Source organism: Argopecten irradians, chromosome 12 (assembly GCF_041381155.1).
Source record: "Argopecten irradians isolate NY chromosome 12, Ai_NY, whole genome shotgun sequence".
NCBI classification, from domain to species: Eukaryota; Metazoa; Mollusca; class Bivalvia; order Pectinida; family Pectinidae; genus Argopecten; species Argopecten irradians.
This window is the reverse complement of record NC_091145.1, coordinates 21,843,541-21,962,406: the sequence shown is the minus strand read 5'-3', so window position 1 is coordinate 21,962,406 and position 118,866 is coordinate 21,843,541. Positions and strand designations below refer to the sequence as shown.

Sequence of the window (118,866 nt, the reverse complement as noted above, 5' to 3'; positions counted from 1 at the left end):
TCAGGCCATTTAGGTCTTTCCCCACGTTTTAACCCAGTTCCATGACAATATTAAGGACTGGATCATTTTTCTGACTATCTTTATTTGTAGGAGATTAATAGTCTTTTCTCCTTTTCAGATACATCCGGATGTCCCGGTGTGGAACCCTTAGCTGCTGCCTTATGTATATCAGGGCATATCTTGGTTTGGATCAGAAACCCCTGGATCTTGACATTGGAGAGTTGTCTCCCCCAGAGTCATTGACATGGTTTGTTTTATGAGATCTTGTTGTAACTCTACAAAATAGTATCTGTAGCCTCATCAGAACAGGTTTTATTATCAATCACCTTTGTTCTGCTTTATCACAATGGCTACAATTTCTCTCTAAACAAGGTCTCCTAGATAAGGCATCAGCATTGCCATGAGCTTTACCTGCTCTATATTCAATTTTAAATTGATAAGCAGATAATAATTCAAACCATCTAGCCATTTGTCCTTCAGGGTTTTTAAAATTGATCTACCAAGTAAGGGCACCATGATCACTTCTGACCAAGAAATATTGCCCATAAAGATAGTGGTGAAATTGTTTAATAGAGTTTACTATTGCCAGTAATTCTCTACGTGTCACACAATATTTTTTCTCTCAGATCTGCTGAACATTTTTACTATAAGTAACATATGACCTTCTCGTTCCCATCTTGTAGCTGAGAGAGGACAGCACTAAACCTGAGTCAGAAGCATCTGTATCCAGTATGAATTCACCTTCAGGGACCTTGGAATATGCCAGTATCGGCGAGCTTGTCAATGCCCGTTTCAATGTTGTCAAAGGCACTTTGACAATCCAAGGTACCAGGTAAACCTTTGGTACTGCTTCCGTCAACTTATGTAGTGGTTTTAGCTATGGTAGCAAATCCTTGGACAAAACTTCCTATAGTAGGAGCATAGCCCTAAGAATTGTCCCTCACCTCTTTAACAGAATTAGGAATAGGCCAATTTTTGACTGACTCTATCTTTTCTGGATCGGTAGAGATACCCTCTTCACTAACAATGTGGCCCAAAAATGAAACCTGTTTCTTACATAGGAAACATTTCTTGGCATGCATCTTAAGATTAGCTTCCTGAAGCCTCCCAAACACTTTGTCAAGGTTATTGATGTGTTCATCAAATGTCTTGGCTAGTACTGATTATATACATCCAAATACACCATGCAAATATCATGGGAAAGGTGAATAAGTACTTTTTCCATTAACCTTTCAAAGGTTGCCGGGGCATTACAAAGACCAAATGGCATTGATATACAAATTGCCAAAGTCCTCCCCCTGGTATGGAAAATGCTGTTTTGGGGTCTATCTTCAGAGATGCTACCTTAACTTGCCAGTAGCCACTTTGAGGTCAATGGTTGAAAACCAGTTGTGACCTGATAGTGAGTCAAGAAAGTACTATCAATCCTAGGAATTGGATGACTATCTTTGATAGTTGCATCATTCAATTTCCTGTATAGTCTAGGCAAAATCTTAGGCTAGAATCCTTTTTCCGTATTAAGACCACTGGAGTTCTCCATGGACTATCGGAAGGTTCGATTACCCCTTTTTGTGCCATTTTCTTCTATCTCTTTCTCAACCTCCTTAACCAATGATAAAGGAACCCGCCTAGGCGGATTTGTCGGATAGGTGGAGTTGAGCCAGTATTTAATTTTGTGTTCAGCAAGATCTGTCATGCCCAAATCATGGGATGATTTTGAGAAACTATCTTTGTACTTTATAAGTAATTCTTTTAATTGACCACTTGATTCTCATTCAGATATTCACAAGATTGCTCATAGAGGGACTTCAAATGTTCCGGAATGACATGAGTTTGTGGTTTTTTCCCACAGTGACTTCATTAACTTGCACATTTCTCGTGCTTTTGATCCACAATTTTACATCAATAGTATCTAATAGTCGCCACTCGTGGAACAGAATTCTTGTATACTTTGCGTTCATTATCGCTAAAGTTCAGAAATCTCAAAGGGACATAACCCATACTAGGGTTTACAACAGCTTTGGCCCACTAACACCACCTCATGTTTTGACATGAAAATCCTGGTGAAGGCAACTCAATAACAGCTGTATTTTGTCTACAAATTGGATCATTAAATTTTCCAGTAACAAATCATCTCACAATTTGGAGGTATTATAATATCCTCTGATAATGAGACTCTACAACAAGCTGGCTTTGCGCGCTTCAGCTTGATATCGGAAACATTGAATTTCGTCTCCATCTATTTTCAAGCAATTCTTGTTTAATAAGATATCAATAAAGGAATGCGTGGTCAAGAAAATCTAAACCTATGATCCCCTGTTGTTTAATGTCTGCTATCAAGACTTCTTGTAACAACTTCTGTTTCCCTAAGCCAATAACAAGCTTACATTTTCCAATAATTGGTGTTTTAAATCTCCAGTAGCGGTTATCAATTTAATTTGACCGGTTTCTACATTGGAGTTCTTTATACCCAATTTTTGGAAGCAGTTATTGCTTAGAATGGTTACACAGTTGCACCCTGTATCCACTAGTAGCGGAAGTGCAAAGTCTTTGATTTGTGCACAAACAAACAAACCGGTGTGATCATCATTATTGATAGCTGCTGCACAACATCATATCTGTGGGTCTACACCTCCACCTCTTCATACTGAATGGTTCAATATACCGACCCTCGAAAGTCAGTAATACTAGTAGTTTCCCTGAATCGGAGGTGACTGGAAGTTACCACCATTTGACTGGGAAGTGTGGGAGGGGTTGTGAAAGTTTGACCTTTGTGTGACATTTGACCTTGACCTCTGTGTTTGGTTTCAATATTGAAACCACAGTACTTGTGCCATAGTCATGTGTGTCAAATCTGGAACTTTTCCTATTTTGGGATCAAATCTTTGGTTACCAACAATTTGGAACTCTATTTTGATTTGTGTTTTGGTAAATTGACCATTTTGTGTTTGTTTTCCATAATATGGATTAAACAACTTGGTTGTTACCATTTCCATTCCCATTTCCACCTATTCCTAGTTTAGGATTTTTGTCCATTTGAAGTGAAAACCTGAGTTGTCTTTGATCTACCAAATTTTTGTAGTTTTGTGTAGGGCTTGTATGGACTTATTTAATGTCACAATAATCAATGCCCTCTTGATCTGCCATTTTAGCAGGATATAGCATTTGGGGTGTGCACACAGTGCGATCTTCCTCAGAGATCATGTGTATTGCCTTACTCCTTTTGCTTATCAGCTAACCTATGAGCCTCGAGCCTGATGGCATGCGTTTCGGCTTCATTAAGGTTTCTTTGGTCTCAGTTCCCTGATCCGTAACCGGGTATCAGAGTCATGGTAGAAGAGCATCGATAAAGTAATCCAATGCTAAGGATATTTATCATTGATGCATCAGCCATAAGGGTATGCTTGGCGAGTCATTTTGTTTTCGGATAGACTGAGCCATCTCAGAGAGTGTCTCATCTTTTCCTTTAACTCTTGTTTGGAGTCTAGCTCTGTAAATTTCAGAGCGTTCCAATGACCCAAACCTTACATTAAGTAACCTAACTAGTGTATCAAAATCTCGGGTTACCTTAGCATTGAGCTCTGTGAGGTATATGGCTCTTCTGCACTTCCCACTTAGGCTTCAGCTAGAATAGAGAGATTTTGTGTCAGCGATAGTCCCACCCATTTATTTGTGCTAACTATTTCAAATTGGGACAGATATTCTTCTATGATTTTCTCCACCAGAATATTGTTGAGAAGTTTTAACTCTGTCTTTGTATTGTTGTTGCAGTGTTTTCGTGTGTTCAAATGAGGTGATCCTCGACTATTGTCATTTATGTCAGCCACTGGTGAACTACAAACATTAGCACCCCCCCCCCCCCCCCCCCTCCCCCCCCCCTCTTCTATCCCCCCCACCCCCTCCCACCGTGTTTCATGAGAAGGATACCTTTCCCTATGACTATGATTAATTCATACTCTAAAGATTCTACATGTTTCATGTATAACTATTAATTTCTTGTCTAAGCTCTCTATTGAGTTCCCATAAATTCTTCTATTGTCTTCTCTAAAACTCGTCAAATTGTTTTTGTTTATATTCTCCATAAGAATACTAGCTAAATCTTTGCTATTTTGTGTATATTCAGAACTTTGAACCATTCTGTGAAGCTCTATTATCAACCTCTTCATTCTTCTCGTATCCAGGACCATCATTTCCTAATCCCCGGAATGTTTACTTCAATATCTGAATCGGCACATCTCTACAGATTTTTATGATTCAGGTAAAGATTAACTCAAATATCTCGATTTCAAATTTTGTGATTTTTTAATATACCAATGTTTAACAATGTTCACTTTATGATAGCCATGGTCACTAGACACTGGAACTCAGATTTCATCCACTGTCTGACACTGCAATGTAACTGTTTTGTGTCTGTGTGTCGGGTTGACGCGCTATTTCAGTCAATCACCAAGTTAAAATAATATATATCTATGGATTCGTTTTCCCGCCTAGCACTACTCCATAAAGAGAACAAATCAGGAATAAAATCACTTAAGATTTATTATAATCAGAAATCATCAAAGTACAGGTACTGGATACATCTAGATTTAACAAAGGATCATATACAAATATGAGCTACACTAAAGTACTTGATCTAGATTCTTGAATACATTATTGGAATATTAGAACATTTCCATAGAAGGAGGTGCTTCCATCTATTACTGGTATATAAGCTCCGATTATGGAGAAATAAATACCTACTTATAAAAGCAATTTATAATAAACATTAATTATTAGTAAGAATAATGTAATGAGTTCTATAGACAGAGGATGCTTCGTCTACAAGTAGTGTTCTACGAAATACGGAGACGTTTCCCCGTTTTCCGCCAACGACAACACTGATATTCTTAGAGCTTTGTAACGTTCAACTCTATAACGAGTTACTTCCCCCCTTGGAACGTTAAGTTCCCTTTACGGAGAAGGTCTCAAAATCTTGAACCACTATTAGGTCATTGGTTTGAGAAGACTCAAGGCTTTCCAAAGTTTAGGGCCAGAAAGAGGCGACCACTCGTTTGGGGAGTCTCAAATGCAGTTGGAACTGTGACCAAAACTTTCGTCCGATTTCACCCCCCTTTTATAGCACACCCTGCGCAGTGTGATCATGGATTGCCGACGAGTCCGAGCCAATCAAACGCTTGTTACATATTGCGCGTGCGGAATCCGCGAAATCCAACCATAACAGACAAATGGCGAAATACAACGGAAGCAGGCTGTCGTTTACAGAGACGTGATTTGGCTAGAATACCGACGTTTATATGACATATGGACTAATCCTTGCAGCATGGTTCAGGTGACTTCCATGAACATAACAGAACATATTTAATAATCAATAGTTTCCTGATAAAAATATATGTACTTTGTGTCTATTTTCGTTATCTGTCGAATCTTTAAATACTTTAATCTCACGTTAACTGTCTGAATAGATTCAAATCGTCAAGGATAGCGTCGTCCAGTATCTTAGTCGCACATGTAATATATAATAATAGCAAACAATACATTCTATTAATCATGTTGTCAATATCAAATCGCATGTCAATATAATTACGCAACTCCTTCTGTCTTTTTAATCACGGTTTGATCACATTGAGTGAAGCTGTGTTTATCCAGCGTAGCGACGGACCGACTAATAACTAACGCGACTTAAAAATCGGACGGAGACAATAACCATGAGGCCTACGGATATCAATCCTACGTATCTATATTTTGTATTACAAAATGATAAACTAAGATGGTCTTAGCGCCCAGGAGAGGACGTATTAAATTACTACTGACAGCATTACTGGATACATAGATGTAAATATGTGTTAACGACTATTACGATTATAAGATAAAGTTATCTCAGGTATATTATTCTACTAAATAGAGCTAAAGATTTATAAATAATTTACATTTAAACGGCAATCGTAACTGACAACAGCTGATTGCAATAATCTGACCTAGATAACGCAGATACATATTTTCGTAACAAAATTGATGCGTGATAATTGATAGTAATAAGTTATGTCGTTCTGGGGAGGAGAAATAATATTTTCGTTCCCATAACAACAAAGAGTTAATAAATAACCTCACATTTAGTAATTCATATTATAAAATTAAACAAAATATCATAAGTAATAACACTGGTGTTTTCTACAAGATTTAATTAAATGAAGGATATTTCTACCACAATATGTCCTGTTATTGCATTCACTGGTCATGGTATAAATGTGCTCGGTATAGGACGCGTCTCTTTATATATACATGTATAATAAAAACAATCGCTTCAGTAAAAAAAAAATAAAAAAAAAAACTCTCTTTAAATCAGAAGAAGCATTTTATTTCAAAATGGCCGCCAAACAGTCCATTTCTTACGTATTCTACAAACAGTAGAAGTATGTTTTTGCAACATATGCCAACTTGTTACAAATCGAGATTATTTTTATAAATCACTAAACAAACTTTTATCAATGGTGAAACAAGACTTTAACGGGACTGAAATCATTCCAGTGAACACCCTTACTACCGTGAGAGTTGAATTTCACCTACCTATTGTAGTAGAATCTTGTTTATTCAATAAAAACGCAATCGTCGAGAAAAAGGTCTACCTTACTCTTGTGTGCTCGAGTGACTCGACATACCAGAATTTTAAATTCCCCGCGTTTCGTAGAATAGCGGAAATATTTGTCCTGCAGTTACATAACGTACACGTGGCATTGTAGAGCACGTGCGGTTTTTATTCGTCCAATGAGATTAGGTGGGCTGGTAGGGTGTCGGGTAGCGAGGTTTGGTCATTCTAGCGTTCGGTTAGCTACAGGAACGACCTATTCAATTAACCTTTTTAGGTAAGATTGATATATATATATATACACATATATAACATATACATGGCTGTGTTTTTGTCAAGGCCGGTTTGCGTTTTGTTTTGCGTATTTAGCATCTTTAGGCAATATCAACGATCAATGGGTGGTTGATGATCGGGTTTTTATTCAAAACCTTAAGCATTGGGCTGGTACACCTCCTGTCACCCACAAGCGGTTTTCAGGTTGGGTGTCGGACTTGGTTTATATTATATAAGCTCGATCTGAGAGGGAAAGTGTGTTGGGTGAGCATAATATGTATTCCTGTACGTAATATATAACACATACATAAATTAAACGCTGACTCTGTCGTTCCAGATGCCGAGCAGCTAACTGCATACAATTAGTTTGTTGTTACATGTATTTAGTTATATAGTTAGGGAGTATATGGAGGACTCGACGATGCCTTTACATAGCTTCATTATGTTGGACTGTTTCCCCGACAAGAGTGAGTGAACTGTCGGCGGAGCTATACCTCTTTATTCTCTACAGATTTTAGGATACAACAGACTGATTAAACACCGACGACAAAAAGGTGATTGAATTGTCATCATGAAGTTCCTAAGAACATTACGAAGAGTGGTGGTACCAGTCTTTATATCTATGGCTGTTTTAGGGCTTGTCTTTCAAGGTATGAGTATATTAAATACTGTAGCATTATCGTACGTTAGCTATGTGTGATAGAAAAAAACTCAAAGACATAGTTGTATTCATATTGGTTCTTTAATAATGCCAAGATACACACACGTGTAGCACTGGAGATAATTTCCATAACAAAAGACACAAAACTATGTATGTTATTTTTTTAAATTGACAAAAATAATCAATAAATAGAGGTTACACAACGAGTGGTTGTTGGATATGGAATTTATTCCACAATTTACAAAAGACACAAGCTTTAGCGAGTGTCTTTAGTAACTTAAAAAAACTTCCATGTCCAACAACCAAGAGTCGTGTGACTTTTAGCCGATAGAAATACGACGAGGATAAGATAACATGTGTTTGCTGAGATATAAAAATAAAATGTAGTGATACTTTCTTCAGCAAAACGATACTAATTAATATTCAAAAGGTCTTATTTTGATAAAGAATCCGTTCATATAAAAGTCTTCTAATTGGGACCAATTTTAGGATGAAACATTTTTTATTTAACGTATTCGCCGACTGAAATGTTCTAAAAATGCATATTTAAAAGAAAAAAGGGTCCTCCTGCACATTTTTCGTACTTCATTCTAAAAAAATTTTCGCTGCGCGGCGCATTTCCTAAAACGTTCAAGCCATATTGTTCAAAACCTTTAATAGTAGAAATTCAATACACATGAACTACACTAAAAATGTCCATTAAGGGATTCTAGTACTACATTTGTATTTCAAAAATGTCTCATAAAAGATTACTTTGTTTATATGTCGTAGCAAGACAATTAATTCATTATTATTTTGAGTTACAAAACAATGTGCCGATGGTGTGAAGCCGATATGTTCAGATCGAGCAGAGTTGCACAATGATATGACGACACAATTATCACAATTATCATTTCTAAATGCAGGTACTTTAAATCGAAAAATTACCATGGTAAGAACGCTTTAAAATCATTAAAATACATACAAGCCATTCTAAATCGTTTTTTTTTTTAAATAAAATATCGCGCTTAGGGCACTCGCAAATTCATCAAAATGCATCGTAAAACTCATCTTAGCCATTCTAAATCGTAATATTTTTCCCGGGGGAGACCCATCTTCCTACGCCACTGTGTAGTGTTATACTCAACTGAAGAAGATTCTGCTTAAAGTCATGTCCCATCCTCACAATATCACTTTCGAACATATAGTTACATTTAAAATGTGTAAAAGCATCTTTCCTAATCCTACCTCACGGTTGTCTGCCATGTTGGATTTGATGATCGGCAATGCTCTATTTTGATTGGTCAAAAATGTGGAAGAGACTGGGAATTCCCTGTGTCTATTTATAACAAGGTTACCGGATTTGCAATGTCAACCTCTGAACAGGTGTTCATCGGTCTCGGGTTGACATTGCATTTTGTCAAGACCTGTCCGAGCGGTCTATGCCAATCAGAAAACGGCAAAACTCACAGTCATATAACAAAAACAAATTGGAAATACACTACCTTAGCTGTAATTGCTAAAACACTTAATAAAAAATAGACAAATCTGATGGTATATCGTACGGTCCTGTAGCATCATAACGAGCATGACAACCCCTATGTAGTCAAATGTTTACCATAATATTCTGTGTTTCGTTAGACATAAAAAGTCTATTATAGTTTCAAACGTCTTTGTCGTATGTAAAATTTAAGATCCCCCTTACAATACATGATCGTACTGAGTATCTTGTTTTATATTGTTTACAACAGTCCATAGTATTCAAAGTCACGCCACTAGTCTTATATTGCACCTTTTTACTTGAACAAATATACACATGACTAAGATAAAATGGCGTTTTTTCTCAAGTCGTAAGACGAAAATAGGCAGTAAGGTGACTAGTTTTGACTTTGTTTGCATTTTTGTACCAAGGCTAGTTCGTCTGTATTGGGGTTTTATCTATGTCACAAAATGAAAAATTGACCTTTGAAATTCCCTCTCTGTATAGAAGATTGAGCCCAGGTTAGAATTTTGACCCGAGAACTGATTGGCTGGTTGATTATGTATTTCAAAAGAATTTTTTTCTGACAGGTAATTATTCCTAGACATCAATGATGTGAATTTGGAATTTAGATTAAAAATATCAACTTTGATAAGGAATAGGTTAAATATTAGCAAGTTAAATATTAGCATTTCAGAATATTTTAGTGCAAAATGCGCCTTATTTCAGAATATTTCAGAATATTTTAGTGCAAAATGCACCTTATTTCAGAATATGACAGGTAATTATTCCTAGACATCAATGATATGAATTTGGAATTTAGATTAAAAATATCAACTTTGATAAGGAATAGGTTAAATATTAGCATTTCAGAATATTTTAGTGCAAAATGCACCTTATTTCAGAATATTTCAGAATATTTTAGTGCAAAATGTACCTTATTTCAGAATATGACAGGTAATTATTCCTAGACATCAATGATATGAATTTGGAATTTAGATTAAAAATATCAACTTTGATAAGGAATAGGTTAAATATTAGCATTTCAGCATTTATCAGATATTTCAGAATATTTTAGTGCAAAATGTCACTATTTCAGAATATTTAGAATATTTTAGTGCTTATTTCAGAATTTAGATTTTCAGAATATTTTAGTGCAAAATGCACCTTATTTCAGAATATTTATTAGCATTTCAGAATATTTTAGTGCAAAATGCACCTTATTTCAAAATGGCTCCTTGTTGAAGTGTGAGCTGAAGGATCCAAACTTTTTGTCTATCTAGTGTTATATGAGAAACTAGACTTGGATTATAGAACACAATAGCTATCTAATATCCATCTCTGTCAATAATACATGATAAAACTTTAACAGACTTTAACACTGTAGTGTATGTAAAATGATTTAGTTGGTTGTTCTCCTATATGTGGAAAATATGATTAATTGCCTTATAAACTTTAATTGCTACTGGTTACAACAATAAAACAAAATTGTCAAATTATTTATAATTATGATAGCAATAATAAAAGTACAGTCAACACAGAAGTAAACTGGTTGTAACATTACAATATTCATTCTTTCTAAAACATTTAAAAAGGAAATAAATATACTCAACCAGTCGTATAAGTATGGTGCGGTATTGTAGTATGTATAACGAGCACAACAACCTATTTGTAACCAGATGTTTAGCATAAGACTGTGTTTCGTTATACAATTGATTAAATGACATCATAGTTTCCAACGTGGTCTTTTTCGTATTGAAGATGTACGGTATATCTCAGTGTCGTTTCCAACAGTCCATAGTCTTTAATCACCCTTTAAATGAACGAATACACGCACGACTTCGGGACCAATTAAAATGGCGTTTCGGGCTCAATTCATACGACGAAAATGGGTATTAACAATGCTAGTTGTGATTGTGTGTGCATTCCTGTACCAAGGTGAGTTATTCTGTATTAGGTATTTATCAAGGTTACTAGACTTTTTTTCCACAGCAATATAACCTCCATTTGTAAAGATATAAAGATTATCATATAAAATATTTGTTCTTATTACTAAGACAACCACATAAACTGCTCAGGTTACTATGACAACCATTACATCTCCATATCTGTATAGGTTACTACGTGGGTCAATCGTCAAGATCAACGAAGCTGTCCGTGACTACGGTTTTAACAAGGAGGGATGGTACTCCAGACGATGATGGCCTACTCAATACAGATCAACAGCCATTAATCTTACGCAGGGTAAGCAGGTTCCTTTAAGTATCAGAATATTAAGATGGACCTTTTTTTTTAGAAATACATGTTTTCGAAATATTTATATGTTCCTGCCTTCTATTTGGCCTGTTTCTTTTACATCTATTTGATTTTAATTAATATATCCCGAATGTTTACAGCACTCGCACTGTAATACTACTACCTTTTACCCCTCTTTAAAAACGGGTTATTGACACTATATATGACAGAGGAGTGGCAAGGACAATATACTGCCTGTATACCATGGGTATCTAGGTCAAGTTACGTTAAGAAAACTTAGTACTACAGCATTGAAGTAGTGGTCATTTCAGAATATGTTAATGTATTTAGTATTTTAGCAAACAAAACAAGCATGACGGAGACTTGTGCGACACATGTTATCCACTAAGTGTAAAAGAAGCACCACTAAGACCGATATAAATCTGGGTATTCCTAAGCTCTATTCTAAACTTTCTCAACGTTATATTTCGTTTCATAAATATTTTTAGCAATACAAACATACATGAATAAAGAGTATGTATATACATGATATTATTGTCAAAAGAATAAGACAACAGGCATATCGCCTATATTAGTCTTCTTCTGTTACTTCCAGTTAGGCTTGAAAGATAGCCATCCATAAATATGGTATGTTTCACTTTATTACAAAAGTATGGCATTACGTGTTTAGTATCGAATTAAGGAATAAGGGATATAAAAAAATTATGTTCATCTTGTAATTTAAAGGACTATACACTATAATTAAAAGGATAATTTCTACTACTAAGTACTTAGCAAGCAAATGAAGTTGATAATTAATAAAGTGAATGCAAAACACAATTCCAACAAGCCTTAAATGAAGGAAGATAAGTTTCAGTATTTTTATAGAACTACTCACTCACGCTCATTCATTCCTGCATTCATACTAGAATGTTATATAAATATATTATACTATAATAATGGCTTAATTGCTATAATGTTTGTGTAAGTGTATGACACTGAATTACTACTACTTAGTATTGCATATATTTCAAATTGTTTGTACATAGAAAAACGTTTTAAGGATTTGATATAGAGGTTTAAATGATAAAGAATAAATGTATTTAATTGATCAGGTACATTACGGATACCACACAGTAGGCATTGTAGATTAACATAACCTAATAAATGGTAGATGGATAAAATATTGTGCCTTGGATCATTATGCAATGAACGTTGAAAGAAAAAAATGAACTAAATCTTCAATGGAAGCACCATATACACAGGATGAGTTATCAGTCAGGTGATCGGAATGTTTGTCAAAAATAAGGTCACTTTCAAAATTTCTAAGTTGGCAAAGGATTATGTTAAGTTGTCTTGGAGAATAATCCATGTTTCTATCCAAATCTATTAGACCTGTTTCTATTACATCTATTTGATTTTAATTAATATATCCCGAATGTTTACATCACTCACACTGTAATACTACTACGTTTTACCCCTCTTTAAAAACGTCAAGGACAATATACTGCCTGTATACCATGGGTATCTACATCATTGAAGTAAAGGTAATTTCAGAATATGTTAATGTATGTAGTATTTCAGAAAATAAAACAAGCATGACGGAGACATGTGCTAAAAATGATGTCCGCTAAGTGTATAAGAATCACCACTAAGACCGATATAAATCAGGGTATTACTAAGCTCTATTCTAAACTTACTGTTTGTTTGCGGATATACAATTACTGTGGTGTTGTATATATAGTGACCATGGGAGAATAGCAGGGTACGATCTCAATGAAGAAATGTTTCGTGTATTGTTGATGTTAAGGTTTTAGACCTGTTTAATCTAGTGACATTTTGTATGCCTTTATATCACTTCATATGTATACTTGAACATAACTTAGTTGATAAAAGTGTCTGTCTATACATCAGGCCTAAGCTAAGTATCACTGTTGATTTTTGTGGTGTTTGGAAATTTTGGCACAGTACAGAAAGTTATATACAAAAAATCTACAATTTCAGTTAAGTTAATCCACAAAATTCAGCACATATATACTGCATTAAAGTTAAGCACCAGTAAATTAGATTAATAATTTGGCAAATGGCTTCCAAAGCTGTCGTATGACGTTTTATCTGTACGGTTTATCTGTAAGGTATATTACCGAAATCACTATTGTACCCGTCCACACTAGAGTAACGTTGTGCACGTGCGTTCAGCATAATAGGGGTCACCTGCACCAAACTCATGTTTGGTTGTGTGTTGTGTCCATGTTCTGGAAAGTCTTTTTATGACAACAGAGTCGCATTTCATATTACATTGGTCAACATAGCAAGACGGAGGTTATCAAAAGGCAAGGGACGGCAAAATATCGGAATTAATACGGCAGGAACGTCTTCGTAGGCTGGTAAAGTTGTCATGAACCAGTCTGTTGGTCTTGTCATTGGTCTGATGAAAGTCGGTTCTTCTCTATGTTACCGATGGTTGCACGAGTGTGTGGATGGAACGAAGAACTGTATACCACCAAAGAACTATCCTACCAACAGTTGAATTCGGTGGTGGCTCCGTAAAGGCATGGGTTGTGTTTCCTATGACTGCAAGTTGAATCTCCTTACGGTCCAAGGGACATCAAATGGTCTACAATAGCAGAATACCACCACAGAAAGAGTATTAGTTCCCAATTCCGACAACCATCCACTAACATCCCATTCCGTATTCATGGACAGCAATGATTTGCCGCATCGATCACGTGCTGTGATCGACATCCCTAAAGACAATGCCGTTGACACTTTTTGGCCTGTGAAGAGTCCTAATCTCAACTCCAGAGAGCATTTGTGGGATCATTTAGGACGCCAAATCAGATAGTGGTGCTCCGATTCAAAATCATCCAGAGCTGACACCGGCTCTGCATGGGGAATGGGGAAGAATCCTGATGATTAAGATATTATATGTCGTCTGATATGAAGCATGCGAAGACTTATTACAGGAACACTTACTGTTCACGGAGGATACACCAGATGTTGCCAAACAGCTCTTTATGAAAATAATTTTGTAATGACCATACTTATTAAGCCAACCATTTTATTTTGCAGCTTTGTCGTGCTGTTTTCCTGCATTGCTAGATGTCTTAATTTAACAATATTTTTGCTATAATCCATGGATTGAGAAACATTACGTAAAATTCTATCGTAAAAATCAACAGATAATGTATACAAAACATGCTGTTTGTTTATTCGTCACTTTAAAGTTGGACTGCATCTAAAAATAGGCTGGTGCTTAATTTTTGACGCTGTGTATATTTCCGTCACAAATACCCATGCCACTATGTTTACTAGTGTGAATAGCATGTACAAGGAGTATTTGTTTATTTAGATGCGACAATTTTTTAAAGAATGCCGTCTATGTTGAAATGTGAGGTGAACACTATTAGTGTCGGACTAAGTGAAGATTGCACAGCTTTTATAGAAAGATTAATTATCAATATTGTTGCTTGTATTGATCGATAAAGGAAAATAAGTAACGTGCAAAACTTCATTTGTCAATGCACTCAACACGATTGATAAGCAATTATGATGTTCTCAAATTTTTACCGTCAAATAACTCGATGGATTCGGTATAATATAGTATTGTACAATTCTGGATAAAGTAAATGAAGAAACATCGATTTGAAAATTTAATGGTAACCAACAACCTTCCAGTTCTCACTGATAGTGAATTCAGTCTGTCTCTGTGTCCGGTCCCGTTTGTATATTAAATATTTCAATGCATAGCGAACTTTCTGTTAGCGTTTAAACCGAGGATGTATCTCAATTGTCATGCCAGTGTTAATTCAAAATAGAAGCGCCATCAAACCAGGTCACTAAAGCAAACTTTATCCGAATTTTTTTTTGTGATCCACAATCTTCATTGACAAACGAAGTGGTTCCAAGCTGCATTGTTATGGTGTAAAAGTGCTGACGGTATTTTCATAAAGTATCCAAAACATCTTAAAATACAAATGATATAAAACAAACTTTACACAAAAAGCAAGCTATCGGTATCAGGAAGGTACAAATCCATTATGGCACATTTTAGTAGTTAAAGTGGTTTAGACATATGTATTAACCTGTATTGATGTATCTTTTAAAACGATCTCTAATTTATATTCTATGTATTTGCGATAACTATCGACTATAATCGTTACCTTTGGTACATTTTGCCCTCCTTTGATAGGAACTTTATAATGTTGATGGTCAAATGTTTAAAGGTAAGGTTGGGATACACGAATATTGATACTCAATTGTTAAATGTAAAATCTGGAGTACAGATATTATTTTTGAGATGAAAATAATAGAAACGTAATATGTTTTGCTTATATGTATTTAGTTAGTTGATTAATATGTTTTTTTTTTTAATTTCAGAATTTTCATAAATATTACGGGCTAGGTGAAATCTACAGACAGAGAAAAGTCGCCATTGAGGATGCATGCGATAAAAGTAAACATGGATATTTTGGTAACTCGGAAGGTGCCAAAGTGGCGAAACGATTGGTCATAGATCGTCGACGCCATCTTGTTTATTGTCCCGTCCAAAAAGTAGGATCCACGTTCCTTAGGAGCCTTCTACGTAACGTCAATAAAAAGGGAAAGGATAAGCTTGACAACAGAAAGATGCGCGAGAAACATAAGAACTCAACAGATGTGACGGATTTCCATTACATCTTAACAAGCTCGTTTAAGATGATGTTTACCCGGGACCCTTACACCAGGCTATTTTCTGGTTATATTGATAAGCTCTTCACTGTCAACACAATGTATTGGCACATCATAGGAACGTATATAAAAAATACACTTTTGCAATCTGACAATGCTACACGTACACATTGCGGTCATGGGATAACGTTTCCACAGTTTATTAAATACGTGATCACCTCGCAGAAATCTGGCGTCCATACAGATGGGCATTTTACTCCTATATACGAACACTGTAGGCCGTGTCAGATATCGTACGACTTTATAGGGAAGATGGAAACGTTCTCAAACGACACGCTTACTCTGTTGAACGCTTGGAACAAGCGATATGGTGCAAACATTACCTATGGAGACTTTGAGGTGGAGACGGCATCAGTTCGAATCCGGGGACAGATCGGACGGCTTTACAGTATGCGAAAGGGATTTGAAAAATGTGTGTCTTTTTATTCTGCTATGCAGCGAATATGGAAAGATCTCCAAATTCGTGGATTCTTAACAAAAATGGTAGAGCTGCCATTTAGTCGCGCTGAAGCTGAAAATATAAGTGTTGAAGAGATGCAAGATGCTGTGACTAAAGCCGTAGCGGAAAGTTCTATAGATCGGACAGAACTACATCGACAACAATTGGAGGCAATGACGCTGGCTTATAGTAACGTGCCGATGAGAGACTTACTAGAACTCCGGGAAATTGTTAGACCGGATTGTGAACTGTTCGGCTATGATGTTTCACCTGATTTTATATTCAACCGTAAAGATCGATCTGATGCATTAACTACTTTTAAATATTTTGATATTGACGAGTAATTGCAAAAGAAATTACATGTAGTTAGATGAGAGGGAGACATTACAAACATGTATCATAAGGAATATTTTACACTTATGAAACTAAAGATTATTTGTAAATACATTAAACTTTCAAAAGTATAATTTTATAGCTATAATTTTAAAGCTAAAGTCATATTGTATATATATTTTTACCTGTGTTTGTAACATATTTCATTTAGTATCGATATGAGAAAAATGTGTCGGCTTATCAATTAGTCTGCAATAAATTTGAAGTCAATAAATCGTTCTGACCGACACGTATGAATTAAAAAGGAGATTAACTTCCGGATGTTTCGGTCATCTTGAAAATGTCAATCAAAGCAAATCACACGTAATAGGTAGATTAATTAAGTGATAGCGGAAGCTATCATATTGTCCTAGAATATATTTTTTACCCTTTGGCACCGTACGGCGGACACGATGTGTCTAACCATTGTATTCGTGTCGGCTGTCAAAAATAAAGCTGAGAAAGCTGGTTTGCTTGTGATTAACACCTGAAGCCATCTAGTGCCTATATAAGTCGAGAGGGTTAACTGGTCATTACCAATAAACCTCTGAGAACCAATCGGATGGCTTGACTATTATTTCAGGTAAGAAATTCTATGTTATTGTATACATTTGTTTGTAACCTATTTTTACTATTATGATTACTTATTAATTGTGTATCTTCAAATTGTTAATTGTTCATTGATTTAATTATTATTTTTGTACTTAATAACATAATGTGATTTATCAGGTATAATGATTGTAAAATGTATTTCAAACTCGATATGTAGTTTATAAATATAATAAGTAAATAATTGGAATTGGTGTTGATTAATTTCATTATCGGCCAAAGTTACTTATATGCTAGAAATCTATCTTCATTATGGAAGTCGATAATATAATTGTAATTAACCATCTTTGATAAACGTTAACTTTACAGGTTAATTATAATGGTTTATCTTTGTAAATATGATCATTTGAATTATAATAATATCGGAATATGTTAATTATTGTAGGAATATAGATCATTAGGATTTAAAAAATAAATCTTATTGAGCAGACATGATTATTTTGACACAACAGTCGTGAACTATTTGCCTTTAATACTTGTTGTATATTTGATGTTGTAGTCATGGAATTGTTAGCCATAACTGGGTTATTGTCTTAAGAATTAGCATATTTACTCATAAATCTTTCTGTATTTCATTATAATTAAGAGCATCGGTGATGTTGTCATCTTCGGAAGTAATGTCATTACATGCTAATTGCTATTGCTTTGATTATTTCACATTAAGAAATTATCTTGTTTTGCTAAAATCTGTATTTGGTCAATTTATTGAATTAATTATAATTAAGATTTTAATATTGTTAATTTTCCCGTCGGCTCCTTTCACGCAAAGCGTATATTATGTACTCTACCGTAAAATTATTATTTCCCCCAGTTTTATGAGTATTTCCCCATAAAACAAAAGATTTGTTTATTCAATATTGTAATCAGTTCATTATTTAGAAATAACTTGTATTCGAACTACTATAATGTAAAAATGATTTATTAATTTCGATTATATGTTTTGAATTATGACACATGATTACCAATAAACCTCTGAAACTAATCGGATGGCTTGACTATTATTTCAGAACCAACTACAGCTATAAGACCAACTACAAATCACAAAAAAACTACATAAAACATGCATTGACTTAGCTCAAAAGACTTAAGACAGAAAATAATGTCGTCTTTAGAGCTACAATTGGCGCCTATTACTGCTAATTGAGCAAAGTAATGATTATGGAAACCATCATTAAAAAACGTCTGTATGCATTTTATCGTGCTTGTTTTATATCGTATACACTAGCCAATAAAAATGAACGGTAAAAAATATCAAATTCTCAGCAAGACATCATGTTTTACATATACCTAGTATGAAGGTCTTTTTGGAGGGAATTTATACAAGTCTACAAATTGTGATTTCCACGTCTTGTGAGCGGGACGGTGGATATTAAGAATGATAGTTATGTTTGTTTTAGGCAAAAATGATATATAAATGAATGTATACACATAAATTCATTGGAAACCTACAAAAATGTATAGAAAATTGTGCCCGAGTGATTTTATGAGGCACTGCTCCACTAGGGCACATACATATTAATATAGGCACCATTTCGTATCCGACCGAAAGGTATAGTAGGCCAGGTACGTATATTCGTTCTAGCATTGACTGAGTGTGGGGTTAATAAGTTCTGTGTCAATCAAGGATGACTAAGGGTTCAATATACCATATAATGACCGAAATTTACATGTCAGAAATACTTTTTTATAATTTCTATAGTTGATTTTTACGAAAATAAGTCATAAATTTCGTACATTAATGTAATGAATATAAATAAATGAAACTAATTCCACAAGTGAAACTTTGACATCATTTGTCAATCTTTATTCATTTGCACTAAAATACCATATTAATAAAATAAAGTGAAGCGAGTAATGAGAGCGTTTATTTGATTTTAATTTATAACGGTTGTTTTTGTTGTGTCTTAAATTACAATACCACCTTTCAAATATGACAAAATGTTGCATATACAGATAGGCAAGGCCATGAGCAACTAAAGTTAAACACAAATGTAATTAGTAAAGGTACGCCAAACTCCATAAAAAGCCCAACCAAATCCCATTATTGCAAACCTCATTTTCGCTCAATACCCGAAATGGCCGGCGTATATTATCAAATCCAGTTTCAATTTCTATTTTTACCAAACCAATAAAATCAAGGTTCCCAATGTGGTTATGTATTTACTCAATACTCATATCCGCACATTACGCGACGCTCGACAACGCGACAACACGACGGCGACGCTCGACAACTCGACGGCGATACTATCGCCGTCGAGTGTCGTCGTCGACTTGTCGAGCGTCACCGTCGAGTTGTCTTGTTATTCCCGTCGAGTTGTCGCGATATCGTGTTGTCGACCATAGTTTGACAGGGCGATATTGCGATATTAGCAAATGGCACTAACGGGTCACCACTGTTTAGTGTTGATATAGGCATGTTATTGTAACTGATTGGCTAAGAAATATGATTGGGATGTCAAATCTAACTAATTTCCGGATAACCAATTATTTGTGGTGTAAAACCTGCATGACTAGTCTCGTTTAATCTAAAAAAAATCTAAGATAGTATTTATCTTCAACTATGTTGATAATGACGTTGGTTTAGACTTGAAATATTTTTATTTTTACTTTTTGTCAGAGGTACCTTGGTGTTATTTTAATTGTAATGCCAAGTGAGGAGACCATATAAAGATAATATATACATCAGTTATGAAAAAAAATCTTCGATGGCTAAAATATATAGTAATTGTGTAGAAGTATCGCTGTATCAATTGCCTCCGATGGACTTCAAAATCAATTTGAAAATGAAAATACTTTATATCTGTAATTATGAAGGATGTATATACATACAAATGCGGAACGGTTTACTTCCGTGTAATAAAACAGGTCCCACTAAATGTAGACTAACTAAGTATAGCACGTACCAATTGTTTTTACGGAAGTGACGTATAGCATGTTACACAGAACTACACTAATGAATTAACCCTTTACTCTTTGTACCTCTTTGCAAGGGATTCCTTGCTTTTTGTGATTTGGGTTTTATTAGTTTAACGTCTTATTAACAGCCATGGGCATCTAAGGACGTGCCAGGTTTGTTGGTGAAGGAAAGCCCGAGTTCCCGGAAAAACCCATCGACCAATAATGAGTACCTGGCAACTGCTTCACATGGAATTGGAACTCGCGACACAGAGGTGAAGGGTTTGTGGTAATATGTAGAGACATCTTTATTGTAATCAATTGCAAGATTTTATACACGTCGCGCGGATCGGAAAATGAGCTGTGAGCATGTAGGTTCCACTGTATGTAGACTCGATCTCTCTATTTCAAACATTGTCTGCACATTTTTTTGGCTTTTAAACATTAATTTTATACAAAGATGAGTATCATTTCATACTGATACGTTATGTACATGGAAACATAAGAAGACGCCTTAGCAAAGGTATCATTAGCAAAAACATTCAGTTTACAAATCAATCGAGCTATTAATTGTAAATACTATCAAAGTGTAGTCTATGTAAATGTTTCAAACCAAAGACTCCCGTAGAGCCACATACTTTCCCCGTAAATATACAGATAATCAGTACTAAATATATTTATTATTGTTTCCTCCAATATTGAAGAGTTTACAGAAAACAATAAACTGATCCATAAAGAAACATTCTAACATACACACGTTACACATATATATATACATATCAATACCAGAAAATATAAGTAAAAAGGAAAATATGTTCAGCTACATTTCACCACTTTCTAATAGTAGCAAGCACACAGGATGGACAATGCTTATAATAGTTAGTTACACACATATATAGATGAGACATTACATATGATACATGCAGTTTGTAATAATAAATATATATGTTTTCTGGATTACTGTGTTCCATTTTCCTTTTCATTGACCCATTCTCAACATCTATATTCGTGTGAAAACACATGCTTTGTTAGTTTCAGAAAATCATCTCGTTACCATTTACTAGCAAATATATGTTTCCCAGGGCAGCAGACTGAACAAGCTTTTTCTCAGTCTCAGTAACATTACTTCTCAAGGGAATGTGCTTTTAAATTTCCAAATGATGTTGTTTAAACAAAATCAACGAAAACATCTAAGTCCCAGCCACTATGTGTTCTTCCTGATGATGAGGACATAATAAGTAGTTAGTTCCAAATTGTATCTTAAGTTCCAGAAGATATTGGGTTAAGCGTTTCAGGAAATATCACAATCACAACATCAGTATTTTTCCTGTCGATACGACTTATTGATTTCCGCGAACTTATCTCTTTCTCAACCACTGTTTCCTGTTGGCTCAACGAGATCTACATCTAAGTTCCAGTTTCCATGTGTTTCTCCTGGCGGGTTTAACAAAATGCTATTGTGAAGAATACTTGTTGAAATGTGACCTTTTGGCAGATGATCAACCTCTAGTCTGCGATGTCTTATAATGCTTCGCTAGGTTGTCTCCTGATGGTAGCATTACCCGACTGTACGTGTCGATGGAGGTTATAAACATATGCAAATGCTTCAACCTTGAAGCCTCGTGGCCCGATCAATCTCCTTGCTATGACTGAATGCAGTATTCTATATTCACAAAGTTTGCGGTTTTAAAGAAGTTTAGCCGCCTCTGTTACTTATTTGCTGAGAAAAAACCCCCACTAATTCAATGGTCCCCATTTCATGAACATTCTTCAACTATGTTTCGAAACATTTACTTTTTCCTAAATTATATATAAAAGTATCTGTTTCTGTTGGCGATACGGAATCGATGAAGGACTTGAGGAGTTCAAGGAAATACATGTATCTCATTCACATCATTGATGTTTTCTCGGTCGATGCGACTTTTCAGGTTTAACAAGATCATCTTCTCTGTGTCTGTTTGTGATGCGGAGTGAAGAAGTCTCAGATGATATCGGTTTATAGAGTTCCAGAAAATATTGGGTTAGAGAGTGCCAAGAAATATATCATTTACAATATCAATGTTTCCTCTTGCGATGCGGTTTTAATGGAGTTAAGAGGATATCGGCTAAAGGAGTTCCAAAAATTACTCATTGTCATCATCTACGTTTCAACGAAATGTGATCGCTCTCAGCATCTCTGTTTCTGTTGGCGATGTGGTTTTAATGGATGAAGTTCCAGAAAATTCAGTTTATCGAGTTCCAAACAAATGACTTTGACAAAATCGTCCTATCTTCTGTAAATTCGGCCTAAACAAGTTCACCGAAATCATTTCATTTTTAACATTTCTGTTTGAGGTGCGTATATTTAGAGAATTTCAGAAAATATCGGATTATGGAGAAATGTCCGACCCTCAGTACCTCTGTTTCTGCTGGTCATCCGGTCGTAACTAGCTATAGCTCAAAGAAATATCTCATTCACAACATCACCGTTCCCCCTGGCGATGCAGTTGTACGTTATGAAATCATCCCAGTTAAAACACCCCTAAATCTTTTTATTATCTTTATTGCCTCCAAAGATGAAGATTACAAAAGCATGAATAATAAACACATATACAAAGCATTTCCGCATCGAATCCGCATCGGACTTGTGTTTAAGGATCTGCTCTGGTGAAAAGACAAACTTTTCTGACGACTAACTTTTTTCTATCAGAGATTTTTCAAATAGGAATTCACACCAGGGTTAAAAAATTAAAAAAAAATATGGTGGAGTGCTTGATTTTGAGCTATAATGAATCAAATATAGTTATTTGACGTTAATTGTGATTTCACCGGAATGCTGTTTTGAGCATACGCACCACAAACTAGAACAATGTTTTGCAAATTAGTTGTGGGATAAGTGTGATTATTCGCAAAATTGACAAAACCAATGTTCTCCCGAAGAAAATATTAATATCACACAGTCAATCCATAATGTTTGCTCTGAACCACTGTATATATTACCCCTACCCCCTAAATTTTGAAGATGAAAATACCTCACTTTTTACCATTTTTGACAGATTCAACTCTTCACAGAAAAAGGTCTGATGACTAATTTTTCTAAAAGTTTACAGTTTAAAAGAAGAAAATGTGTCGGTTTCTAAAATCTTCATTCAGAAATAGGGGGTCAATGTGCTTTGTTACATCCCATTTTGAAAAAACTAAATTACTTTGTTACATCCCATTTTGAAAAAACTAAATTAATTTCAAAGTGCGTTAAATATGGTGCATGTTCAACGCACTTTGAAAGATTATTTCAAACTGCGTTGAATTCCACCAGATTTAACGCACTGTTTACCTTTACAAAATGGCCGCCAAATTGGCCACCAAATTTTTTAAAATTCTTGTATAAAAACTTCTACGACATATTTTCTATATGGCTACTTGCTACAATTTGAGATAATTACTTTTGAAAACTTTAAAAACTCTTTGACTAATGTTAAAACGAGGCTTCAACGAGACTGAAACCTCAGCAGGGCAGATCTTTTATGATGTCTCTGTTTCTGTTGGCGATGCAGAATTACGCACTCTCAGAAAATATCGGACTCTAGAGTTCCTAGAATTGTCTCGCTCTCATCTGTGTTTCTGCTGGTAACGCGGGCATAACCAGTTCAACGAATCATTCCCCTCTCATCGCCTCTGTTTTTCTGTTGGTGATGTCAACCCGATTCCAGAACTTCTTTCGGAGGTTGGGGAGGGGGGAATACTTATATTACAATATGCAAATACACTTTAGAATCTTCCACAATATCACTAAGTTTCTGACTAGGCTTTGACAAAGCTAACACAGAAGGAACTGACTGTTTACGCCTTTGCTCCTTACGCTGGAGAGAATAACATTCAGACATAACATGCCCTACTTTCTTGCAGTAATTACAAACAGGACCAGAAGGAGACCCCACACCTGCCCTATGATCTGTTTTAGAAGCAGACTTAGTTTTATCACCTAATTTAGGTTTGTCGTAGGAAGGGCCACTAAAGGTTGGGTTCCTAGGCTGACCAAATTTACTAGTACCTGTGGTACTGTTTTTGTCTTGAGAACTGTTTTTAAACAAATGAGCCTTTGTGGGTGAGAGCGTAATCATCAGCCATTGTAGCTGCTTCACTAAGTGTTTCAACTTTTCTCTCATCTAAATGAGTTTTTATGTTTGTGTGGACACAACGTTTAAACTCCTCTATCAACAATAATTGCCTCAATTTACCGAAATCCTCATCAATTTCTTTAGAATCACACCACCTATTAAATAATTGTTCTTTTTCTCTGGCAAATTCTACATGAGTTTGTTCATCTCTCTTTCTCGAGTTTCGAAATTTCTGGCGGTAAGCCTCAGGAACTAACTCATAAGCTTTCAAAATAGCTTTCTTGACTACTTGGTAATTTGAAATCTCATCTACAGATAAAGAAGAATAAGCTTTACCAATCAAGACACTTTGAAGAAGCATTGTAAGCTTATCTTCAGGCCATTTCATACTATCAGCTATTTTCTCAAAATGCAGAAAATACTTGTCAACTTCTTTCTCTTGAAAAGGAGGAACTAACCTAATGTTTTCTACTGACATCAAAACCTCTGTTTCCTTGTAAACCCCTAAAAGTTAGATTACTTGAACTGTCTTGAGAAGCTAGCTCTAATTCTTTCATTCTAAGTTCTGTTTCAGCTTGAATTTTCTGCTTCTCTAGCTCTAACATCTGATCTCTCTCAGTTTTTCTTTTAATTCTCTTTCAATTTCTTTTTCTTTAACTCTTTTTCTATTTCCATTTGTCTTAGTTTCATTTCATGTTCAGTTCCATTTGTCTAATTTGAATTTCTGAGCTGACTGTTTCCTCTATACTATCTAATGCACTAGAGTCAAATTTGTCATTGTCAACAAAATATCTTATAATTACATTCCTAATTTCAGCTTTCCTCAAATTAGTTTTGATAGTAAGGCCTAAATGTTTACCCAATAACAGTAAATCTTCTTACTAACTTGCAAAAGAACTTCCAGGGATGGCGCTTTAACAAACTGTTCTACCTGCATAGTAGTCATATTTATCTAGCTGTTGGTTTCAAATGTAAACTCAAAGTTTGTACACAAATTTTGAAAATTTCTTAATTAATTTTTCAAAGTTAGATTTCACAAATTGAATATCGATCTCGGACACGAGCCCCCAATTCTGTTACATGAACGAATAACAGAAAGGAGAAACCAGCAGCTAAATTCAAAACACAATTTAATTATATATACAATATTATACAGAGATGGTTTACAATATCTAAAGTAATTGGTGGTGGTACAAGACTAGTACGATGATTTAAAGTGTTACTTATCTGTATGCGAATGTCCTGGTATAATCCTTGATCCTTCCAGGTTTCAAATTAACAATAATGACAAATCCACAAGGAAATTGAATGTCCACCGATGGTTTGTAAAGTTCCAGGCAATATGAAAAAAATCCACACAAATGTGTTGTAATAATCCACAGATAAAGTCACAATAGCTCTCCCAATAGAATCTTATATGGCGCTGTACAATTCTTGATATGTCTTATTACAGGTCTCATTACAGTTCTGATTAGCCTTGGACAGCTGGAGTATATATAGCTAAACCGTAATTCAAGAATATTGGAGAACCTTCTACTTCTAGAAATATCTAACTAAAAACAGTAAACAAGTAAACACACATAACTTTCTGGAAATAGATCATTCTAGATCTCTACTTAAAATCAACATGTTTACAAACATATTTGTTTATACATGATTAAATTCTAGAAAGTTCTATAACCTAAATCAATGATATGACCTTCATAGGATGTATTGATAAAAAAAGCTATAGGAGTTATCTCCCTTATCTCATAACTACATGTATTTAGTGTCATACATAACAACTTCAAAATGAATTTGAAAATGAAAATACTTTATATCTGTAATTATGAAGGATGTATATACATACAAATGCGGAACGGTTTACTTCCGTGTAATAAAACAAGTCCCACTAAATGTAGACTAACTAAGTATAGCACGTACCAATTGTTTTTACGGAAGTGACGTATAGCACAAATATGTGGCCAGATCTTTGGAAATGAAATCATTGTTTCGAAAGAAAATTTCTTTACAATGTAGAAAAACATGCATATATCAACATATCGTACGAAAGCTATAAAGAACACTGAAGTAAAAATAAATTCTTTATGTTGGAAGAAAATACCATTTGTCCATTCTTTTGCCGCCCAACTGTTCCCGAATGTTAGGTTCTCCAACGCTAACGAAAAAAATACAATATGAAAACGAACATTTTATACAATATAATTTTTATTGTAGAACTCGAGAAAACAACTGTACAGTTATTCGATTATTTTGATGTAGAGAATGTTTATTAGGGATTTCCATTCAGGATGGAAATCCCTATTGTTATTGTTCTGTTTTTTTTCTTATTAGGGATTTCCATTCAGGATGGGGATTCCATTCAGGATGGAAATCCCTATTTTGGCCCTGCAGGTAGGGCGTTAGAATTGTACCTGCTGCTCCTATTGCATGATCGTAAAAGGCGACTAAATTTAGGATCTTATCTTTTCTCTTCTTCCTAACTGACTTTATCTTTCCTAATGCCTCCCTTGGCACCGCCTCACTTTTGGCCTTGAGTTGAGCGTTCGCCCCTGTGAGGAAGGCTCTGGGTTCTGTCCCCTAGCCGAGACTCACCAAAGTCTATAAAAGTGGTAGTTTCTGCTCCTGCTTAGCGTTCAGCATACAGGGAGTGGGACGACTGGTTTGCCCGTTGTCAGTATAATGTGACCGGGTGGGGTGTGTTGCTTGGTGTCTTCGGCGGCATGCCTCAGTGATATAGCACTATAAAAAAGGGCAACAGTTCCACTATACAAGAAGACACAACACGAACATACCGCAGTCTCCCAGTACACTCACCTCGCACAACATACACGCAACACACCGCATACATGGGAGGCCGTCCTTACATGACCATAGCTGTTAATAGGACGTTAATAAATCAAACAAATCAAACAAACCCTATTGTTATTGTTCTGTTTTTTCTTATTATTCTTATCATTTCCACAAAACCTTCTTAACACTTTTTCTCAAGAACGGAACAAGGTACGAAGCTCAACTTTGGACACGTGATGTACGTGCACAAAGTCTTGAAACGTACGTTCGATTTTGTACGGAAAATTTCAAGGTCAAGGTCACAGACGTAAAAAACTACTTTTTTTAAACGAAGTTCAAACGCTCATATTTTCATAACCGTACGCTGTTCAACGTGTACGTTTCGTTATTCAGGTAGATCGCGATATTGAACGTTATTTTCTCAATACATGTTATCAGAGATTATGTCTAGGTCATGAGTTAGCTAGAGGGTCAAATGAGGTCAAACAAAGGTCAAAAATGAACTTTACACTAGAAATGTTTTGAAGAGTACATATGAAAGAGCATGCTCTCAGGCACATAAAATGACAAATTTCAAGGTCATATGATTCAAAATGGCGGAGATATTAGACATCAAAAATCGAAATTTGAATTTTTATTTGTCCTTGCGGCAGACGTTTCAGCGCCTTTAAACCTGTATGTACAGTGTTGATATTTTCATATCATTGTATGTACTTTTGTCTTCAAAAGTTATGGATTTTAAAGGGGTTTATAGAAAAATGGCGGAAATATAGCTCTCCAAATATGGCCTTTTGTTTCTTTTCCTTATTTTTCCGTAATTTGTGAGCTCGTAGGGCCTTTATCATATAATGCAGGGTGTTAATTTTTCGTAAATGTAGACTTTGGCATATTGTCTGTACAGACTTGTAATTTCAAAGTCATAAATTTTAAAATGGCGGAAAAATAGCTTAAATTTTAACTTTTACCTTAATTTATGAAATTTCAAAGAGAAATGATTTGAATTGGGTGTGAAAGAGCATGCTCTCAGACATAAAATGAGTAATTTCAAAGTCATATGATTCAAAATGAAAACAGAAAACATTTTTAATTATGAAATTTTTAAATAGCCAGCCAATCAGCGGCCAGTTTAAAATTCTATCTTGGGCTCAATTTTGTATACCTAGGGGCCATTTCGAAAGTCTTGTTTTTCATTTAGTTGGTAGTTCCCTATACCCAACTTGAATATTTTTCGAGATGTTTTAAGTTCTACATGTACACGTACATACGAACAATGTACAAATGTTTGCGTAAATACACGTACATGTGTAGCTACACCGCATACATGGGAGGCCGTCCTTGCGTGACCCTAGCTTTTAATAGGACGTACATTTTAATCAAATAAACAAAAAAAGGCAATGCACAAACCCAATAACTGACAGGTTAAAACCTTTTATGTGTGTGGCAGAGCTGTCACCTGTGACATCGGATGTTTAGAACACAACCGGTGCTATTTTGGGAAAATACCTGTCGTTTTGAGACCACAGAACCAAATAAATTCCCATAGAGGACCGTGTTAACCTTTATTTTACATCTACATGTATTGCACGACCCACACATTAACCATTAGCTGATGTACCCTGAATATATCCAATCAGCAAGCTCCGATACATTCACCTCTCTAGCTATGCTCAAAAGGGGATTCCCTTAAATCTATTTTCGTTAGGACCAGACTACTTTCGTAAGAAACGCTTTCTGATTAATTGAGTGAGATCGTCCGTTCGGTCATTTATTCGACTTGAAACGAAGGGAAAGAGTATTAAAGCAATCGTCTGTTCGATAACATTACTTATATCATTACCTGGGTGGAAATCCCGTGTTTTGATCGCGATCAAATCTAGTTAGGAATTTCCATTCAGGATGGAAATCCCTATTGTTTTTGTTCTGCTTTTTCTTATTATTCGGGATTTCCATCAGGATGGAAATCCCTATTGTTATTGTTCTGTTTTTAGGGATTTCGATTTACGGATGGAAATCCCTATTGTTATTGTTCTGTTTTTAGGGATTTCCATTTACGGATGGAAATCCCTTTTGTTATTGTTCTGTTTTTTTCTTCCTCTTATTTTTTGTCTTATTTCCACAAATCTTGTTAGCAAGATATCTCACGAACGGAACACAGTACGAAGCTCAACTTTGGACATGTTATGTACGTATATGAGATCTTGAAATGTACGTTTGAGGTTTTACATGTTCAAGGTCAAGGTCACAGACGTAACAAACTACTTTTTTCGAACAAACTTTAAACATTTATAAATTCATTACCGTACGCTGTACGCTATCCCCGTTTAGCCATTAAGGTAGATCGTGACATAGCGCGTTTTTTGTGCATTTCATGTTATCAGAGATTATGTCAAGGTCAAGAGTTCGCTACGGGGTTAAACAAAGGTCAAAAACGAAAATTGCCACAGAAAAGATTTGAAAGTTGGTTATGAAAGGGCATGCTCTCAGAAATGTATAATGACAAGTTTCAAGGTCATCTGTTACAAAATGGCGGAGATATAACCCTTTGAAATGGCGATTTTGTCGTTTTCCCGCCAAAAATGTACAAGGTTTCAGTGCTTTTAATACTTAACATACATGCATAAATCTTTGAATAGACATTGCATGGACGAATGTCTACAGAACTTATTCTTTTTCATTGACCTTAACCTTAATTCAAGGTCACAGGGGTCAGAAAGCTTGAAATCTTTAAACGATATCTTCTTAATAAGCGAGAGGCCTAGAGACCTGATATTGGACCTGTGGCGTGCTGAGATGAAGGGCTAAGGTTTCTTCTAATGAATGACCTTGATCTTCATTCAAGGTCACGGGGGTTAAATAGAATGAAATACATTTAAACGACTTCTTCTTAAAAACCAAGAGTCCTAGAGACCTGACATTTGGCATGCTGAGAAGCAGGCCTATCAAGTATATTCAAATTATACAAGATGGCAGAGATATTGGCTCATGAAATTGGCAATTTGATCATCAAGTTAAATCCTCTGGTTTAATTGATAGATCTTATATAAAGGTATAACTTTTATTTCAGGGACAACCTTATTTACCAGGGGTACAACTTCAATCGGTATCAAGTTTAAAATCCTCTGAGTACCTTTTCATTTCAGAAAATTATTTTAATTGATCTATCAATGATCTGAATTGGGGGTAAAAATTGTTGTTTGCAACCAGTTGTTTGTAATTTGTTGAGTAACTCCAAAACATATCAACATATGTTGATAAGTATCTTTAGAAAGCATATTACAATAAAATGTAAATAAAGGTGTGTAATTAACAAAAAAAAACATAAACTTTAGGAGTATCTGGGACAATAACAAGCAACTGACTCTGTTTCAAGAATTATGAAATTGACCAGAGCCCAGCTACCTAGTATCTAATATTCCTGTCACATAAGGTTTGCCCAATCATAATTGACTGTCTTGGTCATGTGACTAATCAGCCCAAGACTAACTAAGGACGCTGTTGAAGCAAGTGTCCTCTACTGATTGGTTACAGGCTAGATCCCCTAAACACTAATACCCTAGATTATGTACACACACCCACACCACATTTAGAACTTCTAATTTAAAATTCCCTATAGAGACAGGCAGATGGAACAACATCCCTCGCGAGGAAAGGTTATGTCCTCTCTGTACAAATTGTGTTGGAGATGAGTACCACTATCTATATGTATGTAATCATGAATCTGTTGTAGCATTACGAGAAATTTATATGCCAAGATACTACTTTACTAATCATAATTATCACAAAATGAAAGGAATGTTTACTATATGCAATACAGCTCTATTAAGTAAAGTAAGTATTTTTATTCAGAGAGTAATAAAGCTTCTTTAAACTATATAAGGAAAAATAGAATTGTTAGTTTCAGTGTATCTAAATGTGCCTATTGATGACTGTGTCCATCTATTATTTCCTTCTTTATTTTCATTTTCATAATTATTATGTTTGTTCCTTTTGACCTCTTGTTGCATATGTACATATGTCATGATTGAATAAAAAAATCTTAAATTGTGAAAAATTGTGCAGGACCTCACTCCCTTTCTGACATCACTGCCCTTCCTTATCCAGACCCTAAAGCAATTAATCACAGCCCAAGGCTGAATAACAGCCCCATGCATAAACACCCTCCTTTAGATGTTCAGAACAAAATAATGACATTATATATTAGCTCTGACTACTTGACCTTAATTGAAATGACCTGCCAAACTCCCATAAATAAACAAAGGCCTTATCTGACACCCTCATCCAACTATATTCCCTGACCCCAAATGCCCTGATTACAACATAAGGTAAGAGCAGAAAACTTGTTACAGAAAAATATGAATATAGATATATGTATTGTGTATAAACAAAAATTAAACAAATTTACATATACATCGCACAAAATATTGAGATTTCATTTATAAATAAAGTATATCTTAATATCCCATCTTAGGCAGTGATCCGTTCAATGCACATGTACATTTCACAAAAAGATATATAATTTGCTTCCATCTATGTTGCATTAATTTTGTTGAATGTTGTTAACATGATTCTCTACACAGTGTATTTTGTAAAGAGACAAGTAATAAAGTTTGAAGTTTGAAAGTCCAGAGACACGACAGGTAGTGATCCATTCTGATGAAGATATTTTCATCAGTTCTATTAAAATACAATTTAAACAACCTTTTTCAATGAAAAAATCTTTAAGTGACATCATCAACTAAACCATAAGTATGGGTACTGTCTAGACCCTGTAGGTAGCTAAATCGACAATTTTGTCGGTCATTTCACACCTTTTTCATATAAGCTCTTATCTAAACACATACATAAATCATAAAAAAAGAACTAATATGGTACATAAATGCTGTGTTATCACGAGTGTGGAAGCCTATAAAGCTTCGTACATGTTTGTAAGTGCCTTTGAATGACTTTCACGGGATCTCAGCGAATTTATAATTTGGTGTTTAATGGCCATTTGTCGCACATTCGTGTAGGTATATACTATGGAACGATGTCTATAACAATTTTGAGTTTCAAGGTCATATCATACAAAATGGCAGAAATATTGGCTCATGAAATTGGCAATTTGATTATCAAAGTTAAATAACGATCGCGACCGGTCGACGAGATCATCTCGAATTGCGTCCTTTTGACCATGATTTAACTTACTTACTAGTTACTGAAACCAAAGGTATAGAATGCATTTACGAGACTGCGTAAGGACAAAAATTTTGATTAAAGATGTGCTTTCACGTTTTCATAATATCAAAACATATACATTGTTGTTCGAATGCCAGGGGCGTAGGAAGCGGAGGGCTTTAAAAAATTGTCTTTTTGCCCCCCCCCCCCCACCCATTTTCGCCGAGTGAAATATTCTAAAAATGCACATTTTGAAAGAAAATTTTCCGCTGCGCGGCGCGTTTCCTAAAACGTTCAAGCATGTAATGGGGTGGTGGTGTTACAAAATATTGAGGAACTTTGCTCCCCCCCATTACGTTTCATCTTCATTGAATGCTCATCTAGGGGATCACAAGTCTGTACAGATATTTCGAATAGATGCGAAGAGAAAACGTATTAAAGTGATCGTCTGCTCGATAACATGATACTTTTGCTGCATTGAAATCCCGTGTTTTGATCGCGATCAAATCTAGTTATTATTTATAATTGAAGTATACATGTATTACCTGGTAAGCTGTTCCATATTTATTGTTACAGAAACCAGTGGGACTGAATAAAGGGAGGTAATTTTCTATTTTAGTCATTTTTGAGCTATAGAGTGTCTCCGAGTATAATGCAAAATATATAACAGTATAAAATATAAAATATAAACTTTATTTATTTTACATCGATTGAGAAAAAAGCTATACAGACAACGTACGAAAAGTTTATGTTCGTGTATACTACCGATTCTACTACGAGCAAATCGCTCCGATTCAAAACTTTGGTCAGAATGTTACAGAAAAGTACAGAGCTTGCAACACAACTCAGGTATCGGTTTGTCTAGAATTATGTATAGCATATGCTCGTCACTATAAAATGTCGATACAAAGGGTGTTTTCAGTGACTTACCTCCTTTTCTGGCAAAACTGCTGGCGACCGCGTAACACACTACTCCAACAATGTTAGAGGTATAGCACGACGAGACACTTTTGATCATTACGTCGTGTCTAACCTCCTCGATATTGCACATCAGAATTTTCTCAATATCGAGATCTAATATTATTGGATTACGTAACACACCAACTACAGACCACGTGATTCCCCACCGTGTTATGTAAATCACTCTCGATGGCCCGGATGTAAGCGCGCGAGGGGTCTTAGTGAGGGAGGAAACCGGAGTGCCCGGAGAAAACCCACGTGATCGGGCAGGTGACCCCCTAACCTTTTCACGTCTGTACCGGGGATCGAACCCCGGCCGACTAGGTGAAAGGCGAGCGGCTTAACCACTACACCACCCGACCACCCAAAACATATATAACAGTGTCTGTGATTAGTTGAAATATATCACATGGCTGAGAAATAAGACATTGTATTTCCCTCGAGGGAAATAATGCATCATATTTCCCTGAGGTACATGTCCCCATAGTGACCGTTCATCTTTCATACAGAGTTATCTCCCCTTCTAATTGCACAATGATGACGGACGAAGCGTATATACTTAACAAGGAAATATTTACCCGATTACCACAGATTTAAGTAATATTATAGATTAGCAGATTTTCGGTATAATAAACAATGCATGTCCCCAGGGGCCAAAAATGCATAAAAATTAATGAAAAAAATAATTTCGCAGACCAAGGCAGATTTTCACAAAGGATACACAAAATCATTAGATAGCCATTTTGGTGCTATACTTTTATTAGGGAAAGTTACTTTTAAGACAAAATAATACATCTTAAAAGGTAAATACACTATTGTAAGAGTGATTTGAGTAATTCTGAACATTTCTCTATTCTTTATTTCTTTGCACTACAAACATGGATCACTCCACAGTACATGCCTGTAAGCAGATTACAGTGATACCAATTACAACTTCAACTTTCAAAAGAACTGGTTTATTCCAATATAAATTAACATTTAATGCATATTCAGAATTGTCACTTTTAAGTGATTATGAAGTCATATGTCTGGGTTAAATAAATACTATGTAATCATTGTTTTTTTTTTTTTTCATTGGATAAGCTTAAAATATATGTTTATTTACAAATTGTCACATAATTTATTTAACAAAAAGGTGTGTTAAATGTGTACATTCTTTACATTCTCTACATTTTTGTTAATGAATTAAAATATACTTCCGAAGATTAGGATAAGTCATAAAGAATTGGCTTCTAGTTTTGAATTGGGAGTGCAAGTTTTATTCCAACTGCAATGAGTTATTGTCAACAGACCTGATGTTGGGCCTGTAACATGCTGAAATGGAAGGCTACCAAATTTGTTCAAATAAATACCTAATTACCTTCATTCAAGGTCAGTGTCAAATTGGCTAAAATCTTTAAATGACTCATCTATCAATATCTGGCAGGCCTGTAGCTATGGTATTACGTTTGTAGTATCCTGAGATGACGGGCTACCAAGTTTGATCAAATGAATGACCTTGACTTTCATTCAAGGTCACAGCCACAAGGGTCAAATAGACTTAAATCGTAAAATGACTTTAAACTGTGGGACATTATTTCATGGGCTAGTGAAATCGCTCTCTTAGCTAGAGTTAAATCCCGTTTGCAATTCTCTTCATTTCATCTGCGACATTCCTTCAGGTGTCGCCCACTAGTATTACAGATGTGATTGTCACCTGAGCTGGAAAAGACCCATTACTCTAGTATTATAATTACTATCAATATATTAGATGTTTGTATATTTCATATCAAAATACTGATAATATCTCTCCCTTCTCTCTCTCTCTCTCCCTCCCTCCCTCTCTCCCTTCTCTTTCTCCCCCTCCCTCTCTCACCCTCTCTCTCTCACTCTAATAAAGTTTATCTGCATATAACTTTGGTCATCCGTTTGCTTGTATATGAAAAATAACCGGAACGGGCTTAATATCAGTTTTTTTTAACTTGTGCCCTATTCTTTTGGTATTGTAAAAATTGCAAATAAAATTTGTTTAAATAAAAAATCAGGGCTCATTTTCATGTTTCACTACTCCAGCGCATCTATAGCTACGCGCAGGAAATTAAAACGGTTAAAGGGAGGTAACTCCCACTGGAATAGGGCGGATTGAGGACTAAACAAATATGGCGGACAAGGAAAAACGAGAAACTCAGTGACACCAAAATGGCACATTTTGGGAAAGATCTGGATCATTTCAGTTCGTCACGAACTGTCAGAATCAAAGGATCGGAAACAGAGGAAAGCCATACGGTAAATATTTTATATCCAATGACATGACATTAAAGTTGTTTACTTCTTAGTTTTCCTTATGACGTACATGTATGTTTGTTTACAAATTCTGACTTGGACTAAATCACAAATTGACATTTTCTGCTTTTGGGTTGAACAATTGCTACTTGTTAGTGACATTAAGTTTCTTATTGTAAACTTTTATACATAACCTTTCTGTTTTGATGCATTTGTTGTTCTTGTTGTTCTGCCTGAATCCAGCGCTTTTATCATTTTGACATATTTTAAATAGGGTCGAGTTTAATTGTTTACCAAACAGTCACAGTGGGGTTGGCCTACCTAATGTGTTTATACAAGTGCTTTACTAGTGTTGCTGTTGCACAACTTGATCTAAATTTAAGTAAATCATCTGCTTCAAATGGCTAAGAGTAGACTTAATTAAATATTATTCTGTAAAATTACAGAGTTATCTCCCCTCGTGAGTAGTTATTGATTGCTAAGACATGTACAATTGATTAACAATATAATTGTTGCTTACAAAATAATAACGGCTACATCCACAAAGGAGGTATTTTAGTATTTTACCTATCCATGAATCATTTTAGGTGAATTATAACAAATTATTTGTTATAGTGTGTATGTGTATTGTAATTTGTATACATATAATTTATGTACCGATATATTTTACCCAATTAACTTATTGGGCTCTCTTGTATTTTGATGATGTCAAAATCTATAGATAAAACATTTAACAGTGAAAGGAAGGGGAGGTAAGCATTTGCTTTTATCTATTGGATCTAGAACTAGATCGTATATAATATATACAATTGCATATTGATGTTACATATACATGTATTGTATACGTTGCATGTATTTCAAATGTATGTTAGATTTCATTTTCTGTTTTTAGGTTTACACAGTGGAAGTTTCAGTTGGATCCTACACTTGGACAGTCAAACATAGATACAATGATTTCCTTATGTTGCATGAGAAGGTAATTATATAAGGCCAAATAAAAAAATATTCTTGTTTCTGGTAACACCCTTTAAAAATGAAGGGTCGGTAGGTAGGGATTTAAAAAATTTTTTTTTTAAAAGAACTATATATTTTTCTCGTCATCCCAGGCCAGTCTTGCAGCATGGATTTGATTCCCTGGAGACTATTGGTGTCTTATTATATATATACAAAAATGTGTAATGAACAATTACAAATTGCCAGTGGTCTTTCTACACAAGTAAGATTGTGTTGGCCTCTTAGAGACCCTGAAAAAGTGGCCTTGTTAAGCAGGTGGTCTTTAGATTACTTTTAGATTGTCACTTAGATACATATTTTATTGGTTTAATAATAATACTCTATTTAAGTATTATATCTTAGCCTGATAATTTTATATTGCAGTGCAATCGCCTCTGTATAGAAGATGCATTTGGAGTATATCATATATCTTGAACTCTCAATGCGACGTGTTCATTATTTATGTTCTTTGGGTTATTCAAAGTGTCATTTCCATTTGTTTAATTACAAGATACCAAATTAAATGTAATAGAAAAAAACCATTACAAATTATTGAATTGTGGAAAAATATATATCTTATTATTATTTGATATGCTGAACAGTTTGTAGCATACAAGACAGATTGGATGACGTCTTTTCTGTGGAAAAAATGAATAATTTATTTATGAGCAGTTTAATGTTTAGATTTTATGTCTTGTCTCCTATAGCTGGTTTCAATATGCAAGATAGACAAGACTTTATTACCACCTAAGAAGTTGTTTGGTAACCAGAGTGAGGGCTTTATAAAGAAACGTCAGGCTGAGCTAGAGGCTTACCTCCAGACTGTACTGTACTATGTGGCACACAAAGTCCCACCAGTACTGGCAGCCTTCCTGGAATTCAACAGATATGTAAGGATTTATGTCATTAATTATCTAAATTGTAATATTACCTGTTATAGCAATTTAGGTAGGTTTTTAAAGGGAGTCCAGAACACTAATTTTCAAATTTTGATGAGTCCCAGTACAAAGAAAAATAGAGAAATTTTGGCAAATCCCACAAGTCATGAGTCCAGGATTTGTCTAGGCGAGTCCTGTAAATAACTGCAGTGTTATATATATCTCCATAATATGGAGAAAATGGATATTGATGATGAGGTTCTGATCATTGATAACCATATCAGAATACATGTATATCTTTTGGTTGTAACTTGCAATTTTAGAATGTGCTCACTTGTATCAATTGATTATTTTGTGAAGTTTTGATGGAGGAGTATTCATCAAGGGAGATAACTGTGGATAATTGTAAAAGAACAATAGTATATAAGTAGTGGGAATTTTGGAGGTACATGTATTCAAGCTTGATAACTGCTCCTGAAATTTGTGAAATGTGTTTGTCTTATTACATTACCTTATTACCGTATGTAAAACTGTCCGTATCTTTTGTATATAACCACTTGATTAATTCCTTCAGGAAATCCATGGAATCACACAGTGTATGGCTGAGGATCTGTACAACAGAGGTTTGTATCACATCATTTATAGACTTACTGTGTCATAAGGGCAATGTTCTCTTTAAAACAAGTTAACATATAACTTTATAGATTAGTGATATTGCTTAATATGTAACTGGTGGAACCCTATAGTAACCAGGTTGTGTGTCCTTTAACATGCTCAACAGGCCAAGATCTGATAGGTTTATGTCTGTTAGGCTTATTGATCTGTAAGAAATATTTCAATGCTTTTATTATGAACATTTATGTGCTTACTTTGGTAGCACTATAAGTGTGGAGGTAAAATGTGTAAATCTTATCATTATATCGTTTTGTGAAAAAAAGAAGCAAAAATGTTAAAAAAGTACATTGATATCTTATGTAAACTTTTATTCATTCATGATGTAATTGTGTTTTAAAGAACTTGTTTGCTTTGAACAGCTTTGAGGTGACAAATGGTACATCCATTTACCCTAAAGGGGCATACAATAAGAAATAAGCCTGATACATTTATGTAATACACTACTGTTGTAGGAGATGTCCTGCTCCAGTCACGGGAGATGTATGAGGTCACACCACTACAACTGTACTCACTGACAGAACGCCTCAAGCTGCCAGAACCAACCTGTGGTAACTATTCTAATACTTTCTCCATTATTTCTTTTTTTCCCCAGTTTCCCTTTTTTGGTTATTAGTAGTTAATGTTTTATGTTCATTTTAAACTGAACCCCTTACTGCTGTAGCTCTACACTTAATACAGAGCTGTAGAGTGTTATATGAGTATGTATGTTGTAGCATCCTAACTGGTGTAATAATTCTATCTGGAGTTTCTTGGTATTAAATTTTGTTACAATACAATACAATATTGTTTCAGGCACAAGTAGTAAGATTGATTCCTAAGAGGTTAGATCATGAAATTATATCGCCATGGATAAGTCGTTTGACAGAAAAATACAAAAATAAGTCGCAGTGAAAATATGCTGGTTTATACTATTAATTTAGAAATTTAAGGCTTGGATTGTGAAAAATGAGTAACTTTGCCATTAGTAATGCAAACAAATTAAATAACTGATAATTGTATGGTGATGTTAACATTATTATTGTATGAATTGATTTTGGATTAAGTGCTACTAACATTTTTTATATTTGCTTTCCTTGTATTTGACTGTTGGCATGGTTTTGGTTCTTTTTAATTAGGAGGTAGGTCGGAATCTCTAACCCTTTATAAAAAAGACCTCATTAGTTCAATTTTAGATTTTCTTTGCAAGTCCCCTCCACATGTACATGTGTATGAAGCACAAGGCACCTTTTATTATCACATCTTACTGGGGAACTAACAAGGATGGCACATACACATATACATGTATAGTTTGTAGATTTTGCCTGCCTGATGATTATCATTATCACACTCACAAGTTGATGCCTTTGTTTTGACTAAGGTCATACATATGCTTACTTGCTTTGAAATATTGACATGTTTCGAATGCCTATATTGTCTAATAGAAACATACCTTGAGTGCATTTGACGTATTTGGCTACAAGTTAAGGAAGAAGAAAGCCTTGAGTGCATTTGACATATTTGGATACAAGTTAAGGAAGAAGAAATTTTAGATGTAGACCTTCTTTTGCTATGCATGTTTGTTCTTATTTTAATAAATATATGTTAAATATTTGAAAAAGAAATCATTATTTTGTTATTGTCATTAATGTCTTTTTGTCTAAAATTTGCTTTGAATCAAGTAGTACAAATACTAACATTTTTTTTTCCTTTGCTTTCTTTGTATTTGACTGCTGGCTTGGTTTTGGTTCATATTGATTAGGAGGTAGGTCAGAATCTCTAACCCTTCATAGAGTCCAGATTAATATTGCTGGTTTAGATCTGCTATGACCACTGCTATTCCCTTTCACAGATAGCACAAAGTGCCCCTTATCACATCTAGTTGACGTGAACTGACTAGGCTTAGACGTCTCAATACATTTTGATAGATTCAGGTTTTTGCTTACCTGAAATTTTGGTTGATGCTTTTTTGCTAAGATTATGACACCTGAAATTTGGTTGATTTTTTTGCTAAGATTATGACACCTGAAATTTGAATGATGCTTTTTTGCTAAGATTATGACACAGATGTCTACTTGCATTGATATGCGGGCATGTTGTTAATGACTGTATTGTCTAATGGAAACATGAGTACGTTTGGTAAAATGGACTACAAGAAATATAAAAGATTGTAAACCTTGTTTCACTATGCATGTTAGTGCTGATTTTACACTTTTACCCACAGAAGACAGTACCAAGTAGTATAGCTAGTAACATAGTAATTCCAATGATTGTATAGCTATAGCTAGTCCACCTGTTAGCTTCCTACCTAATGATTGTTTCTATCACTTTTGTTTTCTCTGCTTTACTTTACTACTCCCACCATGCTTGCTTTAAACTGCACTGTCCTTATACGGCTAGTTTGAAGTTTTATTTAATTGCTTTTAACTTATCTTTTATTTGCTATAAAAACAGTAAACATGCAGCTAAGAATTTATATGAAAATTGGAATAATTCACCTATTACATGATACCCAATAATGTTTGTGCGGGATTATTGTTTCTATTGGTGATGGAATGACATCAAAAGATGATATCCCACGCTAACGTCATTTCAGCGGAAAGATAACAAATAGTTACGTTTCCATCACCACTGGAGATACAAGTCCCACACATTATCGGGTATCACATGGTACGTGAATTAGTCTCATTGAAAACTTACACCTAAAGGAGAAATAATCAATACAGACATGTTAAACTTATAAGTGAAATGTTTACATTGAACATGTTTATATACAGCAGACCAAGAAATAATCATAAAAAATCAACAGGGGAGATATATTTTTTATGTTTGCGAATTTGTAAAAATTATCTAAGGATATGAATGTTTTAAGATATATATTAATTTGTCATATTTAACTTTTGATTTAATTTTCAAGCTTTGGAGAAATATACACAAATTTGTAATTGAAAATTCAATAATATTTCAGATAGTGGTGATGTAAAAAAGGACATTGGTCATATATTGGACTTCATAACCAGAGTTAAATACTTAAAGGTGAGCATGTCGTGTCAAGTAACGAAAGTCACTTATGTTTACATTAATTCATGAAAAAAGGTCCATGGACTAGATTTGCTAAAATATGAAATTTTCATTCAGAAATGTTTGATTTGCAAAAATATGATTTTTTCATTAAAAAATGCTGTTACACTGTATTTGTTATTCTAATATAGTTTTTGTAGATATCATTATTCATTTTATTTCGATGTTAAAAATCTCAGATGGAATGGGTATGTAAGTAGAAGTACTGTGTGATATATAATGTATGTTACTTTTGTAACTGTTGTTATTTACTAAAAGTAAATTGAATACTGTAACAATGCTTTTGTTGTAATCCAGGTGCATGGGAGTACAGATCCCGTGGGTACCAGTAATATAGATATGTCACAACTCAAGTTTGATCTGTCCCTGTTCAAGTCTTTACAATGTTTGGAGGTAAGTAGGCAGTGTAGACAGTAAAACCGTTCTTTCCCATTGTGGTAATGTTGTTCGTTTTCAATGATTCAACCAGAAGTTTCTGTGAAAGGTTCCATATTTGTACCTTCATGTTCACTAGACCACCAGGGCACAGTTTCATGAATATTCCTAAATTTTATATTTCTCCATAGGAAAACATTACAGATATTAAGGAAGGTTCCTTAACTTAATATTTTTGCTTTAATTTCCTTTGGGGAATCTAAGTTGAGGAATTCCTTTAAATTGAGGAATGTTCGTGAAATGGGGCCCAGACCTTTAGTTGTTGATAAGATTTTCTCATCAGAGTTCTGATATTAGAGTATCTCCCCCTAATTTGGAACTGAATAAAAACAGACCAAATTGTCCAATACTTTCATTTGTAGGTTTCCTTCAGTATTGCTCTCCAAATCTCAGGAATAGACACAATCAAACAGACTATGGACAGAATCACCCTTCACTACTGTGTCAGTAAAATTAGGGTAAGTATAATATAATAATGTCAGAGATTTAAACAAACAATGGACAGAATCACCCTTCACTGCTGTGTCAGTAAAATTAGAGTAAGTATAATATAATAATGTCAGAGATTTAAACAAACAATGGACAGAATCACCCTTCACTACTGTGTCAGTAAAATTAGGGTAAGTATAATATAATAATGTCAGAGATTTAAACAAACCATGGACAGAATCACCCTTCACTACTGTGTCAGTAAAATTAGGGTAAGTATAATATAATAATGTCAGAGATTTAAACAAACCATGGACAGAATCACCCTTCACTACTGTGTCAGTAAAATTAGGGTAAGTATAATATAATAATGTCAGAGATTTAAACAAACCATGGACAGAATCACCCTTCACTACTGTGTCAGTAAAATTAGGGTAAGTATAATATAATAATGTCAGAGATTTAAACAAACAATGGACAGAATCATCCTTCACTACTGTGTCAGTAAAATTAGGGTAAGTATAATATTATAATGTCAGAGATTTAAACAAACCATGGACAGAATCACCCTTCACTACTGTGTCAGTAAAATTAGGGTAAGTATAATATAATAATGTCAGAGATTTAAACAAACCATGGACAGAATCACCCTTCACTACTGTGTCAGTAAAATTAGGGTAAGTATAATATAATAATGTCAGAGATTTAAACAAACAATGGACAGAATCACCCTTCACTACTGTGTCAGTAAAATTAGAGTAAGTATAATATAATAATGTCAGAGATTTAAACAAACCATGGACAGAATCACCCTTCACTGCTGTGTCAGTAAAATTAGGTAAGTATAATATAATAATGTCAGAGATTTAAACAAATCATGGACAGAATCACCCTTCACTGCTGTGTCAGTAAAATTAGAGTAAGTATAATATAATAATGTCAGAGATTTAAACAAACCATGGACAGAATCACCCTTCACTTTGTGTCAGTAAAATTAGGGTAAGTATAATATAATAATGTCAGAGATTTAAACAAACCATGGACAGAATCACCCTTCACTACTGTGTCAGTAAAATTAGGGTAAGTATAATATAATAATGTCAGAGATTTAAACAAACCATGGACAGAATCATCCTTCACTACTGTGTCAGTAAAATTAGGGTAAGTATATATAATATAATAATGTCAGAGATTTAAACAAACAATGGACAGAATCATCCTTCACTGCTGTGTCAGTAAAATTAGGGTAAGTATAATATAAATAATGTCAGAGATTTAAACAAACCATGGACAGAATCACCCTTCACTTGTGTCAGTAAAATTAGGGTAAGTATAATATTATAATGTCAGAGATTTAAACAAACCATGGACAGAATCACCCTTCACTGGTGTGTCAGTAAAATTAGGGTAAGTATAATATAATAATAATGTCAGAGATTTAAACAAACCATGGACAGAATCATCCTTCACTACTGTGTCAGTAAAATTAGGGTAAGTATAATATATAATGTCAGAGATTTAAACAAACCATGGACAGAATCACCCTTCACTGCTGTGTCAGTAAAATTAGGGTAAGTATAATATAATAATGTCAGAGATTTAAACAAACCATGGACAGAATCACCCTTCACTACTGTGTCAGTAAAATTAGGGTAAGTATAATATAATAATGTCAGAGATTTAAACAAACAATGGACAGAATCACCCTTCACTACTGTGTCAGTAAAATTAGGGTAAGTATAATATAATAATGTCAGAGATTTAAACAAACCATGGACAGAATCACCCTTCACTACTGTGTCAGTAAAATTAGGGTAAGTATAATATAATAATGTCAGAGATTTAAACAAACAATGGACAGAATCACCCTTCACTACTGTGTCAGTAAAATTAGGGTAAGTATAATATAATAATGTCAGAGATTTAAACAAACAATGGACAGAATCACCCTTCACTACTGTGTCAGTAAAATTAGGGTAAGTATAATATATATAATGTCAGAGATTTAAACAAATCATGGACAGAATCACCCTTCACTGCTGTGTCAGTAAAATTAGGGTAAGTATAATATAATAATGTCAGAGATTTAAACAAATCATGGACAGAATCACCCTTCACTGCTGTGTCAGTAAAATTAGGGTAAGTATAATATAATAATGTCAGAGATTTAAACAAACATGGACAGAATCATCCTTCACTACTGTGTCAGTAAAATTAGGGTAAGTATAATATAATAATGTCAGAGATTTAAACAAACCATGGACAGAATCACCCTTCACTGCTGTGTCAGTAAAATTAGGGTAAGTATAATATAATAATGTCAGAGATTTAAACAAATCATGGACAGAATCACCCTTCACTACTGTGTCAGTAAAATTAGGGTAAGTATAATATTATAATGTCAGAGATTTAAACAAACCATGGACAGAATCACCCTTCACTGCTGTGTCAGTAAAATTAAGGTAAGTATAATAATAATAATGTCAGAGATTTAAACAAATCATGGACAGAATCACCCTTCACTGCTGTGTCAGTAAAATTAAGGTAAGTATAATATAATAATGTCAGAGATTTAAACAAATCATGGACAGAATCACCCTTCACTACTGTGTCAGTAAAATTAGGGTAAGTATAATATTATAATGTCAGAGATTTAAACAAATCATGGACAGAATCACCCTTCACTACTGTGTCAGTAAAATTAGGGTAAGTATAATATTATAATGTCAGAGATTTAAACAAACCATGGACAGAATCACCCTTCACTACTGTGTCAGTAAAATTAGGGTAAGTATAATATAATAATGTCAGAGATTTAAACAAACCATGGACAGAATCACCCTTCACTACTGTGTCAGTAAAATTAGGGTAAGTATAATATAATAATGTCAGAGATTTAAACAAACCATGGACAGAATCACCCTTCACTACTGTGTCAGTAAAATTAGGGTAAGTATAATATAATAATGTCAGAGATTTAAACAAACCATGGACAGAATCACCCTTCACTACTGTGTCAGTAAAATTAGGGTAAGTATAATATAATAATGTCAGAGATTTAAACAAACCATGGACAGAATCACCCTTCACTACTGTGTCAGTAAAATTAGGGTAAGTATAATATAATAATGTCAGAGATTTAAACAAACAATGGACAGAATCATCCTTCACTGCTGTGTCAGTAAAATTAGGGTAAGTATAATATAATAATGTCAGAGATTTAAACAAACATGGACAGAATCACCCTTCACTACTGTGTCAGTAAAATAAGGGTAAGTATAATATAATATAATGTCAGAGATTTAAACAAATCATGGACAGAATCACCCTTCACTATGTGTCAGTAAAATTAGGGTAAGTATAATATAATAATGTCAGAGATTTAAACAAATCATGGACAGAATCACCCTTCACTGCTGTGTCAGTAAAATTAGGGTAAGTATAATATATAATAATGTCAGAGATTTAAACAAACCATGGACAGAATCATCCCTTCACTGCTGTGTCAGTAAAATTAAGGTAAGTATAATATAATAATGTCAGAGATTTAAACAAACCATGGACAGAATCACCCTTCACTGCTGTGTCAGTAAAATTAGGGTAAGTATAATATAATAATGTCAGAGATTTAAACAAACCATGGACAGAATCACCCTTCACTACTGTGTCAGTAAAATTAGGGTAAGTATAATATAATAATGTCAGAGATTTAAACAAACCATGGACAGAATCATCCTTCACTTTTGTGTCAGTAAAATTAGGGTAAGTATAATATAATAATGTCAGAGATTTAAACAAACCATGGACAGAATCATCCTTCACTGCTGTGTCAGTAAAATTAGAGTAAGTATAATATTATAATGTCAGAGATTTAAACAAACCATGGACAGAATCACCCTTCACTGCTGTGTCAGTAAAATTAGGGTAAGTATAATATAATAATGTCAGAGATTTAAACAAACCATTTAAACAAACCATGGACAGAATCACCCTTCACTACTGTGTCAGTAAAATTAGGGTAAGTATAATATAATAATGTCAGAGATTTAAACAAACCATGGACAGAATCACCCTTCACTACTGTGTCAGTAAAATTAGGGTAAGTATAATATAATAATGTCAGAGATTTAAACAAACCATGGACAGAATCACCCTTCACTACTGTGTCAGTAAAATTAGGGTAAGTATAATATAATAATGTCAGAGATTTAAACAAACCATGGACAGAATCACCCTTCACTGCTGTGTCAGTAAAAATTAGGGTAAGTATAATATAATAATGTCAGAGATTTAAACAAACCATGGACAGAATCACCCTTCACTGCTGTGTCAGTAAAATTAGGGTAAGTATAATATAATAATGTCAGAGATTTAAACAAACCATGGACAGAAATCACCCTTCACTACTGTGTCAGTAAAATTAGGGTAAGTATAATATAATAATGTCAGAGATTTAAACAAACCATGGACAGAATCATCCTTCACTACTGTGTCAGTAAAATTAGGGTAAGTATAATATAATAATAATCAGAGAATACAACCATATCAAGACAATTCAGCACTTAAAACTGGCTGAGTCGGCTGACCTTCCTTGACCTTTCCTACAATACGTTTAGATCTCTTGACGCTTTACACACCAAGATTGGCAACTTGAAGACTCTGATTCTGGCTGGGAACAAATTAGACAGTCTACAAGGTAATACAGGTCACCAGATATACTGGTCTGGAGTTTCATGGTCACATGTCAGCTGACTTCATGCTGAAAAATACTTCTTACATGATATTATTTGATCAACAAGGAATCTAATTTTTTCAGGTTTGTTTTTCTGTAGGTATTTGATAAGAGCAGTACCATTAATATTCTTGTCATTAAAACAAAGTTTTGTCAGTTGCTCATGCTACTTGCATCACGATCTATCATTTATGCTTCAGTAGATACAGTTTTAATTGATCTTCTTACTAGGCAATTATAACTAATTAATGACATTGTCTAGGTGTTGTGCTACTTTCTAACCCCTTATTAGGTTAGACTTTGTATAATCTACAGAATTTGATACCATAATATATTTAGCTTTGATATATTGTATACAATTATATGTATTTTATACATAATGAAATGCAATGACATAGATAAATGGTTTGGCAGTACAAATGTACTTAGCTTTTTACAGGTGTGTAAACCACTTTATACAAATGCATATTCCTGGAAATACCCAACGAAAAGAGGAAACACCCATCTCTTTTCCTCTTCTCGAATATATTTGGTTAATAAATTTATTATAATTATTAAAGTTGCTACGTTTTTTGTGATCAGGACTCTCAAAGCTGTTTTCCCTCGAAAATCTGGATGTCAGTCATAATGAGATATCACAGGTAAGTCTGATTTGAATTGTGATACCTTAAGTAAAGCAGAGGTTATTATTGCAGAGTGTAATTGAAGTTACAAAAATTTAATTCTGACAAAGCAGAATAATTGTGATGGTCTGAAATAAGGGTAAGCAGGGATTGGAGTGGGTTGTATTGGTAACTCGCAGTCCTAAGACTAGTTTATTCTAGATGACGAAGGTACACCATATGTATATCTATTTTTGTGTTGTAGATGACGGAAGTACTTCATGTATGCAAACTGCCATGTCTGGAAGAGTTGCACATGAACAACAACCCAGTAACTACAGTTCTGGACTATCGTACCAAAGTTCTGTCTATTGTCTATGTTCATGGACCGAGCATCAGAGGTATTCTTAACTTACACATAGATCTTATACTGTGATCCAACTTACCTTTACATGCCATTATCTTCCACAGTGATAGAATGTGCAAATATTGATCACCATGATACAACTTTGATACAGGTAGAGCAAAATACTCAATTGACAGAAAATGGCATAATCAAATAATCAAATCACCTTGAAAAAGTTATAAGGTGTAGAAATGCACAATTTTGTCAAAGGGAAAACATGAAGATCTATTACAGAAATCAGTGTCAGAATATTTTCTAGGGTCTGCCTTTGTATTTTCTGACAAAAGCATACACCAGTTAATAAAATAAACATGATACATGTACAACGATAGGGTCCAAAGACATATCATTACATATTAAAGTTATTGTTAACTTTTATCAACTGGTCAGGACCAGAAGAAATCTGAGGCAGTTACATGAGTTTATAAACTAAAATCTGCTTTAACAGGTAATCCTGGATGACCACAAGCCTAGCCAGCAGGAACTGGACACTGTAGCTGTACTACAGGCTATACAGAAGTCCAAGGAAAACAAGGACAAGTCAAGGAAACCAATCACAAGGAAGGTAAACTATCACAATAATAGTCCAATAATTCTGCCCCACATTTTGAACTAAGACAGCACTCTTTCTGTGTCAGGTATTTTCTCCCTCTTTTCAAAGTCTATCACTGTTGTCGTCTGCATTCAATAAACCATTTTTTTTTTGCAATTATTAAATTTTGTGATTAAATTTCAAAACAGTTATAAATAGCAGAGATTGCTTTTTGTGGAATTAAAATTATTCAATCTTTATTTCGCCATCATTACATGTCTATATTAAACAGTCTTATTACTCTCTACAGTCTATCAGCGACGGACCGCTCCGTCTGGTTCTCCAGTTTTACCTGATCTTTATGAGGAGCAGGCTTCACCGCAGGCCAGTTCTACAGGTAATAATATGTATGTATCGGTCCAGTGTGGTGGGTCCCTCTCATGGACGCTTCCGCTCTGGCTTTAAAATTCAGCATGGCCTCTTTTCTGGTTTGTAACTTCGTTGTGAGTTTATGATTAGTAGATCAGCAAGCAGTAAACATAGATTTTGCATATAATAATTTGGAATTTCTGAAATGTTTAGCACTGCTTCAAATATAGATTGCTTCGTTTTGGATAACAACAACACAATAATCATGTTTTACACTGTATTTCATGCAATAAGTTTCCTTATTATCATGAAAGCCTCATTTACAAATTCAATAAGGGGAGAATTCCAATTATCGAGTAATCTCCCTTGATCTGTATTATCTAAACAGTCAATTGAAAGCTTTTTATGGAAATTAGATCCTTCTTGTTTAATGACCTAGTTAATTGCTTGCTTTTCCTATTTTTGATTTTATATTTCAATTTTGTTTCTTTTTACCTTGAGTTTACCTTTCCATCATGTGCAACTCTTATATATTATTACAATATACATGTATATTTCTATAATTGTAATTCTAAAAAACTACAATTATTCTTGTTCTAATACTAAATTTTAGTCAGTTGCTCATGCTACTTGCATCACGATCTATCATTTATGCTTCAGTAGATACAGTTTTAATTGATCTTCTTACTAGGCAATTATAACTAATTAATGACATTGTCTAGGTGTTGTGCTACTTTCTAACCCCTTATTAGGTTAGACTTTGTATAATCTACAGAATTTGATACCATAATATATTTAGCTTTGATATATTGTATACAATTATATGTATTTTATACATAATGAAATGCTAATGACAATGACATAGATAAATGGTTTGGCAGTACAAATGTACTTAGCTTTTTACAGGTGTGTAAACCACTTTATACAAATGCATATTCCTGGAAATGCCCAACGAAAAGAGGAACACCCATCTCTTTTCCTCTTCTCGAATATATTTGGTTAATAAATTTATTATAATTATTAAAGTTGCTACGTTTTTTGTGATCAGGACTCTCAAAGCTGTTTTCCCTCGAAAATCTGGATGTCAGTCATAATGAGATATCACAGGTAAGTCTGATTTGAATTGTGATACCTTAAGTAAAGCAGAGGTTATTATTGCAGAGTGTAATTGAAGTTACAAAAATGTAATTCTGACAAAGCAGAATAATTGTGATGGTCTGAAATAAGGGTAAGCAGGGATTGGAGTGGGTTGTATTGGTAACTCGCAGTCCTAAGACTAGTTTATTCTAGATGACGAAGGTACACCATATGTATATCTATTTTTGTGTTGTAGATGACGGAAGTACTTCATGTATGCAAACTGCCATGTCTGGAAGAGTTGCACATGAACAACAACCCAGTAACTACAGTTCTGGACTATCGTACCAAAGTTCTGTCTATGTTCATGGACCGAGCATCAGAGGTATTCTTAACTTACACATAGATCTTATACTGTGATCCAACTTACCTTTACATGCCATTTATCTTCTACAGTGATAGAATGTGCAAATATTGATCGCCATGATACAACTTTGATACAGGTAGAGCAAAACTCATTTGACGGAAAATGGCATAATCAAATAATCAAATCACTTTGAAAAAGTTTTAAGGTGTAGAAATGCACAATTTTGTCAAAGGGAAAATATGAAGATCTATTACAGAAATCAGTGTCAGAATATTTTCTAGGGTCTGCCTTTGTATTTTCTGACAAAAGCATACACCAGTTAATAAAATAAACATGATACAAGGATAGGGTCCAAAGACATGTCATTACATAAGTTATTGTTAACTTTTATCAACTGGTCATGATCAGGACCAGAAGAAATCTGAGGCAGTTACATGAGTTTATAACTGAAATCTGCTTTAACAGGTAATCCTGGATGACCACAAGCCTAGCCAGCAGGAACTGGACACTGTAGCTGTACTACAGGCTATACAGAAGTCCAAGGAAAACAAGGACAAGTCAAGGAAACCAATCACAAGGAAGGTAAACTATCACAATAATAGTCCAATAATTCTGCTCCACATTTTGAACTAAGACAGCACTCTTTCTGTGTCAGGTGTTTTCTCCCTCTTTTCAAAGTCTATCACTGTTGTCTGCATTCAATAAACCATTTTTTTTTTGCAATTATTAAATTTTGTGATTAAATTTCAAAACAGTTATAAATAGCAGAGATTGCTTTTTGTGGAATTAAAATTATTCAATCTTTATTTCGCCATCATTACATGTCTATATTAAACAGTCTTATTACTCTCTACAGTCTATCAGCGACGACCGCCCGTCTGGTTCTCCAGTTTTACCTGATCTTTATGAGGAGCAGGCTTCACCGCAGGCCAGTTCTACAGGTAATAATGTATGTATCGGTCCAGTGTGGTGGGTCCTCTCATGGACGCTTCCGCTCTGGCTTTAAAATTCAGCATGGCCTCTTTTCTGGTTTGTAACTTCGTTGTGAGTTTATGATTAGTAGATCAGCAAGCAGTAAACATAGATTTGCATATAATAATTTGGAATTTCTGAAATGTTTAGCACTGCTTCAAATATAGATTGCTTCGTTTTGGATAACAACAACACAATAATCATGTTTTACACTGTATTTCATGCAATAAGTTTCCTTATTATCATGAAAGCCTCATTTACAAATTCAATAAGGGGAGAATTCCAATTATCGAGTAATCTCCCTTGATCTGTATTATCTAAACAGTCAATTGAAAGCTTTTTATGGAAATTAGATCCTTCTTGTTTAATGACCTAGTTAATTGCTTGCTTTTCCTATTTTTGATTTTATATTTCAATTTTTTTTCTTTTTACCTTGAGTTTACCTTTCCATCATGTGCAACTCTTATATATTACAATATACATGTATATTTCTATAATTGTAATTCTAAAAACTAAAATTATTCTTGTTCTAATACTAAATTAAATGGTGATGTATAAAATTAATATATATTTCTCCAATAATATTTTGTTGGCTCAGGAAAACTCTGTGAAACACATATAAGTAATGATTCTTTAATTCTCAAAGTATGAAATTATTGAAGTAGTAGAAACATACATGTATACTTTTCCAAGCTGTTTTATTGTTTGTTCATTAGCTCACCTGGCCTGCGAGCTTAGCCATAGGGCTGCGTTTGTCGTCCGTCTGTTTATCTGTTGTCCTTCAACATTATATTTAAACGCTACTAGATATATAGTCATAACATTCTGCATAGATTGTAACCAGATTTTCTCTAGAAACATCCATGAAGGAAGGGAAACATACAGTTTATATCAATCTTAATTTCTGGGGCAGTAGGGGATGGGGCTCAATAGAGAGAATAGAGATACCTGGTAATTCCTTTTAATTGCTACTTATCATAAAATTCTGCATGAATTGTAACCAAACGTCCTTGAGAGAAGGGGAACAGGATTTGTATAATTCCTGGCTCTGCCCCTTGTTAGGCAGTATGGACACTTCCCAATAGGGAAAATATAGCTTTTTCTTTAAAATCTTAGAGGAAATAATTCAATTTTGCTTCTTACGAGCATTTTCATTGGCTTGAAAATTTACTTTATCAGCCCATAAAGGAAAAAATGGCGTTGCCGTTTGTAACGTCGCTTCTGATTGGCTGAGATGACGGTGTAATAATTTCATAGACAAAAGAGTCCTAAAATGAATTTTAAATGTTGAAGAGAGTATCTTTAGTAATTTGAATTATAAGGATTAATTTGAAAAGACTTTTTATGTTATGGAGATATAACACAATATCTTCGCGGTTTATTTAGAGTACACTCAGATTTTTGTGTTATATCTCCATAACATAAATAAAAATCTATAAAAGTTAATCCTTAAATAAACTTTAACTTAAAACATTGCTTGACTTTAAAAGCCAGGTGAGCGATACAGACCCTCTGCGCCTCATGTTTTGGTTATTTCTGCATGCTTAATGTTGTTTTGTGTCACCTAGGAGTTGAGGATAGCCAAGAAGGAAGAAGTCCTTCACAGCGACAGAATTCCTCAGGAGATTTCTCTCCCACCTCCTCCGGGAGCTGGTCACAGAGTCTAGTGTTCCTACAACAGGCGGGCCCTGAAACAAAGGTCTATATACTGATTATTTCTAGAGGTTATTTCACGTATAAATCAAATCGTTTTCCCAGATATTATACATACAATGAAGTTTAGGAGCAGTGCTGTAGAATACTCTCTCCCTCTTTTTAGCCCACCATCATCAGATGGTGGGCTAAAAAGTCCGTCGTCCGTCCGTAAACAATGCTTGTTATCACTATTTCTTAAAAACTGCTACAGGAATTTTGTTCAAACTTCACATGAAGGGTCCCCTTGGTCCATATTTGTGCCATACAGATTTTGAGGCTGATCGGAAAAACAAGATGGCCGCCAGGCAGCCATCTTTGATTTTGGCAGTTGAAGTTTGTTATCGATATTTCTTGAGAACTACTGAAGGGATTTTGTTCAAACTTCACATGGAGGTTACCCTTGGTCCCAAGTTGTGCCATACAGATTTTGAGGCTGATCGGAAAAACAAGATGGCCGCCAGGCAGCCATCTTTGATTTTGGCAGTTGAAGTTTGTTATCGATATTTCTAGAGAACTACTGAAGGGATTTTGTTCAAACTTCACATGGAGGGTACCCTTGGTCCCTAGTTGTGCCATACAGATTTTGCGGCTGATCGGAAAAAACAAGATGGCCGCCAGGCAGCCATCTTTGATTTTGGCAGTTGAAGTTTGTTATCGATATTTCTAGAGAACTACTGAAGGGATTTTGTTCAAACTTCACATGGAGGGTACCCTTGGTCCCTAGTTGTGCCATACAGATTTTGAGGCTGATCGGAAAAACAAAAACATAGATGGCCGACAAGCAGCCATCTTTGATTTTGGCAGTTGAAGTTTTGTTATCGATATTTCTTGAGAACTACTTAAGGAATTTTGTTCAAACTTCACATGGAGGTTACCCTTGGTCCCTAGTTGTGCCATACAGATTTTGAGGCTGATCGGAAAAACAAAATGGCCGCCAGGCAGCCATCTTTGATTTTGGCAGTTGAAGTTTGTTATCGATATTTCTAGAGAACTACTGAAGGGATTTTGTTCAAACTTCACATGGAGGGTACCCTTGGTCCCTAGTTGTGCCATTCAGATTTTGCAGCTGATCGGAAAAACAAGATGGCCGCCTGGCAGCCATCTTTAATTTTGGCAGTTGAAATTTGTTATCAATATTTCTTGAGAACTGCTGAAGGAATTTTGTTCAAACTTCACATGGATGTTACCCTTGGTCCCTATTTGTGCCATACAGATTTTGAGGCTGATAGGAAAAACAAGATGGCCGCCAGGCGGCCATCTTGGATTTTGATAGTTAAGGTTTGATATCCCCATTTCTCAAAAAGTGCTGAAGGGATCTTTCTCAAATTTAATATGTAGGTTCCCCTAGGGCCCTTGATGTGCGAATTGGATTTTTGGACCAATCGGTGAACAAGATAGCCGCCAGGCCGCCATCTTGGATTTCGATAGTTAAAGTTTGTTATGGATATTTCTCAGATAGTACTGAAGGGATCTGTCTCAAATTTCATATGTACGTTCCCCTATGGACCTAGTTGTGCATATTGCATTTTGGGACCGATCGGTTAACAAGATGGCCGCAAGATTTATAGATTAAATCTTAAAATAGTCAATGGTGCTGTTGCCATGGTGCTAACAAACGTCTATCAAATCAATTTTAAACCAGCTAGAAAAAATAATACTTCCATCATACAGTTTAATAGAGGTAAGATAAGCTTTGAAGCTACTGCTATTTTAATGTTTGCTTTGCTTTTGTCATATGTATGTTATTCTATGCTTATTAAGCTGTCATTTTGTTGATTGGTTTGTTTGTGTATCTTAATTTTCTTGATCTAAAGATTTCTATCATGACAAATAAACATTGATTCAGAGCACATCTTTGTCTTACTATTGATCAAAATTAGAACACTAGAGTTGATCAGTATAACAGGTGACAACGTTTACATAAATGATTTGTTAGTTCAAATAATAATGAATTATTTGTATTATACATGAATTTCACCCTCTAGGAAACTCCGACTTCAATGAAATGTTTCATTATACTAATACATTAGATGTTCATATATTTTCAAAAAAGTTAGTTTATAAATCAACAGCATTAAAAAAAGTTAATTAAGGGTCATAAATTGTAACTATACAATTATGATAATTGTGTATATTTGTAATCATTAGTCTTTGAATCATATATGACATGTCTAAGCGAAATAGGCATGCAAATATAGACATAGGCTTGATTTCAAGAATTCTCATATTGTTTGTACAAAAAAGAGTAAGCATCTGATTCTGAAGAATTATTCCAGATTTTGGTAGATGTTGTGGTGCTCTCTCACAATGTTCATTTGTGCTACGAAGTGAACTCATTTGATTACCAAAAAATGAAAACCATTAAGTATGCATTCATGCAAGACTGACATTGTAGTACTAATATATATATTTAAATTTTTTTGAATTTACAAAATTCATGCTAGCTGTAACTTCTGACTTCATAGTTTGATATATGTATTTACCAAGTTAATTTAAAAGGTATGACACAAAGTTTGTATTGTATACAATATTCAGCAAAAACATTTTCTCTGTGTATGATCAAAATATATTTATATGTAAAATTCAAAATTAAGGCAAATTCTTTTAAAATTAACAACCTATAACCTACCTGTGTTTGATGTGCTTCAGGCCCCAGTGGAGACGCCGGGCAACAAGAGTTATGATGAGAGTCTGGGAGCAGACGACACTGTGACATCACAGTAAGATGTTTATATCGTTGGTAAATGTTATCATTGATCCACCTCTCTGCTGCTTCTAGCTTTTGTACTTATACTGTATATGGTGCATGGTTTTATCATAGTCTCTAAAGCTTTGTTTGTTTGCTGTGTGATTTTACATTGTTCTTTCACTCTAGCATCTGTGGTTACACTACTCCAAATGGTTTGATCATGGTGCATGGTTTTATCATGGTGCATGGTTTTATCATGGTGCATGGTTTTATCATAATTAATCTCTGGTTAACTCATCCCAGCTTCTGTAATTACCCTTATTAAATGGTGTATGGTTTTACAATATTATCACAGAATTTTGTATGCTGCGTTTATTCTCCTATCACAGTTTCTTGTCAATCGCGAATATTGCTTGATTCTTTAGTTATTTAATAAAAGTAACAAGCGTTTTTCTTTGGCTAAAAAATCATGTTATGATCTTATTATATAAAAAATAATGTCCTAGTTTTTAATGTTGCCTCTGATTGGCTGACAGATTATTCACTATGGATTTTTGTGTTTTGTCTCCATAGCATAAAAATCTATTTGATCCAAATTGATTATTATTTATTCTTTCATTATTTAATGTTTTTGTAGTTACTAATACTGGATGCATGGTTTTACAGTACATGTGTATCATAAAGCCCAAGATTTGTGAACTTAACTTTACATTTATTTATTTTTGTAGTCAGCTTTTGCTGCATAGCTTTATATCATTTTAAAATCACTACCTTTATACTAAGTACATGGCATGATGATAACGTTTTCCTTGTTGAACATAAATGCATGCTATGGAATGTTTTCAGTGTTATCAATGGGACATTATACAATACTGATTCATACATGCTGTAATGATTTTTCTATTGTTAAAAAAGATATGATTTTCAAATTTGAATTGATGATTTCTATGTAATGATGTTACTCACATTGGTTCTCTCCAATCCTATTCTACTTTGAGATATGGAGGCAGGGAGAGTTAAGACTTAGTCATTTCTATTAGATTAATGAAACCAAATTTACTGTTTATGAAAATGATATGAGCAACAATGTTCCGTATTATATGTTCGATGAACTGGTGTAGAAAAACCAAAATCTCAAGCTAAGGTTATCAGAATTCTGGTGAATGAATGACTTCTGAGCAGGTGATAAGTATAATTACATGTATGTTGAGAAATTTCCTGTATAAATAAACTCAACTCACATAATCTGTAACCTAGATAAAGTATGTTCTGAGTCAAAGGTCAATGAGTATCAGTAAAGAGATCATCTGCATAATTCAATAAAGAGAGGTACATTTGTAGACAGATAAATTGAGTGTTTTGAGATTCTTATTTCCTTGAGGCTGTAACGTGTCCTTTTGTATTTCCTTTAGGCTGTGATGTGTCTTTCTGTGTTTACTTGAGGCTGTGATGTATCTTTCTGTATTTCCTTGAGGCTGTGATGTTTCCTTCTGTATTGCCTTGAGGCTCAGATTGGGCAGTCAGTTCTGATTGCCTTGAGGCTCAGATTGGGCAGTCAGTTCTGATTTGACTGTCTGTATTTCCTAATGACTGCTGATGTGTCCGTCTGTATTGCCATGTGGCTCTGATGTGTCCGTCTATATGTCTTATGGCTCTTTTGTGTCTTTCTGTATTATCTTGTGCCTCTGATGTGTCCTGCTGTATCACCTTGTGACTCGATTGTCTTTCTGTATTATCTTGTGCTTTTGATCTATTGTTCTATATTTTCTTGTAATTTGATGTGGCTTTTTGAATTATCTTGTTTCTTTGATGTGTCTTTCTGTATAATATAGTGACTCTGATGTAGCTTTCTGTATTAGTTTGTAACTCTGATGTGGTTTTCTGTATTATCTTGTGACTCTAATGTGTCTCTCTGTATTACCTTGTGACTCTGATGTGTTTTTCTGTATCATCTTGTGACTCTGATGTGTTTTTCTGTATTATCTTGTGATTCTGGTGTGGCTTCGTGTATTACCTTGTGGATCTGATGTGTCTTTCTGTATGATCTTGTGACTCTGATGTGTCTTTCTGTATCATCTTGTGACTCTGATGTGTTTTTCTGTATCATCTTGTGACTCTGATGTGTTTTTCTGTATAATATAGTGACTCTGATGTAGCTTTCTGTATGATCTTTTGTGACTCTGATGTGTTTTTCTGTATTATCTTGTGATTCTGGTGTGGCTTCGTGTATTACCTTGTGACTCTGATGTGGCTTTCTATGTTATATTGTTACTCTGATGTGGCTTTCTGTATAATTTTGTGACTCTAATGTGTCTCTCTGTATTACCTTGTGACTCTGATGTGTCTCTCTGTATCATCTTTTAACTCTGATGTGGCTTTCTGTATTACCTTGTGACTCTGATGTGTCTTTATGTATGATCTTGTGACTCTGATGTGTCTTTCTGTATTATCTTGTGACTCTGATATGTCTTTCTGTATTACCTTGTGACGCTGATGTGTTTTTCTGTATCATCTTGTGACTCTGATGTGTCTTTCTGTATAATATAGTGACTCTGATGTAGCTTTCTGTATTAATTTGTAACTCTGGTGTGGCTTTCTGTATTAATTTGTAACTCTGGTGTGGCTTTCTGTATTATCTTGTGACTCTAATGTGTCTCTCTGTATTACCTTGTGACTCTGATGTGTCTTTCTGTATGATCTTGTGACTCTGATGTGTCTTTCTGTATGATCTTGTGACTCTGATGTGTCTTTCTGTATTATCTTGTGACTCTGATGTGTCTTTCTGTATTATCTTGTGACTCTGATGTGTCTTTCTGTATTATCTTGTGACTCTGATGTGTCTTTCTGTATTATCTTGTGACTCTGATGTGTCTTTCTGTATTATCTTGTGACTCTGATGTGTCTTTCTGTATTATCTTGTGACTCTGATGTGTCTTTCTGTATTATCTTGTGACTCTGATGTGTCTTTCTGTATGATCTTGTGACTCTGATGTGTCTTTCTGTATTATCTTGTGACTCTGATGTGTTTTTCTGTATCATCTTGTGACTCTGATGTGTTTTTCTGTATCATCTTGTGACTCTGATATGTTTTTCTGTATAATTTTGTGACTCTGATGTGTCTTTCTGTATGATCTTGTGACTCTGATATGTCTTTCTGTATTACCTTGTGACTCTGATGTGTTTTTCTGTATCATCTTGTGACTCTGATGTGTCTTTCTGTTACTATCTTTGTATCTTTCTGTATTATGTGACTCTGATGTGTGTTCTTATTCTTTCTGTATTATTTGTATACTTGTGATGTGCTTTTCTGTATTATCTTGTGACTCTGATGTGTCTTTCTGTATTCTTGTGACTCTGATGTGTCTTTCTGTATGATCTTGTGACTCTGATGTGTCTTTCTGTATGATCTTGTGACTCTGATGTGTCTTTCTGTATATCTTGTGACTCTGATGTGTCTTTCTGTATTATCTTGTGACTCTGATGTGTCTTTCTGTATATCTTGTGACTCTGATGTGTCTTTCTGTATCATCTTGTGACTCTGATGTGTCTTTCTGTATCGTCTTGTGACTCTGATGTGTCTTTCTGTATTATCTTGTGACTCTGATGTGTCTTTCTGTATGATCTTGTGACTCTGATGTGTCTTTCTGTATCATCTTGTGACTCTGATGTGTTTTTCTGTATCATCTTGTGACTCTGATGTGTTTTTCTGTATAATCTTGTGACTCTGATGTGTCTTTCTGTATTATCTTGTGACTCTGATGTGTCTTTCTGTATGATCTTGTGACTCTGATGTGTTTTTCTGTATAATTTTGTGACTCTGATGTGTCTTTCTGTATTATCTTGTGACTCTGATGTGTCTCTCTGTATTACCTTGTGACTCTGATGTGTCTTTCTGTATGATCTTGTGACTCTGATATGTCTTTCTGTATTACCTTGTCACACTGATGTGTCTTTCTGTATTACCTTGTGGCTGTGATGTATCTTTCTGTACGATCTTGTAATTCTGATGTGTCTTCCTGTATTATTTTGTGACTGATGTGGTCAATTCTATGGCCTTCTTACTATGATGTACTTAAGGTTTAAAAAATGTATTTGTTAATTACATTACGTTTTAATTTTTTTATTAGTATATTTCTTGATTTTCTTACTTATTTTTGTACATTCTACTCGTAAAATCGTAACCTATATCATAATATGCCTCTTTTATGTTATCCATTGGTTGTGTAATTTTGGTATGATTAATATGAGGGAGTATATGAGCAATAAAAAGTTGACAAAAGTAGTCCTTGTATAGAATGTAGGCATTGTCCTTATTGATGGATTTTATTTTATATATAGAAACATTATTTGAGAAACTAGATGCTGCGTTTAAAGTCAGTGAATGAAAACAAACAATGGTTTTATATAAATGTTTAGATGTGAAGTTCCAGCGTGTACACAATTTGCAGGTGTGAGAGGTGTTATATACCACATACAGGTGTCACATTCGACCAGTCTCTTCTTAATGACTGGGTTTTATGTCACCAAACAACAATTTCACTTCTTTTAAAAACAAATTTTGACACCTTTGAAGTCCTGTGTTATGTAAAATGACCAAACAACATGACACGTTTTCTCCTGTAGATATAATTGGCTAGGTTATTAATCTATGAGAGAAGATAAGATGTGAGTCTTCAGAATGACAACTTGCATATCACTCTACTGTTATAGACGTGGCATGGGACAACTTACACATACAAATGATTCCAATTATGTAAATATTTTTTCACAAAGAGCGATTTTCATTTATGAGAACATTTCTTTTCCACTTGTGTTATTGATATGTAAATTTTATATGCGTTTCTAATGTGATGTCAACAATCGCTTGAGTGTGTCTGTATTACGATCCTACTCAATATTCCTCTAAGGACAAAATACTATGACTGAAGTTAAAAGCAGCAGAAAGGAAGACAACGATTATAGAGTGAACAATATGTATAACCGAAAGCTAAAGATTAAATTAGCAAAAAATGTTGCAGTTTTTTGGTTCCAAAATAATTTACTTATATGAAATAACTATTTTTATTGAGAATTTTGAATGGATATGAATACTTTAGACCCACCTATGTTTAAGTTATTAAGCAATGTAATAGATAACAACAAATCTTTTATAGCTAAAAGTCACTCTAGAAAAGCTATTCAAATAATAAGTCTTTAATTCGAGATTTTTACTGATATCTTTGCAGAAAATCTAATGCTGAAGGGAAGGAAAGGAGAAAATCTAATGCTGAAGGGAAGGAAAGGAGACGCAGTAGAGGTCATTCCGATGAGAATCTACCTGTCATTACCTTTATAAACATTGCAAAGTTACCCAATCACAGGAATTCTGAGTTTGTGTCCTGGCTTCAGACTCGGCTGTTTGGTTCTGACTTAGAAGACAAGGTAATGGAGCAGATAGTAAATGTGATGTGGTCTAATGTTATCCAGTATTCCAAACAGGAGGTCAGTATTCCCTGTTGTGCTGTGTTAACAGAACGACGCCTCTTCCTTCTTCGTCTCAAACACGGAAGCTGTGGTTTTAGTGGTGTTCCTGATCTGGAAACATTCTATATAATGCCCCTAAATAACGTGCAGCAGGCACTGGCTGGTCCATGCTACTGCTACATCAGACTTGAAGAGTCGTTCGTAGGTCCTAGTGGAACGTTTGTTCTCGAAGCTGCAGATTCTGACGCCGGGAAAGACTTTACAGATGATCTTCAGTCCAGGCTCCATTCATCAGAACTTGGCAGTATTGATATCATCAACTGTTCCCAAAACTCTGATATATCTAAACAAATATTTTCTCAGGAAGATGACGAAGGACTTTGCACTGGACGAGTTGTGGTGTCGGCGGTTGTGTCTGTCAGTGGTACAGAAGAACTTGCTCTATTACTCCTTTCAGAAAACAAAGTATACCTCATCCAGCGTGACTGCTTGTTTTGGCCTCGACCATCATTCATTGATAAGCTTGAAGACATAAAATCCAAACCTCATTTCACGTATTTACAGCAGCATTCCGTGATGACGAATATTAGTGAAATAAAGATAGGCCTCAATGTTCATAGGGTGCATAAACACCGCAGAACCTCGTCTTTTCAGAGTAAGAATCTTCTAGTCCTCTATGAACCATTCGATGTGTCAATGGTTTTTCACGAACTGATAGGTGCAGTAGGCTTCCAAGTGTGTTTTCTTTCACAAAAAGCTAGAGATAGCTTTTTGGATCAGCTTACCATTCTCCGATCAGAACATACTCACAGAATGTCCCCTACTATTCGAGAAGAACCAGAAGGAGGGAACGAGTCCTCCGACAGCTTCGATGCTCCAGCGAATGTTCCTGCAAAGTCGAAGACAAAAGAACAGTTTCCTGGATTAGAATCCTCTGTGGAAGAATCACAAAGTACAGAAGTCGAAGTGAGACATATTCGATCAAAAACAATCGCAAATATGACTTTGAACACAAAGGTCGCACTGTCTCCACATATGTCTATGAAGTTAGATCTGAACTACCTTACACCTGAATTGCAAAGTCAACTCGAATCGTGCATCCGCTCTCACAATATAGTTAAGTCTCTGTCATCAAAATTACTACTTTTAACAGAAATGAAAGGCGAAGAATTAGCCAAGTTCTTTCACAGTGACATTGCCTTGGTCAACTCCGAATCTGAACAGCTACATTATGTACTTTGGGTTGTTGTTGTCCCATATAAGGATCCACGACAGGAGATCATCAGCTGTGTGATGATGAGTTCCAGAGCGATGTACTTCGTATCAGATAGAGTTGTTAAATCACCATTAGTGGAGCGGCAGGCTTGGATGACGCACACCAGGCACAAATCTGACTCCGTAATAGGTCTACAGAGGAAACAAGTCGACCAACATCACAGTTCGGGTATCCTCCATAGTAGTCAGAAAGACAGCACTATTATACGGTGTTACCATGTGTTCCACTACTCTGACCTCCGCCAGGTCAATGTTGGCCTGTTTGACCAGTGTGTCCGATTGACGGGGAACGACTCTAACTCTACGTACACGCTTCTGAGCAGAGATGGGCTTATAACTGAGCAGTTCATGCGACAGCTTACCACCATGCTCACTATATTTTCCTCATCTCCCATGGTAGACAGGAGTCCTGCTGACGTTGAGCAGGATTTCTATCGGGCTTTCAACAAGAGAACTAAGACAACGCTGGAAGGCATGGAATATTTGCATCCTAGCAAGGTTCCATTCATCTATCCGGGCGAAGATACAATGTCCGACCTTTTGTATATAATCACCGATAGACTCAGACTGTCGCTTCTATCTCGAAGAAAAGCAGACATTCTCATGTATATCTTGTGCTATGTTGCCACTTCTGAGACTCAGTGTGGTACGGTGGAGATTATGGAACCGCGCAGTCTTGTCCTGACCAATGATTACCTGTGTCTGATGCACGAGGATGTGGCGAGTTATCCTCTGCCGGAATTCGCCAGGGGACTACCCAATACAGCAAGGTACCACATCACAGACATCCATAAAGTAGATTCCTTGAAGAGAGTGCTGTTCTTCCGCGACAACCCTCAGAAGCTCACACTGATATTCTCTGAAGAAGCCGAGGAAATCGTGGTTGACACTTCTGTTGAACACTTCAGTGCCGATGATAAGTCTGGGGGGAGACAATCGCTACCAGAAGTGGGAATAACTGTCCTTGTTCAATGTGACCGAGACATCAACAAAGTCATGGTTCTCCTCAAGAACCAGTGGAGGGATATTCACGGAGATGAGTTGGAAATACACATTCTCTAATTATGAATTCTCAAAAATACATATATATAATTTAGTCTAAAAGAGAGCAATTTATTAAGCATAAAATTAATAAAATTGTTGTCAAAGATTACTATATAATATAAAACTGCGATGACGTTTTATGAAAACGTTACGTTTGCAGCTTTTAAAATGCTGACACTCAATTTTACCGTGAAAACCTCTAACGGTTCTAACACTTTACGTTCCTAATCAGCTGAAAAAGTGAAAGTCAAACTTTGAAGGTCATAATACTTTCAAATAGTCGAGCTTACCTATGTTCACAGGATTCGTCTACCGAGGAAATCAGTTGCACAACTTGTTTTTGGAATGCAGGCTTGCCCTAGAATACTGATTGTGATGCGATAGAGGCTTTCATTTACGTCGCCTGCGTTTTGAAACGTTACATTGACATGGTACAATGCTAATCACATTCCCTAGGTTATCAAAAGACATATCTTGTGTTCACATTTTATTTCATTCATGTAGCTAATTGAATGTTGGATATTTGCATAATTTGGCACTTTTGCAACATCTGCATGTTGCATTTTGTATAACAATGGTTAATGGGATGACGCTGAATGCACATCGTCAGTAGAGATACCGGGTGTTATAATATGATGTAGGTTGTAATACCAATGTAAAAGTTGAGGTGTCCTATTTATATATTGTGTATAACCAGGTGAAATGCAATGCACTGTTGGGTCGGAATCTAATCTGGACGATAAATTGCTATTTTAGCAGATATCCTTCATCTTTTGTGAAGTATCGGATAAATCAATGTCATTGTTCGATATTGTTATCATATGTGCCGACAAAGAGAAAGATGTTGAAATTGGCTGCGAATTACTCTAAACCTTACTTTAGTAGAATAAGCCGCTCGTTTACTGGGCGGATATTAGAATATGGTTAGCCCACGCATGTAAAGGGCGGACATCAGAATAGATAATTGTTATCATGTTTATTTTATTGGAGATGTATTTATCTAGTCTGCGAATCCATATTAATCAAATGACCAGCACAAAGTATTTGTTTCTTGCCGACATCCATTATCAAATCTTGTTGTAATGTTTAAAACTGCTTCACGGAAAATATTTAGGAACAATTTTTCGTTTTATTATTATATTTAGGTAACGGTCTGACTGACGTTAACCACTAACTCATTGCAATAATCTCGAGCGTCTGAAGTCTATAGTTTCTTAATATAGGCTCATTCGATTTTGTACTTTGATATGATTTTGTTACGTTTGTACGGATTTGTTAAAGGGATAGAGCATCAAAAAGAAGGTTACGCTGGTCTTTGTTCGACTTCATTGGTATTATATAAACATACTTCAAACAGCGCATGTAGAAGGTTATCTTTCATTTTGTTCATAGTCCGATCTAATATTTAGCGCATGTAGAAGGTTATCTTTCATTTTGTTCATAGTCCGATCTAATATTTACTGATTAATCACGTGTATCAACGAATAAACTGCGCCCATTTCTTTTCTCAAATTAAGCAGAATGATTAACCAGACACCACTATAATTTAAGCTCATTGTCTAAGCAGATAAAAGAGTTTCGATCGATCAACAAATTCTCAGGTTTGTCCATTTTACCTTTGAAGTACATTACTGTTTTAAGGACCAAAAGTCGAAAATACCTCCGTACTCTAACTAAGAAAACCCAAACTTATTCTCTTCTGAATTAATCATAAACATGCTCAAGGCTAGACCGATAATGTCTACAATATGTATTGGAAGTCCGTACGTCCAAAGTGTTGAAAAATTACATGAAAAGGGTATTATGAAGTGTAATGAGTGGTTTGCTTTTCCATACATGAATTATCTTTTCATTTTTTAAGTTTCATCTAGATGTATTTTTTCTAATTTTTTTTTCAGTTGACCGCATTTATCTGACTTTAATGTTTAGACCTTTGGATAATTCACCAGTAATCAGTTTGTCAATTGAAAGTAATTTCATTGATGAAATTGTAAAAATAATATCATTATAAATGTGTTGTCTTGTAGATTTCACTAGATACTGTATATAGAAGCTGTACGTATTCAAATTAATCATCATCAAAAGATAATATATAGTTCATAAAATTACACGTGAAACTTCTCTTCACACTTTTTTTATGTGTAATGTATAGAAACCGGTTTTTTTAGTCATTTTACATGCATGTAATGTTGAAGCATAATGTACTAAACCGGTGTCTCGTGTATTAAAAAGTAATTACCTCTTTACTGTTGACTATTATCCAGGAACCTTACAGATCTATAACTTGGTATTCTGTATATGCATTTTACATAATTATCTGTCATTGCGGGTAGGTATCATGTGTTTGTGAGCATAGCGTCATACTTATCAGTGAAAAAAACCGTGATTTTTTGCTTTTAACATGATGACGCCAAAATAGATACCTCCCGTAAGTGAGCTCTTGGGTATCTACATGTACATTTAGTGAGGATACCTCGACCCCACATCAAACTATCAATATGGATATTAAAATTAGGGTAGGTGATAATGTGTGATGAACATTTATTGATACAATCTTTCACATAGATGTTTTAATTAAAAGGGCATTTGATGGATAATAGAAATGTCTGTGCATAAAAAGAAGTACAGGTTAATATAGTTGTATTGGTGTTATTCAATATTTAATAATGATAGTGATGGACATTGTAACTGTCTTAATATAATTAATATAACTTGATTACATTAGAGTCAGTTTCACATCATGCATTTTGCACATTTTAATTATATTATTGCAAAAGTGATATCTCCATTGGATTATGATAATGTGATTTTTGATTGATTTCATACTATATTTTCATGCTTTAATTATAACTTAATATGAATAATTCACGTACCACGTGATACCCGATAACGTTAATGCGGGATTTTGTTTTTATTTGTGATGGAATGACGTCATATGTTGATATCCCGCGCTAACGTCATTTCAGCGGGAAGTTTATAATTACAAATATTTACATTCCATCACCACTGGAGATACTAGTCCCGCACAAACGTTATCGGGTATCACGTGGTACGTAAATTATTCCCAATAACTGCAATAAGGCCAATATCCTGGATACATTCTAATTACATGAGTTAGTAAGAGCTCATGAAAATATGAAAGTTAAATAATTTGTGTAGCAGTACAAGTATATGCTACTCAGTATTCATATGTTTTATCCCAAAATCTGATCTGTTTATAGTCAGAACAGGTTTTGTCTTCACAATTCCATCTTAATCCTTATCTGACCTTGCTGTGAGCCATTAAGGTATTGATTGTGACGTCATGTGTTGGTGAGTCTAACGTCGAGTTTTGTTCATAAAAAATAATGACGTCCTAATCAATGCAAGGTTGGAATGGTCTAGGAAGGCGATACCCAAGACTCTGCCTTTATACGGCGGGGTCTTCAACATTTGAGACAAGATTATTCAGATCAATTGAACTGGAATATTAAAAACCAACGTCAAATTGATTAGAAACTACGAAATCTTAAAACATGTTCATTAGATTATCCAGATTTCATTGCAATTATCTTTGTATCTATTAGAACACAATGACAACCCGATTGAAATATTTCACTGTGTATATTATTTGTGTTAAGTTCCGATTTTGCTGAACCGTGGTCGGCTTTACATGTACCTCTATCTTTGATATTTGTGATAATGTTACGCAGATAATATTTTCAACATATACATAATAATTATTTCTTGGGAATAGAAATCTCGAAACTATGTGAATTTTGAGAATTTTTCAGAAAAATGAATTTTCCGTTCAATTTTGTTTTCACCCACTCATGGAAAAGGGAAAAAAAGTCTGAAGGAATTTTCTGACTTTGGTTCTAGAATTTCACTCATGGCCACGGTTCGAAATAAGCGAGACGAATAATTACTCGTACTTCTTGTGTTTCATTCTCGTTGTTACAAATTGATGTTGGCCTTGGCTGTTACATTGCATTCATTTTCGACTTTGATGAAATGTTTCCCGTTAACGTACGAGATATTTATGAAAGGATGCAGACATTTATTGAAGACATGTTGTGAGTAATCTGTCTGGTGTACAGACGTTAAAGTTCTTTATCATTGTGGTCACTTTATTGACGCAGTCTAGTGCAGTTTGTCGATAAAGGGAGAAATATGAAATAAACACATTTAATTTATCGTAAGACTTGTTGTTTTCCATTAACAATGTGCTTTCATATCACAGCATGCGAGAGAGGAACCTGGCGAGGTATTTATGCTTGTTGTCAGTACAGACTGTATCTCATTAAATGATATTATAGTGAGCTTATATTCCACGTCTCGTTTTGGAACAGGAAGTAATATATTTAGAAGCTTTGAGATGATTAGTTAAAGAAGGCGTTAATTTTAAAAGAAAGAATCTTGTTACATTGAGCAGTTTATTTTTACGTAATTTGCTTTTCGAACAGCATATTGTATCTGGATACTGTCGAAATGCGCGCTGTAGATTTGTTGTTTTATTGTAGAGCATTACCGATGACACCTCATGCTTTGCGTTCGCTGCTGTTTAATAGCGTGATTGAATGATGTAGTCATTGTCCCGGTTAGAAACGAACCTAGGACTTGATAGCGTTAGGATTTTAGTACCCTAAATGAGATGATGTCAGTAACACAAGGTCGTCCTAGTGTTCCCATGTTGGGTGTGCAGGCTCTATCACCTATATCATATGTTACTTTATACTTAATACATTGATCCAACTAGTTGAGGCGATGTGTCAGGGCCATGTCACGTGACCAGTATTTTACCTTTGCCTTCCATTGAGAAAAACTTAAATGTTCATTTGTCGTTCATGTTATACAATACTGAAACTCCATGTGGTACATATATGGGTTCATCTAGGTCAGGTGGCGCGGTCCATCTAGGTCAGGTGGCGCGTCACTTACTATAACAGGTTAATGTGACCTACATTTTACTTTTGACTTCAAATTTGAACAAAACTTGTCTATGCACTCCCTCTAATACCATAAGACACTGGAAACATAACATTATTGAACACACGATATGGGACTTGAAAACGTCGAAATGTCTTGGTGTTTTTCAAAATGCAACGTGGACTTTTCGTCAAGTACTGTATGTCGGACACATTACGGTTTATACTCTTGTAACAGAAAACTTGATACCAAAGGTTACCCTTTAGTTGTAAAACATAATGTGCTGAAACACTTTGGAATTATCAAATATACAAATTTATGGTAAATGTGCGTATAGTTTCAGAGATAGTGTCGAGATATGCATTCAGGATATGCACATTAGAGTATGCAAGCATTTTGCTTACCATAGACTTTTCCCTTTTATATCGTAGGAATTTATCTTCCTTCTAAATGGCCTTGGTATGAAACCATACTTGATCTCTCTAACAAATTATCAACCACTTTATACTGAAACCAAGTCTTTATTATCTCGCCCGATAGGGAGGGGGTGAGGAAATAAATAAAACAATTTTCTGCAATATTCATATTCTACAGCTATGTCTGCGAGGGTGCAAATATTGTACAAGATGTTAATTTAGAGGTTCTATTCGGGAATAAATAGCACGCTGGTATTCGTGAATCACCTGGTGTGGGAAACACATTGTTTGTGTTAGCGACGGAATAAAAAGTACGTTTCCTGGCCCAAACACAAAATCTTGAGGCGATCAGAATCGGCTAATTACCAATACCAATGTGTGTTCTCTACCGGACGTTTTATATAGTGCATCATGATAAGGATGGATTAATATTATTAGACATCATAAGCATTAATTAACTATATTTTATACAGTAAGCCCTGCTAAAGAGACAGCTAGTGGATATATATCTGTCTGGACTTCGTTAGTATTGCATTCTATAAAGTGATCTGACAATGCATTGGATTTTTTAAGTACAAGGTGTGTAAATGCCTTTAAAGGTAAGAGTTTGATTGTTTATCGATTGTTTGAATATAATATCTTTGTTCATGTTAGTTTATTATATGTATACCCCAAAAAAAAAATGCAACGAATCTTGCTTATTAAGGAGGAGGGGGACTGCGTTTACATTAGCTTTTTGTAATGTTAATTATTAGAAACCGTTTCATTATTCCCTTTTGTGAAAGTATAGCTAGACTCATTACTTTGTAATTAGTGTTTAAGAACCAACCATTTAAATGTGAAACACGTCTAATGGCACTTCTTGATAACCCAATCAATCTAATGGTGTCGCCGAAAAAATCATAACACTGCGTCAAAATTCCACATTAGAGCGCGATATAAGTAGTTTTGATAAAACTATAATTTTGAATGGTTTGGTTTAGGAAATAATTGAACAAAAAAGGAATTTTATTGACATTATTTATTTTAACCATCGATACCGTTAGTAACAGAGAAGCTGAACATTTTTCTATTTTCGTAACTTGAAATAAGTCAACATTTGCAAAAGGACGATTGTTTAGATACTATTTGGCAATGCATGTGTTCCAGTTATTTTGTTGGTTAAAAATATTACCCGATATGTTATGGATTATTTCGGACGATATTCCATGCTATCAGACACGTTAGATGATACAGCATGCTGCATTGGTACACCTCTTTAACGACTGAAAAAAACTATTGTACTCAAACCAGAAACCCTAATTAATGACACAAACAACAAGGAAATTATTCTGAAATTATCATTCTTGTGGTAAGTTACGACGCAGATATTGCGCTTTTACATGTGCGATGTGACGGTGCAGACATTGCGCCTTTACTTGCAGATATACATTGTTATGATTGAACATGTGGTTCTGAAGTAAGACCTGACGTAGTCTGTTAAGCGTACTTGTGTACTCTTAGCCTCTTAGTATGGCGTTTACAATGAATTGTGGGTGTTAGATATTTCAGCATGACCTGTCTCTAACTGTCGTACAGCGTGTCTGCTTTCTGTACAGACACCGATATTGTCGATGGTAATGTGGCATGCGGCGCTTCCATGAAAACCAGACTTTTCATCTTGGTAGTAAAATCAGCAGGTCGAGATTTATGATTTGTTCATAGAACATGCGTTTGTATGCTACCAATGATTTATACAGATCATATATATCTTGATGGCTAAATGCTGAACTGTTTCAAACATTTTGTACGATGGTTTCCTATTCCAGAAGTATTTTGAAATCAATTAAGCGATTTTGTTAAAATTTTCTATTTTAAAAGACGCGTCGACGTTTGTTCTTATAATCGATTGTGTTGATGATCATCAATGTTCATTTTGATAATATTATAACAGTTAAAAGCATGTTCATATTAGTGCATCTAATTATATTTAAAATATAATCTCAAAAATAGTGAAATCGGTTTAATTGGACAAATTATATTTCGCTCCTAAAACCACACCGAGAAATGAAACCAGGTTCACCGCAAGTTCATGTTATACTTACACCTGCACCATTTGTTATTTATAAGAGAAAAAGCATATGTCTACCCCACTTTTTCAGAAATAAAAAATCGGTAACCAAAAACATCTTAAAAAGAACAGAGAAAGTCTTGACAACATTTCGTCATTTGTTTTGACAGGAGATGTAGTCGTCGTTAAGACCCGCCTCTGGTAAAGCGGTATCAGATGTTTAATTGATATGTACTATATATCTACCGACTGCACTGTTGATAATAATCGGATGTAAACGGGATAATGTTTCAACGCTTGTGTTTAAAATCTCTTTGCTAGCTTTATACTGGTCATAAATTAAAAAAGAACTTTTGAATTTTATTGGCTGTCGTACACTAGGTTGAATAATTCATAACTTAGTTATGGTTTATTTGGATGGAAAGGAAACCTGTTACGGTTTTATCTGCTTTGTTATCTCACCGTCCGGACACTTTGCTCCATAAATTCAACACTGCATCGTAACAACACACATACAACCTGCAATTAAAAAACAATATTCAGATGAATAAAAAACATTCCAAGTTTGTACCCAACGAGAATCACATGTGTGCTGTTCATTCTAAAAACGTCGGATATTGCAATCGCAAATCATGAAGTTCCCGGATGTACAAGCTTTTGTTTATGTTGATTACGTAACTCTTTATCACAGTGTTGCAGAAAATGCATCTGTTGCATTTTAATACATATTAAAACGGTTTTGAACTCATAAAAACATATAATCATAAACTTATATATACACATGGTAAATTACCCACATTAAATCTATTTTGATTTTGGTAAGCGACTTTCACAGGCAGAATTTAAGATTTGAGATTCTTATTAAATGCTTTCTTCAGATTAAATAAGAGTTGGTACGGGAGTATACGGTTCACTTTAATCACCCTTGCTCTATTATATGATTACTTAAGCGTCTGGTATTTACTTTCAAACAGATTCCAGCAGTATCTTATTGATAAACATATTCAGGATGTTTTCGGGAATCCTGTTTTTGTCCGGGTATTTATTGGCAAGTTTTACACGGGAATATGACCATAGAGACAGAGAAATCAGTTCGTTTATCAAACGAGCTATGTCGCGATAATACTGTCTGCTCTATAGACAAAACAGAAACACTAGTTAAACCGCGTTTGGTGAGCCACAAAGTCAAGGTCATCTGTACGTGTGTTTTTTCGATCTTCAAAATGTTTTATCGTAATAATTTTAATCGCTCTTTGATATGGATGATCCATCAACCTTACCTTGCTATAAATATACCCTAGTCAAGCTGCACTCCTAACCCACATTCGGAGAGTCGTGCCAATTTGCCTTTTGCTTTGATGCGTGAAATCTACTTCATTATTAGTATATTCTCGCTGTTTGCCTGTAGTTCTGACACAGGTCTGACCGCAACTTACCAGTATTGGTACCTCGGCCCCCGTACATGTCACCCGATATTCTAATTACTACAGCTCCGTTGTCTCAAATTTCATGATCAACCTGTCTATTTAACTACAGTTAAGATCACGTAAATCGGCCCGTATATATACAGGTACGGTAAAGACACCTGTTGGTCGGCAGTATAAACAGATCTCTCTGATCACAGGTGGCTGGGATATTAAATCATGGATTTAATGTGGTAAATAACAACGCGAATAACCAAGGTACGTATTTACTGCTTTATTTAGTATTTATATATATTATACAAATTGAGCAAAATATGAAATTAAAATATTTATTAAATTGATTTTCTCAGTAATGTTTTGAGAAAACGTTGTAGTTACATGTAGAAGATAAGTATTACTGTTAATAAGTACTGGTAGATGACGATACGACATAGACCTGAAGACCTACTTCAGAAATCGGTTAAATTTCTTTAATATAGTTTCATTGTAAAAGGCTAATAATAAGTAACCAAATGCAGGTATTTCATGTTGTTATTTTCTATCAATCAACTTATCGTATCTGTACAGTTGTTACAGTACAAATGATGAAAAAGAATATCAATTGATTGATGTGACTAGAAACATGGAAATAATTGAACCGATTAACCTGAAGCTACATGGCACAATGCAGAATGTAACCTGCAAAAGCACGGGATGCAGTGCATCCTCCTGCATAGCGTTGACACGGCAGCTCCACCTGTGACAGGTAGATTAGTGCTGATGTAACCGATACTCCTATGGTCTGTGACCTTGGACGAGGAATGCTAACACAATTCTGTTAATTTCAGGTTGGCGTGTTCCGGCCGAGTGGAATGCTTAAAATGTCGGGTCAGTGCTAACCTGCGCCTTTTAAGGAAGACCAATAATGACCACATCTCATCAGGCCGTAATTTTGGCCACCCTGGTGTGTGGAATCGTACAATTTGGACATGGTCAAGAAACAACGATTGAGGTACGTAAACCACATTGCAATTAACTTGGATTTCAGTTAATCATTATTAATTTATTTTATACTTTTAGGTTTTGAATATCTGGTTAACACACAGGTTTTATCTATCAATTACTGGTAACTGAATCTGAGTTAGATGAAGGTTTTGCCGATGATGATATATTGCAATTACTTAATATCGCGCGAATAGAATTAGTGGAAAGATTGCCATGCATACGTCACAGAAAACAAACTAGAAACTGGGGTATTGAATAACATTTATGTGGGAAAACTATAAATTTATGTGAAATAAGCCATTTCTAACTGCGTCTCTCTATGCTTCACACATTAATATTGAATTTTATCACTAAATCGAGGTTTAGTTAGAAGACAGTTTGCTAAATAGTTGGTTTTCAGGAATACATTGACATCTGCAGGGTATTATCTCGGTTTGCCTTCCATTTTGTTTTTCTAAAAGTGAGGTATTTTTCCACATACTTTCCTTCCAAATGCTTTGCCAACACATCGCGTGTGCGGTTCGTGTAGTTATATGTCTATACCCTAGTCAATATACCGGATGACAACAAGTATTCGGTCATTATGAAACAAGTGGTAGCATATGTGTTAAAGCATTTCTTCCAATGTAGACAATGCTTGTTTTCATATGTAATGAAGTGTATTTTATGTTACCGAAGCGTTAATGAAATGCGCAATAAGAGACCAACGCAAATGCATATTCCATGTTATATGGGGAATTCCATTACCAATGAGAACACACTAATGAGCCTGTTTGTTACAAGAGAGGAGGCATATTCTACTAATTAGTATGTAACCTTGCAGTGTTGGCTTTGTAAGCTCTTCACAGTCCAGTTTTATACTGCAGTGATATATCACGGAAATAATCGTAGTTTACATATGCAGAGTTGTTGGGTTTAGTTATTTAATATATTGTTTATGGTGTAGATATTAAGCGTTGTTGGTCTTAGTTATTTAATATAGTATTTATGATGTAGATACGCAGCGTTGTTGGCCGTAGTTATTTAATATATTGTTTATGACGTATAGATGCAGTGTCGGTGTAAAAAGATATTTAAAAATGTCATTACGGTCACAAAGAAAGAAAAGTGAATGTTTTTTTTTCTGTAGAATGTATATGTTTTCTGACCTGCGTGTCAGTATGTCAACCACCTCGTTGTCTCTCAGTGTCTAATGCATTGTGTGTACGGTGTACAATTTCAGGAGAGAGAGAAAGCACGGTTGGATGCAATGTCAGTATCACATTGCCTGCGAAATAAAGTGTTGGCATATTATTAAACAAATTGCTTTTATTGTACGTGTGTATGAGAGAACTATATATAAAAATAATGTGAAGTCATATTTGATCGATGACCTATGAGGTCGCCCATATGTGGTAACGTCGATCTATCAAATTTTTATTATTTTTCTGTCAAATATATTCTCCATACATTTTTTTGCTATTAAAACGAACTTTTTTCGTCCATATGACTTTATTCTTGCTATTTGTAGTGGTTTTTCGATATGATTTCTGTACTGTAACTATACAATAATAATAAAAGGATATCGTGTTATTGTAACATACATTTATAATAACAACAGGGCTTCACTATGACTTAAGTAGTTACATTATATACATTAACTGCAACGATATCAAGCTTCAAGACCAGTGTTCACAGTCTGAAACTTTATCGATAGATTGTTCAAAATTTATCCATAGATTGCTCAAACTAATTTTGTAGATTCTCTCGAAATTTGTACCTAGTGTAAAACATTTAAAGGGAACGTGTTTATATTTCTAAAAGTGAACACCCACAAAATTGTGTTTGTTTTTTGCAATGATATCACGAATTTCATGGGGAAAATGGACATTTGATTCTCAGTATATTCATGACATTTAAGTTTATAGTCGATTCCGTTCGTTGGTATTCATACATTTATATTTGTATAATAAATTACCGTATGAATAATTGTGCAATATAAATGTGTTTTGTCAGATAGAATCTCTGAAATGGAATATAAAATGCACTAGTCTTTTACTGTATTCTACACAGATGCTGAAGTTGGGAGATAGCATTGTGTAACAAACAATTACCATGCATTACATGTTACTAATTATATATATTTATATTGTGTTGCTGCTTCTAGCATTCCTTATGTTTCACTGTTCTTTTTCTGCGCTTTTAAAATATATTCAATGAAGTTAACTGTTTCTGATAAAAATATGTTCGTTGACAATGAAGCTTAAGGTGTCCGGTAAAAATATATTCAATGAAGTTTAAAGTTTCTGATAAGTAGATACAAATATGTTTTCGGAGACATATCCGGCCGACAATCGTTTCAGCAATACGTTAGTAAATAATAAAAACAACAACAACAACAACAAACGACAAACAACAAAACAACAACAAAAATAGTTTTTTTATAGTACTTTAAATTATAGCTGTCACTATAAGCTAAATTTTGTCGTGTAATAATCATGATCAACCTGCATTTTATTACACACAAACCTTTAAAAAAAGGTTAAAAAGAACCGAGTTAAACTCTTTAATAAGGAGATCAAAGAAATATTTAATGCACAAAACGTTTCCTCTACCTGGTCCAGGGTCCGTATCATATTCAAAGGGTAAAGCATCAATGCCCTGAATATCTGCACGGCATTCTGTGTTATTGCCAAATCAGACAGAAGTCATGCCAGGGACTCAGAGGTCTAGATGTTCTTAGTCTACTCCGATATCTGTCCAAAATCGTATGCTCAGCCTTCTTTCATCTTTATATGTAAAGGTTTTCTCTTAATTTTAGTTTCGGGCAATGCGTCTGTAAAGATTTATCTATATTACTAACCAAACGAATATTTCAAATGTTTTGTTTTTTGATAAGTTACAAAAGATGAGGCATTTTCCGTACATAGTTTGATATATTTTTTGTGAATGCCAAGTTTGTTGCAGTGTACATTTTCAAAGGTCAAAGATGTGTTTGTCCTGAACAAAAATATTCTTTTAGACATCAATCCTTTGGAATCCTCAACGATTGGTAACAGGATTGTACCTGTTGTCCCTGATGGTGTAATCGTATGTTATATGATATCGCCCTTGTATGACCTATTAATTTAGAGTTAGTAAAATCAAACCAACCGAGATGTATGCTTTGGTAGCATTAATCGGCAAATAAATCTTATGATTCTGTAGATATGCGTTCATTTCTGTTCGGTGTTCTTTGTTCAACTGAACTCTCCTTTTCAATGTTTGGAGAGTTAGCGTCCAGAACGCATTACATCTTTGTAAATTCTAGGTCAATAGAAAAACTTGTCACCGAAAGTAAGACAAATGAAATCATCTCATGCAATGCAAGTATTAAACCCAAGACTTGTAATTATTTCAAGTCCATTTCGGAGTTACGAGACTTATGTATGCATCATCACCTTGACATCGGACCCTCTATATCATTTTCAGACACAATACATAATGTTTTGGCGACGGCATTAAGTCATAACACTCTTTCCATTCATACTTCAGTAATTTGACTTTTAAACGAAACGATTTCCGGGATACATTTCAGTTGTAATGTGTTAAAGAGCAAACTACTGATATAAATAACACTGATCAGAAAATAATTGGTTAATAAAAACGATATCAAGCCATCACGAAATCTACACAGAGTTTTCATTGTCCATTGAAATTCCGAAAAAAAGTTACTTTTTTTTCTTGTGTCACACTTCAATGCTGTTTAACTTCAACGTCAAATATTTTCAGCGATGCATCATATTTATGGCCACAGTCCTTCTACTGGGTCTGTGTATACAAATGTACATATGTAGAACTGATGATATCAATGCTTGGCTCTCTTGCATGACGGGACTCCCGTGTGCCCGCAATGCAAATGTAACACATATACGATTTCTGTTTTTTCTTCTTTAAATTTTTATTTCAAGGGGCGTTGAATCCTGTTTACTGAGAATGTGTTAATATTTTATCATATCTGTGTTATTTTGATATATTGTGTAGAACATTTGTATTCACAAGTGTTTTCCACGTTGACCTCGAAATACGAAGCTGCACGCTATAGATATGTCGGTAGAATGAAAAGAGTCAGTTATGGTGACTGCGATTGCCGATATGCGTGCAGTATTCGTGAAAAAAGTAACGATTTGGTGCTTGGGTCAAATAGTAATAAAAAGAACTGTCAATTATATGTATACATTAAAGTCACATTAAGATCTGAATGATATATCCACCGTACCGATTATCACATTATTTCTGTTGGTGCGTGTCGGCTGGCACCCCAAAAACACATGGTTCCCTATATCTGACACCTTACAATATAACGCAAAATAGGATTTTTTCCGAGGGTCAAACATTCTGCGACTTTCACCTGAGGCTTCATGAATATGTGGAATTTGAACATTTGCTATTTTATTTCACTGTTCCGAGATCTGGGAAATCACCAAAGTATCACCTTTACTAAATAAACTGTATTTCTTGAACTTGTTGAAACATATTTGAGTCTGCGTAATGTTTACGTTAATGTTCTTGTTAATATTAGGTACTTTAAACATGTTTGGATATTGACGCTTTTGAAAATAGCCGTACATGACATGTCTTCTTTTGCTTACGCTGAAAGGATATATTTTACGGTGCATTAACACAAGTCAACTTTTGTTCTATCGGAATTTTGTCTGCTAAATTGTTAAGGCGACTGTTTTGAAAATACTATACGAAATGGCTGTATTTTTTTTATTCTACTCATAATGAAGCAGGTCGTTATACTCTTGAAAGACTAAGATTTATTATGTTGCAGTAATGACATTACGAAATATTGTTCGTTATTTGCTTAGATTCTGTGAAGTGTGTCAATACTCAGAGTTACCTCCTGATTGCCTTCACTTTTATTTGACCTTGTCAACTTAACGCAGTATTGTTTCCGAAAACGGCAGTCGCTACGCTCAGCCTACTGATTTCAGCAAAAAAAAAACTAATGCTGACGTCAATTAAAGTATGTAACATTGAAATAAATGTAAAAGTTACATTTAACAAGATAATAAATAACCTTAATTAGTTTAATATTACGCATACGAAACAGTATATTTATCTACGCATTCTAAGCAATTTTCTATTTAAAATTTAGTTTACAAGCCAAACTCTATAATTGCATTTAATACAAGGATAAGACGGGGTAATTGGATGGTGTAATTTTAGAAACGAGGTCCCCGCCAGGCTACTGGGGAGGTAAAGAGTACACTCTGATAAGATACTTCCGGGTCTCGTGGGAATTCCTAAACGGACTAGCGAAAGTCTGCTGAGTACAAGTCGAAATATTCCAAACGTCACTATACTCTATGATGCCTTAGTCTAATAAATAAAAGTTTATTTCTCCGGTTTCGTTTTCTTCCCTTTCCACTCAACTTGATTAGGACATTTCTATTATATGATATGGTTTTTTTTAACTTTGTTTTCTAGTTTCAGGTCTTATCTAGATCTATGATCGAATGTATATTACAAAAACATTCATTTGATCAAGCTTTGTTCTACAGTCGAGAGTAAAAACTCCAATCATGTTCGCCGTCTATTATAATCTAATTACCAATCTAAAGAAAAATCGGATTATTGAATTGTCGAATCTTTTTTCATTGCGTCATTGATGTAATGCAATGTTTGTGATTTTGTTACATATTTGGACTATTGGGGTGGCAGGAAGGCATTTTTTCCCTCGGAGTGCTCTTTATCTAAGCCATTTCTCCTCCTTATAACGCACATACTTGTGTTACTATTGTTTAAAGTTATGGTTCTAGGGAAATACTGCATGGAATTTTATTTTATTCAAATGCGCAAATATCAACTAGAAAAATAATTAAAGGCCCATTACCTTTCCGGAGCAAAATATAAAGGTTTCTTAATAAACATTAATAACATCAGAAAATGCATACCGATGACCTAAAATAAGATTACGACACCAAACATGTGCAAGATTTCCTGTGTAATATATGAAAACAGTGGAGAGTCAATTCGCTGTTTTGCCGTCTGGCGCATTGATAGTCAACTACCGCGCGGTATTTAGGACGACGGCGGGAAACATAGTACGACCCGCTTTATGAAAATGAACATTTTATTTATTTTAATCAAATCGTTCAGAAGGTGATGATAAATGTAGTATTAACGGTAAGTTAATAATTTTTAAGACTCAAAAATATCGATCTTGTTTTACATTCCCATTCTAAAAATTAAAAGCCGTTTCGGAAAGGTAGTGGGCCTTTAAACATACGATTGATCCATTTTCCAAATATAATGGTAATGCAAAAATAGGGAAAAACTATCCAGAGACACATTTATCTATGTCTGTTGAATATATTATTTCGATAAGATATTATTTCCGTGAATTCAATTAAAGAAGTATTTTATGTTTAATATACTGGGAAGTCATGATTTTGATAAATACTCTGAAAGATATCACGGTAACCGTAAGGAGCTTATTCCCTACACAATATGTATGTATGTATATCAATGTAATTTCACATAACGCAGCACGGAATTTAAATTTTGATTTAAATTTGAAGTATGTACAAAAACTAGATTTAGTGATCAAGATTCTCGTCATTTTTCATTAAAATTTTGAAACTTATCTATAATTGTAAGTGTTGGACTTCATTAAATAACGCCAAAGACATTTATTTTTATTTCTGTTACATTAATGTTGACATGACTGATACACAATGCTGAGTAGATGAAATCGGAATTCGAAATATTTAACAAACCGACACATATCTTCGACTGCTGGTAATTAATTGAGATTCTGTAGTACATGTCTATAGTTATATTGGTTTTATGTTCTTTATGTTTCAATGTAGTTCTATATACTTGGTCAATCAGACGCAAAGACACAGTGGCTATGTTAATATAATGGGCGGTATTATATATCACTGACGTGAAATAGATCCGTTTACACCAAACAGAACGCCTACACCATAATTAGATTAAATATAATGTAATGGAAACAATGCTTGACATTTGAAACATCAGATAAATATTTGGTTTTGCTTGATTGATAAACGATAAGCATATTATTATTTGGCTAAAAATAAAACTCGAACATTTGATTAAAAACTGCGGCATGTACCTTCATCGTCCGACTCATCAATAATGTCTAAGACTAGCTTCCAGTAACAAATAAACCATTTACACATACACTGTATAGTTTTAACTAAGTTTGTTGATAATTTTTTTCTGTTAATTCATCATATTTTATTTCGTTATCGGAACAAATCAGTTCATTCAATGTTTTGTTATTGCATGTGTCATACGGTAACTCTCCGGTACTAATCTACAATCCAATGTGAACGACAAAAAGTGTATGACGGTGCTATATCAGTCTTCCTTGTATTATCTTGCCCTTTCGGTCCATCCATCATCTCAGCAATCCAATCTAAAGATTCTGCATAATTTAACAATTTATATCATACTACATCTTTTTGATGTCACCGACTGGTATGATACAGTTACTGCTAGCGTTACACGTGAGGACACATCCCATATATATAAAGATCTGCCACATTAAACTGATAAAATCTTAACGAGATTCTACCGTACATAAAATTTCCCAGTTTTAAAATAAGTCTGATGATGTTTGCAATTTGTGATAATACGACAAATCCGCATCGTTTTACGCATTGATAAAGGCAGACGTGAAAACCAAACATTATCTGTGTTTTTCATGGCACATAACATTACCATAATTAATGAAAACGCTCAGCTTACCTGTCTAATCGGATAAGGTTAAGCAATATTTAGTCTACAGTGTACTGTCCTAAAATGTGTATATCTTTTTCTCTGATATATCACTGCAGTATTACAAGAATTTAATGAGTCAATGTCATATGTTGCTTAGCAATACATGTCCTCACAATCCGTCTTGTATTTTCGGTGTTGTTGGTATTAACGATTAGAAATAGTTTTTATATACTTTGTGTCTGTTTTGTAAACCTACATTATACTTATGGCTAAGTGTTACTGACACACTTTATAATACATTTAGAAGAGACATATGCCAGGTATACTAGTTCTTATTGTTTATCATCCGTGTTTCTGTTACATTTCATGACTCAAGTGTTGTTGTCTTTCATAGTTTGTCTGTGGTGGTAAAGGATTCAAGCTAATATTCAGTTATTATCTTTATGTTTCAGCCTCGGATTTACTTTCTTCATATTCAGTCTGATATCAAGTTCCGGTTCGCTACGACCTTGATCACCAGCAAGGTCATGAACCCTAGCTTGGTTGCCCAGGAAACAACATTCCATGTCACACTTCCAGACGAAGCATTCATTACAAGTTTCCTGATGTAAGTGTGAAACAAAGAATTTGTATTATGTTTTACTTATTGAAAACCCAAAGGAAGCAAAATATACTGGTATAATGATGGGATTTTGTTGAAATATGTTCAATTATGTATACAAACTGGTGAGATTATAGGCACGGTAGCAGAAGACATGTCATGAAAACCCGCCAAGGATGAATGATTTCGTAAAAACATCATGCAAACCATTTTTTTTTTTTTTAAATTCTGGCTACAATTTTGTAATACAAAAATATATGAAATTATTTCCCTGGTGTCAATCCATATATGAAATTCTCCCGATTTCGTCAATCAAAGCCACATTAAAGGTATCAAAATAAACTAAACTTGGTACACTAAACTTCTATGTTAAACACGACATTTATGTTACGTTAAACTGGTAATAAAATGACAAGTATGGCCTAGCGTCTTTAGAAATGAGATGTAAATATGTCACTTTTATTGTTGATGTCAACACGAGCCCCAATAGTCCACGTATTAACGTAGTAATGTAACATAATAACCTACAGACATATGTCCGTTTTCTTTTGTACATTCTATTTTATACAGATATGATTTAGTCGAAAAAACGCAAACACTTAATTAACAATGAAACTTGGTATTTTAAAGGTAATGACGGTATAAGAAAATTACATAAAAGTCAGTACATGAATACAAATTGGGCAAAAGTTTTAATTTACCGGTACGGTCAGGTGGTCGCTGGTTCTTGATATATATATATATTTTTAAATTATCATAATATTAGCATTCAGCAGTTTTGTAAAATATCTCGCATTGAAAATAGGTCAGTCGTCATGCCATTTCAGATGTTTTCGGCGGTGGATAGATCTTAGATACAATGATTACGTATTCAATATATCTTCATTCATATAAGTGCAAGATAAAAATCAAATGGAAAGAACATGGACAAAGTAGCACTTTCAAATGTCTGAATGGATGGGTGTTACCACACATAAAGCATTTTCGAAATGAAATATTCGTTGCTATAGAAATACACAAGGATAGTGTCCCTGGTTATAAAAACAGCTTTGATGTTATAACGACATAGATATTAAGATATTTTATATGAATGACATTCATGCGATGGGTTGAAATTCTATATCAAATTTTCAGATCCAGTATAAATAATGTTTAATACCTATCATCGATAGACGGTGGATAACTTGTGGTGTTGATACATTTAAACAAAATAAACACCGGATAAAGTGAAAGTACAAAGATATATAGTGGTACAATAGGTTTACTTTTATGTTTTTATTTCAAACATTGTATTATGACCAATACCATCCTTGATAATCAAGGGCTATCATTATATCTACCTCTGAAACATAATATAGCAAAACAGAAAGCAGCTTGGGAGAAAAAAAGACCAATCACAGACCTGCATAGATACCTTTTGATGTACATTAAAGGACCAAACTACCTATATCATCTGTTCTCATCGATCACATAGAGCCTTCAGTTTTGCTATGACATAGTCCAGGGGTTGATATAACACGAGTGGCAGTAACCAATATTGAGTATGGATCAGTACTAGTTAGAAAATATATTCTGGTACCCATTGAAAGCACATTCTTACTAGGAATATGTCATGTTATCGATCGTATATTCTGATCAATATAGGTCCTTTGGACGGCACATGAATCACCCCTAAATATTAACGTGTTACGCAACATGCTTATCACGTTATTGAGAAATGAAAATTGGAAACAAGAATTGGTTTACCACTTCAGATATATTACATTCTGTATATATTACTTTACTTCATTTACTAGTATTATATTCGTTTATATTACGAAAACACATTAGTAAGCTTCGCCGTGTATGACCTTGATATATATTACGAAAAACATGTAGCTTCATATTATCAATTTATAAAATATTGACTTTCAAGTTTATCTTTACAAACGAAACAAAACAAATAAAGTTTAAATTCTGCAGACTGCTATAGACTGCTATAAATGCTGTACTGTAGAGTGTTGCTTGATTAGTTATTACTCCACCTGATTTTGCCTTACATGTTTTTAATGTTACAACTAAGGGTAATTGATACACACCTGTCACACGAACTTCAGATATCCGGAGGCAATCAGCTAACATTTACCATTGTCTATCCTCACAGGACGATCGATGGACGAATGTATCCTAGTCAGATAGACGAAAAGAGCAATGCCGAAACAAAGTATCAGAGGTCAAAGATCAAAGGTCAGAGTACAGGTCAGAGGTGAGTAAATTAAAGACGTGTTTGATGTTACCCTTTTCATCTTTGACAATAAACACATCTATCGTATAACTAAGATACAATTTGTATGCGGTAGGCAAACAATCATTACCTCCTCAGGTAACTAACGGGGAGATTTAGGACCAGGCGAGGGTTAAAGGTCATCCTCTGATATTAATCACTGAAATAAATCGGATACAAGAGAACAGGGTAATTAAAAGTATTAGCCTGACCAGGCACAATCGCGTTAGACATAAAAACGACATATTCAACAGAATTCAAGTAAGGTTTGTTTACCTTAAAAACCAGTAGTATACTTATATAAGGATACATTTCGGTAACGCCTCATGTGTATCGGCAGTAATTCGTATGATAAATCATCAATCTCTGGCCTCACACGACTTCAGGTCATGTAAAGAAACCAGTGTTATACTCTAGAGTTACAGCGATGTCAACAAACAACAAAGTTTACGTCATTACAGCTAGTCACCAACCTGGAGTTAAGGAGCCAGAAACAATAAAATTCTCTGTAGTGGGTTCAGATATTTTGAATTCGCCAATGCAAGTCGGTACATCAAATACATGTAGCTGTAAAGATGGTTTTATATTCAAATCCAAAACTAGATTCACCTGTCAGTATTGGCTCTAGAGCGTTTGGTTCATTTCGTCAAAAATACGGAATGTTTGGTCATAGGGATATCAATTTATATGCGTTTACGAATAAAACGTGAGCATTACATGTACCTACTTGAGTTTTAAACAGGTGCATCGTCAGCGCATTCAAATGTTGTTTCCAATGAATCAAAAGATACACCGAAGAACTCCTTTTATTACCTTTGTGCCCGTAATATTCTGATTATCATGACTATCTGTACGAGTTGTCTATGATTAAAAATTCAACATCAAGTGCTTCACTCATTTGATGCAAAAAAAATGACAATGGGAAGCACACAATTCGAAAAAAACCCACACACAATTGTATAAATAATTATAATGCAACGAATTTTTAAAAGAAAACTACCTAATAGAACCTATTGATATTAAGATAAAGTTATCATTAACTGTCAATTGGTTTCATTTGCAACCCTAATTAGGCCACGAGAGACTAACAAATTCCAAGTCCAGGTCATGGTTGAGCCGCAAAGCACAGTTACCTTTAATCTGACGTACCAGAACCTTTTACGGCGTAACCATGGCAACTATGAACACGTGATTTACCTTGACCCCGGTCAGGTTGTAGATGACCTCAGAGTTGATATTGCTATCCAGGAGTCACGTGCTATAAATTCCATTAAGGTTCCGCCCCTCAGGAATGACATTATTGAAGATTATACATATACAGGTAAGTATAAAGAACCATTTTTATCCTTACCTTTTTCCAAACCAATTCCCCATATGTCGTATATCATAATTGTATATGACGTGAATATAATGTTTTGAAAATATCTTCAGGAACAAAGCTAAATATCCTAAGATGAAATACATCAAAATCAGTTTGTATTTGAATAATTTAAATATATATTATTGAACAAATGTAATTTAATCTTTATTGTCTAGTTTGACATTACATTTTCTGTAGAACGTGATGCTATATGACGTTTCAGGTAGGAATGAGTTGGTATCGGTAGACAGACCAACTCGGGAGACAGCCAGAATACAATACTATCCTAGTGCGGCGGACCAACGACTTGCGTCGGAGCAGGGCTTATCTGGTCTCTTCATCGTAGAGTACGACGTCAACAGAAACTTCGACGCTGGAGACGTGATGGTAAGTACCGGGTCTAATGGCGATACCCGTGTACTCCTATAACAGTCAATCAACGGATAAATTGTTTGTTTTAAATCTAATAAAGTCACATATCAAATGTTTCACATTGCGTACCGAAATATTGTTTCTGTCATATGACGGTGGTAGCAAAGACGTAGAATATACATGACAGTCAAAATATCATTATCACGTCCATGCAGTGACAGTTTACCTCAATATTTTCCCGGAATTATATGTATAGAGGTTACACAACGAATGATTGTTGGATATGGAGTGATTGTCACATTACAGTGCACTGTAGCCGTGGAAGCGATAGTTATTGTAGTAAAATGTGTATATGCTACTATCGATCTCCCATTTTATTTCAGGTTATAAACGGTTTCTTTGTTCACTTCTTCGCTCCAACTGGCATGGATCCTATCCCAAAGGATATACTCTTCGTTCTTGACACTAGTTCGTCTATGTTCGGAACAAAAATCGCACAACTGCGTGATGCCATGCATATCATTTTAAATGACCTTCGCGAAGGTGATAGATTTAATATAATCAAGTTTAGCACAAGGACTACTTTTTGGAGACCAGGGAAGGTGATTTCTGCCACGCGACAGAACATCGCTGACGCGGTGGGATATGTGGCAACGATGACATCCGCCGGATGTAAGTTAAAATATAATTCTAATAGATTTAATAATTTTTTGAATATCAACCAATGTACATTATCAGTAACAGACAAAGTGCTCCGAGTATGGCAATTTTACAGGGTTAAATTTAGAAATTGTTATACGTTTATATTGACTGCGCTGAGTACGAAGCCAATGTGAAAAATACGGTGGACAATAAAAATGTGTAAGCAATTGAGGACAAAATGGATGTCTCTCTTTACTCTCTTTTCATAAACAAAAGAATTAAGAATGAAGAAAACGGAAGTATCACTTTATTCACCTATAAAATTATAATTCCAGGGACTAACATTAACGAAGCGATGACGTTTGGTATTGACTTCCTCAACAGTATCGGTGACGACACAGGTCGGGTGAAACTAATGGTATTCCTCACAGACGGGTCTCCCACTAAAGGCGAGGAGAACACAGACATCATCCTGGAGAACGTCAAGTCCCGCAATATCAGACACATAGCTATCTTTACTTTGGCATTCGGCGAGGATGCCGACTACGAGTTTGTGAAGAGGGTTGCTCTTCAAAACAACGGCGTAGCAAGGAAGATCTATGAAGAATCAGACGCGGTGCTCCAAATCAGTGGATTCTATGAGGAAATCTCCCGCGCGGCTTTACAGAATGTGACATTTAGATACAAGGATAGCTCTAACAACCTAGAAAACATTACAAGACACTCGTTTAATTCGTTTTTCTCTGACTCTGAATTGGTTGTGGCTGGTCGTATAAAGAATAATGATACGGATACGCTAAGTCTCACCGTGGCAGGTAAAGGCGTACAGGGAGACATTTCATTGGCTCTAACGGCCAGTATTATGGACCATTCAACTCCGAAAATGTCTCCAGGACTGTCAAACACTGAGGATTTCCATAAGATCGCTGAGCGGATATGGGCATACGTCACAATAAAACAATTATTAGACGAGGCAGTAGGAGAGCTCAACTCTAGTGCCATACAGAGGGAAAATGTGAGGCAGAAAATCATAGCCTTGTCAATGAAGGTACTTATTTCCCCTCCAAATTTAGCATTGCCAATGAAGGTAGTTATCTCCCCTCTAAAACCATAGCCTTATCAATAAAGGTAGTTATCTCCCCTGTTAAACATAACATTGTCAATGAAGGTAGTTATCTCCCCTCTAAAATCATAGCCTTGCCAATGAAGGTAGTTATCTCCCCTCTAAAATCATAGCCTTTCCGATGAAGGTAGTTATCTCCCCTCCAAAATCATTGCCTTGGCAATGAAAGTAGTTATTTCCCCTATAAAACATAGCCTTGCAGTGAAGGCAGTTATGTGTGCGAAGATTTATGAGTGACTGTTATTCAGATATATTGATGAGAAAATGTTTCTAGATGACATTTTAAACATGATATTTTATAGCGATATTACTAGTAAGATAATCATTTGACTTGTATTTGATAAATATCACACACATTTGGCAATTGGATCCAAACATGAGTTTGGCAATTTGCTCATTCAAATATATTACCATGGGCATCATGAAAATTGTATCATTTGTCCTCTATAAAATCATCTATGAATTGTATATACAGTGAAGACAAATATTGAAGTAATGGAGATGTAGTATCTTTGAGGATTTAACAGTTTATTCATGTCCACAGTACAAGTTCGTGACCCCTCTGACGTCACTGGTCGTAATAAAGCCGGACGAACGCGAGGTAGGAAACCTACAGGAAGGAGAGGACGCTGAACGTAAGCAAATCAGATATATATAGGACATTAAATGTTCATTTCCCATCAGAATTTATATGAAAGAGTCTTTGAAGTTTTGAAATTTGCGAGCCATGGCTAGCCTTCATTTCGAAAAATTTCAACGGAGAAATATGTTGTAAAAAATCCAGCGGAGAGCACAAATTTGTAACCACGTCATCACATCGTGACGTCACGCCAGGGCATGAATTCCCAGCCAATGAGAAACGCTACTTGTTTTAAATGCGAATATACCACACGGACAAAGTCACTAGATATCGGAATTGTTATGTAACGATATGTTAACAAATTGTAAATACATGTATGTTGTTATAATTTATACCTTTTCAATTATACAATGTATTGCTATTGATAGAATTATATACAACATTTATAAAGATCTTGTGCGTGTAACTTTAATGAACCAAAATTATCTTTAATACAAAATAAGTAAAAAGTCTGAACCAAAACTGATAGATAGAAATAATTAATCCCTTATATATATTCCTCCATGACAGTTGTACTAAAACAAGGTAAATATCGATCTGGTTGACAGGCTGCATGTTTGAGTGTTATTTTTTGAGTTCAAGTTGTTTGCTGAGTGCAACACCGTCAGGACACGTTTACTAATATAAGTAATATATTTGGCATTGCGCTGACTTGCCTTTGCGTGTTTGTTTTGCGAATGTAGTCTTAAAATGACAATGTTATGTATTGATCGCTTAACATATTGCCACTTTAGCTTGGGACTTGCCTAAATACGCATGCGTTATGTTGATTTGCTAACAGTTTGAATTCCTAATGTAGCGTTGTAAAGACACTTTCAACTTGATTTTCACCATAAACCGTTTTCACCCATCGTGCCTGAGAGTTACATTGATATGCTAAGAATAAGCTTGTTGCATGCGCGTGTTGAATGCTAATCTGTATTTGTTTGCCTGCGCATTAGTTTAGCTTTATTGTTTGGCGGTGTTATACAAAAAAAATAAAAATAAAAAATGCGTAGATGGTAAGTTAATTAGTTTATCCCTTTTCTTATTTCCTTTTCTTCGATGATTATTGTATTGTTGAAATTAACTAGTATCGAGATGTTTTCTCCTCATAAATAAAACACTTTGCATTATGATGATATTAGAGTTGGTAAATGTATGTACATAGTTATACAAGTATATAATACATACAGTCGAGAATGTCGTATGTGACTTTCCAATGGACCATTACAAAAATGTCACATAAGACAAGGAGTCACTTAAGACAGTACATGTATATATAATGACAAAGGCAACTTAATGATAAGAAAAAAAACTTGTTACAGATAAAAAAAGAGGTAATTGATATTTCATAAACAGTATCATATCCTCTAATATCCTGTTTTGTAATGCTTAATATGATGCTTTATCAGTTGCCCGTGACATGCCGGCCACGACCCCCGGGCCATTTCCCGGGTATGCGTGGAGGAGAAAGAAGCCTGGTTCGCGGCTTATAATCACTGAAGGCAAAAGTATAGCAGGCGGAGGTAAGTTGGATTAAAAGATTTACACGTGAAAATGTGGTATTAATTAATCACAACTAGATTTGCTGTAAACCATTCAATTTTCATGAGATGTGTCAAAATTCAAGAAAAAAGGAACTTTACAAAGTGTTTTCAAATGCCATCGTATAGTCAAAATATCATAATCTTCCTTTTCATACTTATATTTCTATTTGACGTCTGCACTTATTGTTAAAAAAATCATGAGATACATTTTTTGTGTAATTTCGCGAGAGTTCGAACCCGAATTAAAATGTTTTCGTGAAAAAAATGTTAAAACAAATACATTTAACGCAATTTATTTTCTATGATTCAATTGCAAATATGTTGATAACGACGAAGTGGAATATTTCTTAAACGTAAAAAAAATGGTTTACGCTTACCGTAGTAAAGCCTGTTGTCCAATTGTAACCAAATCCTCGATGTTTTTGGAATGAAATGCTTGAAACTAAATAATGTGATGACAAATATACATATGCTTTCAAACATGTTGTAACCAGTAAAATGAATTTCGTATGTCCGGTTTCAAACCTGTTACTTTTGATTCCAACAGGAGGAGGCGACCCCCATTTTATGATCCGTGTACAAGGTCTGTCTCATCCCGTATGTTTCGACATTATAGCAGAGCCGGGGAACATCTTACGTCTACTCCGCGATCCACATAAAGGTATTCCTTATGTACAATTTATAGGGCTTACTCTCATACCCTTAATTTTGCTTTTGTCAATATATAGAGATACAAATGTATATTGTTTCTTGATTAATAACAGTTATATATCATGAATTGAGGTGAACACTTTCATATTTTTCACGATTGTGAAGTACGAGTGAAATATATCAAAGTTCCCTCCTCACGAGACGAAATAAAGCTGTTATATATCAGGAAGTAAGGACTTTTCTATCTATTACATTTATACATCTCTATTCCTGGTCTATAAACTACGGTGGCTGGGAGCGGACATGAAATAAAAAAAATTATTGCGTGTGAACGCAATAGTATTGCTTGCGAACGCAAAAGTATTGCGTGTGAACGCAAAAGTATTGCGTGTGAACGCAATAGTATTGCGTGCGAACGAAATAATTATTGCGTGCGAACGAAATAATTATTGCGTGTGAACGCAATAAAATTTGCGTGCGAACGCAATAATATTGCGTGCGAACGAAATAATTATTGCGTGTGAACGTAATAGTATTGCGTGCGAACGCAATAATTATTGCGTGTGAACGCAATAATATTGCGTGCGAACGAAATGATTATTGCGTGTGAACGTAATAGTATTGCGTGCTAATACCATTGCGTTCGCACGCAATAATTATTGCGTTCACACGCAATAGTTATTGCGTTCACACGCAATAGTATTGCGTTCGCACGCAATAATTATTGCGTTCACACGCAATAATATTGCGTTCACACGCAATACTTTTGCGTTCGCACGCAATACTTTTGCGTTCGTACGCAATAATTTTATTTATTTCATGTCCGCTCCCAGCCACCGTAATAAACTGATACCAGCATGTAAAGCACAAATAAAGCACAAATTGCAAGTAGAAACAACATAAGATAGTCTGATGCAACACGTTTATGCAAAAAAAATAAAATAAAAAAAATAAATAAAAAAAAAAAAAAAAATAAAAAATATGGGAAAGACGTGATATTTTATTTTTGGTTTGATATTTCAGAATACCTTTTCCCGCCAAAACTATATTTCCACTGTAAATGCTGTGTTCTGATTGGTCAATATTGAGTGTAAATATCAATTGTCAATGCTTTTTTCATTTTCACCATATAACCTGATATTACACTACGAAAAATGTAACAAAGTCTTTTCATTTCAATTATGCAATAAGAATATTTCCCGCCAAAACTATATTTCCACTGTTAATGCTGTGTTCTGATTGGTCAATATTGAGTGTAAATATCAATTGAAAACTAATATTTTCAATGCTTCTTTAACTTCACCATATCACCCGATATTACACTACGAAAAATGTAACAAAGTCTTTTCATTACAATTATGCAATAAGAATACTATTACCATGATGACATACGTTGTTTCTCTGTGAGATGTAAGGTCAGATACAGTGTGACTACTGGTATACTTGCGGTTTCATCCTTAACACGCCAGTATAATAAGGAATTTCGTTTCGCCGCAAAGAAATTGTTCTAGCTAATCATCAACAGAGATAATATCTTGATCGTAATTTCGAATAACGCAGCTGATTTTTTTTTTCTTTATTCTATTGCCAATTCGGGCTTTATATTAACCTAAATCTTATAATCTGTGTAAGCTTTTGAGAACGTGTTAATCTTTTTTAGTATTTCTGTTAGTATTTTGTTTCATCGTTATATCTCGTTAATTTGATTTCATCATGTTGCTTTTCTTGCCTAAATAAAAGGCTGAAACAGCATGCGTCAAGAAAATAATTTGTTTGACCAATGCCTCAATCTTCATTGGGTACAATGGATGTTTTCCTTTATATCACAAGGGACAATTCGCTTGTGTTTTGTAGTCTATTTATACACTATGATAAGGGCGCAGCCCTTCGTGCGTTAAGGGCACGAAGTGCGAAGCACTTCTAAGGTAACAGATACACGTAAATAAAATAAAAAACACAATCTTCAAAATTCTATTCTACACACTGACAGCTTCAGTTTGCGACCGCCATTTTTTATACATGTTTGGAGGTTGTGCGTTGCTCCAGTACTGCTCTCCCAAGTAAATATATATTTAACTAATGTAAATGCATAACAGGAGTAATTAAACATTTTTTATAATTTTTTATAAATAATAATCATAACACTTTGAAAAGTAAAAGCTAAAGAATGCAGTCAAAATATCCTCCAAGGCGAAGATGTGCAAAAGAAATCATGACGTCACGTAGCGTCAACAAGTGGCGCGAAAATCTCCAGGGCAGTTTTCGGTGTTCTGGTATCAAACCTTTGTTGATATTTTGCATATCAACAGGGATAGGGTTTTTCTTTCTAAATCAGGCAGAAAATTGGGGATTCGTGTGTTTACTTTTTTGCCCCATTTGAATATTTGCTATTTTTTTTTAGAGTTTTAGAGTAAAAAATAAAAGTGCTAAAACTACCATTAAAGTGAATAGTCGGGCAAAGAAATTCAGTCTAAATGCGTTCATTGGCCTTCCAAAAGTTCTCACATATTAAAACGACGGTCAAGTTCTGCTTACGTTTCCCAGGTCTGACCATTGAAATAAAGAAAAATTGAAAACATTGAAAGCGAGGCTACATGGAAATGTAACCACGGACATAGTCAGCCGGGATGACGTTTTAGGATTCCTGTACTTTAAATTAATTTCTTCGTACGCAGACAGATTTTGACGAGATATTTTATTTTTCTATTTCATAAGAAATTCTACTGGATACACTCACATCATTTTTACCGACTTTAGCCATCCTTACCCGACTGTTCACATTAAATGTAAAGATAAAGTGACAAAAGTGTATCAATTCACATATTAATGCTTAATATTTTAATTACCACGAACCCGGTAAAGACTTACAGCAAAAATTATTTCGATACAGCTAAAAATACTGGCGCAGTGATGATTTAAATAAAAACAATTTCAGTAAAAACTTGTATAACTGTTGCTCAACTCAAAGCGAAAAAAGACACAATTTCAAAATGGCCACCAAATTGGCCATTTCTTAAAATCCCCGTATAAAAAATCTACTAAAAATAGAAATGTAATTTTTTGACGAAATTTGCAACAGGGAACTTGCTTCAGATATTGAAAGATTTTATTTGAAAATCTCAAAAAAACGTCTTTGACGTATGTCGAAACGAGTCTTCAACGGGACTGAAACCTCAGAAGAATACATCCTTAAAGATGCTCCACCGCCGACAGAGCATTAATGATATTCATCATTTGAACAATAACTGGTGTTTAATCGTGTATATATATGTTTAATTAACACAAAAAATAATATAAAATAATTTATTTCGCCATTGGTGCATGCGCAATTAGTACTTCATTCCATATAACATATAGTGACACGGAATTTTTTGGGGATGCAATTAATTATTTTTCATATTTTTAACTTAAAGTAAAATTAGAAGCTCAAACTTTTCAATGGTGGTAATGGTGTAAAGTAAGTAACTTTTGCAACTGAAGAAAAATACTAAATCGTCTGCTCCTGTTTTTGATAGCGAAAAAATACCATTTGTCAGCGGTGGAGCATCTTTAAATCATTAGTACCACATTAATGATTATATTTAATAACAAGGGTAGATTCGCAGATAATTAAAAAAAGGACTAATATTTGTATACAGAAATTGTTTAGAAAATTATTCAGATTTCATCACATAAATATTTGACTGGCTGAAAACGAAAAGGTAATTTCTTGTACAGAGCTAATCTGATCGACTTTTTCGAACTTCATACGTTGATTCCCAACTACCCACATGGTAAAGATTCTTTTTCCTTTTTAAGGTTTCATCATCAATGCCCTTATAATACCGGGTCACATAAGGAGGAAGGATGGACGGATGCGTACTTACTTCGGCAGGGTTGGTCTCCTACTCCACAACATCACGGCTATGATCGATCCTGCCACTATAAATGTAGGCAAACTGTCACTCTCGTGGGATGACGAGCGTCCGACATATTATCACAACCTCCGCATACATATATCAACAGACGATTCAGATACGCGTGTGTTACAGATAGACGTGAGAAATAGCATCAGAATAAGCATTAAAAGACATTTAGCCATCAATGCCAGCCAGGTGAACTATTTGAATGTATACTTGGACAGGGAAGAAGGATTATCCCGCCATGCCGAAGGAGTACTTGGTATGTCAACTTATGTAAAATGATTTATATGCATTGATAAGCTGAATATGAAGTTTTATTTTGCCAGAGTCGGTCAGGTTTGTTCTGTGAAGAAAAACCCAATGATGATATGATAGTATGAAGAGAAAGCTTAGATATCAAATTACCACAATAGACCTACAAGAATCCAAATTCTACTGAGAAATGCATAGAAATTTCAAACTATTATAACTAAACTAAATGTTTGTACAATAGAGCCATGCCCCGATTTCTCGTTATAAACTTGAAATATTAGCCCCTGTTTAAGCCAATGACATTTTGTAAATTTTGTCCAAAAACTATTGTACATCTCAGCTAAACATGTCCGCACGGTTCGATACATATTTCATACATATTTCTGTCAGTAAAGTCTATAGTAATACAAGAAACGTTTGTTTGTGCGGATTCGACTTAAAGCAGTGATACCTATGTATATAATTAATTTTCTCTTTGTTTCTGGCTTTCTGATTGGCCTATTCATTTTTTATAATTAATTTTTCTTTGTTTTCATACCAAATCTGGCTTTCTGATTGGCCAATATTTTTTTTTTGCATACCACTATGAAAAAAAAATCCGAGAGTGGCGCGAAACCCCGACGTTATCGTGACGTCACAATAGAGACATTGACGTTGCGTATTGATTCGGAAAAAAATCCCTTGAAAAACCACTTTGATGTTACATTTAAACATACTTCAATTTATCAAATATAGTATAAAATTAATTATACGTATTGATGTCACTATTTTTTAATTTTATCGGGGTATGAAAAAAAATTGTTTGCAAACTGTGTATAAAAAAATAGTGATATCAATGCTTAATACTGTGTATAAAAAAATAGTGATATCAATGCTTAATTCATTCCACGATGAAAAAAAAAATCCGAGAATGGCGCGGAAACCCGACGTTATCGTGACGTCACAATAGAAACATTGACGTTGCGTATTGATTTGGAAAAAATAATCCCTTGGAAAAAATCAATGGAATCGTACGTGTAAACGTATTTCATTTTATAAAGTAGCCTGGAAAATTAATTATAAGCATTGAAGTCACTATTTTTTAATTTCATCGGGTTATGAAATAAATTTTGTTTGCAAACTTTTGTGAGAATCCGCTACGCGGATTCACACAGTTTGCAAACAAAATTTCTCATCTTACATTGGTGAAGAGAAAATTTTAACACAAAGAGGATGCGAAAATACCTGCTGAGGGGAAAGTCTGAGATGCGATGTTGTATGGATACATCGTTGTTGTGATTCATTGAAATTATTGGGTCGAGATGACAACTTCGATATTTGGGGAAGTAGGCACACTATAAATAGTAAACGCGATATCAGCTTTTAAAAGATAATCAAAGGTAGGGAAATCTGTTAGATATAAAATAATGTTTAGATACTTGCATCTGCCAGTCAACATCCAAATACATATGCTCTTTTACAGCAACAACATAAGTTCATGTAATACTTGTGTTTAGTTTTTACACTTGTTTGGCACGGGTTATCTCCCTTTAACTGAATATATCTTAACCAATATAACATTTTATCTTTTGATAATGCTTATTTCAATAACAATGTAAACATTGATTGTTATGGATGATTAATATTTTTAGAATATGATCTGTTAATGATATATTTTTGCTGTTTGCAGGGCAATTACACCACAAGAAAATCAAGATAAAAGATATATTTCATGATAAAAAGGGGGATAAAATAGGTCAATTGATAGTGCAAGAGGGACGGACACGATCTAGAGTGCGGACGAGACTGAAAAGTCGGCACGATATCATTGGCCAGTATGAGGAAAAGTGTTGGACAGCACACAGTAAAGTGGAGGGCCTGTTAACCGGGCATTATTTTTGTAGAGGCCTCTTTGATCGATAAACATCACTGAACTATCATATATCAGAATGGTGCTAAAATAATGAGTATAACAGGTAATACTGTTATATTTGTCAAAAACTCTTGAGTATCCAAGAATTATGTCGCACAACTGGATCATCAAGGAGCTCCATGTTCTACGAAAATCTGTCGATATGTGTGAGCCTAATATGTTTAAGTACTAAACTGGTGATATTCTGTCGACATACCCGTACAACGTGTCAATATACACATGTAGCAATATGTCAAAATAGCAGTGCAACGTGGATGAATTGCTTAACTTGGAACGTGATACAGTGCAGGTGTATTAGAAATAAAGCTGGACGTTTTGCTATATCCTATCAAAGAACGAATGTAAAGTGTTACAGTTCCAAAATGTATTAAACTGTCGAAGTCCAGCATACAATTATATTTTGCACTAGTTGCAAAAATAAATCCGTAGTCCGATTACAACATAATTAAAACATATAACCACATCGATGTTCACCACATCAAATGTAATATTATCGTGCGTTATCAGTGAACACCGTGATTGTGATTATAGGCTTTCCATGGGAATTCGCTATCACTTTTTTTTTACAGTTTATGAGCCGAATCGAGACAATGGTTCTGTTACGTACCCATGAGCAGGCTATATACCAGCACAGTGAAATCCTACATTAACCATACATGAATGTCTGTTTTAGGCATACATTCATCAAATTAACTTTAATTATTTATTTGTTTTAAAGATTTATTACTATAGCAATTATTCATTTTTACAATAGTACCCGACAACGTTGTACAAATGGCTATTGAATTGATCAAAATAGTTAATAACATTAAGTTGTGTCTTATATGTATAGTAAATTTTGAGTAATATACTATATGCAGTCTAACCCTTGAACCCTATTGAGATATTCTCAATATTAACGCAGCATGTCTAGTAGTACATATTCATGATCGAGATAAGAACAAACATACTTTGTATATTTTATAATAATTATATGTCTAGTTTATTTTTGGCATATTGTTTCTTTTTGTGAATTTTTTTTGTTCATATGAAGAAAAATGTGTTTTGTTTAATATTGTTAAGATACATTGTTAATTTTGTCTCTGTACATATGTGTAATAAATGCAATATAAATAATGTAACACTATCTAGTCACTGATCAGTAACATCCGAGGACGTTAAAGTGATGAAAAAAAGGCAAACCGGAGTATGATCAAGACGTGCTTTATAAACAATACAAAATATAACGCTCAAAGTATCCACCACCTCGCGACATTGATGATACTATTCGTTAGTGAGCATAGTCGTCACAAACGTGTATAAAACATGATTCCACACATTAGCAACAAAACCGAAGTACATGTATACATTTATTTATTATCATCGGATCCAATACCTTTTATATGTACACAATGGCATTGTTTTGAAATGTTTGATTTACATATGACATTAATTTATTGCACATTTTAAATAGTAAACGTTAATAATGGAAATATAACTTCTACATACGTTATGGATAGACTTAATGTTATTTAAAGATGATAATGATATTACACAATTAGATTGTTAAATCAACAACACGATGTTATTTGTTGAATCAACAACACGATGTTATTTCTGTATGTGGTAAGGCCAATATGATTTACCAGAATTACCTCCTTTAGTGGCGCTCCGTCAGTACTGATGGAGTGAAAGGAAGGGAAGTAACTCTGATAGATCAATACACCAATACATGAATTAAGCATCATTAATCATAATATCGAAAGTCGTAATACATAACAAGTAACAGCTGCGGATAATGAAAACATGATAAGGTGTATTTCAATTAAGATGGATTATACGGCGTCTATAAAATGAAATTAAATGAACGCTGTAAATGAAGAATAATACGTTTAATGGTATTTTATAAATGTACATCTTCCGAGATATGTTGCTGGTTGTGAAGAGTAAGATTACTCGAGAAAAACACCGCATTCAATATGGTCGCATGATAGAGGAGTGTTATTTGTGGAACAATAGGACAGAACCAAATGGAAAACGCGGCACATATTGAAGTCAACAACAAAAACTTAAATCATAATGTCTGCTTATGTTATTTGAGTGTGTGTACTGACGGTCTTGAGACATTTTATTATCTATTAAATGATGACATGCAAATTTACGAAAATAAATCATAGTTGATGGACGTGATGTACTGGATAAGGTTATCTGGTTTTGTTAAAAATATCCCATGTCACAATATCATTTAACAATACATTCTTACAAAATGTCCATTCCCACCTCTCACATATAGGAAGAACATTGTTATCTGAACTATTGATTGTGATCAAGTTTCATTAAAAATGAAAATGAAAAGACATATTCCAGATTGATATCTGTGTCCAGTATTTACACACGTATATATCCTATAGCAATACATTTCACGACAACATAAGGTGCCTATTACTTGTTTTAACTGGTGGTAATACACGAATAGATCTTCCTGGCTTCTTTGCATCACTAGAAGAAGCGTTAACAGCACAAAGGGCGATAACTTTGTCTTTATCGACCATCTCATGATATGGCAAAACCATAAATATTCAAGCGGCATTCCAGCGGCATTCCTGTTGTATTCACCATTTTCAGTAATTCCAAACTACCAAGGTAACACAAATGTTGGACTCGTTCAGGTAAATACTTTCAGGTAACAATTGTAGAAAAAACACGTAGGTCATAAGACAACTTTTTGAGTATTGTACTATAAAGTAAAGAAACCTTTTAAGATAAATGATTTCAGTTTATCTTTGAACAGTCCTTCTATGTTATGGATAGCGTTCCAGCACATGTAACTTTCGTCAGAGATTAAGTCCTGCTTCATATGTAGATGGGCATGGAAGTGTGAAACGGTTCCTCCGTCTTTCACTCGAAAAAATCCCAGTGTTCTTCCGTTTTTCTCTTCAATTCTCTTCAGCCGAATTTTCTTCGTTACTAAATGACCTGGACATACAAAAGACGTGTTGTCATTGGAAATTGAATTTATCAACTTGAACATACACTACGTTTAGCTGACTGTATCAGATTTACAATTAGATGTTGGGACCTTAGAAGTAATGTACAGAATTACAACACATACTATCTTTATGGTTATATAGCCCAAATATAGGTACATGTAAGTAACATAGAACATACAGAATCAGGTAATATGTTCAGGCGAAGCAAATAATTCCTGTTTTAAAGACTTTAATGTCGTAGTATTATTAGGATTGTGTGATATTTCTTACCAAGTATTCCTGAAGCTGAATCTGACAATCCTCTGCTTGTCTCTAAGTGGATGTTTAAATAATCTATTGGTTCTTCTTGTGAAAATATGTGCCTCCTAATGACTAATGTGACGTCATATCCCGTTCCTATTGTCAAGAGGTTACCATCGTTGTGTGCTTGGAGAAAGAAGTTGCCATTGGCAATGGGTGTACAGTCTGTCCACTCAGAGAAACTCGAATTTGTAATGATCTGTCTCGGTGTCACAACGACTATAGTACCCTGGGCGCGGATGAATATCTCACCCATATACGTCTTTAGTTTCATATCATTCCGCAAGATGCCAGTAGGGATTATAGCAGCGTTGACAAGCAGACCTGTGACAATTAAAGAATAAATGATTTCAAAATTCACATTTACTAAATGATACATATTCAATTATATTTACAATAACTGCAATGTAGAAATACTACGTCATTAAAAGACCAGAGTACGCCAATAAAATCAACAACAAATTAACTCATTCCATTGTATAGACTATCAGTATTATTATTAAGTACAATAGAATATTTCACGACTAAAAGTCATGTTCGTTTTCTGATAAGCTTGACTAGTACTTAGTAGTATATTTTGACTTTTTAAATCATTGTTGTTAACGTAAACTATACTGAGTGATTGCTGTTGTCTTCAATTATTGTCGGCGCGTAATCTATTTTTAGAATTTTAAATTACCATTCGATGTGTCGTCTAATAACCGGACATATGTCCTAGCCTCGCTTTCAACATCAAAACACAGAGGTAATTCTACATCCGGTACAGGCACAACAAAATGAGGATCTCCGCCACCTAGAAAAACACTAGGATTATTTAGGGTCAACATATGATAGACACAACTCTATACAAGAATCAAAATGTAAAGCAAATGCATAAACAGGGCACTACTGCAGGAATATGTGTTGAATTATCGTAACAGGCAAGAATTGTTCGTGATTGCAGGATGTTCTACATCAATGTGACGTTCAACATTTTAAAGATGTAAAAAATACGATAAGAAACAACATCCCATTCCTATCTTTATTATTTGCCATTATACTTATATACTAGTCCAATTAAAACCACTTTCTCTTATCAACACCTCATACTCAACATTAATTAAAATCTCTATGATATTCGCCTTTATTAAAGAGGCTCTACCGCCGACGGAGCATAAATGATATTCATCATTTGAACAATAATTGATGTTTAATCGTGTATATATATATGTGTAATTAACACAAAAAAACAATTAGAAATAATTTAATTTGCCTTTGGTCAATGCGCAATCAATACTCCATTCCATATCGGATATAGTGTCACGGATTTTTTTGGGGATGCAATTAATTATTTTTTATACTTTTAACTTGAAGTTAAATTAGAAGCTCAAAGTTTTCAGTGGTGGTAATGGTGTAAAGTAAGTAACTTTTGTAACTGAAGAAAAATACTAAATCGTCTACGTCTATTTTTAACAGTGAAAAAATACCATTTGTCAGCGATGGAGCATCTTTAAAACTTACCACTGTAACCACGTCCGCCGCCGCCGCCTCCTCCACCTCCGCCGCCACCACCGCGGCCACCTCGACCTCCATAACGTCGTCTTGGTACAGGAGCTGGGGTAGGAGGGGCTGGAATATAAACAGTATGAAGGTGGTCATGGTATAGGTATACTTAAAAAGACATTTTAAGCATCAGCTCTCTCATTTTCATTACATGTATTTTTATAAGAGTTAATCAACAGCCCCTCAGGTAGTCTCTGGCACTAAGAGCACATGGTTCGTAGAAATAAGAGAATTCGACAAGTTGACATTAAATGACTGATTAGGCAGTGAGATAGATGTTTAAAATGATACCGTCACTATCTGTTATTTCGCTAAGCTGGTCTTCCTCGTTTGGCTTTGTGACGACCATAGACGTCAATGGTGTAACGAACTGGTACTGGAACACAGGAAGGATGCGATGGGTACAATGGTTTTACATTAGAAGTGATCGAAATATTTTTGAAGGCTAAAATCGCACGTCTCAAACAATTGCAACACGCTTAATTATTTTAATTTAGAAATAAAAAGTACCGTTGTCAAAGTTTGTGTATTAAAGATGTTATTGCATATCAAAGACTAGTTAAAACACTTGCTACATATCAACAATATTGAAATAAAGTAATTATGAAAACGGAAGCACTCTACATTCGACAACATAAAAAAATAAATGATGTCATCCTTGCAATCCATTTGTCAAAGTTTGTGTATTAAAGATGTTATTGCATATCAAAGACTAGTTAAAATACTTGCTACATATCAACAATATTGAAATAAAGTAATTATGAAAACGGAAGCACTCTACATTCGACAACATAAAAAAATAAATGATGTCATCCTTGCAATCCATTACCTTAAGGGAAAGAGCCAAAATCCTATCTTTCAGAGTGTCTTGCTCCGTCGCATTCTCGCTTGCTTCTTTTTGGTCGAGTAGCTGTTTAATTGTCAGATAAGCCCACATTTTCTCCGTAATAGACTTTGCCACGGCGGGGTCAAGGTCAGAAACGCGTGCTATATCCTCGCCTCCAGGACCAACGTCACTGTGTTCAATCATGACGTCATCATCGATGGTGATATCGGGGTTGGAAGAAGGAGGCAGGTTTAATTCGATAGCATTAGTGGTTGTGAGGAAATCCACCACACCAGCTGATCCCATGCCTGTTATAGCTATGTCTATAGAAGAAGTGTTTGTTGGTCCTAACTGTCCTGCTACAACCAGTTCTGATCCAGCAAAGTAGTTGTTAAAGGTGGTAGTAGTTAGGTTTCCATCCTGCGCAGCATCTCCCAGGTATCTAAAAGAAATGTTTTTCAGCAGAGAAACTGATACTTCATCGTAAAATCCACTGATTTGTAGCGAGGCGTCTGCATCTTCATAAATCCTCCGCGCCAGACCGTAGTTTTGCAAACTAATGGATTTACAAAGGTCGAAATTGGCATCTTTACCGAACGCCAGACAAAATATAGGTATTGACCTTCCATTTCTTTCACGCAAATTGTCGAGAATTCTATGAATTTTAGTGACTCCAGAAGTAGCGTCACCGTCTGTCAGAAAAACAATTAGTTTTGCCCGCGCGGAACTATTAATATCAGCTCTGTCGTGGGTTTTCAGGGATTCTGCCAAACCATAGTCAATGTTAGTACCTGGAAATACACCAAAGGGTGCGATTATATAAAATAAACGTCATGTCCCATGTATGTCAAAACATATTGATATCCATATCTGTTAAATCAATATTCGAACACTAGCTGTATAATCATCGAATTAAATGTCCCCGCCTAAAACTTCTATAATGTTGCGAAGAAACCGAATCCAGTGCAAAACAAGTATGATAAGGTTTTCGAAGGCATTTACAATACTCACTCAAACCCGCACTCAATGTGGTTTAAATGTATATAATTCCAGTCTGTGAGGCTTACTCCGGTATTTTTGTTTTCGAGATATTAGACTCTGTTTAAAAAGAATGATATTTCGTATGCCTATAATTACTCCTTATGTGTATCTGAACATAACTAAGTTGATAAAAAGTGTGTATGGTTTGGGTCTAACCTTAGGTATTATTGTTGATTCGTAGATTGTTGTCTTGCCTGAAACATTTAGCAAAAATATGCAAAAAAAAAAATGCAGTTCAGTTAAACAAGTCCAAGGGGTTCTTAATTCCACAGCCCTATGCATAATGATACAAACTTTTTATCAACTTAGTTATATATCATACCCCTAAGAAGTGATAAATATGCATACAATAAAAAAAATACTAGTTTAAATAGGGGCTAATACTTTAAAAGTAAAACTAAAGTAGGTTTTTTGTGTGTTTCCACTGATAGTACAAAGTTTGATTTAAATCTACCACAATGACCGAACCTTTACTAGTAATACTGAGGGTTGGTATTGGTTTTCGCTCTTCTTTGTTGATTTTTCGTGTATGGGGTGCAATTTCGACATTGACATTCGGAGTCTTATGAGAAGAGACAATAAGAAGCCGATAGCAAGATGATAGAGAAAAAAATAATATTAAATAATATTTTTGAAAATGAGAAGAATTATGTTGTTGCCAGAAGGAACCACAAATGGTATTTACCTCCGTCCACTCGAGCTCCTTGGATGTACTGTTTCGCCTTCATGATATTATCAGCTGTCGCATTCTGAAGAAAGTATCTGAAGGACTTCACACTAGTAGCGAAAAGTTGTACGTTAAATCGATCGTTCTCTCCCATATCGTCCAGGATCCGCCCCATGGCCTCTCGCACCTGAGCAATTTTCTTTCCCTGCATAGACCCGCTCACGTCAAGGAGAAACACTATGTCTTTAGGCATGGGTTCGATTCCTTCAGGGGCGAAGAAATGTACGAAGTAACCATCTACTACCTGAAATACGAATTGTAAGTCTAAGAATGACCAAAAGTACGTATCTTTGGAACAAAACAGTAAAATGGTATGTTACACACAAAAGTTTGTGGTGAGAAGTGTTTTCGAGAAGAATATACAATGCACATATATATCTGCAATGATATAAAAATGATACATTGGTATTAAAACAACAACATGATACCATATTTTATCTTTTAAATTAATATTGAGATTCATCTCTCATTATTTTGTTTAATAATTTCAAAACAGAAATATATCTCATGTCACTTCCGAAACGTACCATGACGTCTCCCGAGTCGGAATTTCGCTCAATCTCGTACTGCACGACAAACTTCCCCGATATTCCTTGCTCTGATCTCCTTCTCTGTTCAGCAGCGTCTGGTACGAACAGAGCGTAGGCTGTATTTCGGTCAGGGTAACGAATAGTCACATCCTCCTGTCCATCTGACATAAAATGGAAATCTGATCAAATTAAATGTATTTAGTATACATGTTTACGCCCTACAGGGATTGCTATTAAGTGATGCCGTTATATCCACCTCTGAACGATGTCATGGTCTTACGTTAGTGCAATGATACACAATAAATAACAAACTCGTCTGTTCATATTCTTCTGTCCTATATTTGCAGACTGCAGCAATGATACATTGCTACTATACAAAGAAATAGAAATCAACTACAATTAAGAAACGGTAACCATAAAATATTTTTAAAGTATTTGTAAAATATAGAATATTGCCTACGAAGGGTATTTGTTTTGCCACATTTTATTCTATTTCAAAACTCGTCTGAAAAAAATAATCTCACATGAACTTTATTTTTATCATATCATATTATTTTGTTAAAAAAAAAGTTATTGAAGTGCCAGAGACTCACTTTTATCACATATTCTAAAAATGGTAATCCATACATGTAATAGTTTGGTCATGACTTGTGGGGCATTTGTTTGTTACATATATTTAACTTTGCTTTATATTAACTTGAATTATTTGGAATTTGGTTGTTACATCCATTTGATGTTTTATAGATTATGATTAAAGTTGCTCCATCGCCGACAGAGCATAAATGATATTCATCATTTGATCAATAATTGGTGTGTAATCGTGTATATATCTGTCTAATTAACACAAACACTAATATAAAATATTTGTTTTGTCTTTGGTGCATGCGCAATCAGTACTTCATTCCATAAAGGATATAGTGATACGGAAATTTTTCGGGATGCAATTAATTATTTTTCATATTTTTACCTTGAAGTAAAATTAGAAGCTCAAGCTTTTCAATGGTGGTAATGGTGTAAAGTACGTAACTTTTGTAACTGAAGAAAAATACTAAATCGTCTGCTTCTGTTTTTGATAGTGAAAAAATATCATTTGTCAGCGGTGGAGCAGCTTTAGATATTTCATATTTGATTTTTCTTCAGCTTATTATGCCTTTTTCGTTTTTGACTTTTTTTATATTATCATACCTTATTTGGAATTTTGACTTTTCTTTTGTTCATCATGCCTTATTTGCCATTTGACTTTTTTATATCATCATGCCTTATTTGGCATTTGACTTTTGTTTTGGTCATCATGCCGCATTTGGTATTTGACATTATATATATATATTTATGCCGTATTTGGTATTTGACTTTTTTACATTATAATGCCTAATGTGGCATTTTGACTTTTCTTTTGTTCATCATGCCTTATTTGCCATTTAACTTTTTATATTATCATGCCTTATTTGGCATTTGGCTTTTGTTTTAATTATCATGCCTTATTTGGCATTTGACTTTTGTTTTGGTTATCATGCCGTATTTGGTATTTGACTTTATATATATATTTTATGCCTTATTTGGCATTTGACTTTTTTACACTATCATGCCTAATTTGGCGTTTGACTTTCCTTTTAGTTATCATTCCTTATTTGGTATTTGATATTTCAAAAATATTTCATGCCTTTTTATTCATTTGACTTTGTATAGTATCATGACGTATTTGGTATTTGATTTTTTTTTAAATTATCGTGCCTTATATGGTATTTGACTTTTCTTTATGTTATCCTGCCTTATTTGGTATTTGACTATTTTACATCATTTAACTTATTTAGTATTTGACGTATCTCTATATCCCCTATGTTATACCACTTACCAGTACCGTCCAGAGAGTTCGGGATGTCATTACTGACCGGCGGTACTCGGAACTTTACAATAGGGCGACTCTCCTTGACCACCACAAATACACGCATGTCATCCACAACCTGTCCCGGGTCGATAAAGATCACATTCTCGTAGTAACCGAACTTCCGCTTCAGCAATTCTTGATATGTCAGGTTAAAGGTCACCTGACTTTCTGCAGCAACGTTGACAGAAACCCGGAATTGATTTGTCTCCCTTGGCCTGGCGTAAACAATTTTTTCACGATGATACGCATGACTTTAGAACACCATTCCATGTCAAAATATGATGAAATCAAACGAAACATATACATAATAATACAAATATATATATGAATGTCAAAACAAAAAATTATGCAAATTTGTTCTTGACGTTTTGAAGATAAGTAAAGTTTTAAAAAAACGTGTTCTCCGGCAATTTTTTATCAACATAGATCGGATATGCAGAGGGTATGTTTTACGATGGGAGTTAACAAGGAACTAGCTATAGGGTAATGAGCACTACAAACCTTCGACTGATATGACCAGCACTTTGTCCGGTTTGTTTGGCTTTCTCGTACTGTTTCAGTGCCGCAGCCTTCTCCTTGACGTCTCCGGGATATGTAACACCACCGATCGCCCTATTACAAAAATAGTTTTACAGGGAAATGTTCGTATTGCGATACGGAAGTCTTTGGGGACTTCAATTTCAAAGTCAACTATTTATTCATTTTCTTTCATGGCAATTGATTTTAATTGTGCAAGAATTATGCAAGACATTAATTGTCGGAGACAAACCTTCGCGAATATACTTTCATTTCAAAAGTGCAAAAATAAATTGCACGCGAAAGAAAGTTGGTTTCAGAATATAAAATATATTATAACTCCAAGGTCCAGTATGTTAGTACTTTCTGCGTTATCCTAAACATAACATGGAATGATCATGGGGTTTATAAAAACCAAATAATATTAAATTCTTACATAAGAAATGACGTAATGAAAGCCTCCTTTGGCAGTGTGACGTCGAAGGTTACCTCACGCGCTTCATCGTCCGGATTGGCTACTTTGCTAGTCACGAGGGTGCTCGCAAATCTCATCTTCACTTCTGAAAGCACGTGCAGTTGAACAATCCTTGGCGCCTACAAGGAAATTCGAAATGAGTGTAAAGTGATGGTTTCCATTTCTGCAGTCTTACTCAGCCTGAACACATTAGTGGTATTAATATTACGGTTATGGATATATAAAGTCTGCCGGCTTATGTAGAATTTTTGGAGTTCCTTGGGATTTTCCTGACATTATATAACAAAATGTTAAGTAGGTCATCTTTCATTTTATATTGACATAAGTCACCGGGTTATAATGTTGATGAAGTACTTAATTGATATCCGGGTGATGTGCAACGTGCACCTGAGTTAAGCTCTGAGCTCTGATCGCATTATCTCGCATCAGCAGTGGAGAATTTGCGGGTAGACTCAGGATGGAATGAAATTGATATGAATTTGATAAGATGATACATGTATATTGCATTTAGGCAACTAAAGTAAGGGCATTGATATTCGCTATGTTTTGTATGTTCTAACATGTATCTTCTAAATGATTTCACATGAACAAAAAGTCACACTATACAATATACTTATATTTAGATCCTTATCAGATAACCTTTAAGATAACTGAGTCTAACATGAAGACATTGGTATAGATCGTGATGAATTCACATTATGTTTACGCTATATAGTAGATAATGGTTATCATAGTCTCTAATACCTGTTCCCGTGCTGAGAATATTCCATAATGCTGTGCACGTACAGGTAGGTCTGGACATTTTAAAGCCTGAAGGCATTATGTACGATAACAGACAAGACAGGTACAGATTGTAGTTTGCCCATGTGACTGGTAGAGAATGCGGTACTCCAGGGGTTAATATCACTGTCATTATATACATATCTGAACTATGTCAAAGTAATACTGAAGACATAACAGCTAAAAAAGAAGAAACTCCAACTTTCTGAAGCAATTCTTTTGATATTTATCCAACTAAGACCAAATTATCTGTCTTATCTTTAGTCGCAAACTTTTCTGTGGCATAGTCCAGGGATGGATATAACGACAGTACATTATAGTAACTCCTGGGGTATCGACTTTGGTTTGTAGAGACCCTTCATCAATTCCCTACAGATATTTCTATTTACCCGAACCCAGTATAAATCTACAATAGTCACAACTGATGTGTACACTTTACGGTTTATCATTTATAATATACTTTTATGAAGTTATTTTCCACAGTATTTTCCCCGACAATTGATATAGAGAAACAGGAGGACAGATGTAACCACTATCCAAGAGTCCGATCGGAATCACGATACGGAATGCAAACTTAATTCAGTTGTAAATTGTAACATGCACGCGAATTTGATTTCAATTAAGGTGCACTTTAAACTGTTCATTGGAATGTTAAATGGCACCCCGAGTAATCAGCATGAGTAAATAGAAAGGTTAAGTGTTGATAGCTCTAACGAGATAAACAGTATTTTTGTTCACATACTACACGCGATATATGTTTTAAGGCATGTCAGCATAAATAAAGGAAGCATAGCTTCATTACCCAGGTATGATTTCAATCTCAGTCACGGAACACCAGTTGTAACTTATAATATTTACTTTCAGGGCCCAGTTGTTCAAAATATGATTAGCTTAATCACGTGATTAGTGAAATTTTCATTTGTCATTTACTGAAAAAAATTTGATTATATCTTCACTTAACTCAGCAAGTAAGTAAAGGACGGAGATCTTAAGATTCTTATACAATTTTGTAAAATTCGTTTCGCCTGAAATTGTTTTAACTGGATTTGAAAATTGTTGTTATACTGTGATTAGCCTGTTTACGTTCTGAACAACTGGGCCTGATATACATTTTATCAGACTCTTTCATAATCCTTTTCAGAAAATGAAATATGTTTAATCCATTTTGAGAGATTTTTTTCGTCGCATTATTTTTTCACTATTTTATAGAAGATAACGCTTTTCGGTTTATTCATTTATCATTTATAAATATGTATTGTAAATTCAAAAAGCCAAATTGTCATAACAACTAAACATGTATTCTTAACACTTCTTTAAACATATATTGCTATTGCAAACATTTTCAGATGTTCATGTTCATTTTGTCTTAATCTGGTCTTGGGTTAAGTACAAAGAATGTAGTAGTGATTCCGTATAGTACTATGTTAGGGCTATCAGTTTCATGCAGACCAGACGATTGTGAGTGATAATTATACATTAATCATCGTACTATGCACGTGCCAGTGACTTCAGCTCGAGATTAAACCAAGGTCAGACAATATTATCCCTCCATAGCAGATAGCCAATTTACATCAAAGTGGACTATTCGGCTCAGCGACTGGACCGGTACAATTGACCGATAAAGCAAACTCAAGTGGTCGTCGCTATACCCCCGGGTCCAACAAAGACTCCCTTTTCAGAAATACTGATTTGTATGATAACGAAACAGCGAAAGGTAACGTATACCTTCTCGGTTTCGCCGTCTAGGGTGAAATATAAAGGATAAAAACGTTAAGTTTAATTGCGGAACAGACATGTTTTTCATTAAATGTTTACATACTTAAAGAGGAAAAGCCTTATCGGCCCATTATTACAGTTGGGTATTACTGATCCTATCTACACCGAGTCGGTTACTATTGAGTCGATGTGTTATAGGCCACGAATACAGGACCTCAAAGAAATCAATTGATACAAATAACAATCACTTGCTTTGAGTTTAATACATAAATTTCCAAAATTAAACCGAAATAAAAACTAACACTATAAAATTATACGGGATATAAGACAAACACACACAAGTGCCTATACTCACACGATGAACGGTATATGCATAATGTACAACTTTGTAACATTTAATGTCCACGAGTTACACAACAAGTAATTGTCACATACATTGTATAACATGTATAATGGGCTTCGAATTTTGAAAATCTTCAAAATGTAACCTCATTATTGTATTTTTTAAATCATTATTTTAAGTAGTATGACAAGAAGTAAGATGTATTACTCCTTAGATTCAGTGACATTATTATAAGGTTAGTTCCTTGTATGATGATTCCAACAGCACACTTTAGTGTGAGAACACTAGATCCAGTAGTGTGTGCAAGCCAGTGATGAAAAGGTACAGTAAACGGCGAATATCACGCCCGGTTAAATAAAAGAAATGTTTTAAAGAGCTAATTGTTTTGTGGTTTACTGCACCATGCATTCGACATATTTTTGGAAATATGTTTCTTTCAAAACGATGTAGGTGTTTGCCCAACTTCGATACAGTGTGTCAATGACCTCTTTGCATTGTGGCATATTTTTCTCCGCCACACTAGGTTTTAACCTTTTCATATTTACATATTTTTGTAAAATTTCTATTCGCAAAGCTATTAAACAGTTAAATTAAAATGTTGATGTTTAACGTGTACGCGTTTAAAATTGCTCGGAAGTCTCCGAACTGTTCCGATCTATTTCGATTTGTACGGGTAATGCCGATGTTGGCCACGTGAGACGACTCTGGATGTCTGATCTATACGGGTATCGCCGATATCGGTCGTGTCATGCAACTCGATTTTCCGATATTGAAACATGGCGTTGACTGTGGCGGTTCTTCCGAAACGTGTGATATTTCATGCGACATTATGTCTAAAGTATAATGGTGCTTTTATGGATCTTAACCATCATATATAAGCATCCATATTCACATATTGTATGTTTTATGAAAATTTTGTGATGGTAAAAATCACAAAAAATACTACTTTAATAGAAGTTTGCTGTTAATAACACATGCATGCCAATCAGAAAGCAACACAGTATAATGCATTAACATGTGCTCACAATAAAAAGTCAGACTCGCAACACATTGTTATTTTATGAAAAAAAAACGTGGTCTGTAAGTTATCAAATTGCTGCAAAACAGTAAATAACCACGTATTTTATTAATAGTTTATTTCACTGTTTTGATCATATATATTCAAGTATAAGACGGCTATAAACAACAAATTTACATGTGTTTGTTATGGCACGTGCACTTTATTTTCACACGATCCCTCTTACAGCAAGACGTCAACACAGCCAGTATGTATTATCAGGGCTTTCAAAACATGTCGAGAAACATTCATAAAATCCGAAAATTTAATCGATGTATACTATTTCTGGAAGCAACAGGTTACCAAAATAATGTAATTTGAAACTACTTGAAATTAAGTATATATGTATATTCTAGCATTTAAGGAATATTCTCGGTTAATCAAAACTTTAAAGTTGGCATTTAATTTGTTCGCTGCATGTAAGTTATATAAAAATGTCCGTATTAACAGTTTTATTTGCATTTAGTAATGTTATTTCATGTATAAGATAGACAGAAGCCTAAGGGGGTCATGGCCGGGTCACGTACGCTGGAGGCTATAAACTCCAGTACAAAAACTGCCCGACCGAAACCCGACTACAGCACAATCTACAACTATAATCAACAACGATTACCAAAAGACGACTAGTTATATATATATATATACAAAACTGACGGATATTCAGAAAAAAAGTTTTAGAAAAATAAAATTAAATAACTCTGCGTGATAAGTAAATCTGTTTCTGTTTACAAGAGTTGAATTTGTTTTTATTTATACATCCCTATGGCTACAAGGCTCGTTTTCCCACAATTTGTGTGATGTCGCCCCTGACCTGTCACTAGTTGTGTTGTTGCACTGGGGATTACTTAACAGAATGTGGTCGTCTAGGGTAGTACAGTTATTTCCACACAGGTTATCACATTTATCCATTTCTAGCAATCATTTGGCAGTGAATTATGGTTACTATCAATGGACTATATTGTGCTGTGCAACTCTGAAAAAATCGTTTTTAGGAAACCCAGGAGCACAGTATAAGTCTTTTGAAAGAATAGAAATTAATTACTAGTTTACGTTCTTAATTCTAAATTCTTTATTTCAATCATCATGAAATTGATATTTTTGAAAATTATAATGAAACAAAATTTTAATCGATTGTTTAAATCGAGATAAAACTCACCCAAAAATATGTCAGGAAATCATACATTTTCCAAAAATACGAATTAAAAATATATTGCATCTAAATCATTTGGGTTTTTTTAAACTGCAGATGAGGTAAACAAATCTTACTCTTCTCGTGCAAGTTGTTCTCATATGTGTGTACATTACCAGTCTTTATCACGTAAGACATGATCTGTGTCACCACTATAGGTTGATATGCAGCCAGGTTATCATCTGATTTTTCATAGAAAGTCTATTGGATATTTCATTTAGTTAGAGCTTGAACACTATATGTTATGCTATTTTGTCTGTATTCATATCTTAAATCAGTTGCAGATAAAACATTGAGGGATTTTTTTTATGAAAGCACTTCACTCCACTTTAAAATTTGGTATCAGATTTTGTCTGTATTTTTATAGTATCTCGTTCCGTGATCGCTGCCATATTCTCAATGAATGTATGATGGCGTCAATGTTGAGACAGAGGGTGTCAAGTCACATGATACTAATGGTTTCATCCTCCTTTTATATTCGTTCTTGAATGTTAAATATATCAATGTTTTGTTTATATTTTCCATTCGTTTTTATTATTTAATTTGTTTTGTTTTGTTATTTTATGTATTTTGATTCATGACTAATGGCGGATGGAAAACCTAGTCATTAATCCCATTTCAGTTGTACAAAGTGCTTATTATCAGAATAACTTATCATAGATTGTGTGTTGTACTAAGGTTTATGAGTTGTTAAAAGTTAAATATATATGTGTGTACTTTACATCTTGTTTTAAAAGCGGTCCTTACAATAAAATGGTTCTGCAACACTGGCAGGGCTTTATCACTGTTTGGTTTACGTATGCCAACTTAAACGGTGTACTCAACTGCTGCGTGGTCTCAATACCTCTAACAATGATTCACAGATTTACATTTAGATGTAACAACGGAGATACCGTCAAAATATCTCAATGTCTTGTTCCTATAGCTCAGATTGTACCGGAGTGCATGGAGTGTCTTCTAGAGATAGTTTGATGGTCTATGACATGTTAGTGTTGTTGAGAAGTCATTATTACTGTTCGTGTTTACGTTGTTAAGTACTGAATCCCGTGTAGCAAAGTCTTACTTATTCTAGATAAGGTTCCATAGTTTTCGTGATTAATCGAACACCTTTTATGTACACAATATGATAATTCCAATAACCGCGTGTCAAATAATTAAATAAGTACATAGAAATATAGTTTGAATGATACCACACTGGGTGATTATATTTTGATGAATCATGCGATGTCTACCTGAGAGCGAGGAGTGTATCAACTATCGTTTCTGTATGCCATTAACCGTTGTGTTCGGCCATCCTTCCTTTAGACACGCGAGCTACATGAGAACGCATGATATCCGAGATTATTCTCAGAGGATAAATTGCACGTTTATGAATAGCACTAGCTTGTCTGTTTTTCATCGGAACAAAACACCTGTATAAATGCGACCCACACGAGAGGTAGATTTGTATAGATCTTTTAGCTTGTTTTGGTGAAAAGAAGTCACCCGACCTCAAATACTGGAGTTCCTAACGTGTTTAGTGTAATATACCATACGAAACGTAACAAGGTCACATTTCTGTATTTTATTGCTGAAAGACGAGCATTTACAACAAACGTATCTCGTCACATGACGGAATTTAGACGGTTTTGGTTACGTAGTTTAAATAGGGAGAGATACCGATTTAGTGAAAGTTAAAACACTTACAGAGCAGGTGTGTTAACGATAGAGTAAATCTTCACTGACCTTAGGTGTTCAGTCAGAGGCGATATCAACATATAAGGTACCTGTTTAGGATTCTGTTGTATTATATACAATATAAACTTGATATTTACATGTTAAGGATACTGTAGAAAGTATCATCTATAATCCCCTGGCAACGCTACTTAACTTACGCCCAACAAATTAATAACACCGTATGTACATATAATGTATAACAGGTATACTTTATTAAATATATCTGATTAGCCCCCTGTTACACGCTGTCTTCATGTCTGGAGTGATATAAAATGGATTGGTTGATTGACTTTAGCATGATAAAAAAAACATAAAAAACAATGTACCAGAAAAAATGGTCAAGATAGTGTTAATATTTCTTTATACGTCTATTCCGTGTAGATGTATTTTAACATATTACAAGTAAATAAAGATGGTGATTCTGTAACTTTTGTTTACATTATAATATTGTTGTGCGAACATACAATACACCTATAATTATCGTTACGTACTTACCTGATGTATTTTGCCGGATCTGACCACCACACTGACCACTAGTATGAACAAAGTTAACTGCAAAGAAGAATCCATATTTCCTTGTCCTTTTAAAATGCACAATAAGACGAATGTCCTAAACGATAAAGCTGGATAGTACTGACTGAGAGTATTCGACCAATCAGCACAACTCGTGCGACACTAAGTAAATTAGGACTCACTGTTCATACTGCGCGCTCCGCACTCCCACAAACGAATGCCTCAATGGAAAGAAATACAGTCGTTTACGTTACCACGCACATTGCACACGATCAGGGGTTATTATATTAATTCATTACTCGACACTGTGATTGCATAAAGCATACATGCGCAGCTTTTATACTGTTAGAACGTAGTCCGACAACTTACAAAATTACATTCCAAAATAATTTATATGTATAGTACACATATTGTCCCGGAAAAGCGGTATGAGCTTACTTTTGTCAATGGAATCACCTTCGGATATCTACATATGTAACTCTAAAACAATAATATGAAGGCTTTGTAGATGCCGTTCCTTATACAAAACGGCATGGGTAACAAGCCAATGCTTTCACTTATAACGACTTGATTCTTCAGCAGCTCCATGGTCATTATAAACAGCAAGGTTTGTGGCCATATTCCAGTTTCAGTCTTGTTTCGATGTTTATAGAACACATGCACAATTTAAGTTTCCGCATTCATTTCAAATGCACAGCATACCATTGCAGACTGCACCACTTAAATCCTATTAGCTCTTTTGTGCAATGCTATTTATAAGACAGGTGTATCGTGTTTTTTAACAGATATTCTGGACGCGGAGAGAAATTTCTGCAGCTGTACTTTATAATTCGTAAATAAAAATCTACATTTTAGTGGAGAGAATTAAATTCTCGACATTGGGTTTGGACTAAGTAAATGATTTCAATAATTGACTAAAGAGTATGCCGGACGAATGTTGAAGTCGACATTTTCTTCTTCAAATCGATTATAAATTGAGGTTGATGCATGTTTCTTTGGTCAATAAAAACATGCATCGACCGAATTCAAAATGCTACAATTATTTTATTATTTGAATTGGTTTTTCTTTACAAGCAAAGAATAAAATGACATACAACACTATAGTGTATAAATTTGCAGTTGTATTTCAGGATATATAATAAAAATTTAATGAGTAAGTATCAAAATGATCATACCGATGATACGAGGATTAAGATACAGTTTTCCTATTAAACCTGATTTCCAGATACATTTACATTAAAAGATGGCGAATGCATCCTCATACTGCAGTTTTCAATGTCCGATAAACGACGTGTATAGCTTATATTACTGACTAAATAAAAACACCGCCCTTACGCATATCATTATTACATTGAATTGTTTACTTTAACATACAAGATGTAAAATATAAAGTTATAATTGAAAGATGATTGTCGAATTTCAGACTTGCAAGACTTTTGAAGCGCTAAACTTTTAATAAGGTTTGAAAGCAATGGATAATATTTTACGTCGATGTGTAGTTAAATGAAATACATGGTTAAACCAAGAAGTCAAGCATTGATCTACTCTATCAATTAACATTTACTCATCTAAACATACATAAAACTTCATCAGCTATTTTTCAGAGCATAAATTCCGGGTTTTTTTTACTCAGGTTTGTAAAGACCATACAAGTTTCTCAGTGCATTTGGATGTTTTGCACAGCTTATTTAATCAAACCTTCTAATACATTTTTATAAACTTTTTACCCAGTTACGGGACATAAAACATTAAAATCCGACATAACATAAAACAAAGCCTTCTTCATTAGTTATTTCTCCATAAACTAAGTCCATGTGCTCCTCATCAACCGTTTCTCTTCAAATTTAGTATTTCCCATCACTCGTTCCTCTTTAACTGTGGCTGCGGGGTGACAAACTCGTAGAATGGACATGCTGGGATGTTTCTATCCAAAAGTTGTCAATTCAATATTTCACCGCCGACAGAGCATAGACGATACTCATCATTTGAACAATAATTATGTTAAATCATGTAAATGTATGTCTAATTAACACAAAAAAAATAATATAAAATATTTTGTTTTGCGTTTGGTGCATGCGCAGTCAGTACTTTATTCCAAATAAGGCATAGTGCCATGGTAAAATCAGAAGCTTAAATTTTTCAATTGAGGTAATGGTGTAAACGAAGTACCTGTTGTAACAGAAGAGAAATAATAAATCGTCTACTCCTGTTTTTGATAGAGCGATGGACCATCTTTATCAGTTTGGGAATAAATTTTTCGTGCTGATATATATTAAAGTAACTAAAACCATCATTAGATGTGTATATAAATATAGGATATAATTGGTAATGAAGGAATTTGCAATAGCAAGTATTTTTGTCTATATTCGGTTGTATGTGGAGACGATATTTTGTCGACTAACGGGGAAGCTTGGAGGTAGGACTGTCCATTGGAAAAAAATCGGTCAGGTATATGGTTCGATTTTGCTAAAGCTCAAAAACATTTTAAATATGCCAATAAAAAGAATGACTGGTTTACAGGCATGTGTGTGAAGCCTTATTCGTATATCTACTTCACCATGATTAAGTATGACTGCTGTAAAAATGCCATGAGATAATCTCTAATCTATGGTGTCTTACATCCTTATATAACACTGTAGTTTTCTGGGTCACTCCACACCGACATTGTAATAGGCGTAACAATCGCACTTCGTTTGTAAGCTGCATATTTCTGCACTCTTTTGATTGACAATTCATTTCTGCCAAATTTGTTATCTCTCTGCGGTGGATATCTAGGATAAAGCATATCGTTTGGGTGGGGTTAAGGCCTCAAATCAAACAGACAGACAGGCTGTGAATACACGGCCTGTGTCGACCTTGGAACAGTCACAGTATGACGAATACAATGGTTTGATGAAATGATACAGCCAGTCGTTTTGGGCGAGTAAAACACTTGGAGACAGTTACGTAAAGTTTATGAACATAAAAAACCCTATGTACTCAGTGGTATTTTTACGAATAACAAATTTGATACATAGTCGCGCATTAATATTTAGAAGAGGGACAAGAAAATATTTCAAGTATTTCGACATCTTTTAATCACGTAGTTTAAATTATAGGTGTTTCTAAAGGAACATCTTCGATCAGTGCGGTAGAGTTTTCCTCACCGTGTGCTTTCCATTTGAAGTTTGATCTAGACCCAAACTTGTCTTTGGACACTCTGAATGTCAATTAATTAAACTATTATCCATCGTAAGTTTAAAGTTTCAATTCATTAAACTGTGTTGCATTGAACCAAACATGAGCTATTAGATACTGGTGATATGCCAAGTCAACATTACTATAGAATCTTGAATGCAAAGTTAAGAACATATGAATATTCATATAACAGTTTTAAAACATTTATCATATGTAATATACACTATCAAGATTCTACGGATCCATTGAAGTATGTCGAATCCAAATCACTAACACGCAAAACAAGTTAAAATAAATACAATAATCCATGTATATGTATTGTTCGTCATGTACTCTTGTGTATTTCTGGCTTTTGTAAATGAAGTTTTGTTTGACCTACTCATGATTCGTGTTTTGTAAACATTAATTTCATTCTAATCCTAATAAATATTATTCCGATATTTACATTGAAGTCATTCGGTTTACTACCAATGTTGGCATTCAGTATTTGTAAAGTGTACCAACACTCACATAAAATTAGAGACTAAGAATAGAGACTTTCTTGTCTCTCCTTTGATGAGATGAACAATTGCATTCGACCTTAACCGTTGTTGTAGATAGTACTAATTGATACCCGACAATATGTTATCTGTTGTGGTACACGTATTCACTATCAGCACTCGAGTTACATGTTTATCACACAAGTTTAAATACATATTTATTTATACTCCTTTATGCCATGGTTGCATACCACAGATTGATCTTAAGTTGCGGGTAGGTATCGATTGTGGCGTCAAGTGTTTCCGAGCGTAACGTCATAATTTTCAATAAAATAGCGTGAATTTCGCTCACAAAATAAGGACGTCAAAATGATTACCTACCCGCAAGCATATAGAACGAGTCTGATTTTGTTATATTTTATATTTCTTCAATGACGTTACTTTTAATTATACTTCACACGCTATAAGTGAAATATCTCCCATTTTGGCATGTGATCACTTGTAGGTTACAAGTTGTCGAAAGGAGATTAGAACCTCATCCACGCAGGGTGGACAAGGTAGCTAATTCATGGTACATATTTGGCTGTGATTTGATACAATGACCGTTTATTACAGGTCCTGACACAATTTATTATGTACACATATTAGCCTTTTTGCACTTTACCACGTACCAGTAAGATTGTTATCAGAGTGAATAATAAATTAAGCATTATATGAAGATTTCACTCTATATCTGATTGTGTGATATCCTAAAAGAAAACGTGTTTCTATCCATGGAGGACAGGATGTAAGCTTTGATTAACAACTACAATTGCTGATGTAAATCATGCTGAATACAGAACGAACTTATCCAGGTAATGGTTTCACTAACATATTACAGTATGTTTAATGGTGTGAACCGAGAATAAACTTTCCCAAGTATTTATTAAAAAAAAGTAATTTAAAGATAATTCATACTTGCCGGAAGATTGATAATTTTAAACGCTCCATGGATATTTAACTTGCTTAAATTATCAACGGTTTAATTATCAGGAGATGGAAGTACACAGATATAAATTTCTCAATGTAAGATATTTCTCTTACGCATGGTTGGGATAATTTCATAAACGGGTTTCTAGCCAAGT

General features: G+C 34.6%; 4 protein-coding genes across 6 annotated transcripts; 3 read left to right on the top strand and 1 right to left on the bottom strand.

Moving 5' to 3' along the window:
• Positions 1 to 10,220: 10,220 nt before the first annotated feature.
• LOC138336704 (carbohydrate sulfotransferase 8-like) lies at positions 10,221 to 18,326 on the top strand. Its single transcript, XM_069286257.1, has 3 exons — positions 10,221 to 10,914; positions 11,093 to 11,220; positions 15,592 to 18,326. Exons 1-3 carry the CDS (start codon positions 10,833 to 10,835, stop codon positions 16,723 to 16,725), a joined length of 1,344 nt encoding a protein of 447 aa, XP_069142358.1. The 5' UTR covers positions 10,221 to 10,832; the 3' UTR covers positions 16,726 to 18,326.
• A 17,035-nt stretch (positions 18,327 to 35,361) lies between these two features.
• On the top strand, positions 35,362 to 67,389 carry LOC138304996 (nischarin-like). Its single transcript, XM_069245412.1, is given in 21 exon segments — positions 35,362 to 35,526; positions 36,416 to 36,499; positions 37,224 to 37,406; positions 37,969 to 38,017; positions 38,522 to 38,617; positions 41,014 to 41,081; positions 41,424 to 41,519; positions 41,924 to 42,030; positions 46,522 to 46,555; positions 46,557 to 46,686; positions 47,305 to 47,363; positions 47,590 to 47,725; positions 48,179 to 48,190; positions 48,573 to 48,659; positions 49,680 to 49,738; positions 49,965 to 50,093; positions 50,541 to 50,657; positions 50,932 to 51,016; positions 52,616 to 52,746; positions 55,392 to 55,462; positions 60,657 to 67,389. Coding segments are annotated over 21 exon segments (4,395 nt in total). The 5' UTR covers positions 35,362 to 35,439; the 3' UTR covers positions 63,232 to 67,389.
• Positions 67,390 to 68,362: 973 nt separating this feature from the next.
• On the top strand, positions 68,363 to 97,886 carry LOC138336190 (inter-alpha-trypsin inhibitor heavy chain H2-like). 3 transcript variants are annotated; one of them, XM_069285534.1, is made up of 14 exons: positions 68,363 to 69,136; positions 72,839 to 73,002; positions 81,167 to 81,321; positions 83,459 to 83,560; positions 84,652 to 84,899; positions 85,162 to 85,325; positions 85,694 to 85,982; positions 86,288 to 87,000; positions 87,620 to 87,710; positions 88,226 to 88,240; positions 89,110 to 89,223; positions 89,792 to 89,905; positions 93,694 to 94,056; positions 95,719 to 97,886. In XM_069285534.1, exons 2-14 carry the CDS (start codon positions 72,916 to 72,918, stop codon positions 95,949 to 95,951), a joined length of 2,688 nt encoding a protein of 895 aa, XP_069141635.1. In that variant the 5' UTR covers positions 68,363 to 69,136; positions 72,839 to 72,915; the 3' UTR covers positions 95,952 to 97,886. The 3 variants fall into 3 exon arrangements, with proteins under 3 accessions (XP_069141635.1, XP_069141634.1, XP_069141636.1); XM_069285533.1 differs by lacking the exon at positions 68,363 to 69,136 and adding an exon at positions 71,274 to 72,269; XM_069285535.1 differs by lacking the exons at positions 68,363 to 69,136; positions 88,226 to 88,240 and adding an exon at positions 71,275 to 72,269.
• Positions 97,887 to 98,029: 143 nt separating this feature from the next.
• LOC138336189 (inter-alpha-trypsin inhibitor heavy chain H3-like) lies at positions 98,030 to 114,819 on the bottom strand. Its single transcript, XM_069285532.1, has 12 exons — positions 114,069 to 114,819; positions 106,734 to 106,891; positions 106,283 to 106,393; positions 105,749 to 105,996; positions 103,894 to 104,057; positions 103,325 to 103,610; positions 101,602 to 102,389; positions 101,064 to 101,148; positions 100,731 to 100,838; positions 99,910 to 100,023; positions 99,201 to 99,554; positions 98,030 to 98,916 (listed from the first exon to the last, which is right to left on the bottom strand). The coding sequence occupies exons 1-12, from the start codon at positions 114,141 to 114,143 to the stop codon at positions 98,678 to 98,680; spliced, it is 2,730 nt and encodes a 909-aa protein (XP_069141633.1). The 5' UTR covers positions 114,144 to 114,819; the 3' UTR covers positions 98,030 to 98,677.
• Between the last annotated feature and the right edge of the window lie 4,047 nt (positions 114,820 to 118,866).

What these genes read in the sequence shown, in the direction of transcription:
- LOC138336189 (XM_069285532.1), bottom strand. Translation starts at nt 114,143, where the DNA reads ATGGATTCTTCTTTGCAGTTAACTTTGTTCATACTAGTGGTCAGTGTG. An exon ending in CCGACTCGGGAGACGTCATG is followed by an intron (nt 103,611 to 103,893) that starts GTACGTTTCGGA and finishes TTCGTATTTCAG; the next exon opens with GTAGTAGATGGTTACTTCGT. An exon ending in AGGAGCTCGAGTGGACGGAG is followed by an intron (nt 102,390 to 103,324) that starts GTAAATACCATT and finishes GTGTATTTCCAG; the next exon opens with GTACTAACATTGACTATGGT.
- LOC138336704 (XM_069286257.1), top strand. Translation starts at nt 10,833, where the DNA reads ATGGCGTTTCGGGCTCAATTCATACGACGAAAATGGGTATTAACAATG. An exon ending in GTGTGCATTCCTGTACCAAG is followed by an intron (nt 10,915 to 11,092) that starts GTGAGTTATTCT and finishes ATATCTGTATAG; the next exon opens with GTTACTACGTGGGTCAATCG. An exon ending in AGCCATTAATCTTACGCAGG is followed by an intron (nt 11,221 to 15,591) that starts GTAAGCAGGTTC and finishes TTTTAATTTCAG; the next exon opens with AATTTTCATAAATATTACGG.
- LOC138336190 (XM_069285534.1), top strand. Translation starts at nt 72,916, where the DNA reads ATGACCACATCTCATCAGGCCGTAATTTTGGCCACCCTGGTGTGTGGA. An exon ending in TTCATTACAAGTTTCCTGAT is followed by an intron (nt 81,322 to 83,458) that starts GTAAGTGTGAAA and finishes CTATCCTCACAG; the next exon opens with GACGATCGATGGACGAATGT. An exon ending in GGTCAGAGTACAGGTCAGAG is followed by an intron (nt 83,561 to 84,651) that starts GTGAGTAAATTA and finishes AACCCTAATTAG; the next exon opens with GCCACGAGAGACTAACAAAT.